Source organism: Dipteris shenzhenensis, chromosome 8 (genome assembly GCF_047967505.1).
Source record: "Dipteris shenzhenensis isolate YYH24624 ecotype China chromosome 8, Dip_SZ_1.0, whole genome shotgun sequence".
NCBI classification, from domain to species: Eukaryota; Viridiplantae; Streptophyta; class Polypodiopsida; order Gleicheniales; family Dipteridaceae; genus Dipteris; species Dipteris shenzhenensis.
Window position 1 is genome coordinate 7,811,810 of NC_141603.1, and position 144,179 is coordinate 7,955,988.

Below are 144,179 nucleotides of genomic sequence, written 5' to 3' on the forward strand. Positions count from 1 at the left end.
AGTGGATAAAATGTGACCCAAATACTCTATTTGATCTTGAAAGAAACTATTCTTTTCAGGATTTATGTATAATTGATTTCCTTTTAAGAGTGAAAAGACTAGCTTCAGATGTTCCTTATGCTACTCAATGTCTTTGCTAAACACTAGAATATCATCGAAAAATACTACCACACAATCTTGGTGTTTAAGAAAGATTCGGTTCATCATTCTACTAAAAGTAGCTAGAGCATTAGTTAGCCCAAAAGGCATAACTAGGAATTCATAATGTCCCGTTTGAGTTCTAAAGGCAGTCTTGTATATATCCTCTTCTACCATAAGAACTTGATGATAGCCGGATTTGAGATCTCTCTTACTGAAGACCTTGGCCCCTTTCAATTTGTCCAAAAGATCATCAATCCTAGGGATTGGATATTTGTTCCTCACTGTGATTTTGTTTAGTGCACGATAGTCTATGCACATTCGATAGGTTCCATTTTTCTTTTTGACTAAGAAGACACACCTGCTTCATAAGGAGAACTAATGGGTCTTATCAATCCTCTCTCTATCAGTTCCTCCACTTGCTTTTGAATTTCCTTTTGCTCTAGCTGGTTGACTCTATACGGAGCTTTGCAAGGTGGAGTATTGCCTGGTAGGATTTCTATCCTATGATCTTCAGGTAGAGAACATGGAAGTCCAGGCGATGAGTCCTCTAAGAAACAATCAAAAATTTGAGAAAGAAACTTTTGGTGTGTAGGCTTAGTATTTGGTTGAGTAGTCGTTACCGTATTCACCAAAATCAGATATATCTTCTCACGTTTCCTAGTTGCTCTGTTGGCTTGTGTGTGGTTGAGTAAAGGATTGATCTCAGGTTTCATAGAACTTTTCAGACATATTTCTTGTTTGTCCTTCTCAATCCACATTTGGTGTAAATCAAAATCTATCTTAGGATTATATTGATGTCTCCATGGCATTCCTAAGATGATATCAACTCCCTCTAAGGGTGCCACTAGAAAGTCTCGTCTATCCTTGTATGGTTTGATTGAAATTTCAAGATTCTTGACATCTCTAGTGCAATTGTACTTTGTGTTGGTAAAAGCAGCTTTGACCTTATAGCTAGATGGGAAAGACTCTAGGCTTAGCTTTGCTAAGGCTCTTTCTTCACAAGAGTGTCACCAAAGTTCTGATACCACTTAAACCTTAAAGGTAATTTTCTTCCACACAAATTCACCACTTAATCAATTCAAGAAGAAGAACATAATCACACCATGAAAATGACAGCAAACTGGGTACAATCTCCCCCCTAGATGAGTGGCTCACGCTTTCTCATACCAAAATGAGGGATTTGCTTTACATAGCCATCTTAGGGCCCAAAATTGAATTATGTCCATTCCAAAATATATTACTCGAACTTGCAATAATAAAGCAAATACAAAATTGGCCCATGGCCATATATAATGCATTGTGGGACACCTCGATCTGTACCCTTGCACTAACTCCAATCCTCACTATGAGTTAGCATTATAGGTGCTAACCAGCATAGCATTTACGGGTGCTAACCAGCATTCCGAATGCTAACCAGCATTACAGGTGCTAGCCAGCATAGCGTTGTGTTGAGAGATATGGTGCCATGAGCACATAGATTAAAGGGCTAAGGTATGGTATAGGAAAGAATTAAAGTAGCCACCCTAGGATGTGGACTACAAGATGTGAAGATGTGGATTGAGGATATCCACAAGGAGAGATGTGGATGAGAGGATCCCACATGGTTTGACTATTCTAAAGGCTCTCTCTATATAAGAAGCCTATCATGTATTGTTGAGTACACGTTTTGCAATAGATTGAGTGTTTGCTATCCTATGTCTCTCTTGTGGTGTTTTGATCCCCCTTGATCCCTCACTTTGACATGGTATCAGAGCTTAGGTGCTCCACAAACCTAGGTAGATTAGTGAGTGTTCTACAAGCTTATGAGATTCCATGTGCCTCCACTATCAACCCTTAAGCAACATCTACTACGCCATCTTCAGCCTCTGATCGGGCACTGTTGCCACACATGCCATAGCAATTTGTAGCATCTGCACCATCTCCTCCTTGGCACAGGCACCCAATGATTCCTTGGATCAAAGACGAGAGGCAGAAGAAGAGATAGCACAAGCAATGGATTCTAGTCTTTGCTGATTTTGTATATCCGCCGTTGGGTCTATTTCTACCTTCTTTTGCTTTTGTAGCTCATCCAAAAGCGTATGTTTTGGATGCCTGTGTTGCGGTTGAGTAACTTTAAGCACTGTAGATAGTCATACAGATGCTTGCATCGCCATAGCTGAGAGCTTGCAACTATTGATGGATTCGGCTCCTTTGCATCGCCAAAGCTGAGGACTTGCGCTCCTCCATCGCTCCATCGACGGATTGCCATGAGGCTTCTCCAACTGTAGCAGCAATTGCTGTTCTCGGTGCCTCCATCAAGCCTACAGAACAATGCAATGGACTATCCTATCTTCGTCCACCGGTTGTTCTTCTTCCTCCTCTCCTTCTGGACCTGTAGATTCTTCTTCACCCACTACATTTGTTGCGAAGGTTGTTGCCTCCGGCTCCATCTCTACCTCGATCTCGCCACCATTGGCACGTCATCGCGCCCGCATCTTCGTCATCGTCGTTGTTGCATCTTCTCTGCAGCTTCAAAGTTTCTTTGTAAGGTTTCCTAAGGTTCCCCAAAAATTGACATGTGGCAAAGATAAAACTTAACCACAGCCAGGGGTGGTTCAGTTAGTAGGGTGAAGTGCAGTTACTTGGACCATAGGTAGGTTTGTTTGAACTCTGGGTTAATTCAGTTTGGTTAAAAATGTGCCACGTGGCATAGGGCTATCTTAGCACAGTAAACCCTTGCCAAGCACAGTTTGTAAGTTGCATGTGAACAGCCTCTGCCACATCATCAAGGCCCCCTCTTCTTCACACAAACTTCGACAAGGCATAACTTCCAATCCAGGAGGAATTTGCACATGCTCCAAAAAGGAAAAATAACCTTTTTTTTGAGCTCTACGCGCCTGTCAACTCAGACTTTCTGTATGCAATTAGACACTGCCAAATTTGAAAGTATCATCAACTGGTAAGACCTTTGCAATGGCAATTCGCACCCCAACTGTTGAGAAGTTCACCGGGGAAGGATTTCACACATGGTCTACACAAATGAGATATCTCCTGATGCACCAAAAGCTTTGGAAGATTGTAAAAGAAGACATACCCACTGCACAAAATGATGCTTGGAAGGAAAAAGATGAAGCAGCACTATCACTCATTGGATTGCACTTGGGTCCAAACATAATTCATCACATAGACTCTAAAGATCATGCCAAGGATGCATGGGATGAGTTGAACACAGCGTTTGGTGCAAAAGCCAAAAACCAAGAAATCCATCTTAAGATTGAATTCTATGGTATGCACATGGGCTTCAATGAATCCATGGCACAATTTGTCAACAAAATCAAAAGCATTATGACTCAACTAGAGGGCATAAATGCAAAAGTAGGAGAGAAAGATGCACTTGCAATTCTCCTTAAAAGCATGCCTGCAGAATATAGTGCATTGACAACCACTTTGAAGAATTTGCCAGATCCAAAGTTTGAAGAATGTGTATCATCTCTTCTCGAAAAAGAAAGAGAGTTGAAGGCATCGACATCGACATCGACATCAACACTCAATAGCTATAATGAAGAACAAGCACTATTTAGTAAAACATCAGTGAAATGCTACCATTGCGGAAGGATGGGTCACTATCAAAGTGACTGCAGATTGAAGAACAAACCAAAGTGTCACCATTGCAAGAAGCTGGGACACAAGGAAGAAGATTGCAGATTGAAGCACCAACAAGTCAACTACATGGAGTCATCATCAAGCCATGAGCCAAAAGGTGACATCAATGGAATGTATTGAGAAACCAAAACCCTTGCCAACCTTGCCTATATGTTTGTAATCAAACCTGACCACCTGAGAGTAGCTATGAAAGCACCCAGGGGAGGTATTGACATGTAAACCACACTTTACCACCTTAAGTAGCAATGCATGCACTAAGGGGAGGTGATGGAATGTAACTCACATCTGACCACCTTGCAGTAGCCAAAGGATTATGGCACCAAGGGGAGGTGTTGAGAGATATGGTGCCATGAGCACATAGATTAAAGGGCTAAGGTATGGTATAGGAAAGAATTAAAGTAGCCACCCTAGGATGTGGACTACAAGATGTGAAGATGTGGATTGAGGATATCCACAAGGAGAGATGTGGATGAGAGGATCCCACATGGTTTGACTATTCTAAAGGCTCTCTCTATATAAGAAGCCTATCATGTATTGTTGAGTACACGTTCTGCAATAGATTGAGTGTTTGCTATCCTATGTCTCTCTTGTGGTGTTTTGATCCCCCTTGATCCCTCACTTTGACACGTTGTAGGTGTTAGCTTGAGTGTGATAGTGGGAGCTAACACTGTAGCTATTGACTAGCATATGACAATGTTAACCAACATTGCCTATGCTATGATAGTGGTAACTAGTAATGCAGGTGCTATTATAGTGCTAACAAGCACTACATGTGCTAACTACCATATGACAGTGGTAAATAGATAGAAGTGAGAATGATAACCAACATATGATAGTCGTAAATAGTATATGATAGTGGTAACCAGCATATGATATTGGTAAGTAGCATATGTTTGTGGTCACTAGCAAGCAAGTGCTATCAAGCTCTCAAGTGATAACTAGCAGAAGACAATGGCCATCCACATTCCAGGTGCTAACTAGCATATGACAATGGTAACCAGCACATCAGGTGCTAACTATCATAGTGATAACTAGCACATCAAGTGCTTCATGTATAATGCAATTTATGAGATTGTACCTGAGGATCATTGAGTAGGTGCACTGGGTGCTCAATGTAATTCTTTTTGCTGGCTCCTTTTTGGCAAATATCCTTCTTGTTGGAGGCAACACGCTTCCCAAAAGGAGTGTATAAGTTCCTTTGTTTCATCGGCGATTGGGCTAGTTCGCAACAAACATGCAGCCAATGAGAACAGTCCATTACCATCATCAACCTAGGCATGCAATCTCAATCTTGCTTGACACAAGCTACACCTAGGAGCTTTAAGAACTTTGAGACCTTTGATAAAGGAATGCCCTAATTAGAGTTCATCAGCATAGACAATGCACTTTTCTTCAAAAACAGCTCATCTTCGGAAGTTGGTTGGTAGTTGCTTCCTGATGGCAGATGTACTGTACACATTCTCAATGAGCCATGCTTGGACATCAATTACTTCCCTTGATGATGGGTCATGAAGTATTTGCACTTGAGGATGTTGAAGGATCAGATTGAAAAGTTCACGTCTGAGTTATGTACCCATGCTGAGCATCATAATATCGTTTACATTCTCTGCTTCCGCACTTCATTAAGTTCATGGACACTACCTCTCTCTTGCACTTGTCTTGTGCTCATTGCTCTCTTGTACCTGAGGCTTGTCGAGTAGGTGCACTGGGTGCTCGATGTAATTCTTTCTGCCGGCTCTTTTTTGGCAAACGTTCTTCTTGTTGGAGGCGACGTGTGTCCCATCCTCCCAAAATGAGTGTACAAGTTTCTTTGTTTCATCGGTGATTGGAATAGTGTGCCAAGATGCAACCAATGAGAGCAGTCCATTATCATCATTAGCCTACGTATGCAATCTCAATCTTGCCTGATACAAGCTACATCTAGGAGCTTTAAGAACTCTTGAGACCTTTGATAAGGGAATGCCCTAATTAGAGTTCTTCAGCATCGACAATGCACTTTTCTTCAGAAACAAAAGTTGGCTGCTTCACAATGGCCAATATGCTGTGCACATTCTCTATGAGGCATGCTTGGACGTCAACTATTTTTGTTAATGATGGGTCATGAAGTACTTACACTTGAGGATGTTGATGGATTGAATTGAAAAGTTCACATCTGGATTCTATACCCATGCTGGGTATCCTGTCATTAAAGAATTTCATAGTATCATTTACAATTCTCCACTTCTACGCTTCATTAAGTTCATGGACACTACCCTCCCTCTTGCACTTGTCTCATGCATGTTTCTCTCTTTTCTTTGCAACCTCATAATTTCTTATAATGATGTCTCAATGTGTTGTATCATTACGTCTTCCCATGTTGTATTGCATTGATTCACCAATTCGATTGCTCAATACGATATGCAAACTTGCAATTAAGTGCAAGCTAAAACTAAGTACTACTTGCAATGACAAACAATATTAACCAAGAATCCATGCCTGATTTTGCATCAGCCAGCAGCAGACGTGCAATCCAAAACGCTAAGTCTAAAAAGAAAAGAATATATGAGTGGTAGCATCAAGTCTGTGAACTAATTTGGAATATGCTTCATTTCCCAAACTGTCTCAAAAAACTATCATGAACTCTTAAGAGCATGCGGCTGTGGGGAGCATGGTGTAATCACAAGTAAAGATATCTATGTGAAATAGATATCTATTAATCCATGGCAATTGATTGGTTGGTGTGCAGAAATACTCAGCTTGATACCTATCCACCAAGGTCTATGATTGTCTCTCCAAGCTCTCCATTTCTCGTTTATCTGGATGGTCAGGTCACTATTAATAGTAGAGTTATTGGGTATGGTGTTGAGTTTGCAATGACCCCTTTAATAGTACATTTATGGGGGATGGTATAGAGTTTGTTATGCCCACTTAACAAATGTCAGCCAAGGGGTAACTGCACCTCTTTCAAGGAGAGAAACGATCCACAACTACAGCTCCTTCCAATAAAAGACAAATAAATTTGCCAATGCTGCACAATACCTTGTTTATTTGCTACTATGAGCTCCCCTTGCTTGAATTGTGCTTCATGCACGCAATTGGCATGATTTTGTGGCATACAAAATCACTCACATCTTACCAAGGCTTCAAGAAACTTGCTTAGGAGGAATCAATCCTTTCTCTGTGTGTGTTGACTTCAAGCCACACTGCTCACGACATGATTGTCGACCTTTCTCAGAAGGTCCACATGTTGCGGGTGTGAGATCGATAGAGATGTAGGAGCTCATGAGACGGAGATGTAGCCCAGTGGTATGCTGCCTATTCCTCTACTAACTAGTGGACGAGGAGAAGGGGGGGGGGGGGTAGCTCCTAGCAACCCAACTACCTGTTGACTGTACTCGGAGACAATCTCTCTCTATGATCGGAGAGAGAGAGGGATTGGATTGTGAATCCTGACAATGGATAGGGAAGGAGAAGGAGTACATCTCTGTGTCAGAGAAAGAGAGAGGGGGGGGGGGTTGTAAATACCACTCAAATTTTGAAAGGAGAGGGAGAGAGAGAGAGTCCACGTGGGAGTGGCTATGACTACCCTTCAAATTTTGGCTTGCTTTGAAACAAAGAGAACATGTGCTAAAGGTGCTTGTTAGCATTGTCCATGGACATGCTATTTTGAGTGGGTTAACATGCTTCCACCCAATAGGAATCATGGAATTCAATATATGGCTACTTCATTTTGACTAGTTTTTCGTGTCCGCATGTGAGGTTTTGGAGAGAGGGTAGGGTTCTTTAATGAAAACCGAGGTTGAAGATGCACCATCATCAATTGTGTACGATTGAGAGCCTTGCAACACCCAAGAGACTTTCATCTGCTTCACATGTGGCTCCCAATACTATTGCAAGCTTGAGGTACAATTCAACCCAGCCCTTCCATTTTTCTTACGATAACCATTGGAGCTCAATGCTCCTTCACATTACCTATGAATGGAACTCACATGACCCCCAGGCGCTCTTTTCAAGGTTTAAGCCTTCCTTGTGTGAGAGCTCAAGGCCTAAGGCATTGGCCTTGATACCCATGTGGCTCGTAGGTCGACATGCATGGCGTCTATGCTCTATGCTTCAAAGCATGTCAAGCATTCAAGGCGGATCATCATCAACAGAAAACCGAGGTCGAAGGTACACCACCATCAATTGCACACGATTGAGAGCCTTGTGACACCCAAGAGACTTTCATTTGCTTCACACATGTGGCTCCAATACTATTGCAAACTTGAGGTACAGTTCCGTGCGGCCCTTTGATTTTCTTAGGATGACTATTGGAGCTCAATGTTCCTTCTTCACATTACCAACGAGTGCAACTCGCGTGACCCCCAGGTGCGCTCTTTTCAAGGTTTAATCCTTATGTGAGAGCTCACGCCCTAAGGCATTGGCCTTGATGCCCATGCAGCTCATAGGCCAACGTGCATGGGGTCTATGCTCTATGCTTTAAAGCACGTAAGGCATTTAGGTCTGACCACCTGCAAAAGTAGTGAATAGGCCAATGAATTGACAAAATGTTTGTAGTGGGCATCACGATGGAGGATGAAGATGGTGACTTCACCTTATCTGTACCTTTGCTTGGCATGTCATTTTGCCTCATTCCAGTGTTCTTCACCCCCTACTGTACTTGTCATGTCACTCATATTTGTTGATGAATTAGTTTTGTACATTCTTTCCTTTCATTCCTTGGTGGGTTTTGTTTCTGTAAAGGGTTACTTCAATCTGCTGCTTGTTAACCCTTAGCTTGTTAGCACTGGCTCTCCTAGAGACAATTCTTAAGGATTGAGTTGGGGCAAAGTTTTGTCATTATTCGTTGCTTTTTGGAAAATTTTACAAAAATCCATGTGGCGTTCATCCGTGGTTTGATGCTTTAGACCATTGGACTTTAAGGCTTTTTTAGATCCCAAGGGCTTTTCCTATGGTTCCATGATGGTAGATTAACCACATGGTAGGAGTAGCGGGGTAGGAAATGGGCCATCATGATGGTTCAAATTCGTGGCTGATGTCCATCCTTGCATGGGTGATCGGGAGTGGCAGCTCAAAGTTCAATTGGCGATGGACAGCTGACATGCATGACTTGATTAGCTCTAAAATGATCGTACAGTGAGAACCGTCTAATTCACCGCGGAGGACACGGAGGACAACCATCATGGTGTGATGGCTATGGGCTGATAAGCTATAAAATGATTTATGAGGTGAGGACCAACTAATCTTTTGAGATCTGGCGCGATTGGGAATTGATTGTGCTTCCTAGTGGCCACAGATTTAGCACACGCTGAGGATTTACAATAGCCTAGATTGTAGGGACTGGGCTACCAAGGCGACGGGCATCGGCTATTTAATTGGGACTCTACATGCATGTTTTTGCCACCCTCATCTTCAAACTTGCCTTTGACACTTGAACTCTAGTTCATATGCTCTTGCTCAACCCTCGTCTTCAAGCTCAACGCCGACAATGCAAGCAAAAGTCCCACAAACTCATACGTATGCTCCGCTGTATGCTCAGCTTCTTACTATGGGTTCTATTGTTCTAGGATAACTATGCCGCAAATCCAAACCCGAGCAATTCCCAATCATTCCTTCGGGTCCTACATTGCACCACCAACGTATCTATGGTGTCATAGTAGACATTGTGTGGCAACGCTGGCTTTCTACCTTATAATGAAGTGGAGGTCTACATGGATTTTGCATTTTCTTGATAGCAATTTTGGGCCTCGTCCTTGTTCGCGAGGCAATCAATGTGTATATGGGGGAGTTTCTTCATGTTGCCCCTCAAGAAACATTCTTTTGTAGGTCTCATCTCTCCTTGAATCCTCTTCATGCGAACGATTGTAATCTCTTTGAATCTGCTTCATGTGGATTGTTATAATAGTAATGTCCATAATTGTATTAATATAAAAACTTTTTTACATGGTTAAGAGTAAAGTGTTTATTATAGAGTTGGTGCACTGCAGAGCAACTGAGAGGAAGATAGACATAGATATTGTTTCTAACCTTGTAGAAACATTTGCATTCCAATCACATCAAATGGTGCGTATGAGCAATGAAATCACACCCAACTAGTGCATCATGGACGATTGAGAGAAAAGATAGATAGATAGATAGATAGATAGATAGATAGATAGATATATATATATATATAGAGAGAGAGAGAGAGCTCGTTTAAAACATTATGGGCATCCTCATCATCCCAAAAGGTGCATAATGAGGAATAAAACTCACCCCCCCAACACTTCCCTTGGAATCAATGTGGAGTACAACGATTGCCATGGCCATTGCAACAGTGGTTGACATAAATGGTTTCAACCATCATAATGATTGACATGGCTGGTTTCAACCAGGCGTCATCCAGGTGAATACATGGACGATGTATACATGTACTCTTCCAGATGGGTGAAGGACGGGGGTAGGTATACTCAAGTACTACCCACTCACATCAAACTTGAGCTCCAATTTCCTGCAAAGCACTCATCTAATTTTAAGCTCGTACAATGTTACTAGATGCTTGTGGAAGTACTTTCCATGCAACTAGTATGGCCTTCTTAAGTAAAGGGGCCATACCGAGTAGGAACCATCAAAACAAAGCTTTGGCTACATCTTTGGTCTAAACCAACTCTTCATCTTCACCTAGAGGCTGTGATAGGCATATTTGAGTTACTTGATCCCATTGGAACTAGCTACATTCTTGCTCTCTAGAAACCTCTACATTTTTGCTCTTTGAGTGATTGTAGTTCAATCCTTTTCTATATATAAATGAGAACGAGTAGTAAAGTATGATATAATCTCTATCTCCAAACATCTTTGAGTTTTTTCTCTTTAAGCACAAGTAGGGCAGACCTTTCTCTAGAATATGCAACTAACTTTTTTCAACCAGACATAAAAATACAAAAAAAACATCATAACCGCCAAACTTTAAGAATCCACAGGGAATTAGCTAAATCTAACACTCAAGCAGAGTGTAACTAACTCTTTCTCACTTAAATATCTCATCCCATTCGCATGTTCTTCGTATGCAGACTCTACTTGAAGCTTGTTCCATTCAAGCTGATTCAAAAGATAATTTGACTAGTGACAACAAGAATGGTGATGCACGTGTACTACACAAGGGCTATATTAAAGCCTTTCCATAATTTTGTGCATTGTTCAGCACTACTGACATGCACTAAGACTAGACCATCATCAAGTCAAGATTTCTCATTCATCAAATCAGTGCATAGCAAAATATTGAAACATTTGTCAAAGTTATCATCCCTTGTATTTTGGTGGGCTAATAGGTGGCTACAATCAATACTTATCTTCAGCATTTTCCTAGCTGTACAATTTTTATTGTAAATATCACATTGACAAATGAAAACACTGACACATAAGGAATAACAATATATTCATAATTCGATTGACGTGTACGCAATCTATACTGGATTATATTACCTGAACCTGTCAGAAAAGCTTTAAATTTCTAACCCAAGATTCTTTCCAAGACTCTTGTTCAATGGTGGATGATAGAGGTATGAACCATTGCAGCATTTTCTCCTTTGGATCATCATAGATGGAGATATTGAGCATGCTTATTTCTCAAACAAATCCTGCTTTAGTAGCATTTACAGCTCCTCTAGCAGTTTATTGTGCAAGCTGTAATTTGTTGTTAAATCTACTAGTTCAGTGTTGAAATTCAAAATTCCTTACGTGCACTGAGAGCTTAATGAAAAACACATGGTCACAGTTCACAACAAAAGAAGCCTGCTCTACGTGCGAAATCCATTGGTATTTGAGGCCAGTGAGCTAGGTACAGGCAAAGCATCTGCAAACAATAGAAGATACAGGTTTATTCATGGACCTGCATGTTGAAATTTTCACTAGAACATGTGCGCATCACTGCTTTTACATGTGCCAAGCATGAAATTCTAGAAAAAGAGGGATGCTCCTAGACAATACTGTCCTAGATCCAGTACGCACTCCAAAAGGAAAAGCTCACTTCAAACAATGAAGAGATTTCTGTAAAAACAAGTCAACCATGATTTGAAAACTTCAGATGCACAGCACAGCATTCCTCGTCTCAGTGAGAAATGGCAGCTCAGAACCACTAAGCAGAATATCTAGCTTCTGTACTTACATTGATTCCTTGATGGTTTTCTTATGAAGTTGACTTCAACTTCTGCTGCTGCACACAATATGTAAAGGGTGTCAGCAAAAGATAGAGAAGCTAAATATTAGATGTTGAGCATAAGATAGCCCAAGCCTTTGCTCAATTTAAACTCACGTTAACCCATATCATAGGCCAACTGAACCAGATCATAAATGCATGCACATGTTTAAACAAAAACACACTATTCCAGTTCTTTGGAAAAAGATAAAAAGAATATAATTAGGCTTTTTCTAAAGATGGAATAAGGTTTAAACGAGTTCATGCTCTGCTATTTCTTAAGGACATGAGTACAGGTCTAGCACAGGCAGGCACTAAGACAAGTTAGTACTGATGAGGTCTGCATTTATCTTCAAACAGATTAGGAGTCTTATTGTTAGGACACTTTCACTTTTAAGGGCTAGATAAGTGGGTAATGTATCTCCCATGCAGAGATACATTTTGGTGTCTTGCCTCTGGCAATGACATCGCCATCTGGTAGAGTCTAGATATGGAGTCTTTTTGTCATAACTCTTGACTCAGATGTAGTCGAGACCTCATGCTTGGGTCATGGCTCAGGCTTTTCATTGTCAAATATATTTAACATTTATGCTGTTCTGAAATCTAAAAGATGCATCTGCATACTGTGCAAATCATTTCACCAAAACGGAAACAGTAAGCAGTTTGAAGACAATTGTTGGCAAGTTGTGAAGCCTTTTGCAGAGGCTGCTCACAGCGTGCATTCCATTGATTGTCCTCTCTATCTAGCCACCAGTCCCTAGATGACCCGTTGCTTGTCTCAAATTGCTGAAATGCAAAATTCCGATAGTGCCCATTGAATAGACTCTAAATCACTCACTATTATCAGACAGTCCACATGGCCACAACAAACGCTTAGAAACTTAACAAGTTTGGACAATGCATGTGCATTGGTCAAAGTTAGGATAACAGCAGCCACCTTGGTAAGGTGCTCAAGCACAACCCAGAAGTATCATGTTCACTAAGAGCCCAGTAGCGAGGCCCATAGAGATCGTTTCCCACCTCTTATTTGCTAAGTGGCATAGCTGATACTAAAGACATATTCCAACAAAGGTCTTTACCTTTGACCAATAAACTGCATTCATATGAAGTTGTGAGTCCTTGTATAAATAATTGCTTTAAAAACGTGATATAAATACAACATTTGGTGGTCAATGTACTCTTGTTTGGAACGCAATGTTTTAAATTTTGGATGCCACCCATTCCGGTTGGAAGCTGACGTGATATCCTATTATATGCCTGGCATATTGGAGAATCCTTTTCATGTGGATGCCTTTACCAATCCTCCACGACATTCTGGCGATCAATTGGTGAACTTCCGCTGCAGGCGATGGACTTCAGTAAGTTCTCGTTTGTTTATATCTACTTTAGTGTGTTGACTATGGCTACTTCCAACTATCTTCCCATTGTGTGTGTGTGTGTGTGAAAACTATTGCTCTCTTCTTTACCTCATGTTGCATGAACGACTTAAATTCTTCAGATCTAATTTTGACGTTTATGTTTGTTCACTCAACACGTCTGCATCATAAAAGACATAAGACACCCTGATCTCTCCCTGCTAGCTACTCCCCCCCCCAAAAAAAAATACCATTTCTCTGCTTTGAACAGACCAAGGGGCTAGTTCTTCTTTTTCCTCACTCTTGTTTGTTTCATTTTCCGCTTCCCCACCCCACATCATGCTCTCCACCTGATTTGAGGTCAATGAAAGTCTCTCTCTAGCTGTCCCAAGGTAGGACTCTGGCACTCTTTAATGACTTTTTCCCACATATTCCTTGTCAAACAAAAGTAGGTGTGGTTCCATATGTAGCCATCTCGAAATCCAGATGTGTAAAAAATATAGCATCCTTCATGGCTACAAGTTTTTCATGGTGTGCTCTGTAGCAAGAGAGTGTGCCCCTCTACTGTGTTTCTCCCTTACCAATGGCTGCGTAAGGAAGTAGCCATCTCGAGGGTGATAATCCTTGTGACCAGCTCTATCGCTGAGCTCTGTCCAGATGTGTAAAAAAATCTGGATCCTCATAGCATCCTTCGTGGCTACAAGTTCTTCATGATGCACTTTGCAGTAAGAAAGGTTGCCCGTCTAATGTGTTTCTCCCTTACCAATGGCTGCGAAAGTAGCATGCAATTTGGTGGTCTGTCTGAATCAAAAAGCCGACACCAACCAGGTATGCTTCCTAACATGCAATGCATGAATGATTTGCAAGCAACTCCTTTAATCTTTTCAGGGTACTTTCTTTCAAAATATTACAATTCATAGTCGAGATGAATAAGAGCATAGGAAGCACCTGAAGATCGTGTGATTTGTAGAAAGAGCATCAGTTCTTTATCAACTTAAAGAAAAACACATTCTTTCTCTCAAAAATTTGCTTTCTTAGGCACATTGTATGTTAGGAGAAATAAAGATGGATCTAGATAAACTGAATGTTATTTTGGAATGTGACACGACCCCGCAAGATCTGACCCTATCACTAACCAAGAATCTCGTCCTCGATCCAACCAAATCATAGCGCAAGCGCCTCGATCCTCCCGACCACCCCCGAGCATGTGGGCTACAGCTCGTCTCATCCATAGGCCCGTATCTAACCCAGGCGTCCTATACCACCTGAGCCCGTCCAGAGGACGATACACTACCTATGATCCGCCATGTAGATGGCCAGAGTCCCAACCTGGGTCCAAGTCCCATCCATCAGTTGAGGAGCGCTCAACTGAACTACACAATAGCACTGGCCCCCTCTCTATATAGAAGGAAACCCGCTATAGATAGCACAATGCTATGAATAGCTCCCTCCATATAAAGCGAGCACTATATATGAATCAATCTCTATATATAGCAATCTCAGCTAAAAATAGCCATCCAGCCCTATGCTATCCCGTAACCTACGTTCACCTGCTATCCAACCCTAGGTGCACCATGCACATGACATACTCCCCTTCCTCTAAGAACTCACTCCTGAGTTCACTAGAAAGCCCGAAAACTCTCTGTGAAGATGAGTCAATGCCAATAACTATACTCTGACTATCAGTTTGAGTGTGCTATACGTTCCATGAAATTCAAATCAAAGAGAATCTAAGGCCAAAGCCACAATCTTTGATAACCAACCCAAGGAAAGTAAATCTCTCAATCTAAACAAGGTTATGTATCGTCGAGTATTCTCCTCGAGAAATCAAGTAACGCCTGAATCCACAGAGTTAGTTCCGTTGACATATCTGTACACAAGCATGGTAAAATCCGTACTTGAAGGTAAATTATTCTATCAACCGTATCTATTGAGTTCTAACTGGGAATTCACGAAAAAAAATTCATCATGCTGATTACCCTTCAACTCAAATCTTAGGTTGAGATCGAGGAATCATTGTTCAAACAATCCCATCAATTGAGCCCCTCGAGGTCAATTTCTCGGTTGCAATTTCTATCAACCCTAATTTCCTGAATTACTTAGTATTCAGAAAATGCCTCAACGGAATACCCTTGTAATTCAAATTCTTGGGTTGAAATACATGACAGACTTTCCATTGTAGAACAATTAGGTATCAGTTCATAACTCATGATGGAAGAATCTTCATGGAAGTATGAATGGGCAAAATTCTGACCAAAGATATGGTCCCCTGATCTATCCTCGGAATGCCCCTACATGAGGATAATCAATAAAAATTCAGTTGGCTATATCCAGTCAATGGTACTGTTCTAGGCATGTATAAAGTCAACCATCATAGGAGTAACATCCTATGTGATCCAAAGAGTACGGAAATATACAATCTGAAATCTCTTAAAACAAGATCCACTATCGGATATCCTGTATAAACTTGTGCACAAGAAACCGCTCCTATCACAGGATCATCTAGTTCTTAGGATCTCTTATCTAGGAACACCAAGTTCCAAACAAGGCACTGACAAACCATCATCAGAAGAGATGTGGTAACCCTCCCTGAGATTGAGCCTAGACTATGGAGCTCCAGGGTTGAACCCAAAGATACATGGCTTCTCTCAAGGTAAAGAATCTTAGTCAGCCCTCATTTAAAAAATCTAATTAGGTTGCCCCTAATTCAATTCAGCCTACTTGTACTATAGATAGCACAATGCTATGAATAGCTCCCTCCATATAAAGCGAGCACTATATATGAATCAATCTCTATATATAGCAATCTCGGCTAAAAATAGCCATCCAGCCCTATGCTATCCCGTAACCCACGTTCATCTGCTATCCGACCCTAGGTACACCATGCACATGACAGAATGGCTACACCTGAGGAATGTGCCTTCAAATTGTGCTCTTCTACCAAATCTTTATTCGTCATCCCGCCCATAAAGCTTCACCATTCCATGACGCAGCATGACTTACCAGAAAGAGTAGACCTTTTGTACGGGTGAAAGAGAAAAAGTTGCATTTAAAAGTGAAAGTTGCTTTGACATGCTCCAGTTTTAGTTATACCAGAGCTTCAAAAAACCTTTTGGTTTTCAAGCGGATGCTAGCGATGATTTCATTCAAGAAAATCTATCGTAGGACAATCACGCCTCACCATGCGGTTGAAAATAGTTAGGGTACTATTCAATCCGAAGGACACAAACAAATGCTGATAAAGACCCTGTGGAGTTCTGAAGATTGTCTTGTGTATATCCTACGGTGCTATCCTCACGTGATGATACCCACTCTTAAAGTTTATCCAGCTGACCACTTTTGATCCCTTTAGGATATCCAGTATCTCATCTATGTGTGGTATGGGGAAACAATTCTTAATACTCATCTCATTGAGTGCCATATAATCCACGAACACCCTCCATGATAACAATACTGGCAAAAACAACGGTGAGCCACTAGACCTTATCAACCCATGCTCTAAACCCTAGACTTATCTCTGTATCTCATTCTGATGGCAGAGTAATCTACAAGGAGCACTACCACCAGGGATTCAAGTCTATGTTTGCCAGATGTCAATATCCACACTCGATAAGAATGTTTGCAGTAAAACTGCACGGTGCAAACAATCTGGAGTTCTCAACAATTAGCAGCCAGATAAGTAGAAGTACTGCAGAGGGCTCCTAGAAAGTGAAAAGGCAAGTGTAGAGGCTTAGAAAATTACAGAACTGACCAAGAATCAAATCGCAATCAGATGCAAGGGCTGATCTGCAAGTTCGAGTATAGTGAGTGACAAGAAGCTTGTGAAATGATGGTATCAGAGCCAACAAGTCGGGCTTGAGAGGAGGCCGACTCTACGTGGTTGTGAGCATAGCAGATTCTCTGTTACACAGTTGTTGGTGCACAATCAAGTCGATGATCTGGTTATGGCGATGAAGACCATCTCCTATAGCAGACCCATGACAATGAGCATCTCCCAGAGATATTAGCCCTTGTAGCAGTTCGTCAATGGAAAAGTGCAAAAGGATAAGTCTATAATTCTGACGCTTGTGCATGCAATTGATTGTAAGTGTGTACGTGTTGGAGGTCAACATCTCCTGATGTCACATGGTTTAGGTAGAGAGTGAGGGCCTTGCTTGTGGGTGTGCCAGCCCTGTGAAAGGTCATGAATGTTGTGAAGTCCACACACTTTGTGAAACATTGATTCCATAGTGAAACACTTCCGTGCGTAATTCCGAGGCTAACTATCAGTCTTCCTCTGCTGCGGGATACCTTCTGTGTAAGAGTTCGCTTTTCTAGCAGAATTGTCATGGATTGGCCATGGATTGGCCTGTCATAGAAGATGACGACATGAGAGGATCTAAAGCCTGAAGACATAAGATGTGACAAGAAAAGTAATAAAGCTAGATGATCAAGACGAGGTAGAAGAGAAGGATGCTGAAGGGCTGTCGATGATCATTGGGACAATAGCAGACGGAGTGATTCTGCACATTTAGTTGGCAGATACTTCGAAGGAAGCACAGGGTATCCTAAAGGACCTGTATGAAATGAACAATAGATCAAGGATCCTCAACCTCCACACAATTCAAACCACTTCAAAATGAGGTTCCAGACACCTTCGAATTCACCATTAAAAGTCTGAATTTGCACCCCCTGAAAACCCCCCCCCCCCTCTTTTTTGAGTGGAAAAATTGACAGGAGGGGGATGCTGGTGGTCTTAACTTGGCCTAGGTAATCTAATCACACCTAGGGAAGGGGGGGCTCAACAAGGGGGGGGTGCTTTTGTAAGCATTGTCACACACAGTGCATTCACAACCAATACCAAAGAGGTTTTTGGGCCTGCTTTCATGACTCGCATTGACAAGGCATTGCTTTGTGCACATTGCAAATCACCAATAAGATTAGGCAGCGGCTTTCCAAAACCAGCTCACTTTAACGAGTTATCGGGCTTGTACAATGGTTTAAGCACAATCACCACTGAGCGCCTTGAGCATCAATCAAAAGCACACTGTCACATAATGAACTAGTATGACCAGATTCCACAACAGCTTCTATGAGTGCTTTAGGCACTTCAATCAATATACACGTGGCTTTTGCAAGCGTAGAAAGGCATAGATGTTGGAATATCTCAAGGTGTATGCCCCAAGCACACCTTGGTTTCTATGTGTGTGTGCTAGAGGCACAGTTAGGTGCCCATAAGCATTGTTAGGTGGTAGATGCCACATAGGATGATTGAGAGATTCTAGGAGCTGATTGAGGAGATGATTGTGGAGCTCAGAGGTCATCAGTGATGTCAGTGATCATGTAAGAGGTGCCTACATATGGACCTCACCTTTCTTCATTCCATAATCAAGCATTCTCATTTTCTGTTCACTTCATGTTTTCCCTTTAGTTCCTCAACATGGTATCAGAGCACTATGATCCTCCTTGAGCTCATTTGTGCCACATCATCTTCTTCTTCTCCATCTTCTTCTTCTTCTTCATCTTCACCATTTCTTCCCAAAACTTGCTAGAGCTTGTTCTCCCTCGTCTTTCCGCTATTCTCCAAATCCTCTGAGCTGGAGATACCCCTCGTATGGGCGAACTTTCACCTGCAAGGAATTGAAGAAACATCGTCGCTGCTGGTCGCCATTCCCCGAAGATCGTCGAAACTCCCTTCTGCGTATTCTTTGTTTCTGCTCTACCTTTCTCTAATTCCTTTTAGGGGAAGCTTCTCCATACCTTGGACTATCTTGTGTTGAAATTTGAGCAGCAATGGTTGCATATTCGAGGAGAAAACGCGAAAAAACCAGTCGATCTTCAAGCTGCTAGCTATGGCGACGTGACGCGACATTTCGCCCTTCCTCCTCAGTGGCTCTTCTCTGGTATATGAGCTTTGTTTCTACCTAGAAAGCCCTGTTTTCTTTGCTCTAAAGAAGGAGATACAAGCCCTCCAAGTTCAGGCCTCTGTTTTGGACAGTTTTGACAAGGTTGAGAGTTTAATGCTACATTAGATGCTACTTTAGCATTTCTCATGTTTTAAAGTGTTGAATAGCATCAGTATAACTGTGGCTACAACTTTGCTTTCAGTTGCTATATTTGGAATGCTTTCATTTAGCCACTTCTATGAAGCATGGAAGATGAAGCATCATTTCCATTATGATTTTTAGTATGCAATTTGGTCACAAAATGCTTATACTTTGAAGCTTTTCAGCTTTTTTTTTCTAGCCTTGTAAGAGAGTAGACACTGCCCATTCTGGGTTAGACCCTCTCATGGCTACCATCTTGAATGTGGATAAGTTCAATGGTAAAGGCTTTCACACATGGCAGATGAAGGTTAAGTTTGCATTGATGAGGGAAAACCTCTGGGGGCTTGTCAAACCGGCTTCAACTTCTTCTTCAACAGCCTCTAATGCTGGAGAATCCTCAGCTCCGATACACCCGGCAAGAGATCCTGCTAGAGAGGAGAAAGCCTATGGCATCATTGCTCTTGCCTTAGGAGATGACTATATTCATCACATCTGTGACTTAGAGTCTCCTTCAGAAGCTTGGCAGAAGCTTGACATTATTGTTGGTGCTAGCTCTCACATCTCAAAATTGTCACTTAAGATTGCTTTCTTTGAATTGAAGATGGTTAGTGGCACCCCTCTGGCTGCCCATGTCAATCTTATGCAAAGTCTCATGACTCAACTTGCTTCTATCAACTCTCCAATCACTACAGATGATGCAATGGCAGTATTGCTCAAAAGTATGCCTGAAGATTATGATCATGTTGTTACCACTTTGAAAAGTCTTCCTAATCCTAATCTTGTAGGTCTTTCTGCTCTTTAAGAAGAAGAAAGGCACATGGAACTCCGGAGAGGCAATGACACAGCCTATGCCATAAAATTTCAAAAGGGCAAGTTTTCACCTTGCAAACATTGTGGGAAGACTAATCACCTCTCAAAAGACTGCTTCAAGATCAATCCATGCAAACACTGTGGCAAAAACAATCACCATGAAAAGTATTGTAGAGCCAAAAAGGAAGCAACTACAAAGTCAAAAACTGCCAATCTACTTTCATTTGATGAGTCTCCACATGATGAAGATTATGCTTTTTGAACCATCTCCATATATGCTCCAGATCTCTCTTTTTATGTTGAGTCAAGGTACTCAGCCTGGATCGTCCTCCAAAATGAATGAAATAAACTATTGTGTTCTTTGTAAACACCTCTGGTCACCATATGATGTAGGCCATGTGTATGTGTTTTGCTCCATGGTACCTCCTGCAGACATTGTGTGCATGTACATGCAGGGGAGATAACCATTGGAACGTCTTCTGTATCCCTTTTATTTACCTCACACCCTTGGGAACCCCTTGCTAGCATGAGATCCTAGCCATAGATTAATCCTTGACCGCCATGAGATGGCATGAGAAACTATGAGACTAGATGAATCCTTGACATAGCCTCAGGCATTCCCTTGAGGGGGGGTTTGTTGGGATATCTCAAGGTGTATGCCCCAGGCACACCCCCAGGCACACCTTGGTTTCTATGTGTGTGTGCTAGAAGCACAGTTAGGTGCCCATAAGCATTGTTAGGTGGTAGATGCCACATAGGATGATTGAGAGATTCTAGGAGCTGATTGAGGAGATGATTGTGAAGCTCAGAGGTCATCAGTGATGTCAGTGATCATGTAAGAGGTGCCTACATATGGACCTCACCTTTCTTCATTCCATAATCAAGCATTCTCATTTTGTGTTCACTTCATGCTTTCCCTTTAGTTCCTCAACAATAGACTTGTGTTACAAGTTCTCAATTGAGTTGATGATAACCCATCCACATGAAATAGAGTGAATTGCTTTGTTGGCAGCCTTTCAACAGGCTCACTTGAATGCAAGTTAATCAGTTCTTTTACAATCAAGCATGCACAAAAAAGTTCATGCAAGACCAGTCTTACCGAATTGAACCTCACCATTCACATAGTACTGCTGCAACCTTGCAAATGCCTTACTGAAGGCTTTCTTGCACTTCCTGCCTCCAACACAACCACTACTTACAATTTGCTAGACAAACTAGCAAGTAGCATTCCGATGAATTGGAGTCTCTAGTTCTCTCCACAAAGAGCTCTGTTTCACAAGCCATCTCAACACCAGCTAGACGTTAATCCAGCAAAAGCAACACTCACTCTGATACCATGCAAACTCTAGAACACAAGATGCGGAATACACAAGTAAAACTCGAGAATGTGCAAGGATTAGGCTCTACAGCCACACGAACCTAATATATAATATAAGTGTGAGGTGGCAATGGGCATGCACATGACCCACTTACCACCTGCGTACCACACTCACTCTGACATTACATGACCCATAGGCCAAGAAGAGCTAGGGCTGAGGCCAGGCCAGCCCATTAAGAATGCGGAAGGATTAGGGTCCACAGCCACACGAGCCTAATATATAGTATAAGTGTGAGGTGGCAATGGGCATGCACACGGCCACTTACCACCTGCGTACCACACAAACACTGACATTACACGACCCATAGGCAAAGAAGAGCTGGGGCTTAGGCGAGCCCAACATGCCTTCAAAGAAACATGCTCAGAAAATTGGAGGAATCCAATTGACAGCATGTGTAAGATTATTTAAGTATCAGCATAGAGACTATAGTTATATCTACAAATGATAAGAGATCCTAAGAGCTTGACAAGAGGAGAAGTAAGGCCCAAGTATCATTGTAGGAATAGAAGATAGGGTTATGTTAGAATTATTATTATATTCTAGCAATGACCAATGTAATGTAATAAGTAGGTTAGGGGCACTTTTCCCTCTTTAGAGGTTTTTCCCCCTAACCTCAGTTAGTTCACTAACTATGGTTAGTGAAGGATAAGGTTTTGTCACTTAGACAAAACCTTTCCGTCTTGTTGTATTCAATCACTTCATCTATTGCTATCTGACGTTCAGCTCTCTTGCTCTCTCACTCTCTCTTTGTCTAACATTTGGTATCAGAGTAGCAAGACCCCGCTCCTAGCTCCTGGCTCCCAACTCCCAACCTGTTACACCCAACCCGAGCTACACTTCGCTCACCTTGATTATCTCCGTACAATTTGTACGGACGATTCCATACAGCCATAGTTGACTGTTCCATACAGTGGAATCCGTCATACATCTAGCGCCAATCTGCTCGTCCGTACAATACAACGCTGTACATCCGTACAGCAGTCTCCATCCGTACACTACAGTCTCCATCCGTACGTGTGTTGTCTTTTGAACAGTGCTGCTAGGTACAGGTACCTGCACCGTACCTTCGCCGTACAATAGCCGTACCGTACCAGTAGTACAATCTCAGCACCGTACGTATCTACATCAGCTTCAGCACCGTACAAATCTGCAGTCCGTACAACTATTCGCTGTCCGTACTTGTTTCGTACATGTGACGCCGTACAACGTACGATCCTCCGTACAAGCTCGAGGTGCACGTGCCTGTACAGCTGTGCCAGATCGTACAGCCATACATTGTGTCAGCAACCGTACAGCTGTACGTTGTTGTCCGTACAATCCCAACTCATTTGGTGGATTTACGTACAGGTGCAGGTTCAGTTAGCAGGTGTTTTTTTGTTACGGCTATACAGGTGTTTTTTGCATTGAGCCATTATTTGGCTGTGTATTCAAGGAGTTCTGTGGGCAATTGGGACCACATTTGGAGAAATTTGGGCCTTTCTAATAAAGTTTGGGGCTTTTTGTGAACTTGCCCCAATTTCAGCTCAATTTCTCCCCAAAATTTGGGGCTTTTGGTTTTGCAGTGCAATTTCTTGCATAATTGGGGCTTTCAGTTTTGCCCTCTTTTGGATGCAATTTCCCTCAAGAAATTGAGGCTTTTGCAAGTGGGTTGCAATTTTGCAGTGAAAAAGCAATTTGGGAGTTTGCAGGCAATTTTGGACTCATTTTGAGTGACATTGCAGACATTGGCAAGTTTTGCAGGTATTTTTGAGTAACATTGGAGAGCATTTGCAAGATAATTGAAGTGCATTCTGAGCCTTTGACAGGCTGTGACAGTATTTGTCACTGTGGGCAGATTTTCCTTTGCAGATTTTACTTGTGCATTTTATATCCCAGGAAGGGATTTCACTTGGTCAGTCTGCTATATTTTTTTGATATTGTCTGGTATAAATGGCTCAGAACAACTCCAATGAGGTGTTCGGGGTTCTCACACAGGAGGATAAGTTGGATGGCACCAACTACTCCTTGTGGAGTTTCATGGTTCGCAACATCTTGGTTGGCAGACATCTTTGAAATTATGTCAATGGAGATGAAGACCAGATACAGTGACTACACCTGTCACTCCTACAGCTGGAGGCAGGGGTAGAGGTACAAATGCACAACAAGTGGTTGGAGCAGCCGCTCCAGGAGCTCCCACAGCAAAGCAGAAAAGATGGGACTCTAGAGATGCACAAGCTCTTTTAGTAATTTCTCTTTCTGTCAAGAGGTTCATTATACCTCATATTTGGTCATGCAAGACATCTATGGCAGCTTGGGAGATACTAGAGAGTATGTTTCCAGCAAGAAATGATGCCAAGGTTTCCTTTCTGAAGCGAGCACTTTCCCATACACATATGGAGGAGGGAGATTCCATGAATTCTCACCTCACAAAGCTTCAGGACCTCATGGAACAATTGCTGAATATTGATGAAGTCATTCCGGATTCAGAGATGATCACCACCACTCTGAACTCTCTTCCTGAGTCCTACCTTGGTTTCCACACCTCGCTGAATTTGTCATTGAGGGGGGGCAGCAATCCTCTCTCCTTTCACAAGTTGGTAGGACTTCTGTTGCAGAAGAAACAAACTCGCAGAAATATGGCAACCCGGGCTGGCGAGCATGCTATGCTCTCCAAGTTCAAGCCCAAGGGTAAAGGGCAGCAAAAGCCACATGCCAATCAGCCCACATATCACCATAAAGCTGATTTTGGACAGCCTTCTTATAAGGCAAAGGTGCATCAGTTCCACATTCTCATGATGGAGGAGATGTTGCAGCCAACTTGGTTGAAGAGCACTATGCCTTTCTGTCTTGCACTTCAGATTTTTCATTGGGTAGTTCTAATATTACAGCCACTGATGATGATGACCCATATGCTTTCTTGACTTGCAGTTATGATCATTCAAAGGATGAATGCTCTTTTAGCGTTGATGAGACACTTCATACTTGGTATTTCGACAGTGGTGCTTCAAAGCACATCACTTCCAAGAAGAGTCTGTTTGTAACTCTGCATTCTTCACCCACCAAGAAGAAGGTGACTTCTGCGAATAATTCTTCTCATTCAGTGTGTGGAGTGGGAGACATTATTCTCACATCCACTGATGGCACATATTTCAGAATTTCAGATGTACTCTATGTGCCAGGGATAAAGAAGAATTTGCCTCCAGTGTCCTCACTCAATAGAGGAGGATTTCAGGTTGTTTTTTATGATGACAAGTGTGCAGTCAAAGACAAAGAAAATGACTATGCTTTGATGTTGTCTGGCACTTTGTATCGGGGTCTTTTTCAGCTTGATCTATATGAGAAAAGATCCCATCTTGCATTATCAGTTAGCACTCCCATTGCTGCGATGCAGAATGCGGAGTTATGGCATGCCAGGTATGGGCACATGAACTATGGCAGCTTAATGACACTTCAGAGGCATGATATGGTTGATGCATTGCCTCCCTTGGAGTCGCCTCCTCCTCGTGCCTCCCTTGGAGTCGCCTCCTCCTCATGCATGTGAAGGCTGCATTCTTGGCAAAATGCATAGACTTCCCTTCAAAAAGGATGGTGCAGTGAAAGCTACACGGAAATTAAAGCTTTTCACAATGATGTCTGCAGTCCCATGAGGACACCTGCTTTTGGGGGTTATCTCTATTTTGTTACATTCATAGATGACTTTACCAACTACACTTAGGTCTATGGTCTCAAGGCAAAATCAGAAGTGTTTATGCATTTCAAACACTTTGTGGCTATGGTTGAGAATGAGATAGGACTCAAGGTGCAGACACTTTGAACAGATCGAGGGGGGGTCTCATGAATTTGAGACATTTTTGAAAGAAAAAGGCATCATGCATCAGCTTACAGTGAGGCTTACACCTCAACAGAATGGCAAATCTGAGCGAAAGAATCGCACCGCCATGGAAATGGATAGATGCATGCTCACAAGTAAGAAGTTGCCTCACAGGTTTTGGCTGGAAGGCCTCATGTGTACCAACTATATTTTAAATCGGGCTCCTACAAAGGCTTTGAAGACAAGCACTCCCTATGAAGCATGGCATGGGAGAAAGCCTTCCGTGGACCATTTCAGAGTTTTTGGTTGTGTTGCATATGCCCACGTGCCTGTGGAGTTCAGACACAAGTTGTCAGATAAGGCACTCAAATGCATTTTTGTGGGATATAGTTCACAAAGCAAAGGCTATCGTCTCTACAATCCTGCTACACGCAAGATTTTTGTTAGTAGAGATGTTATATTCTCTGAAAATTCTGCACATACACATGCTGAATTTCAGATTCCAGCCTCTTCAGATGATGTGTTTGAGGGGATGCTTCCTATAGCATTTTGTTCCCCCGCTGAAACTCAGAATTTAGAGCAACCTCCGCCAGATCCACATGTACAGATTCAGCCCCCAGCTGAATTAGTACAACCTCAGGGTGTGGATGAAGTTTTCAGGCAAGAAATTCAAGAGATACACGCAGCCAAAACAGTCCCGCATTGGTTGCTTCAGACTCTCAGGGAGAGTAAGCTTGAGGCTCCATTGCCTGGCAGAACTCGTAGTGCAGTAAGGCACATGGGGGGGGCTCTTTCGGTTGAATCAGCTTATGCAGGTACTCTTCTTGATGAGGAGGAGCCTGAGACATTTGAAGAAGCAAAGGATAATGTGCATTGGATGAATGCCATGCACGATAAAATTGCAGTCCATTCATAAAAATCAGACTTGGGATGTCGTGGATTTGCCACCAGGTAAGAATGCCATAGGTACACGTTGGGTTTTCAAAGTCACAAGAAAGCCAGATGGGTCCATTGATCGGTATAAGACGAGGCTGGTTGCAAAAGGATATGCTGAGAAAAAGGGCATAGATTATGAGGAGACTTTTGCTCCTACATCCAGAATGACCACCATCAGGTTAGTTATAGCAATGGCTGCAAATTTTGAATGGAATGTTCATCAGTTGGACATTAAAACAGCTTTCCTTAATGGAGACTTGTTGGAAGAGGTTTATGTCAAACAACCTCCGGGCTTTGAAATTTCAGGAAATGTACATCAAGTATGCAAGCTGAATAAAGCTTTGTATGGGCTCAAACAAGCCCCACGTGCATGGTATTCCAAAATTGATGCCTTTCTAACCAGCAAGGGGCTGCACAATAGTCCAACTGAGAGCACCCTCTACATCAAGAAGGATTGGGGGGATATTTTGGTCATCATTCTTTATGTAGATGATATGCTGCTCACCGGATCAAATGAGGAAGTAATTGCAGATTTCAAAGTCCAATAAAAGCTACATCTGATATGTCAGACTTGGGCTTGTTACATTTCTTTTTAGGCATCCAGTTTATTCAAGAGAAACGTGGCATTGTTATGCCTCAGTCCAAGTATGTTCAAAAGCTCTTGGACAGATTCAACATGCATGATTGCAAGCCTATGTCCACTCCCATGGAGCTGGGGCTGAAGCTTACAATGCGTGATGCGGGCGAATCAATTGATGTCACACTCTACAGCCAGGCTGTTGGATGCCTCATTTATCTCTGCAATACAAGACCTGATATTCAGTTTTCAGTTTCTCAGGTGAGCAGGTAAATGCATAGCCCAAAGATTATGCATTGGCAGGTTGTAAAACGCATCTTCCGTTACTTGCAAGGTACAAAGTCTTTTGGCTTGATGTTCCCCAGGGAGGGTGACTTGCAGATGCATGCTTATAGTGACTCAGATTGGGCTGGAGACTATGATACTAGGCAGTCCACTAGTGGGAATCGTTTCTTTCTAAGACATGCTTGCATTTCTTGGTTGAGCAAGAAACAATCTACAGTGGCTACCTCCTCATGTGAAGCTGAGTACAGGGCAGCTTTCACAGCGACAGTTGAATGTATTTGGCTGCGTCGTTTGTTTCCTGATCTTTATCTTTCATTGGAGGGTCCTTCTCCAATTCGCACTGATAGTCAGAGTGCTATAGCAGTGGCAAAGAATCCTGTGTTTCATGCTGGCACGAAGCACATTGAGGTTCACTATCACTATGTCAGAGAGAAGTTGCATGCAGGAGAGATCAGTATGATCTATGTGTCAACACATGACAATGTTGCAGACATCTTCACCAAAGCACTTCCACATGAAAAGTTTGAGGCATTTCGCAGTGCCCTGAACTTATCTCCTTTTGGTGATTGATCATTTCCTTGTACATGACATTGGCACTGCAGGGGGGTGTTAGAATTATTATTATATTCTAGCAGTGACCAATGTAATGTAATAAGTAGGTTAGGGACACTTTTCCCTCTTTAGAGGTTTGTGGTTAGTGAAGGATAAGGTTTTATCACTTAGACAAAACCTTTCCCTCTTGTTGTATTCAGTCACTTCATCTATTGCAATCTGACATTCAGCTCTCTTGCTCTCTCACTCTCTCTTTGTCTAACAGGTTAGCCACACATTTGGGACGTCAAAATGTCAAAAAGACTCTTAAAGGCACGTACGGCTGGCCTCCTCTTTACGGTCCTTGCTTCTCTAGAATTCTAGAGTAAATACCTCCTAAAAATCGCCCTTGTAACACTCCAAACTGCTCTTGTTGAATTCGAATTTAATAGATGTAACTGTCTCTCCAAGAAATGGCTGCAAACACCCCAATATACTGCAAAATAGAAAAAATAAGCTAGCTTCCTCTTGCAACAGAAAATGTTTTGGTTGATTGTGCATGGAGATATCGCAGGACTTCCTTGTGGCTAAGAAGCTGTTAAAATAGTTGAGGAACTCTCACCTCAAGCTAGGCACCAATGAAGGAAAATCGCTCTAATACCATGTCAAGAAGGGGGCAAGTGGTACTTAATAGAACAGCTGAATGATGAAGAATGTTGACTGCTATACAGGAAAGTATGAATAAGAGCTTTCCAGAACATGTGGGGGTTCTTCTCATGGAAATGCCCAATCACTGTCCCATATATATATCTAGTTGAATCCATGAAAGCGCCCAAACTCATCTTCTAAAGACAAAACACATGATGCAGTTTCAATATAATGAAAGTCACTCAAACCATAAGCTCCATCACGCATAGCAGGAACTAGCTACTATGACATCCCACCGACGTCATTAGCGCCCAACATTGGGTGTAGACCATAAAATAAACATATGCTCTCACGCATACAAACCCACAACACCACCACATACTTGAGCATCCATTTATACAAAGGTCTTCAAACTGAGTTTCTGTCAGCAGTCTGGATATTTGTATGTGGAAAAGCCTCTAGGGCTTTCATGTCTTAAAAAAACATCTAGAATCTTCTATACTAAAAACCTCTAAAAGTATCAACTTTGATCTTCCAGTTTTTTCAAAGTCTAGAATGGTTAGCTCCAGATCTTATAGTTTTACATCTTCTGGAACGTTCTTAATCCTTCATCCCCTAGAATATTCTTCATCTCCTATAAAATTTTAGAAATATGTGGCAATGTGCTCCCCATACATTTGAGCCCTCTTGACAAGTGCAATTCATTGTTTAATGACACGTGTTCAGGAAAGTGTAGAAATCGATAATATCACACCCATAGGTTCCAACTTAGTCAACACAACAGGTGACCAAATTGGTCACTGCTTCACCCAGTCAAAAAGCAATTTAACTCAGGATTCCCCCTTATTAAATGACCAGTGATAAGATGCTAGACGGTTGGTTTATCCCACCATTCAGCAGTAAACATTAATGCTGCTATTTTTACTATATCATTGGCATGGTCTCAAAATCTGTGATCACCTTGATTTTGGCAATTCATCTAAAATTCGAAGAGCCAAAAACCCTACCATTTCTCGTGCCAAAATCTGAAGAGATCAATTTCCAAACACATTTTGTGGTCCAAAATTCTAGCAAAGTGAACAATAGTTATCACCAAACAAACTAGAAAACAATCATTTTGCCATTCAGACAACGTCCCATATAACCACATGTACCAAGGCGCTATAATCCAATCTCTGTCCAGCTATAACCAGACGTGATGACTATTGCCCCACGCAAATTCTAAAATTGCACTTTGAAAATTTTCACAATTCTCGCACAAAAGAATATTATTGCATCGTTCTAAAGAAACCACATAAGTTATCAAATGAGGACAGCCAATTTAATGCGACCTTGCTCACCTGAACATCGTGAGCTTCTTTAAGGATGTAATAGTCTCTTATCATCATGTCTTTATCCCAAACATCTGAGCATGGATGCTTTGGCTACATGACAATTGAACACAAGAATCAATGCATACCAAAAAACATATCACTAGCAATATTATGAGATATCTTTATAATTCTTAAGAAAATGTGGCTTGTGCGAGAATGAATTTGATCACATACTAGTATTCACACCTCTCTCTCTCTCTCTCTCTCTCTCTCTCTCTCTCTCTCTCTCTCTCTCTGCTTTTGGAAGAACAGGAAAGTGTATGCCTGTGTGTCCGGACCGGATATCCACCATGACGACACAGCACTGCGTCGAAGACATGTGGGGGAAGCAGGCCCTTGAGCAGGCTATGACCACTTACCTTAATAAATCATCACCTACCTTAATGGGTCACCACCTAAGGCCGCATCTGAGTTTCTCACTCACCTCAAGAAAATCTGAAACAGAGCTTGCAACAACTCAAAGAAATGAAGGGGTCATTGGAGCTTCATGCAAGGCAACAGAGGAGCTGAAATCAGAGAATGAACAGCTAAGGAAGGAAATGGCAGCCATGCAGGTTACTATGCAGGGGAAGCATGAGGAAATCCTGCCCACAAGTACGCTGAATTCTCACAGTAGAATACCAAGGGGAAGGCCGAATGGAAGGAAACGGTCAAGAAGGCGCTTCAGCCCTAAAACACGAAATGATAACAGATGCTCTAGAGGAAGACAAGAGGCTCACATGACGGTGTAGGGTGGAGCTACAAAACAATTGCGCATGGCTGTGTGGAACTGTAACAACACCCTTTGGTCCGATCCAGGAGGGTTTTTAGAGACGTATAATGATAGAGATTTTATCTACTACACCGAGACACACAAGAGTCCTAAGAGAGGGCTACCCATAGTGACAAGATACACATGGGAGTCGGTCCATAGGAAGGAGATGAGAAGAGACAATGAGGTACGAGGCTCAGGGGTACAGGAATCTCTAGATCACATCTGAGACCGCTCATATATGTGATGCGAGAGCAACAACATGCGTCACACATGTGGATACGAGTTAACACACACCCAATAAGATCGCACTACCAATTTTCATTGCAGTAAGCTACTTTACCCCGGATACATCGTCCTATGCACATGAGGTCACCTCTAGACAGGGGGAAACCCTCCTCCTAGGCGACTTCAATGTGCGTCAATGCCCGTACGATGAGGAATCAAATGGGTCTACTAGAATTTGGGGTCAGGCCCTCTCAAAGTACCAGAGATAGACCCAGAACAGCTTGGGACAGTGAGGCACTCAAAGGATGCACCACAAGTGGCAGGGTATGGACGACATCTATTGACATTAGTATTCCCCTTTAGAGATGCATACCTTGATTTGTGGAGCCTTAGAAATACATATCACCCTTAGATCCCTTCTATGTTGATCAGCATACTCCATCTTGGCTTGAGCTCTCATCATGTTGTCCTTGCATTGCTGCAACAAGATAACAGCCTTGTCAAGAACGGTGTGTTAGAATTATTATTATATTCTAGGCAGAGGCCAATGTAATGTAATAAGTGGGTTAGGGGCACTTTTCCCTCTTAGAGGTTTTTCCCCCTAACCACAGTCTAATCTCTGACTATGGTTAGTGATTAGATAGGGTTTTGTCACTTAGACAAAACCCCTCATCTCTTGTTTGTACTACACTTCATTTCAGTCCACTATTGAGTGACCTACCTTCAGCTTACTCTCTCTTGCTCACTCTTGCTCTCATTGTTTCTCAAATTTGGTATCAAAGCAGCTCTCCTTCCCGAACTTGCTCCCAGCTCCCGCACCTGCTCTCAGCTCCTATCCGTACTTCAGCTTCAGCCTGCGACCTTCTGTCCGTACAATCCGTACAACTGTATGGATCCGTACCGCTTGCTACGTTTTTCGTACAATTTCTCCGTATAGCCTCACCAGGTTCTATCCGTACAACATCCGTACAGTCTGTACAGATACGCCATACAGTCCTGTACACTTGCGCTGAGCTGTTCGTACAGATTCGGTACATCTGTACAGGTGTACGGATTTCGACTGTACAAGCTGCGCTGTATAGTTCCATACAGCTGCATTCAACCATACTGACAGTTCCGTACTGTCAATCCATACAATTTGAAGGTGACTGAAGGTGAAACATCGTTCACATTTGGTCACTTTGCAGGTGGACTTGAAAAGTTGCATTTTTGCAGGGTTTTCTTTGCAAGAGGATATTGAAAAGAGTTTTGTCAAGCTCTTGTGCACACAGCCATTGTTGGCTTAGTTTATGGGAGCACATTTGGAGCTTTGGTAGATAAATTGCAAATTTGGGGCTTTCAGTCAATTTGCTTTCTTTTGCTTGCAATTTCACCCCAAAATTTGGGGCTTTTGGTTTTGAACTGCAATTTCATGCATTTTTGGGGGTTTCAGTTATTTTGCCTTCTTTTGGATGCAATTTCCCTAAAGAAATTGGGGCTTTTGGCATTTGGATGCAATTTGGCAGTTGAAAGACCATTTTGGAGGTTTGCAAGCAATTATGGACTCAATGTGAGTCAGAGTGCAGACTTTTGCCCTTGTTTGCAGATTTTATTTGCAGATTTTTGGGCATTAAGCAGAGCATTGTGGTGCATTTCGAGCCTTTGATAGGCTATGACAGTATTTGTCACTGTGGGCAGATTTTCTTTGGCAGATTCCCAGGAAGGGATTTTACTTGGTCAGTTTGCTGTGTTTTTTGAGTTTATCTGGCAAAAATGGCTCAGAACAACCCTAATGAGGTGTTTGGAGTCCTCACACAAGAGGATAAGTTGGATGGCACCAACAACTCCTTGTGGAGTTTTATGGTTCACAACATCTTGGTTGGCAGACATCTTTGGGATTATGTCAATGGAGATGAACTGAATTATATCTATAATTCTAACACCCCCCTGCAGTGCCAATGTCATGTACAAGGCTGATCAATCACCAAACGGATGCCCCTAACTAGCTTATTATATTACATTGGTCACTGCTGAATTATATCTATAATTCTAACACCCCCCTGCAGTGCCAATGTCATGTACAAGGCTGATCAATCACCAAACGGATATAAGTTCAGAGCACTGCGAAATGCCTCAAACTTTTCACGTGGTAGTGCTTTGGTGAAAATATCTGCAACGTTGTCATGTGTGGACACAAAGATCATACTGATCTCTCCTGCATGCAACTTCTCTCTGACGTAGTGATAGTGAACCTCAATGTGCTTCGTGCGAGCATGAAACACTGGATTCTTTGCCACTGCAATGGCACTCTGACTATCAGTGAGAATTAGAGAAGGACCCTCCAAAGACAGATAAAGATCAGCAAATAGACGTCGCAGCCAGACACATTCAACTGTTGCTGTGAAAGCTGCCCTGTACTCAGCTTCACATGATGAGGTAGCCACTGTAGATTGTTTCTTGCTCAGCCAGGAAATGCAAGATTTACCCAAAAAGAAACAATTGCCACTAGTGGACTGCCTAGTGTCATAATCACCAGCCCAATCTGAATCACTGTAGGCATGCATCTGCAAGTAACCCCCCCTGGGAAATAGCAAGCCAAAAGACTTCGTGCCCTGCAAATAACGGAAGATGCGCTTAACTGCCTGCCAATACATAGTTTTTGGGCTGTGCATGTACCTGCTCACCTGAGATACTGTAAACTGAATATCAGGTCTAGTGTTGCAGAGATATATGAGGCATCCAACAGCCTGACTGTAAAGTGTGGCATCAACTACTTCTCCTGCATCATGCATTGTGAGTTTCAGCCCCGGCTCCATGGGAGTGGCTATGGGCTTACACTCATGCATGTTAAATCTGTCCAAGAGTTTCTGAAGATAGACTGAGACATAACAGTGCCACGTCTCTCATGAGAGAACTGGATCCCCAAATAAAAGTGAAGCAGCCCCAAATCTGACATGTCAAAGTTGGTCTGCAAATCAGCTTTGAAATCTGCAATTTTGTCTTCATTGGACCCTGTGAGCAGTAAGTCATCGACATAAAGAAGGATGACTAAAATTTCCCCCCCCATCCATCTTGATGTAGAGGGTGCTCTCAGTAGGACTATTGTGCAGCCCCTTGCTGGTCAGAAAGGCATGGATCTTGGCATACCATGCACGAGGGGCCTGTTTCAGCCCATATAAAGCTTTGTTGAGCCTGCATACTTGAAGTGCATTTGCTGTAATTTCAAAGCCCGGAGGTTGTTTGACATACACCTCTTCCAGCAAGTCCCCATTTAAGAAGGCTGTCTTTATGTCCAACTGATGAACATTCCACTCAAAATGTGCAGCCATTGCAATAACTGATCGGATGGTGGTCATCCGGGATGTAGGAGCGAATGTCTCCTCATAATCTATGCCCTTTTTCTGAGCATAGCCTTTAGCAACCAGCCTTGCCTTATATCTGTCAATGGAGCCATCTGGCTTCCGTTTGACCTTGAAAACCCATCATGTGCCAATGGCATGTTTACCCTGTGGCAAGTCTACAACATCCCAAGTCTGATTTTTTGCAATGGACTGCAACTCATCGTGCATGGCATTCATCCAATGCACATTGTCCTTTGCCTCTTCGAATGTGGCAGGCTCCTCCTCATCAAGGAGAGTACCTGCATATGCTAATTCCACTGAATAAGCACCTTCCATGTGCCTTGCTGCACTGCGAGTCCTGCCAGATAACGGAGCATCAATTTTACTCTCCCTAAGAGTCTGTAACAGCCAGTTTGGGACTGTTTTTGCTGCATGTATGTCTGCAATTTCTTGCTGCACCACCTGTTCCACTGCTTGTGGAGGGGGCAAGACATCCTGTGGCGGAACTGAAGCATCTGGAGGTTGCTGTAAATTCTGATTTGCATCAGAAAAATCAGCAGGGGAACCCAAGGCAATGGGTAGCAACCCCTCAAAGACATCCTCTGAAGACGAAGGCATTTGAAATTCAGCCTGAGTGTGAGCTGAATTTTCAGAAAATATCACATCTCTACTTACTATGATCTTGCGTGTAGCAGGATTGTAGAGACGGTACCCCTTGCTTTCTGCACTGTATCCAACAAATATGCATTTGATGGCTTTATCTGACAACTTGTGCCTAAATTCAACTGGCACATGCGCATAAGCAAGGCATCCAAAGACTCGGAAGTGATCCACTGAAGGCTTCCTGTCATTCCAGACCTCATAAGGAGTTTTTGTTTTTAAAGCCTTAGTGGGAGCCCGATTCAAAATGTAATTGGCACATATCAAACCCTCTAGCCAGAATTTGTGAGGCATGTGTTTGCTTTTCAGCATACATCTGTCCATCTCCATGAGGGTTCTATTTTTCCTCTCAGCTTTGCCATTTTGCTGAGGGGTCAGCCTGACTGTGAGCTGATGCACAATACCCTTGCCTTTAAGAAAAGCATCAAATTCTTTAGACAAGTATTCCCCACCTCTATCTGTGCGCAATGTCTGTATCTTGAGTCCGGTTTCATTTTCAACCATGGCTGAAAAGTGTTTAAACACCGTGAACACTTCAGATTTCTGTTTCAGCCCATAAACCCAAGTAAAATTGGAGTAATCATCAATAAATGTAACGAAGTAGAGATGACCACCCAACGATGGAGTCCTCATGGGACCACAGACATCACTGTGTATAAGCTGTAATTTGCAGACAGCTTTAACTGAACCATCCTTCTTGAAGGGGGATCTATGCATCTTGCCTAAAATGCACCCTTCACAGGCATGTGGAGGAGGTATCTCAAGAGGTGGCAATGCATCAACCATGGAATACTTCTGAAGTGTCATCAAGCTGTTGTAATGCATGTGGCCATATCTGGCATGCCATAATTCTGCATTCTGCATGGCAGCTGTAGGGGTAGAAACTGCAAGAGCATGGGCTGCTCTTTTCTCAAAAATATCAAGCTGAAAAAGCCCACGCAGCAAAGTGCCAGATAACCTTAGGGCATAGTCATCTTCCCTGTCTCGGACAGCACATTTGTCATCCTCAAAGATGACCTGAAATCCACCTCTGTTAAAAGTGGACACTGAAAGGAGATTTTTGGTTATGCCAGGCACATATAAGACATCTGAAAGTCTGAAAATTGAGCCATCAATGGCAGTGAGCTCAACATCTCCTGTGCCACGTACTGAATATGATGAGTTGTTGGCACAAGTGACTTTCTTACCAACGGGAGGTGGATGCAAGGAAGTACAAAGACACTTCCTAGAAGTGATGTGCTTGGATGCACCGCTGTCAAAATACCAAGTGTTCAGTGTTTCATTGACACTGAAAGCAGATGCATCTGTAGAAGAGTCATAACTGCAAGTCAAAAATGCATATGTATCATCACTGCAAGTGGCTGTACTATCCCGAGCATCTGGAACAGCCAACCTAGAATCTGAAATGCAAGATAAAAAGGCATAATCCTGTCCAACAAAGCTGGCTGCAGCATCCCCACTATCAGATGCATGAGGAGCTGAATCTGAAACAGCCATACCTGAGCTGTTTTTCTTTTCTTTTGCAAGCCTTTTCCTGCATTCTGCTATGTGATGACCTGGCTTTTTGCAGTAGTGACAAAAACCCTTCTTCTTGGGCTTACTTGCATCATTTTTAGCCTTTTGTGAAGGCTGTCCTGACCCACTGGAAGGCTGATTTACTGATGTCTTTGCCTGTCCCTTTGTTTTTTATTTAAATTTTGAGAGCATGGCTTGTTCACCTGCACGTGAAGCCAAATTTTTCCTGGTCTGCTCTTCCTGAAGCAGAAGTCCTATCAACTCATGAAAAGTGAGAGGATTTGCACCCCCCCTCAATGATAAGTTCAGCGAGGTATGAAAGCTGAGATAAGACTCAGGAAGAGAATTCAGAGTGGTTGTAATCATCTCTGAATCAGGAATAATTTCATCTATGTTTAACAATTGCTCTCTGAGATCCTGTAGCTTTGTGAGGTGGACTGACATGGAGTCACCCTCTTCCATATGTGTATTACTCAACTCTCTTTTCAAGAAAGATACCCTTGCATCATTCCGAGCTGCATACATGCTTTCCAAAATATCCCACGCTGCCCTGGAGGTCTTACACGACCGGATATGCGGAATGATAAATCTTTTCACTGAAAGAGAGATGCATGACAAAGCTAAGGCATCCCGTGAATCCCATCCCTTCTGCTCTGGAGTAGTGACAGTAGCTGCACCAACAACTTGTCTGCAGCTGCACCCTGTGCACGACCTCTTCCACCTCCTTGCTGGGGAGGGGTAGCAGGTGCGATATCTGCTGGTCGGATCTAATCCCCATTGACATAATCCCATAAATTGCGAGAAATCAGAATATTGCATACCATGAAACTCCAGAGGGAGTAGTTGGTACCATCCAACTTGTCTTCTTGTGAAAGACCACCGAACTGGAAGTCATTCTGATTTTGATGGGCCATATCTGAGAAAGAGATTAAAGCAGATACAAAGCTGAATTCCCTTACTGGGAATGAAATGCACAACTCCCAAAAAACACAGCCAAGCACAGGCTGTAAATGCAACTTAGATTTCTGTACTTGCACTGTCAGAAATCTGTCCAAGCGTCAAAAACTCTCCAGAATCTGCCAAAAGTGCTGCAAAACACTCCAAGAAAGGCAGTATGAACTCAAAACTCTAGAAATTGCTCTCCCAACACAAAAGCCCCAATTTGTGGCTTGAAATTGCAACCAGAAAGGGGCTGATTTACTAAAAGCCCCAAATCTGCAATTTCTGAACAAAAGCCCCAAATTTCAGACTAGATCTCCAGATCTGTGTGCAAAAGCCCCAAATCTGTAATGTGTCTGTCAAAGCTCCAAATGTATTTCCAAAATAACAGCCAAACAATGGCTATCTGCAAACAAAGCCTGCCCAAAAAACTAACTGCTCGAGTATCTGCAGAAGTAAAACTCTGCACAGAATGCCTGCAGCAGAAGTGTACGGACAGTGAGCTGACAGTACGGAACTGTCAGTGTACGGAACTGCCAGGTACGGATTCCGTACGTTGTACGGACGACGGCGCTGTACGGAGTACAGACGGCGAGGTACGGAGTACGGCTGTACGGCGAGCAGATCTGCAGAAACCACGTGCAGGTTCCGTACAGTCGTATGGACTGTACGGACGATATGTGTTGCAGCGAAGCTAAGTTGCAGCTGGAGCTCACGGGCTAGGCTGGAGCTAGAGGCGAGAAGCAGAGAGCAGGGTCAACCCGCTCTGATACCAAATGTGAGGAGATGGTGAGTGAGAGAGAGAGCAAGAGAGAGTGAGAGCTGGAAGCTTGGAAGCTGAAAGCTGAGTTGCAATAGAAGAGTGTGAGAGTACAACTCAATGAGAGAGAGATAAGGTTTTGTCCTAGTGACAAAACCTTAGTAGTCACTAACCATAGTTAGTGAACTAACTACGGTTAGGGGGAAAAACCTCTTAAAGAGGAAAAAGTGCCCCTAACTAGCTTATTATATTACATTGGTCACTGCTGAATTATATCTATAATTCTAACACTCCTACAGCTGGAGGCAAGGGTAGAGGTCAAAATGCAGCACAAGATGGGATTCTAGAGATGCACAAGCTCTATCAGTGATTTCTCTCTCTGTCAAGAGGTTCATTATACCTCACATTCGGTCATGCAAGACATCAAAGGCAGCTTGGGGAGTTAGAGAGTATGTTTGCAACAAGAAATGATGCCAGAGTTTCCTTTTTGAAGCGAGAGCTTTCTCATATGCATACAATACGCATATGGATAAAGGGAGATTCCATGAATACTCACCTCACAAAGCTTCAGGATTTGAGGGAGCAACTGCTGAATATTGATAAAGTCATTTCGATTCAGAGGTGATTACCACCACTTTGAATTCTCTTCCTGAGTCCTATCTTGGTTTCCACACCTCGCTGAATTTGTTATTGAGGGGGGGCAGCAATCCTCTCTTTTCACGAGTTGGTAGGACTTCTGTTGCAGGAGAAGCAGACACGAAGAAATATGGAAACCCGGGCTGGCGAGCATGCCATGCTTTCCAAGTTCAAGCCCAAAGGAAAAGGGCAGCAAAAGCAACATGCCAATCAGCCCACACATCAGCATAAAGCTGATTCAAGACAGCCCTCTTATAAGGCCAAGGGTGATGCAGATAAGCAGAAAAAGAAGGGCATTTGTCACTACTGCAAGAAGCCAGGTCATTATATTAGTGAATGCAAGACGCGCATAGCTAAAGAAAAGAAAAGGGATTCAGGTATGGCTGTGTCAGATGCATCAGCTCCTCATTCACATGATGGGGGAGATGTTACAGCCCTTGCACTTTAGATTTTTCAGTGGGTAGTTTAGATGCTACAACCACTAATGATGATGACCCTTATGCTTTTTTGACTTGCAGTTATGATCCTTCAAAGGATGCATGCTCTCTCAGTGTCAATGAGACACTGAATACTTGGTATTTTGATGGTGGTGCTTCTAAGCACATCACTTCTAAGAAGAGCCTTTTTGCATCTCTGCATCCACCACCTACTAAAAAGAAGGTGACTTGTGCAAATAATTCTTCTTATTCAGTGTGTGGAGTGGGGGACAATATTCTCACATCCACTGATGGCACAGATTTTAGAATTTCAGTTCTCTATGTGCCAGGCATAAAGAAGAATTTGCTTTCAGTGTCCTCTCTTAATAGAGGAGGATTTCAGGTTGTATTTGATGATGCTAAGTGTGCACTCAAAGACAAAGAGAATGACTATGCTTTGATGTTCTCTAACACTTTGTATCGGGGTCTTTTTCAGCTTGATATATATGAGAAAAGATCCGATCTTGCATTATCAGTGAGCACTCCCACTGCTGCGATGCAGAATGCGGAGTATGGCATGCCAGGTATGGGCACATGAGCTATGGCATCTTAATGACACTTCAGAAGCATGATATGGTTAATGCATTGCCTCCTTTAGAGTCACCTCCTCCTCATGCATGTGAGGGTTGCATCCTTGGCAAGATGCATAGATTTCCTTTCAAGAAGGATGATGCATTGAAAGCTACACGTAAATTACAGCTTATTCACAGTGATGTCTGCAGTGCCATAAGGACACCTGCTTTTGGGAATTATCTTTATTATGTTACATTCATAGATGACTTCACCAACTACACTTGGGCCTATGGTCTTAAGGCAAAATCTGAAGTGTTTATGCATTTCAAACACTTTGTGGCTATGGTTGAGAATGAGACAGGACTCAAGGTGCAGACACTTCGCACAGATCCCTGGGGAGAGTATATGTCTCATGAGTTTGAGGCATTTTTGAGGCATTTTTGAAGGAGAAAGACATCACGCAGCATCAGCTTACAATGAGGCTTACACCTCAACAAAATGGCAAAGCTGAGCGCAAGCATCGCACTCTTATGGAGATGGATAGATGCATGCTTACCAGTAAAAAGTTGCCTCACAGGTTTTGGCTTGAAGGCCTCATGTGTGTCAACTATGTTTTGAATCGAGCTCCCACAAAGGCTTTGAAGACAATCCTATGAGGCATGGCATGGGAGAAAGCCTTCAGTGGATCACTTCACAGTTTTTGGTTGTGTTGCATATGCCCGCGTGCCTGTGGAGTTTCGACATAAGTTGGCAGATAAGGCACTTAAATGCATTTTTGTGTTGGGTATAGTTCACAAAACAAAGGCTATCGTCTCTACAATCCTGCTTCACGCAAGATTTTTGTTAGTAGAGATGTTATATTCTCTAAAAATTCAGCACATACACATGCTGAATTTAATATTCCAGCTTCTTCAGATGATGTTTTTTAGGGGATGCTTCCTATAGCATTTGGTTCCCCAGCTGAGAATTTACAGCAACCTCCTCCTGATCCACATGCCCCGATTCAGCCACAGGTTGATTTTGTACGTCCACAGGGTGTGGATGAAGTTGTCAGGCAAGAGATTCAAGAGATACACGCAGCCAAAACAGTCCCGAATTGGTTGCTACAAACTCTCAGGGAAAGTAGGCTTGAGGCCCCATTGCCTGGCAGCACTCGTAGTGCAGTAAGGCACACAGGGGGGGCCCTTTCAATTAAGACAGCTTATGCAGGGACTCTTCTTGATGAGAGGAGCCTGACTCTTTTGAAAAGGATAATGTGCATTGGATGCATGCCATGCACAATGAATTGCAGTCCATAGATTAAAATCAGACTTGGGATGTTGTGGATTTGCCACCGAGTAAGCATGCCATTGGTACCAGGTGGGTTTTCAAGGTAAAAAGGAAGCCAGATGGGTCCATTGACAGGTACAAGGCAAGGCTGGTTGCCAAAGGCTATGCACAGAAGAAGGGCATAGATTATGAGGAGACTTTTGCTCATACATCCCGACCACCATACGGTCAGTTATTGCAATGGCTGCAAATTTTGTTTGGAATGTCCATCAGTTGGACATAAAAACAACTTTCCTTAATGGGGACTTGCAGGAAGAGGTTTATGTCAAACAACCTTCTGGATTTGAACTTTATGCACTTCAGGTTTGCAAGCTTAACAAAGCTTTGTATGGGCTGAAGCAAGCCCCACGTGCATCGTATGCCAAGATTGATGCATTCATGGCAAGTAAGGGGTTACATAATAGTCCCACGGAAAGCACCCTCTACATCAAGAAGGATGGGGGGGATATTTTGGTCGTCATTCTTTATGTAGATGACATGCTGCTCACAGGGTCAAATAAGGATATAATTGCAAATTTTAAAGCTGAGTTGAAAGCTGAATTTGACATGACAGATTTGGGCATGTTAAATTTTTATTTGGGGATCCAGTTTATACAAGACAAGCGTGGCATCGTTATCTCTCAATCCAAGTATGTGCAGAAGCTCTTCGATAGGTTCAACATGCATGGTTGTAAGCCTATAGCCACTCCCATGGAGCCGGGGCTGAAGCTTACTATGCATGATGCAGGTGAATCAGTGGATGTCACACTTTACAACCACGCTGTTGGATGCCTCATATACTTGTGCAATGCATGGCCCAATATTCAGTATGCAGTATCTCAGGTGAGCAGATATTTGCACAGCCCAAAGACAACACATTGGCAGGCTGTAAAACGCATCTTCCGTTATTTGCAAGGCACAAAGTCTTATGGCTTGATGTTTCCCAGGGGGGGTGACTTGCAGATGCATGCTTACAGTGATCCAGATTGAGCTGGAGACTATGATACCAGGCGGTCCACTAGTGGTAATTGTTTCTTTTTTGGCAAAGCTTACATTTCTTAACTGAGCAAGAAGCAATCTACAATGGCTACTTCCTCATGTGAAGCTGAGTACAAGGCAGCTTTCACAGCGATAGTTGAGTGTGTGTGGCTGCGACGTTTGTTCGCTGATCTTCGTCTCTTATTGGAGGGTCCTTCTCCAATTCTCACTAATAGTCAGAGTGCTATAGCAGTGGCAAAGAATCATGTGTTTCATACTCACACGAAGCACATTGAGGTTCATTATCATTATGTCAGAGAGAAGTTGCATGCAGAGGAGATTAGTATGATCTATGTGTCAACACATGACAATGTTGCAGACATCTTCACCAAAGCACTTCCACGTGAGAAGTTTGAGGCATTTCGCAGTGCCCTAAACTTCTCCTTTTGGTGATTGATCAGTATCTTGTACGCCACATTGGCACTGCAGGGGGGTGTTAGAATTATTATTATATTCTAGGCAGTGGCCAATGTAATGTAATAAGTGGGTTAGGGGCACTTTTCCCTCTTAGAGGTTTTTCCCCCTAACCACAGTCTAATCTCTAACTACGGTTAGTGATTAGATAGGGTTTTGTCACTTAGACAAAACCCCTCATCTCTTGTTTGTACTACACTTCATTTCAGTCCACTATTAAGTGACCTACGTTCAGCTCACTCTCTCTTGCTCACTCTTGCTCTCATTGTTTCTCACACGGTGGATGGTACATGGGCTTTGCAACCATACATAGCTTCAAAAAGACTCACACCAATAGAAGTATGCTCAGTGGTATTGTAGCAATACTTAGCTAAATGAAGCCACCTGTACCATGTAGATTGGGTATCAAAACAAAAGTGCCTTAGATACTTTTCCAACCACCTATACACTCTCTCAATCTGCCCATCAGTCTGAGAATGAACTCTGCTGTACTAGGAGTAAGGATCGTGCCCATACATCTGCAAAGCTCCTGCTAAAATTGGCCTATAAACTTGGCATCAAGGTAACTCAATTTCTTGAGGTACACCAAGCAGCTTGAATACATTTTCCATGAATTTTTGAGCAACCATAGACGCTGTGCATTAAGTCTTTGTGGGAATAAAATGGGCAGCCTTAGTCAGCCTGTCAACCACCACAAATATACTGTTCCATTCCCTAGAAGTTACTACAGACCCAAAATAAAATCCATAGAGATGTGTCCATTTCCTCTCAGGAAAGGGCAATGGTTGGAGAAGACCAGCAGGACTTAAGTTCAACTCCCCATTTTGTTGGCATGGCTTCCAGTTCTGCACATATGTGCGGACATCCCCCTAAAGGCCCTTCCAATAAAAGTTGTGATTGACTAATACGGTCAGCCAATGACCAGCCAATAGCCCAATATGGCCAGCCATTGGAGATGAATGCAACCCCTGCAGGATTAGCAGCTTATAGGTGGAAATTTCAGTAAGAAATGTTCTGCCATTATACCACAATAAACCATTGTGCAAACTAGTTGGGATAGTGGATCCAATCCTTGTAAATCTCAAAAATTGAGGATAAAGTACCAGCCCACATCTTGGAAAGTGAGTCTGCCACGATATTCTCTTTGCCCACTTATATTCAATATTTAAACCATAGTTTTGCACAATGGATAACCACCTTCTCTACTTCGGCGTTGAGTGGTCTGAGATGGGAAGTATCTAAGAGTCCTATGGTCAGTTCTGGCCTTAAAATGGCCACCGTAAATGTAATGATGCCATTAATAATGATAGGAAGCATCTCTTGATCATAAATGTGATACTTCCTCTCCTTATCATCCATTAACTTCATGACTTTGCTTAAGAACAGCCCCAATGCCGCGTCCACTAGCATCAGCCTCAATAGTAAAAGGGCTAGGAAAAACCAGGGTGTTATGGAAATTATATTTCTGATATATCTTGCTTTGGACATTATTATTTTAGTCAAGTGTAACTATGGCAAAGTACTCCATAGGAGCGTTGTAACATGCAACGGTTATCTGATCGTGTAATTCACAACAAGACCTTCTTTAAACCTTTAGCGAGGAATGAGCATTGTTTACCATAGAGAGAGAAAGGAGATGAGGGTAGAGAGAGAGAGTAGAGTCGACAACCGATTGGGTCCCTGTACCCACTGAGGACCCCCTCCCCCAATCAGGGGAGAATTTGCTTTATACTTGGAAAACTGAGAAATACAAAGAACACTCTTCGAGAGAGCACAGAACGCGCTTCTGAAGAGCTCATTGTGCACACGTATAGCAAACCCAAGGACCTGAGAGGCAACGCCGACCAATACCGAGACCTTGATGCTGTCCACACTCACGATGTAGGACGCTTCTGCAAGGCAAGGAAGAGGCTTGTGCTGTCTACTGGAATGCAAGGTTACTGCGTGAGTGAGAGAGTGAAAACTAGAAGTGATAGATCCTATGAGAGAGCTGAGAGATGACTGAAATATAGAGCTGAGAGTGAGCTGTGTAAACTGTAAAAGAGAGCTGAGAAAGCTGAGGAAACAGTGTCCAAACCTCTCTCCGTTTGCTGGTCCAAACTTCCGACTGTTGTGCTGCATGGTCACCTTCAGATCAAGCTGAACTGATGGCCAAGGGACTGAAGCTAGAGCAGGGCCAGAAAAATATCGTTCAGAATGGCCTGCACAAGCGGAAGAAACTGCTCCCACTTTCCCTGAGCATCATGACAATATGATTTCAAAATATCAAATGCCATACCATTATACTTTTTCGTCTCGCCGTTCGATTGCAGATGGAAAGCGCTAGACATCTGCAGCTTAGTACCAAAATTATCAAACAAGGCTCGCCAAAAGTTAGACGTAAACTTGGAGTCCCTGTCGGATGTTATGGTCTTTGGCAACCCTCCAATGGGATACCAATACTTGATAAGCAAACGAGCTACATCTTCAGCACTGGCCGGTTGTTTGCAGGGAATGAGCATACAATATTTACTAAAGCGACAAACAATAGTAAGACATTGAGTATTACGCGTACCTGCGGATGCTGGAAGTGGTCCCACGAAATCCATACCTATGTCTTGGAAAGGACCCTCGGGGATTGGCAATGGCATAAGTAAGCCTGCCGCTTTCTTGTGGGAAGCCTCGACCTTTTGGCATATTTAACAATTCTGCACATTGCCGTATACGTCCTTCCGCATCTTTGGCCAATAGAAATAGCGCTCTAACTTCTCTAAGGTCCCGTTGATACCTCTATGACCACCAGTAAGGGCGTCATGGGCATCATGAAGAAGCAACTGTCGTTTGTCTTTGAGTACACATAACCTTTTCTTATAGAAAAGCCAACCGTCCTCTAATGAGTAATGGCCTGGAGCAAGCGTCGTGGCTAATTGGAACTGCGTGCCAAACTCTGGTGACTCCGCGTACTGTGCCTTCATGCTATCAAGATCCTTTCCTTTGATTTCGAGCACAGTGGCCTACTCAATGGTCTGGATGGAACCTTTCCGACTGAGAGCGTCTGCAACGGGGTTGTAGATCTGAAGAGAAGAGGTAGATGGAGCAGGCGGGGCTGCAGCAAAGAATGGCGGAGATGAGGAGCAGCTGCAGGTCCTGTCCTGTCTATGAGAGTGTGGGGGGCTTGTGCCTTTATAGGCCAGACCTAGTTGGTCAGTGGGCCTGCCAGCTGGTCGGCTAGACCAGCTGGCTGGCCTGAATTTGGTCGGCCATTTCTGGCCCTTTCTGGCCACTTGTTTGGCCCTGCTCGCTGACCTTTTGGCTGGCCTGCAGACTGTTATGTTTGCCCCATAAATTGGGGATTGCTAGTTGCTTAATACCCCCTCTCAATTGCCAATTTGGAGAGGCAGACATTGTGTGCTTGGAGCTTCGTGTAGGGATGTCGACGGTGGTGGTGGCTATCCCTGCGAAATGCCCTAGAGATGAAATGCAAAAAATGCAGAGAAGGTCACAAGAGGAGTGCCCTTGCAAGGGAATTGTTCACTTCCTCAAGTGCCTGAGTTACACGTATGATACCATATAGAACTAAGAACACTATGAAGCTTGAGAGAATAAGCCACCCCCTCTCAACGCCGAAAGGTGGAGGGAAAAGCAAATATGTCGTAGCAGCACTGATAATCCAGAGATGGTAGGATTCCTGCCAAAGGAAGAGATCGTAGCTGAACAGTGAACCAATGTGTGCCCGATCTTGGACCTCTGGAGAGAGGAGTCTATCCCCGCCTCCATGAGTGTAGAAGAATCGAAACAACAGTCATCAAGACACATCTGAACAGAAAAAGGGTCCCACCTAGGGAGAACTTGTAGATCCTGGAAGTCGATGCCGATGGAGATCTGGTAGAGGTGAAGGATCATGATCTCCTTGTTCGAAGGAATGGGAAGTGTCAAGCCTGAAACAGAAAAGGGAGGGAGGGATGGGAGTAGAAGATGGAGTTCTGAAAGGGAGGGAGGGATGGGAGTAGAAGATGGAGTTCTCTACCGTAGTGCGCAGCGGAATGAAAAGGAAACTGATATGTTCATAGGAGTGATGCTCCCCGTACCTATGGCCTCCATGAAGAAGCAGGATCTTTAGATCACCAGAGATCTGGGGTCTTTAGATCACCGTGGCTTTGATACCATATAGAGAAACGATAGGGTTTGCAGTGGAGCGATAAAAAATAGACGATACTCACACACAACTGAAGAACGGAACTCAGAAAACATAGTGCCTATTGGTAATATGAAAGACTGAATACAAGAACCTCAAGCTTGTGTGTCTCAAGGACCGTGGCTGAGGTGAATCGGAAAGATGATTCCATGTACAGAAACAGTAGAAAAGATAGCAGCAGAGGGAGCGTAACGCAGTCCTCCGTGTAGCTCGATGATGATGAAGATAAGGAGCAGATCTCGAGCACGACGGGACAGATCTGGAGCAGAGGAGCAGAAGAGACAGATCTGGAGCAGGATGGGACAGATCTGGAGCAGAAGGGACAGAGCTGAAGCAGAGGAGCAGATCTGGAGCAGAGGAGCAGAAGTTGGGGCAAATCTGGAGGAGAAGATGGAGCAGCCAGGAGGCAGGAAGGAGAGGCAGAGAGAAGGCAGCAGCTAGGAGGCAGAGAGGAGAGGCAGAGCGAAGGCAGATCTGAAGAGGAGAGGTAGATGGAGCAGGCGGGGCTGCAGCAAAGAATGGCGGAGATGAGGAGCAGCTGCAGATCCTGTCCTGTCTATGAGAGTGTGGGGGGCTTGTGCCTTTATAGGCCAGACCTAGCTGGTCGGCCAGCTGGTCGGTGGGCCTGCCAGCTGGTCGGCCAGACCAGCTGGCTGGCCTGAATTTGGTCGGCCATTTCTGGCCCTTTCTGGCCACTTGTTTGGCCCTGCTGGCTGACCTTTTGGCTGCCTGACTGTTATGTTTGCCCCAGAAATTGGGGATTGCTAGTTGCTTAATAGTTTTTGCCAGAAACGTACTCGATCATTCCCCCAAACTGCTGGAATATCTGACTCCACCGCTGCTGCCGATCACTCCATTGCGTACTAGGCATTGTCTGAAGCCACTTAAGGGCTTGGTGATCTGTCTTCACCGTGAAAGTCCGTCTATATAGGAAAGGCTTCCAATGTTTTAATGCCTGGATGACACCGAGGAGCTCTCTATCATGCACTAAATAGTTCTTTTCGGCATCGTTAAGCTTTCTGCTGTAGTATGCCACGGGCCTATCTTCTTGCTGTAAAACTGCCCCTATGGCGACATTGCTAGCGTCTGTGATTACCAGAAATGGATCATCCCAAGAGGCGATCTTCATAACTGGTGCTATCGTGGCCAACCGTTGCAAGTTGTGAAAGGCCTGCAAAGCTTTGCCTGTGACTTGAACTTTTTGTCTACGTGTTTTTATCCCCTTGAGTAGATTTGTAAGAGGGGCTGCATATGTTGAGAAACCCTCGACGTGCGAGCTGTATGCTTGACACAAACCCACAAAGGATCAGATCTCCTAGGCCGTCGTGGAGACAGCCCAATTTGTGATAGCTTGGATCTTCTCAGGGTCCAATCGAATCCCTTGAGCACTAATAATGTAGCCCAAATACTGAATTTCCAGCAATCCGAATTCACTTTTCTTTGCGTTAAGACAATCCGAATTCACTTTTCTTTGCGTTAAGATATAGCTGGTTATCACATAATAACTGTAGGGCACATCGCACATCCTTAATATGCTGCTCGGCTATCGCGGAAAAGATAAGGATATCATCAAGAAAGATGAACAGACACTTCCCAATATACTCTGTGAATACCTGGGACATCATCTTGTTGAATGTTGGTGGTGCATTCTTCAAACCAAAGGGCATGACAACGAACTCGTAATGAGCTCGCTCAGTTCGGAAAGCTGTCTTTGGGATGTCAACTTCGAAAATCCGGACTTAATGGTAGCCACTTTTGAGGTCAATCTTTGAAAAAAATCTTGCACCATTGAGTCTTTCCAAGATGTACTTGATGCGGGGCATAGGAAACTTGTTGCTTACCGTAAGCTTGTTGAGTGCTCTGTAGTCGACACATAGTCGTGCGGACTTATCCTTATTTGCCACAAATAGAATGGGTGTAGCAAAAGGCAAAGAAGAAGGTCTAATAAACCCTACGCGCAGTAATTGAGACAATTGCTGCTCTAACTCCCCCTCCATTGACTTTGAAAGTCCATAAGGAAACTTACTTGGAGGTGTCGAGTCCGGAAGTAGATCGATGCGATGGTCTTCCGATCGGTTGGGAGGTAGCTGGGATGGCAGATCGTCCCGGAGCATGATGTATTTGAACTCTTGGAGAAGATCCACCATTGCTTGCCCCATCGGAGGAGCAGCTTGAACTACAGTGATCTGACACTGGACATAGACCAGTGCACACATGGCACCCTTGCGGACAGCGCGACCTGCTTGAATATGAGAGATTAATGGAATCCCCGGTATGCTCCAATCACCGTGTATCACGGCACGCTCAGGTAAACCTTTCACAATCGTGAAGGTGTCCTGCCGCCAATCAGGCGTCGAAACATGCTCATGGAACCACTGAATCCCGAGGATCATGTCGCACCCCATCAAAGGAGTCAATATAAAATCCCGTGTAAACATGGCCTTATGAACTGAAAAAGTGAACCGGATGGCCTTATGCGTGATATGTGTACACAAGCCGGGCGTGAACCCGTCCACTGCAACCTCGTGAGGCACCAAGGTGCACCCCACTGTCTTAGCAAGCTGAGGGGAGATGCCATCTTCTGAACTCCCCATATCGAACAGGACAATAAACTGATGCCTGTTAGCTGTGCCATACGTTCGAATGAGCGCCTTCTTTTGATATGAGTCGTCGCCCTCCTCCTTACCTTGAAAGACCACCGTGGGAACGGCATTCAAAGCAGGGACGACGGCATTTGTAGCTGAGAATGGAGGCGAGGCTAGAAGAGCCAATACATTAGCGACGCACGAAGTAGGTGCTTTTGCAGCCTTTTCGGCAAGCCACTTCGGACAATCCTTCTTGCCATGCCCAGCGATGTGGTGGCAATGAAAGCAACGATGTTCTTGGTGGTACCGCTTCTGCTTGTCGGGCTGTAGATAGCCTCCCGTAATACCCGCTTTAGCCTTCTCATCCGGAGTCATCTTTGGCTTGGACGACTCCTTTTGACCAGAAGCCCGGCCGTCTTTCTTTTGGAACTGGTTGTCCTTCTTCTGATCCTCATCCGCTGTGTTGTTTGACTGCTGCGGGGCTTGGAATCTTTCTGGACCTGCTTGGGCTTTCCCCCATTCAGCATCATCTCCTGATTTTGTGCAAGAGTCAGCGCCTGCTCGTAATCTGACGGGTCGAAGTTCCGAATGGTAAAACGTATGTTCATGTCCAAACCTCGAATGAATTGCTTCATCTTGGCGCTCTCCGTCACGCCCAACTGTTGCGCCAGTGTGATGACCTTATTACTGTATGTCAACACAGGCAAACCATTCTGGAAGAGACGAGCAAACTCATCCTCCAAGTTAAGCATATATTGGGGTGGGAGAAAATGGGCTTTGAGGTCGGCCACAAACGTTGCCCAAACGAAATTCGTCTTAAACATTTTTGGGTCAGTATGCTTACTAGCCCAATGATGCCACCAAGTCACCGCCTCACCTGTAAGATGAGGGGCTGCAAGGTGGACTTTATCTTGCTCATCTTGAATCCGTGCTAACGGAAAATGAGCTACAAACTGATGAATAAACTGTAAAATTGCTGAATGGTCACACTTACCATCATACTTAACAAAATTTGGAGTGAACCGAGTGAGTGGTGTTACCTTTGTCGATGGCGAAGCTGTGGCAGAGACGGCTGCTGCGCTCAAACTTGCCTACATAGCGGCTAACATCTGTTTGTGTTGGACAAGCATCGCCTCTCGGTCTAGCTTTTGTTGCCTCTTTGCCTGGGCAAGCTCTGCGCGTCGCAGTGCCTCCTCTTTTTTGCATTCCTCACGCATCAACAAGAGCAGTTTTTTAAAATTAGTGGTTCCTCTTTCTTCCAGCGGCTTTTCTGCTTCTTTTTCCTCCAGACGTTGTTTTGTCTGGTCCAGCTGCCTTCTGCTTTCTTCCAGCTGGGACGAATGTTCTTCGAGTTGCTGCAACAGAACCCGATTCTGCTCTAGAAGGTTCGCCATCACTTCTTGAGCATTTGACGGAAGCATATCTTGTTGGTAGTCTTTAAAGTCTTCGCAGTTGAAATATTTTCCTGACCCTTCCATGGCGCTCGATTGTGTCCCCTTTTCGGATCTCAACACAACCATACACTCGCGGTAGTCAAGCTGGATACAGACCGAAGCTCTGATACCAATGTAACATGCAACGCTTATCTAATCGTGTAATTCACAGCAAGACCTTCTTTAAACCTTTACCGAGGAATGAGCGTTGTTTACCATAGAGAGAGAAAGGAGATGAGGGTAGAGAGAGAGTAGAGTCGACAACCGATTGGGTCCCTGTACCCACTGAGGGCCCCCTCCCCCAATCACGGGAGAATTTGCTTTGTACTTGGAGAGGTGAGAAATACAAAGAACACTCTTCGAGAGGGCACGGAACACGCTTCTTAAGAGCTCACTGTGCACACGTATAGTAGACCCAAGGACCTGAGAGGCAACGCCGACCAATACCGAGACCTTGATGCTGTCCACACTAACGATGTAGGACGCTTCTGCAAGGCAAGGAAGAGGCTTGTGCTGTCTACCGGAATGCAGGGTTACTACGTGAGTGAGAGAGAGTGAAAACTAGAAGTGATAGATCCTATGAGAGAACTGAGAGATGACTGAAATATAGAGCTAAGAGTGAGCTGTGTAAATTGTAAAAGAGAGCTGAGAAAGCTGAGGAAACAGTGTCCAAACCTTTCTCCGTTTGCTGGTCCAAACCTCCGACTGTTGTGCTGCGTGGTCACCTTCAGATCAGGCTGAACTGATGGCCAAGGAACTGAGGCTAGAGCAGGGCCAGATCTGAGGATCTCAGGGGCTGCACAGGAGGCTGAAGTGGAGCTGTAGGAGAACTGAAGGCAGGAGCAAACTGAATGAGAAAACAGGGCAGCCAAGGGGCCCTTTTATAGGGCTGGACTGAGCCAACCCAGTCTGTAAACAGACCGACTCAGTCTGTTTTACAGACTGGTTGGCCTACAACCAGCCTATAAAAAGCCCTCCTTGGCTCATTTGCCAAGGGAGTTTTTGGGCAGCCTGCTTCCCTGCTTACCTGTCCAGCCTTTGGGGACCCTAAAGGGACTCGAGATAAACATGAATTAAGATCATTCTTGGGATTGTGTAGCTTTTATGGAAAGTTTGTCAAGAATTTCGCATACATTGCACATCCATTGACAGACCTTCTTAGAAAAGCTAAGCATTTCTTATGGACCGAGCGTCAAGATAAATCTTTTACAGCTTTGAAAGAAGCTCCCACATAAGCTCCTGTGTTGCAACTACCCAATTTCTCTAGACCATTCTTTGTAGTTGTAACCCATGCTAGTGGATATGGAATTGGAGCCGTGCTTATGCAGGATGGACATCCAATAGGATATGAGAGCCGAAAATTAAAACCAGCCGAATGCAATTATAGTACATATGATAAAGAATTAACCGCTGTTGTGCATGCCTTACGAATGTGGAAACATTATTTGATGGGAGCTGAGTTTCTTATCAAAACCAATCAACAAAGTATCAAGCATTTATTGACTCAGCCACTAATATCCGATAGGCACATCAAGTGGGCATCGTTGATACAGAGTTTTCAGCCCATGATTCAGTATCAGCCTAAAAAAGAAAGTGTAGTTGCAGATGCTCTTAGCAAAAAGCCAAGTATTAATCACATCACTGCTGTAGAGACCCAGCCTTTCGAAGGTATGAAGAATTCTTATCAAGAGGATCCAGACTTTTCCGATATATGGAACAAATTAGAGAATAATAATTGAAATCCTATGTTGGACTATTCATGCAATGATGGATACCTCTTTTATCAAAAGAAATTATGCATCACTCGACCCTTTAGATAAATTGTAATGGAGGAAATGCACCAACTACCATATATGGGACACAGGGGAGTGACTGCCACTTTACAAGTGATAGCAACAGAATTTCATTGACCTACTATAAGAAAAGATGTGGCTAAGTTTGTAGCCCAATGCATCACTTGCCAAAAGATCAAGAGTTATAAAGGAAAGACCCCAGGATTGCTAATGCCTTTGCCTATTCCTACGCAACCTTGGGAACAAATATCTATGGATTTCATCACAAGTTTTCCTATTATAGCAAATCAAAATGATATAATTTGGACGATGGTAGATCGCTTTAGTAAGCAAGCTTATTTCATCCCATGCAAAAAGACTTTAACAGCACAGTAACCTGCACATTTATTCATCATGCATATCTTTGTTCATCATGGCTTGCAAGAGATTATCGTGTCTGATCGAGATTCAAAGTTTTGCAGTAATTTCTGGACTGCATTATTTCATAATCTAGGCACTAAGTTAGATTTCTCATTAGCTTTTCATCCAGAATCGAATGGACAAACTGAAGTTACAAATAGTGGACACGATAAGAGCTTATGCGGGAAGTCGACCAAAGACTTGGGACAAATATCTTCACCTCTTACAGTTTGCTTATAATAATACTCCTCATTCTGCAACCGGAAGAGCACCCTTTGAGATTGACCCATAGAGTGGAGGCAGCAGATGCATTTATCCATGACTATCAAAATATTCTCAAAGAGGTTCGAGAAGCCATTGCAATTGCTCAAGAGAAGTACACAAAAAAAGCTAATAAGAAACGAAAACACATGCTTTTTAAAGAAGGTGATTATGTACTTCTTCGGATTGAGAAAAGAAGATTGAAGAGTGTTGAGAAATGGCCAGTAATCAAGATGTCCCCTCGTTTTTATGGACCATTCAAGGCGATTCAAAAAATCAATGATCTAACTTATAGGCTTGAATTACCTGATAATTGAAAAATACATAATGCTTTTCATATCAGCCTCTTAAAGCCCTTCAAAGGACCTTTACCTATTCATCCTGTTTATGAAAAGGCTCCATTGATTGTTGATGAAGAAGAAATTCTACAACCCGAATGCATTATTGATTATCAACAAACCTCGACCCAAAAAGGAAATGTCTATACTAAATACTTGCTCAAATTTAATCATCTGAGAGATGATGCTTAGTGAATGCCTGAGCGGTTCTTTCAAACTTTTCCAGACCTCATTAGTTTCTATAATCAAACACACAACTGAGGTCAGTTGCAATCCAAGCAAGAGGAATGTTACGGAAATTATATTTCTGATATATCTTGCTTTGGACATTATTATTTTGGTCAAGTGTAACTATGGCAAAGTACTCCATAGGAGCGCACCAGACGCGGCGGGGGTCCTAGTGGATACTTTGTGTGGTTAGATGGTCGGTATTGTGGGTGATTCCATGTTAATACTAATGTCGCTAGTGTTATTGGTGTTGTGCTTGATTATTGTGCTTTGAAAGCGGTTATGTTGGGATCGGTTGATTCGGTGATTCGTTCAATTGATTGTTAATAACTAATGTAATTGGCGGCTTGAGTCCAAGTGATGGAACTCATAGCGAGGATTGGAGTTAGTGCGAGGGTACCGATCGAGGTGTCGCACAACGCATTATATATGGCCATGGGCCAATTTTGTATTTACTTTATTATTGCAAGTTTGAGCAATATATTTTGGAATGGACATAATTCAATTTTGGGCCCTAAGATGGCTATGTAAAGCAAATCCCTCATTTTGGAAGAGAGGGATAATTTTGGCTCCTTGGTGCATTTATGAAATATCATAAATACTCTAGATGAGAAAGCCTGAGCCACTCATCTAGGGGGGGAGATTGTTGTACCCAGTCTGCTGTCGTTTTCGTGCTGTGATTGTGTTCTTCTTCTCCAATTGATTAAGTGGTGAATTTGTGTTGAAGAGAATTACCTTTTAGTTTCACAGGGCATACAAGGATAGGTACTGATGTCAGGGCATCCTTAAATTCCTGGAAGCTGTTCTCTGCAAGGGCTGTCCAAAACAAGGCCTCTTTCTTTAGCTGGTCAGTAAGAGGTGCAGCAATTTCTGCAATGTTTAATGAACCTCTTGTAAAAGGATGCTAGTCCAAGGAATCCCTTAGCTGTGTAATATTAGTGGGTGTGGGCCAATCCTTTACACACTTCACTTTCTTGGGATCTGCCCTTATTCCCTGGCTGCTTACCAAATGGCTCAGATACTCAACTTCATCTGCCATGAAGGTACACTTGCTGGCCTTTGAAAATAATTGGTGTGCCCACAACAATTCCAAAACCCACCTTACATGCAGTAAATGCTCTTCCTTGGACTTGCTGTAGACTCATATATCATCAAAGAATACCATAACACATAGGCTGCAGGATGTAATTTCAAAAGAGCTTGGAAGATTACAGGAGCATTGCGAAGGCCAAAGACCATTACCTTGACTTCATAGACACCCCTTCAGCACGCCTTCCTCCTTCATCCTCATATGATGATATCCTAAAGCTTAGCCTAGGTCATCCAAAAGGTCATCAATCCTGGGAATAGGGAAGTGGTTCTTGACATTGATTTTATTGAAGTCCCTATAGTCAATATACATTATAAAGGAACCATCCTTCTTCTTCACCAAAAGTACAGGGAAGAAAAAAGGAGATTGGCTGTGGGAATAAAGTTTCAATCCAATAGCTCCTTAACTTGGTTTGCCAATTCCTCTCTCCCTGCCCTTGAGAGCCTATAAGGTGCTTTGTTCACAGATTTGACCCTGGCTCCAGCACGATAGAGAGGTCAATGTCGACCTTGGGTGGAAGATGCTGGGGCAAATCAGTAAATATATTTGAGAACTCTTTGCCATCTCATCCTGAGACGTATCCAAATAACCTGGGGCATCAAACAAATCCTCGTCATCTGAGAGGTCAATGATCATGCTGAGCTTGGCAGTACCACTATTGCGCATCTTGCACACATTCATGTGCTCAGGAGTCCATTTCTCGCCACATTTAAAACATAAGTTGGCCTTCTTTCTGCTGTCCATTATTGCCCGTGTATGCTGTTTTATCTCAGCCTGCTCATTTCCAGCAGTAGGCTTGCCTCTAGGCTTGGCATCAGGATACCTGTAAGGCCTGGCATACGGCATCTTACTATCCGAGACAGTAGGAAAGCGAGGAAATGGTGCTGCTGCAGATTTCTTGTCAGTCCACTCAGCAAACTTAGGCTTCGACTCACTATCATACCCCATAGCATGCGAGCTGCCCATGGCATTTCTGTGCTTGCCTGCATATTTAAGCTCAAATACTTCTGCAAGCTGAGCTGCCCTCTCAATTGTTTGAGGGTTATGTGCCTTCACATCTACAGCGAGAGAAGAACTTAAACCATGGATGAAACGCAGCAGCTTTCCCTTTTCAGATACGTCTTGCACAAACAGGGAAAGCCTCCAAAAACGTTGCAAGTACTCTTGGACCGTACCGGTATGTGACAAGGCATAAAATTCAGCCAAGTATTGATCCAATACAAGTGGAGATACAAATGTAGTGACCATCAATTCTTTGAAACCCCTCCAAGTGGTTGGTTCCTGAGGCGAATCCCTCATGTATCGCCACCATGTGTGGGCATAGTCTTGCATATGCATACTTGCAAAAATGATGCGCTCCTCCTCAGACTTGGGGTAGAAGCGAAAATAGTCTTCTAGCTTCGTGAGCCACACACCTCCAACTCATTGGGAGTGCGAGTGTCCCCTTCACTGTGAGTTTGTCCTTCATATCCTTGACTGCATAATTCTTGTGTGTGTAGCCTCCAGAAGTGCGCCATCACGCTTGAGGTTCACATAATCAAAGAAGGGCATCTCAAGTTTGATGGCCTCAAGTAAGCTGCTGCCATCTGATTCACTAGTTGCGTCTGGCTATATGTGCTCACTGGCGGAGCGATAGGTGCATGAACTCCAGGCTGGGTCTCTCTGCCAAATGCATCTCTCCAGAATGATGGCATACCAAAGGGCTGAGAAGAGGACTGACCTCTCTCCCCAGGGTGTGGGCTGCCATATAAACCCAAGCCAACTCCAGGCATACTTGCTGGTGCGGTGAAAGGAGCACTAGCCTGATGCACACCAACGGGTCGGCCCAAAAGAGACGGCTCAGCCTGCATAGATGCAGAAAGCTGAGAGCCAAAAGATGGCCTGACATCCTACAAGAAGGTGCTCTGTGGCACAGAAAATGCATCATCTATGTCCAGATAATCCCTAAGCTGGGGTACATGCAATGGTCCAGAAGACTAATGCTCATAGGCACGACGAGCATCTAACATAAAACCCCTGCGTGGAGCAAACAAAACATCCTGACTGTCTGAATGGTCCCCGTGGGGTGCGGGCTGCTTACCCTTATCCTGCATAACAATGGCAGATGTGATCTGCTGACCACTCTGATGTCCCATCTAGACAAGAGTTGTATCCTGCATAGCCGTGGCTGTGGTAAGCTGTTGGCTGAACTCCTGTCCTATCTGGCGGAGAGCACTCTGAAGCATAGAGGAAAGGGCATCCAGAAACTGCATCTGCGCTGCGTGCACTTCCCGGAATGCAAGAGAGAGAGGCTGAGTGGAAGGAACCTCTGCACCACCAGTGGATGCAACCACTGTGGCAGGCACTTGCTCATACTGAGCAGCCTCATCAGAGTCATGCGATATATCACGAGGAACACACTTCGGTACCATGGTGACTAGCCCTGGAGAGAGAGCTCGAATGTAGGCAAGGAGAAATGGATAACAAAAGCCTTGCTGTAATGAACCCCGGAGATAGTGTGTGGAAAACACAAAAATGTCGATGGAGAGGCTCAAAAGAAAGGTCGTCGAAGAAGCTTCAAAACGGAGCCAAAATGGCTCCAAACGAGCTCTGAAAGGCCCCTAAAAAGAGGTTGAAAGTGAACTTTTTTTTTTTTTGGGGGGGGGGGGGGGGGGTCCCCTAAGTCACCTAGGACAGTTAGTACAGCGATAACCTAAGACTCCTAAGGCAGTTAGGACTGTTGGTTAGTCTAACCTAACCAACCCATGAGATACTCAACCCTAGTTAGTTTGACCCAACCTAACCAAAACAAACTAACTAAACCTAAACAAAGTAACTCAACCCACTCACTAGCTAGACCTAACCAAACCTAAACTAACCTAACCAAGTAACTAACCTAGCCCAACCTAAACCCCAACTAGCTGAACCTTAGCAATTGCTAAGGTCTCCAACGGCGCAGCGCCGACGAAAGGGTGGCGTCAACGGGCGCAACATGGGCGGAGAAGGCACGGGCGCGACGTGGGCGCCAGAGGGCGCGGGTTGCAAGCACGACGACGGGATGGTGGCAGGTTATGGCGGCTGACAGGCTAAGGGCCTGAGCAAGGATGGGCTGCAGATCGAGACCGTTGGGTACACCCTTGCAGAGCAGCTCCTAAACAGACGGGCTGCTCACGATCGATTTGTCTGGCAGTCGCGTACTGTCTTGGGAACAAGAAGCCCTTTTTGAGCTCATGAAAGCGTGTATTTTGATGCAGCATTAACAGAGAGTCACTTTTTTGGTACATGTTTTCGGGAGACCCAGTTGTAGAGTTGCTTGGCAAATGCTATCTCCTGTCACAGCTTGATGATTCTGAAGTCCTTGGTGATGCTAGTGTCGAAACTTGTTGGCCTTGTGCGACTGGCATGTGCGCTGCTCGTTTGCTAGCTTAGCACACAAGTCTTTTATTGCACATAAGTCGGTCATTGTTACATCCCTGTTTGAGTGTTATCGGTTGGTGGTGGCGTAGTATTGGGATTTGGAATGAAGGATGAAGGCGAAGCAAAGGTGCCAGAGATCGGGGCTCTGATACCAATGTAGAGAAGGGGTAGGGACAGATTTGGAGAAAGGGGGATAGAGGAGCAGAAGGGAGAGAGAGAGAGAGGGGAAGAGGGAGAGGAAAGGGTACGAGAGAGAGAATGGGGTAGGAAAGAGAGGGAGAGGGAGTGCCCACGCTCACTCACTCTCTCTCTCTTCCCTAGGAAGGAGGAAGGGAGAGTAGATCGGATTAGATGTCACATCAAAAAGTACATAGTAGGGGATGGATGGAGACTTATATAGTCCCTCCACATTTTCCCCCTAAAGGGCCTCTAACTGGGCCTCTTTTTCCCCTTCATTACATTACACATAAATTGTACAACATTGCCGTTTCTCGTTTCGCCGTTTCGGCTCGGCCTAGAAACTCTATTTTTGGCGTTTCTGGCGTTTCTGTTTCCCCCGTTTCTGTTTCGGCATGCAACGATGCAGCTAATATGTGGACGAGCCTGTTTTGAACGAATCCCTTCAAAACGAGAGTTTGAGCTCCTTTACAGCCCATAATAGCATCTATGGATATACCTAGATGAGTCCAGGCGCATGCCCAAACTCATCCTCTAAAAACACAACATAGTGCAGTTTGAATCTCATGATAGTCACTCAGAAAGATGAAAACCATAAACTCCATCATGCATAGCAAGGACTAGCTACTATGACATCCCCACTAACGTCATCAGCGCGCAACAGTGGGTGTAGACAATAGTATAAACATATGCTCTAACAAATACAAATCCACACATCCACACATACTTGAGCATCCATTTATACAAAACCTTTGTATTGAGTTTCTGTCGGCACTCAGAAGGTGAAGGGCAGACTCAGCCATGACGAAGGCTAGCACTAAAGGAGAACGCTAATCGAAAGGATATGCTGAACAGTTCAGCATGTGCATCATAATAAATCTCATCATCCTATGCACAAGGATGTGATCAGAAATTCTGTCATTAAGAGAGTAGTCATAAGCAACTTCAATATTCCATTGCTTACCAGCACGTGGACATTTACACGGTCATGAGATTCCATTTCTGTTACAGCTTCATCAGAGGCTGAGTCCTCATTAACCTCTATAATCATGCTGAGTTTAGCCTTGCATTTGCTCCTATGATCCAGGGACCATTTCTCTCCACAAAGGTAACATAGGTTCTTCTCTTTCCTCTCCTCCATAAGAGCTTGAGAGAAAATTTTAACTAACTTCTCTTTCTTATCTTCCTCGCTTGGTGGCTTAGGCACGGCCTTGAGATCATCAGCTTTAGGGTGTCCCACGGTACTACCATATGTAAAAGGAAGCCTAGGAATAGAGGGGATTGATGCTGATACCACTAGCTTCTGGTCCAAGGGAGTGCTAGACAGACACAACTGCATGTCACTCACTGGCTTCTACACGTTTGAGTCGGAAATTTTGATTGTACCTTGTCTTATAGCCAATGTATCTTGCTTTCTTTCTCAACACTTTGTACCATGGAAAGCACTCACGCAACACTCGCACTTTGAGAACAAACACAAGCATCCAAATAAGGAACAAACTGGAAGAGTATTGTTGCTTACTACGATGGAAGAAATGGCAGTTCCTTGTGTGACACAAGCAAGAACTCTTGAGCATTTAGTACAATAGTAACCATGAATTTTGCTTAAAACTCTCAAAAACGAGATCACGATGTCCTATCCAAAATCCTCATCTTGTAACCTAAATTGCAAAACATCCCCTGCGTTACTAGTTCGCACTTTTCACCACAAATAGAGAAATTCCAAAACAGTAAGGCCAAGGATAATGAAGGCCTTCAATTCCAAACCAATGGTTACGGGATACTTGCTCCAATCTTGGTCAAGCTTTTTCATGAGGGCTTTTCGCAAAGCCTTTCCCACCTCTTGGACCATCATTCCAATCATCCGGGCAAGGGATTCCATGGACACAGGCAACAACGAAACCGTCATGGTTGACCACTTGATATATGGGTCAGGACTTTAGATGCACATCAGTGACTAAACTGAGCATCTGGGCATGCACACGACCAGTCAAGTAGAGTCTAGACAAGGTTGTTCTAAACTAAATAAGATCTTCACTCTTGGAGCTTTCATAAAGAAGGCAGGACAACGAAAGAAAGATTATGTTTCTACTTTGAGAATTTTCATAAGAACTTCAACAATATGTTTCTACTTTGTAGCCTTTCACAAGGCCTTCAGCTCTATACCACAAGCTCAAACAAAGATGCTACCCTATGTGGGCCCTTTACATTGATGAGCTAGCCTCTTTTGTGGATACATTGGGTAGACATCCCCACCTTGCTCTATGCAGATCACATCATGTTGACCTCAGACACAACAAAAGGACTATAGATACAATTGGCAGCTCTATATGTTTTTGTGAGAGCTAGCATATGAAATTTGAAGGTTTCATTCTCCCTTGCAATGTCTACCTTCACCCAAGTTCACCATGAAACCAATAACATAAGTTCACTTCACCACAAAAGTATGCATCACTAGGGAGACTTGAGCAACAAGTTTCCAAGCACTTTCAACACCTTAATACGATCCTTTTCAACTTTGTAGTTAGAGCAACCCTTTATGCAACAGCCTTTTGGGAAAAAGACCTCAAAGAGGATGAGGGACAAGCTTCTCGAGGTTACAGGTCATGATGCTTTCCGCATGATTCATAGAAGCAGTGTACTCAAGACGCCATTATACTCCTCTTCACACAAAAGCTTATGTATGCCATTATACTCCATAGATGCTCCCTTCTTGCACCTAAAATAGTAGGAGATCCAGCAAGTCATATACATTTAGCAAACATGGGTATCCCCACCATAGCAACATGCCACTAAAATAGCCTTCTAAGAGAGCCTAGCTACCAAGCGAAGGTGGCATCATTCAAGCACAGGAATACCTACGATAGCGGATAGCTTCTACTCGTAGCATCTAAGATGGAATGTTGTGGCTCTTGCTCAATTTAACTTGTCGTTTCTCCTACCAATAAGATCATTTCTTGGCTTGCCTAGAAGGATCCATTCTTGAATCATGAGGTGCTCTTCAAGAATCACCTTTAATGAATTTAAAAAAAATTTCGGGCATCCAGTAAAGAGAGGTCCTAGATCATTTGGTCACTATGAGTACGACACCCACCCTTTCTACAAGTGCAACATAGCCTCTTGCAAGTTTAGTGGCCCGAATTAGCTTGCATTTCCTGATTATATCATCATTGGGACTTCCAAAAAAATAATTTAAAAGCCACCTTCCAAGTCTTGAAACCACACATCTTTGAACAACCTTAAGCAAGGGCTAATCACATGCTACAATGGTTAACAACAATTCAACATGTTCAACGACATATACTACGAACTACAAAAAGAGACCCTAAAATTTGAGAAGATGCAAATAAAGACGTGATTTTTTCCTTTCAAAGCTCAAGACCATTGTGCGTCTATGTCGTGCTTAAGACTAACTAAGATACTACCTTTCCATACGTATACGTATGAATGGCACCTTGTGCTGAGCCCATGATGACAATCATCCCGCAAATGATGCCCATGGGAAGCAAAGATTCCCACCACATTTTGGTCACCTACAACAAGCTTCTGCATGTACAAAAGTGTCAAGCCATTAAAAAATTCCACAACATGCTTGTAATTAATAAGCATCAACCTTCTTGCACATTTGGAGCTAATAAATTATAGACACAGACAAAATAGCAAAGAGCACCATGTCACGATCTGTGACGTATTCCTTTCTCTATATCTAGACTTATGGATGGCTTGATGAATGGACACTTGTGGAAGGGTATGCCCTTTCGACGATACACTTCCTATGAGGCACAACCCTTCACAAGAGACATTCCTATTGTAATGTACCCTCTCATCAAGGGTCACACCCTTCACAAGGGGTACACACCTCTTCATGCACATACACTTTGAAGTACACACCTTTTCATGTGTGACTCTTCCCTTAGCACATTTCTAAATATAGTAAATCTAGGATTTCTTACAGTGGTATCAGAGCAAATTTCGCTCCTGCCTGTAGGAAATGCCCTCCACCTTCTAGCGCCTATCTGATACATCTCTTTCCGCTAGAAGGATATCTGTGCACATTGTGCATGGAAGAGATGGGGAGAATGAGCGTAAAAATTTTTAGCGCCAACCCTACCTAAAGTCATCAATGGCCTCTCCATCTCCCACACATCACGAGTTGATGTGAATGGACACGACAAAAATCGTGTCTTTTCACGTGCTTGGGCTGTCCCAAAACCAAGGGACGCACCTTTTCCACCATCGGACACATCTTTTGATGAAGAGTCTTGACTCCTCACCCAAGGGACACACCCCATCGTGGCAAAAAGGACACACCTATTCATGTGGGGACACCCCTTTTAAAAACAGGGACACACCCCTTCATGAAAAGGTGCACCTATTCCAAGGGTCACACCCCTTCGAATAGGCACACCTTTTGGAACCAAGCACCTTATATAAAAGGGTACCTAGAGGGGTTAAAAAGGAAAACCCAGCCCCCAACCTTAGGTCTACCCTAGATTACCCAAGGGTCAAATAAACCCACCCTTTAAATTTTTTGGGCAACCACCCAACGTAGGCAGCACAAACGAAAAGACAAAAGGGACGATCCATTTCAACGCCCGTACAGATTTTTGTCAAACAGGTTGGCCTGCCTGCGCAGCCCCTGCCCTCACCATTTCGCTGCCCTGCTCCCCTCGCCATATGCAGCCCCTAGCCTCGCCAGTTTTCGGCCCTGGTTCCCTGCCAGCCTGCAGCGCTAGATCAGCGTCAGCCTGCCATATCTGCCGCAAATCAGCCTTGGAAGCTGCAGCCTGGTTTCGCCAGCCTCCATCGTGATCCAGCCTGCAGCCTTTGACGCCTTTTATCGCGATCCAGCCTGCAGCCTGTTTCGCCATTGACAGCCTGCCCTCCCCCCTTGTTTCGCCACCTTATCTGCCAGTTCAGCAGCGGTTCGCCCTCCTATCGCGATGAAGACAGCCTGTTAAATGTGCCCTGTTCCTGTTTTCCAATCCGGACCAGCCAGGCCCAGATTTGCTCCTTGCAACCCACTGCAACAAGGACCTCCGGACAGAAATCTGCAGGCCTTTTCTACACAACAAATTTGCAGATTACATCAATGCCAGATGGATTCTTTCCATTCTACTTTTAAGGATTCTCTTGTCATTATCCAATTACAGCAAATGAAAGACGCTCCCTTAAAGCATGGAAACCCCTGGTAATTCACCCGGCCTTTCAAGGACACCTCGGGCATCATCTACCACACAATATCGTGTTCAGATTGCACAACCAGACCATTTCGGAGCTTTGGCATCGTGGTTCTTCTGCGTCACGTGCCCTCCTAGTGATTTGGACCACATCCTATACCTTCTGCATGAGGCACCTCAGTTACATTACTTCCTCAGCACAGTCCAGGTTGTGTTCCACGAGACACGAAGATACCAAGAATCCGATATTCCTCAAGAGTTTACTGTCCATCTTTGGAGAGATTTTTACCCCTCAGCTTCAGCATCTCCAGGGGTACTCTCCACCTCCTTCAGCTCCCACATATCCTCCCATACAGGTTGTACCTTCCCCAAGACAGTATTTACACTCTGAAGGCACTCCTTCTCCTGGATATCCTCCACTCCCGACAGCAGCTCCTTATCCCTTCTCAGATCCGTGGACTCTGCAATCTACTCCTGTACTCTCACGAGCAGTAAAACCCATTTCGGCATCACCAGTGTTACCTCAGACAGGATCTCCTTTACCAGATTTCCACGGGTGGTTCCATCCTGCCTCGCCTGCCCCCTCCAACATGAGCAACCTTAGGGAGCAGCCCGAATCTTCTTCCAGGAATGGTACAAACTAGAGCGCAGGTTCGTGCTTTTCTCACGGGGACCTTAGATATGTCGCAACGCTCGCGTGCAGCCTCTCCAAAGATCAAAGACTCAAGTCCAAAAAAGACCCCTAAAGTCAACATACAAGGCGAAACACTACTGCAACTTCAAATTTCCCAGCTTCAGGACAGCATCTCCGACTTGGTCCAGAAAGTCCAACAACTCCAAGATTCTCGCAGTACCACACATAGAGAGGATGACGTGACGCAACCAGACGACTATGCGGATTCATTCCCACCAGAGGTAGAAAACACTGAACTCCGTGCCCTCTATCGTTTACTCCAAGCTTCCAAAACTAAAAGACTTGACATCAAACTTCCGGAAGCCTACACTGGTCAACGCAATTGCCGAACAATTGACCAATGGCTCACAAAATTGCGCATGTATTTTGATACTGTTGACCTCACTGAAGGCAAAAAGATCGCCTTGGCAGCCTCCCTCCTCAAGGATACAGCTTTTCTATGGTGGCAAAGACGCTTAAAGGACGGCAAAAGTGTGTTAACCTGGGAACGTTTTGAACACATGCTCCGTAAGCAGTTCATACCTGCCAATGCGGACTTCCAAGCACGTTCAAAACTCCGACAATTGGAGCAAACAAGCTCCCTGTCTTCCTACATCTCTCAGTTCATCACATTGGTGCTGGAGATTGATGGTTTAACTGAGGATGATCAGGCCTAAATCCCTCGTTACGCATTGATGTCCTTAAAGCAAACATCACCACCACAGCTGGCGCTATTGCTTACGCAGAGCGCATACATTTTCCAAAACACAGGGAAGCAGAGTGCTAATCGCACACAAAACTCTACTATGGCCAAAGGTGCTCGCCCTCAAGATAACCTCAGGTTTCGAAAAAACTCGGGTCATCAAGGTCAGCGACAGTCTCGAGATCCCCAGAAGTCTCAGAAATCGTATGCTGGATTCCAATAGAAGCACTCCTCCAAGGATCGCGCCTCTTCTTCTTCACAAAGTCATTACCAACATCCCCAACATAAAGGTGCGGCCACTGACAAGAAGAACAACTCCAGCACAAAAGGACTTTGTACCATCTGCACAGGCGACCATAGATGGTTCGATTGTTCCAAGCGACCAAAGCAAAATTCCAATATGGAACCTAGCACTTCCCAAACAGAAGATGCTACCCCAGCACAAGACAAGAAAGGCAAAGCTGTTTGAATGGCGAATACCATCCACCTGATCCTTGCCAGCAACCCCAAACCTTCCCTGGCCACTCAAGTACTTTGTGTTCAAGGATCGATTCGTGAAACAACGGTCACTATCCTCATCGACAGTGGCTGCTCTCATAACTTCCTAGCTAGTTCTATGGTCGACAAACTTCGGTTGACCACCAGTCCTAGTCTCATGGACTATCAGATTGAACTCGCAAATGGAACTACCTTCTTGTGCAACACCAGGATCAAAAACTTGTCTTTTCGCATCCAACATTATACGGACAAGTTGAACTTCGACATCATGCCTCTTTCTCGGTACGATGTCATACTTGGACAACAGTGACTCTATGACTATGATCCATCAATCAGTTTTCGCAGCCATACTATCCAGTTCGTCCACCAGGGAAAACTTATTGAGCTAGCTGGTTCTAGGGACTCTCCTTCAACCCCAGTTGCCTCTGCTCTACAAGTAAAGAAGTGGGTTCGTAAACGTCAAGTAAAGACTTCACTTCTATTGGTTACGGAAGTAGAGGAGACACCAACAAAGGATCCTCCTGAATACCTCAACCAACCTTTTTTCCAGCCCTACCTGGATATTTTTCCACAGGAATTGACAAAGCAGTTACCACCTCGATGACCAATGGATCACCCAATCGAACTTATTCCCGGCAGTAATCCACCGTCGAAACCTCCTTATCACGTTTCTTACACTCAAAATGAAGAAATCCAAAGATAGGTGGCCGAACTACTCGACAAAGGTCACATTCGGCCCAGTCGCAGCCCTTTCGGATCTCCTATACTACTTGTGGAAAAAAAGAATAAGTCAATGCGCCTCTGCATTGACTACCGAGCCCTCAACAAGCTCACTATCAAAAACAAGTATCCATTGCCTCGCATCGATGACCTCTTCGATCAACTTGTACACGCAACACAATTCTCAAAGATTGATCTTCGTTCAGGTTATCATCAAATTTGCATACAAGAAGGCGATGAGTACAAGACAGCTTTTCGAGCAAAGTATGGACACTATGAATGTTTGGTCATGCCTTTTGGGTTAAACAATGCCCCGGCCACATTCATGACACTAATGAACGACATCTTCAGGCCTTTCCTCGATAAGTTCGTCATCGTTTACCTCGATGACATCCTCGTTTTCAGCAGATCCCTACATGAGCATAAACAACATCTTCACCAAGTTTTTGAAGTTCTCCGCGCAAATTCTCTCTACATCAACATTGAGAAGAGTGAGTTCTTCAAGACCCAACTCAAATATTTGGGACATGTTATTCCAGCTCAAGGCATCTCTGTGGATCCCAAGAAGGTCGAGGTAATCCAAAATTGGCCTACTCCTAAGAATGTTCACGATGTCCGCTCTTTTCTCGGATTGGCAAACTTCTACCATACAAAGGTGTATCAGTTTTCCGAAATCGCAGCTCCTATGTCTGAATTATTGAAAAGCATAGCAGTTTTTCAGTGGCTTCCCGAAACCGAGTATAGTTTCCAAAACTCAAGCAAGCACTCACTACCACACCAGTTATGGCTATTGCTGACCCAAACCTTCCATTTGAGGTCATGACCGACGCTTCCGACATCGCTACAGAAGCAGTCTTGATGCAAGAAGGCAGAGTAATTGCTTTTGAAAGCCATAAACATTCTGATAAGGAGTTTCTTGCCGTTGTACATGCTTATCGCTCTTGGAAACATTATCTCATGGGAGCCGACTCGGTGGTTAAGACAGACCATCACTCTTTAAAGTATATCTTTACTCAGCCAGTCATGAACACTCGACAAGCACGCTGGGTTGAGTTTCTAGCCAACTTTCACATGACCATTGAGTACATTCCAGGACTACGCAATGTAGTTGCAGATGCTCTCAGCAGGTTAACTCTAGCATCAGCTATGGTAATCTCTACATTATCTGTGGATGTTCCGAATTCATTCAAAGGTAAGTATTTCAATGATAAAGACTTCGGCACAGCAATACAAGTTCTTTCAAAAGATCAACCTTCGACTTCCGAACAGAAGATTTTCTCATCCTATTCTTATACGGACGACCTTCTGTATTATCAAGATCGCGTCTGTGTACCACATGACAAGGATGTTCGACGTCTTTTGTTAAAAGAGCATCATGTAGTTCCTTATGCTGCCCATCCAGGCATCAACAAGACTTATAGGTTACTCAGTACAACATACTTCTAGCCTCATATGAAAAGCGACGTCATCAAAATGGTTACATCTTGCTTATCTTGTCAACAAATGAAAGCAAGCCGACGACTTCCAACAGGACTTCTTCAGCCTCTTCCAGTTCCAACTGAAAGGTGGGAAAGTATTTCCATGGATTTCATTACAACACTACCACGATCCTCAAAAGGTAACACTCAGATTATGGTAATTGTTGATCGATTGTCCAAAATGGCACACTTTGTTGCTTGCAAAAGCAGTGCACAGGCTCCGGACATCGCCAAACTCTTCAAACAACACATCTTCCGACACCATGGATTGCCCAAGAACATCATATCCGACAAAGATCCTAAGTTTACCAGTCACTTTTGGATTTCACTGTTCGAATCTTTGGGAACAACTCTACTGTTCAGTTCAGCCTACCACCCAGAATCAGATGGCCAGACTGAAAGAGTCAACCAAGTTCTGGAAGAAATGCTTCGACATTATATTCAGTCACGCCTAGCAGCTTGGGAAGAGTATCTACCACTCCTTGAGTTTGGTTATAATAACTCTTTCCATAGTGCCATCAGCATGACTCCATTCCACGCAGCTTATGGACACACTCCGATCGTACCAACGAATTTTGTACTTCAACATCGAGTGGCCCTAGCTAATCAATTGGTTCAAGAAATGCAAGACATTCTACTCCAAGTCAGGGATCATATGCGAAAAGCGCAAGAGCGGTATCAGCGGTCTGCCAACAAACATAGACGTCACCTGGAATTTGACACTGGTGACATGGTGCTATTATTTGTAGCCCCACATCGCTATAAGACGGTCAAGTCTGTGTTTCCTAAGTTGCGACCAAGATACTATGGACCTTTCCGGATCATCAAGAAAATTCACCTTTAAGTTACAAATTGGAATTACCACCATCATGGGGTAAAATCCATCCGACATTTCATATTTCTTGGCTAAAGACGTACATTCCAGGCGATGAAGCAGTTCCTCCTGCAGGTGATTATGTCCCAGAAATCGAAGACGATTATGTTCTCCTTATTCCTGAGCGTATTCTGGACCATCCACAGCAAGAGACTCGACATCGACTTATCACGGAATTCCTTGTTCTTTGGCGAGATCTGGACGACTCCGACGCTGCTTGGCAATCTGATGAAGACTTACAGCAGTACCCTGACTTTTTTTTTTTTTCGCAAAAAGTAGTGCTAGTTATATTACTTGAGAGCGAGAGTACAAGAAGGCCTAAAGGCCAGCGGGCTGTAATCACAAAACGGATTCAGCCCGAGGACTCAAAATGCTAAATACAAGCCTCTTAGGGCATAATCATCGGAGAGTGGACAAACAGCCACGGTGGAGGGGCGTAATGCCACTGAAGACTCTGAGTGGAGTGCTGGAAGAACAACTCCCGGTGGTCCCAGTCGCGAAGAAAACGTCGTCTCTTTTCCTTCCCTGCCCGGGACTCTCCCTGAATCTGATCCCACTGACCCTTGAGCGTGTGAATGATCGTGCTCCAGATATCTGCTAGGGTCTGGGTAGTAGAAGTTTTCTGAGCTCCTACAGTCTGCGCGCATCTGGAAGTCCAGATATGCCAGCCTGCGATGCTCCCTATGATCTCCCAAACTGGGTGCCGAGGCATCGCTCCTGCATCTGTCTCTGTCAGATGCCAAGGGAAGCTGTCCATGTATGCCCAGGTGGCCTGCGTGATGAAAAAGACGGGATCCTGTCTAGAGAACTCATAGGCCAAGTGAAGTCCCGGCTCAGTGCTGCACCAGCAAACGGCTCCCCAAGTGATCGGTCCTAGCTCGGGTGTAGCCCTCGCTAAGATCCCCATGATTCCCTTCCAAACCGTCTGCGCATGCGAGCAGCTCCAAAGGCAATGCTTCAGGGACGACTCCTCCTGAAAACACATCTGGCACTGCCCCTCCTGCCCCATCTGTCTCAGCCAGCTGCCAACTGGAAGCCCCTTGTGTGCCACCATCCAAAGGAAGTAGGAGATCTTCCTCGGACGCCAGCTAGCCCAAGTCTTCCAGAAAGTGCGAAGAAAGACCAAGGATATCCCTTGGGCATACCACCTATGTGCCTGTGTGGGTAGCCCACGCTGGAGAGCCCCAAGCGCACGCCGACCCCTGCGTGCACTGTAAGAAAAGAAGGGGGTAGGGTACTCTGAGGTCTCCGATGGTGGCCAACGCCACTCCCCTGGGTCCCACTCCACCTCTGTCAAGGAACGGCCCTCCCATATCCAGAGTCTCCAATCCTGGTCCTGCATAATCAGGGGGTCTATATGCCACGTCTTCCCTTGCAGCCCTACAATGCGGAGGCGCTGCCAGGGAAGCTGGGGGTCGATCACGGCCTCTCTGCTCTGTAGGCGACTGTCATCAGTGATGGAGAAGAAGTGTACCGAGGAGTCCGAGAAGAGGCCTGCCACCACCAAAGGAATGCCTCGTGGAGTGAACTGTCCTAGCCACCTCTCATCTCCCGGGAAGAGCTATCCGATGACTACGGGAATCCTCCAGCCTGCAGGGATGGCAGCATCAATCTCCGCTCGTCGAGCCTGGATCCCACGTGCCATACCTACTGCTGCTGCCAGCTCGCCTGGGCTCAGCTGACTGTAGACGTCCCTCCAAACCCGGAGCAAGCGCGCGGGCCCACACGCCCAGAGCGCCCAAGGGATATGGGATCTCTCTCCAAGCTGACGACCTGTATCATCTGTCACCTGGCTGTTCCAGATCAGGGGCTGTCTGTCTATCTCCTCTCGGCAACTAGTGGGAAAGGCTGTGTCGCAACTTCCTCCAGACCGAGATGAGGCTACGGAGGAAGGGGGAGTAGGGGTGAGTCAAAGGAGCTGAAGTGAAGATCCATCGGATAGAAGGCTGCCAAACACCCCCTCTCTGGGGAGTACACGCACTGAGACCATGCTGTAGCAAGAGCTTCCACGTCTGCCCTCCTGGGGTCAGACTGCGGATGACTAGCTTGCCAAGAAGTGCCTGACTCTGCAGTTCTGGATCTATGATGCCGAGGCCGCCCTCTGCCTGGGGGAGAATGACCGTCTGCCAGGCGACCCTAGCTCTGGTGCCGGAACCGTCTGAACCAGACCATAGGAAGTTCCGCACCAGTCTCCTCAGCTGGGCTACACAAGACCTCGAGAAACACCAGCAAGAGGCCACATACCAAGCAGTGGCAAGAAGGACCTGGTTGACCACAAGGGCCCTGCCTGCCAAGGAAAGCGGAGCCGTGCTCCAGAAAGCAAGCTTTCGTCATATGGAGGCTAGGACCGGCAAGAACTGCTGAGCCGGTGTGATGTCTAGGCCGACCTAGAATCCCAGGTAACGTGTCGTCTGTCCTCTAGGGATCCAACGAAACCCCAGGAAAATACCCCACTGTGAGCTGGCTCCCGGATCCGTAAGAAAACCAACTGACTTATGCCAGTTGATTTTCGCTCCAGCCGCAAGGCAAAAAATCTCTAGGGACAGTCTCACTCGCTCCAGTGACTCGACATCATCCTGCACATATAGGACTGTGTCGTCTGCATACTCGGAGTCCAGAAGCTCTGCATCATCTCGAATAGGGAGACGCATCCCGCGAAGACCAGTGGTACGGGCTCGAAGGAAGTGTGTCATGGCCTCCGCAAAAAATAGGAAGAGGTAAGGCGCTAATGGACAGCCCTGACGCACTGAGCGCTCGAGTGTGAATCTCTCCCCCATCCTCCCGCTAATGATAACCCGACTGGAGGCCGATCTGTAAAGGCTAGCAATACCTCTGATCCACTCGTCCGGGAAACCAAACCGAGAGAGTGTACCTTCCAAGAAGGACCAGTCTACCCCATCGTACGCTTTCTCAAAGTCGAGAAGGAGTATGGCAAGGTGCTGGCCACTGTGCTGGGCCCATTCCGTCGCCTCTGAGAAAGTGAAGATGTTGTCCAAGATGCTGCGATCTTGGACAAAACCAGTCTGGGTATCATGAATCAAGTCGTGTAGCAGGGGGCGGATGCGGCTGCTGATCATCTTGGCGAGGATTTTGTAGGCGGTCGGGAGGAGGGTGATTGGGCGCCACTGTCTGATCTCCTGGCGGTCCCCCCCCTTTGGGGATGAGGCAAATCAGGCCTGTCGCAAGGCTCTCTGGCATCTGCCCGCTGGAGAAGATGTGCTGGAAGGCTGCGAGCAAGGGCCGGTGGATCTGCTCCCAAAAGGTGGTGAAGAAAGCTCTAGAGAGGCCATCCTCACCTGGGCATTTCTGCCCATCAATAGCGCTCACCGCATCCTGCATCTCCGCAACAGTGAAAGGGGCGAGAAGGGCGTCGCTCATGCTAGGCTGCACGAGCCGCGATGTAGATCTCCACACCCTGCAAATGCGGCCACGAGGGTCTGGGGGCTCCTGCTCGAACAATGATCTGTAGGAGTCTGTCGCTAAGTCCCGGACCTCGTCTGGATCTGTCCTGACACTACCATCCTGCGCCCTAAGAGAATGGAGTTGTTCCCCTGCTGACCTCTGTCCATGAGTCCTGAAGAACTCTCTGCACATCTTGTCGCCTTTCCTAGCCCAGAAGGACTTGGAAGCATGAAATGAAAACTCTGAGCGACGCTGGGTGATCTCCTCTAGCATGGCACGGGCCCGAGGAAGGGCCTCTCCCCTCCGCCGGGCCCGGAGGGATAGGCGAGGATGAGGTCTGTGCTGGCTTCGGGGCTGCAGGTGGCGCAGGTGGAGGGGGGGGATCCCTCTGGATCATGCTCGAGGAAGAGAGTGGAGCGGAAACCACTGGTGCGGAGGGGGATCCTGGAGGGGGTGGGGGTCGGAGAATCGAGGAGGAGGGGGGAGGGGGGGGAGGGCAGGGTGAAGGATGAGGGGGAGGCTGGCTGACCTTCTCCTTTCCCTTCTCCTTCCCCTTCCCGGACTGCTAATGAGTAGGGACCATCGGAGAGGGCTCTTGCTGTAGATGGGCAGGTTTTTTAGGGCCTGCTTTGTTTCCCTTCCGTTTTCGTTTGACCTCCGTCCAGCCTTCCCCTTCGGGAGGGGATGTCGCTGGCTGGTGCGGAGTATCCTGAGTTGCCTGAACGGGGGTCCTCTGAGGTTCTGTACCCGTGAAGCGAGGACATGAGCGAGCCTGGTGCCCGAAGCCATGGCATCTCATACACTGGTTTGGGCGACCAGTGACCAAAATGCGCTGCGTTACCACACCTGTGTCTGTCTCTATCTCGAACTCCGAGGGGATGCTCTGTGGATCAAGGACTGCAACTTTGACACGTGGCACCCCTTGGGCTGCCACCGCATCAACGTAGGTGTCCTGCATAGGCCAACCAAAGTGCGCCCCCAGGTCCTTGATGATCGGGCGAAGCTCTGTTGCGAGACCTGGGAAGATAAGGGTAACTGGATGGCGAGGAATACGAAATCGAAGTCCGCTACACTAAAACCCCTGTACCATGGGACCATGAGGATGATCTTCCCACCCACAGAAGTAGGGGATCACCTGACCATGTCTCTCGCAGCCTGTGCTAAGGAGAGCTTAAGCCAAATGATGCCACGTCCCATGAGTGCAACCTCCTCAATGTGACTGTCCTCGAGGTAGAGGGTGGACTGCAACCAGTCCCTGATGTCTGCTCGTGAAGGGGAGTAGCCAATGACTCGCCCATAAACTGATGTCTGGGAGAAATCCGTGGCGGCCTGCTTCACCAAGGAGACCTGGTGCTCTGTCAATGTAACGCGATAGGCTGATGGAGGGGGGAGGTCCGTCTGGGCCACCGGTTCCGGGCATGTAGCCGCCATATCGCTTGACTAACTGCGAACTCCCGAGGCGGGGGAAGGGAAAGGAAACGGAAGGGGAGAGGTATGGGAAACGGGGGGAAGAAGGTGGGGACTAAAGGGATGACGGGGGAAGAGGAGGAGAAAGAGAGGGGGGTGAGGTGAGTGGAGCGGAGCGAGGCGGGGTGAGGTGAGGTGAGCGGAGCGAGGCGAGGTGAGGTGAGGTGAGCGGAGCGAGGCGGGGTGAGGTGAGTGGAGCGTGGCGGGGTGAGGTGAGTGGAGAGGGGGTGAGGTGAGCGGAGCGGACAGCAAGGCAATTGACCAGAGAGCTCAAGAAGAAACATGCCCTCTATGCATTGAATGTGTCAGTATCTCAAGGCGATAGCATTCCCCATGTCGAGGATTGTTATATGCAGCAGTTGCTCTCGGAGTTTGCTGATTATTTGCTGATATGCCATCCCAATTGCCTCCCAAGAGAGATGTGGATCTTCTTTAAACCTTTAGCGAGGAATTAGCGCTATGCACCATAAAATGAGAAAGGAGATGAGGGTAGAGAGAGAATAGAGTCGACAACCGATTGGGTCACTGTACCCATTGAGGGCCCCCCCCCAACCAGGGGAGAATTCACTTTATACTAGGAGAACTGAAAGATGCAAATAACACTCTTCGAGAGAGCACGGAAACGCACTTCTGAAGAGTACACTGTGCACACGTCTGGCAGACCCAAAGATTTGAGAGGCAACTCCAACCAATACCGAGACCTTGATGCTGTCCACACTGACAATGTAGGGCACTTCTTCAAGGCAAGGAAGAGGCTTGTGCTGTACACCGGGATGCAGGGTTACTACGTGAGTGAGCGTGAAAGCTAGGAGTAATAGAAACTAAAAGAGAGCTGAGATATGACTGAGATACACAGCTGAGAACTGAGCTGTGCAAACTGTAAAAGATAACTGAAAAAAGCTGCTGAAACAGTACCCAAACCTTGCTCCGTTTGCTGGTCCAACGCCCTACTGACAGGCATGTACTTCTCCCATAGATGGCTGAACTGATGGCCAAGGGACTGTGGCTGATCCAGGCCAGAATAGAAGGCACAGAGGCTGCTCTAAGGGCTGAAGACTGGCTGAAGGAGTGCTGAAGGCTGGAGGGCTACTGAGTGAGGAATGAGGGCAAGGGCCCTTTTTATAGGGCTGGCTGGAAGCTGTAAACAGCCGACTGAGTCAGGCTGATTTACAGGTTGGATGGCTTGGTTTCCAGCCTACAAATAGCCCCTCCTAACTCATTTGCCAGGGGATTTTTGGGCAGCCTTTGCAAGCTGCCTTTTCTTACTGTCCCTGGACAAGGGGTCACAGCATACGACAAAATCTCCTATTAGGGAACTATAATGCACTTGTCGATGTAGCCAAGTGTAGGGGTGCATGTGACAATAACTATGACATCCCCGCTGATGTCATCAACGCACAACAGTGGGTGTAGACCATAGTATAAACATATGCTCTCACACATACAATCCACACACCCACACATACTTCAGCATCCATTTATACAAAGTCTTTGTACTGAGTTTCTGTGGGCACTCCAAAGGTGAAGGGCAAACTCAGCCATGACAAAGGCTAGCACTAAAGGAGAAGGCTAACCAAAAGTAGTCCAAAATCTCTTCATTCAAGCTACAACTGCTTGTGAAGACTAAAACGATTTCATTTTAGTCTCTCCAAGATAAGCATCTAAATCTAGCTGATAGGGCAACGCACCACTTAAGATAGAAAGAATTATCGTCGCAAAACCAGCAGGCCGCAACATGGACGAAAACTTCACAAGGTGAAATTTGCATGTCCGCTAATACGGCAGAAGTATATACCTAGATGAGTCCAGGAACATGCCCAAACTCATCCTCTTAAAACACAACATAGTGCAGTTTCAATCTCATGATAGTCACTCATAAGGTTGAAAACCATATGCTGTCAATACTCTATCCTTTGAGTAAGGTTCTCTTGTGTGGTCTGCATCATTGAGTGTGTGAGACGCAGCTGTTCCTATTCCGCATAAGTTGTGAGGTTAAAGTGATTCTAACTTTCATTTCTAACAAACTTGACCTTCATGATACTAGCCACATTACGTCCTGCGTGGATATAACATGCCCCTCTTATGCACTCAATGGATTTGAACCCACTCAGCCAATGAACTTGGATCAAGGGATATGAAGATACCATTCGCCCAAGATTTTTCGCAGCACCCTGAGGAGATTTTGAAGTCTAATCGAGACATATTAAAGCAGCACAAGAAACTATGAAAAATTATGCTGTCTAAAAAGGAACCCTAAATGTTTTTTAGGAAGAAGAGTGCGTCTACTTAAGCTTGCAGCCCTTCAGCAAGTCTTCTCATAGGTTGAGAAGCTTGCACGGAGATATTATGGACCATTCAAGATCATCAATAAAAGAGGAGCTGCTCAAATTGCACCTAGTTGCAGAATGCATAGAGTGTTTAATATGCTAAATGAATGTCGGTCTTTTGGTTCCTACCTCTTCCAAGTACCACCCATGCATGAGGATGGATCCCTCCTGCTTGAACCTGGGGCAATTCTAGGGCATAGAAGCAGAAAAATTAGAAATGGAAATTGAGTGACTGAGTATTTGATAAAGTGGAAAGGGTTACCTGCTTGCGATAACTCCTGAGATCCTCATTCTTTTCTTGAACAATAGCACAATATATGGACTTGATTCATATTTAGGGGGGGAAAGCTTGACGGGGGGGGGGGGGGGGGGGGTATCATATCCTAGAAGGCCGGATAACTCATGGGTTGCCAAGTCTTTCCTTGAACAACGGCCCATTATATGGACTTTATTCATATTTGGGGGCAAAAATGCTTAAAATAGGGGGGGTATTGTATCTTGGGCTGTGGGGGGGGTATCATATGCTAGTGTGGCGACATGCCCTCAAGAGGATTGGCAGGAAGATCAGAATATGCCGATCATAGCAACAGCTAATTGCAAGTCGGACAGACTTATATGGATCACAAAAGTTGAGAAAAGCTCCAAGTTAAAAAAATTCACCCAAAAGCATTGAAAGGTGCTTACTTTCCATTGTGTTTAAGGAAATATACATTTGGGATTGATAGTGCATCCTAGGTACAAAATCACTTGCACAAAAATCTGCAAAACCTCTTCCACCGAAAGAAATCTCTACTATACATTTTGGTTTGACAGTGCATTGTAGGTACAGAATCACTAGCAATGATCTACAAAAATATTTCCACTAAAAGAAAGCACTTACTCTAGATCCCTTGCAATAAAAAAACAAAAGTTTTTATTTATGCATAATTTGGCCTTTTGGGCACTAGAATTGAGAGGGGAATCATTACTTCAATAATGAAATGAAAAGCTTGAAAAGCATGAGAAGCTCAAAATTAAAAAACAAAAACAAAAAGCAATACTACCCTTGACACCCCTAACTCTTACACTCATATCCCATCCCTGATACTGACTAAAGAATTTTGATTTTTTCCAGACTAGGGGGATATAAACAGAGTTCAAGTTATTCTAGCTTAATTTATAGGGTTTTTTACTTGTAAAGAAAGTATTAACCACAAAAGGGATTATCAACCTCTGTGCCATAAAAGCTGGGTCTCTCTTAAGTAAATAATGACTTGGTGGGGTAAATCTCAATTCTAGAAGTAGGGAATCTGACCTTAATTCAGGTTTTCATTTTCGCGATCGACACGCTCGGGAGTTCCCTCATCCTACTCCTAGAGCTAGGACCACGGTCCTTGTTTGCTGTCTACTCAAGCTTTAACTCTATCTTAGGGTCTACTGGCGTAGGGTCTCTGCTACAACATTCTAATTTTAGCAGGTTTGGAAGACTCCTGATTAAAGTCCATGTAAGTATTTTTTCACCTAATGAAAGTATTAAAAATTTGACAATTATATTTCTGTTTGCTATCTCCATTCTACTACTATCTCAATCCCTATCTATTTGCATCCACTCTCCCACATTACACTCTAAAGTTTTATCATAAGGACCGAGTGAGGTAGGTATCCAATGACTATAATGTGTTGAAACCGACAATCAGCCCCACAAAACATTGTCATACCTGTGTTGATCACATATCCCAATTTCTCTCACGTTAACTATCACAAGTCATCTTATAGGGATCTTGTGCTTCACTGACCATGGGACAAACAGCAGGTTTGCCAACAACCAATCTGAACAACTGAGAGCAGATCAGAAATTTCACAGCTCAAAAAAGGAAGGGCCTCAACTAATTCTAGCGTTCAAAAGGTATAATGAATTCAAAGTACCGCTTCTGTTTGATTTCATTGTTGAATGCCTAGGTTTATTCCTATCATATACACTAACCAGCCCTAAAGCAGGTGCGAGAACATAATGAATATAGGGATATTCCAGCATTCCTGCTTATACATTTATATACACATAATTCCTATGACCTCTGCAAAGGCGGTTACACGACTCAATTAAGAAGGCTCGACAAGAATCAGAGTTGTAACGAGACCATCCCTCTACTAAGCATGATGTCTTCACCATGACTGGAAACTAGACATGTAAGAGCATATACATTGCTGCGGTAGAAAATCTGAACTTTTATTTGATGCCACCTGTCCTTCGCAATTTCCCAGATTGTTTAAAATCCAAATAACTGAAAAGCCTCCTATTTGCCTGGTGTGACTTATATGCGCTCTGGGTTCGACTGGGACACTTTGATTGTTTTTACAAACAGCCTCACTTCCCTCCGCCGCGCTGTTCATACAGTCTTAACCACAAAAAGAGCTTCCTCCTCTCCACGGTCAAACAAGCCCCACCCTAGCCTCCAAACTTTAACCTTCATTCCTGTTCAACAATGAGCTTGATGATGCCCTTTAACTCATCCGGTTTGAGATCATAAACCTACGGCTTGGTTTTCCCCAATTCAATAGTTGGAAAGCGGATGCGTCCTTCTGTGCTCGGTCCTTTACACGTAAATCACAACGCAGCAACAAACGCGTACAAGAAGGGATCCAATTAAACTGCGCTCAATGAATCACGGCACAGAGATTTCAGTGTGAAAAATCATATTCGTTCAGGTCTTACGACCCGGGAGGCCTTTTCTTCCAAGCAAAGCAGAAACGCACACAGCCGCAATCCACTGAAGCGCCTCGAACTCTCTCGTCCCCGATGGATAACGTCGTAAGGGAATGGAGTTGGAGTACCTGAATGATTGGCGGAATGCTGTAGCGAGTGCTCCTTCGATAACAATGAATTTGCCTTAGGTTCTTACTTGAAGAGGCCACACCTGATTAGCACATAATTAATATACAAACTCTAGATTAACGTCAAAAGTTTACACGAATGGACTCGTGGCCATGGCCAATCTTCTTCGTGCCTCTTGTCATCACTCAATTGCTCATCTCTTGCCTTACAAGTGCTTTGTTTTCTATCACTAGTGACGTCTTTTCATATGGAGAACATGGGAATGAAGGATTTTTGGGAGCGGGGCCATGTTTGGGGAGTTTGTGGTGATTGCTTTGGGATTAATGCTCTCTCTCTCTCTCTCTCTCTCTCTCTCTCTCTCTCTACACCACACATACACATATCATTTGGTGATGGCTCATATTTGTCATGCTCCCTTATTTCATAGAGGTGCATTTCTATATGGATGATAGCATAGTGGCTAGTTGCTTGTCACCAAAGTGGGTGAATTGAAAACAATGGGTGTCACTATAAAGTTTCACTTTGGTGATGATAGAGTGCCCAATTGGCTATGTTCCCTCTCATAGGTTTGTCTCTTGTCTAAATGGAAGTGCATTTCTATTCGGATGATCACATAGTGGCTAGTTGCTTGTCAAGTGGATAGAAAGCAATGGGTGTCACTTTGAAGTTTCACTGTTGCGGATTCATCATATGATCATATGTGCATAGCACTAACACATAGAGTGCTAAAAGACACAAGGGTTGGAAACCCTAACCCTAACCTTAAAAGGGTTTGTATATTTTATTATTTTCAACTAATCTATAGTACACTTAGTCATTTATGGTGTGCTCTCTAGCTCTGCCCTCTCTCCTCATCACCTTTCCATATTTGTTCATGGTATCAGAGCATGGTTGTACCTTCCACTAAGGTGCCATCCCTGTGAGAGTCTGAGATTTCATGAGTGTTCATTCTTTCATTCCGTTGATGAGATATATTTTTGCCCATTTTCGTTGATTCTTGAGAGATTTCTTGAGTGTTTGTGAGTTGATTTCATCTAGTGATTGAGGGAGAGAGTCTCTAATCTCTGTGAGAAATAGAAAGAGAGAGATGCTTTCAAAGAGAGATAGGAGTCCAATTGATTCACAAAGATATTCAATTGCACTGAGTGTCACATATCTTCTTGTGAGAGTCTATTGAGAGAGATGGCTCTATGAGTGCGAGTTACTATTCTAGAGCCTTGACTTGCCTATCTTATTCTAGAGCCTCGACCTGCTCTAGCTAAGGCTCTCTACTGCTACATTTGTGTTGTCAACATACTCGACTCAAGACGAGATTCAAAGAAGGCAAGAGCTACTCAGCCGATCAGCTACCACAAATAGAGCATCAAAACTAGCATGCAAGCACACAACGCCACCGACAACACCAATACTTAGCGTCGCAACCACCAACGACAAAGTAAAGCTCTACATCAAATAGTGATAGCAACTCAAGCTTTAGTGCTCCAACCAATGCTAGACTATACCACAACACACTACGCAGTAGCGCCCAAGCCAAACATTTGCAACTCTCCAACCAACAGCATGCACACAAACGCCCACAGGCCAAAGAGAATGCAGCTGACTCACACAACCATGTAAGCGACAACACCCATTGCAACCAACCTAGCAAGGCAACACAACACAACAAACTGTGCTGACCTAAAGTGCAAGCAATACGACCAAAGTGACGCTAGGCAGTACATAGCTCCTACAACCAACCACAAGCAAGGCCTTGACGATGACCTAGAACTGCGACTACAACAATCAACGTAATGTAACACATGCACCAATAACCCACACAACTAAGACTCCTACAACTACAACTAAGGCAACCATCTACAGCGATTGTCAGCCTATGAGAAGGCAACAGCAATGACTCCATCAACAACAACAGCCCGACAACGGTGTAATGCATAAAACCACCCATGGGACAGACATAGACCCAAAGCCCATCGGACTGTAGTGGCAATTCATCGACGAAGAAGTCTAGAATAATCGCAAAATCTTGAGAGATTCCAACAAAATCTTCTCAAGATTTCGAATAAGTCTTATCATCCTCTCATACACACGTGGCACCACATAACACAAGCGCGTGGTAGTCTATCTACCATGTCATCAACCGTTTGGGTCACGCTCACATTTGCCACATGGCACTATCTTCACCCACACAGCAAGGATTTGATTCACAAGCTGCCACATCACCCTGCCTAGTCAATCGTGCTACATCAAATCAGCACTGAACCACTTGGGAAAGAGCTTTCAAGAAGCACCGACAAGCTCTTGGTTTTGACTCAAAGGAAGGACATTCCCATTAAAAGGGTGTGATGGACTGTAATGTTTTGTCGTTTTTCATTCCCCATAATCATCATCTTGAGGGAAGGCCTACTTTATGATATTGATCTCGAGGGAAGGTGTTGCGGATTCATCTCAACATCATGTGATTATATGTGCATAGCACTAACATATACAGTGCTAAAAGGCACAAGGGTTGGAAACCCTAACCCTAAAGGGGTTTGTATATGTTCATTCTTTTCAACTAATCTGGTATATAGTTAGTCATTTGTGGTGTGCTATGCCCTCTCTCCTCATCACCACTTTTCTCCCCTCCCTCTCCATATTTGTTCACACTTTGGCATTGATGGAGTCCCGAATTGGTTATGTTTGCTCTCATGGGTCCACCTCTTATCTCAACTTACCATTAGCCTCATGGGGTTTGTCTCTTGTCTCAGTGGGCATTAGTGTGATAGTCTAAGCTTAAGCTCCTTTGGGGATGTGAAGTTTTTGCGAAATCCTTCATTAGGTCTTGCCTCTAGCTAGTTGTTGTTGTTTAGCAGAGGCTCATGTCATTTATGGGTAAATTGTTTGTTTTTGGATAGATATCAAGTGTGTTGTTTGATCTAAAAGGTGAAACACAAGTATCCCATTTCCAAGTTTCTTATGAAAATGACAACGTGAAATGTTGTGTGTTATTCTTTTCTAAAGCAATAAATCACTCCTAGTATGGTCTTTGCTTCACCCTCTTCAATGCTTCCTTTTCATTATTTCTTGAAGCCTAGAGTGACCTATTCATTTCGTTAAGACAATTGGAACTTTAAAGTGTATCATTGTGTGAAAAACAAGACATCTACAACATTGCCAAATTTTTTATTGTAAACTCTCGTGATGCTACTTAGCTGCTCTAGGATTATTGATCTTCAAAATCATCAATGACTTCAATGTTTTGGCTACATGTTACTTTTTATTTTTTTCCAATTAAGTTCTATATGGCTTGGTTATACTTTGATTTCCTAACCAATGGTTTGGCTACTTGTTGCTTTAAGTTTTATCTATCTCCATTAACTCCTTTTTGTTGGTTAGGGATTGAGTTCTTCACTTTTAGATTTTTAATTTCCTTTGAGTTTGTGGGTTATAAGGTGTTGCTCTTTTCTTCTTTAGACATGGTTTTTGATAAGATTTCTTGTGGTTATGTTTCATGAAAAGGAATAGTTTTCTCAAGAGTTTTAAACATGCTTTAATACAACAGTGTTTGAGGGGATTTTCTTTAGTTATGTTGTATGAAAAAAAGTAGTTCTCTTATGACATTTTGGAATTCTTTAGTATATAGCATCATGTCAAAGACAATTGCGTTTATTTTAACACTATCAATTCTAACACCCTCTATTTCTTTATTTGTCATTAGTTGGATTGTTATGAAATTAGTGTTGCTTTTAAAAATTTCAAGACACTTGTTATAGGGATGTTTCATTTTGTTTCATAACTTGTATTTTGTTTTGTTGCAAGAGTATAAAACATGTTTCTTCTAGATACAAAAATGGAAGTTGCTTAAAATTTAAAAACTTCCATAGATTATGTAAAAACTTTTCTATATACAAGGTTGGGCTTGCAACATACACAATTTATAATTTGATCTCCCTCATCCCTCACATCCTCTCAAAGAGCACGCTATCCAATTAGGGTAGCATGCTATGTCTTGACCTCGGTGGTCAATCGTCCATAGTCCTTTGTTTGCAATATATTAAGAATATGTTACTTTCAAATGAATATAAATGATTGGATTAAAGGAAAAACATAAAATATCATACTCACAATGAAGGTTAGCTTTACTCCTTTGCCCAAGTGTGTGCTTTTTTTCTTTGCAATTCCATGTCTATGCTTTTTTTTCATAAAAAATCCATTAAATTTTTTTAAAAGTTGACATATATGATGTATGGTGAAAGTACTGTGAATTTCAACATGCCTATGTGATGTATGGAAATACAATATTAGTTAATTATAAATTACATTTTTTGCTTCTTATTTAATATCGATACTCCATGAAGCCTTTGATAACTCAAAGTTCTTGTGGCCTTCTCCACACATGCTTTTTCCTACATTTGATCATAATAGGAAACTTGTAGATTGTTAGGACATGTTTTGAATGTGAATGAATATTATGAGATGAATGGTTTTATAAAGAAGGAATTACTACGTGGATCCATTTAAGACACTTGCAAAGCACAGTTTTGAATGCTGCCAGAAATCACGCGTCGATTTCAACTCTCCAATGTAGAACAAAGGTTTGTAGCTTATACTCTTGGGAGAGTTCTGAATTACTGGCCTACGAGCATAGCCTTTCAATGGGCAGTTGATCTTCGAGGCTAGGGTAACGATGATGGGAAGGATCTATCTCGTCTCTCGTGTAAGGATTTTTCATTGCTTGTTTTGGTTGATATTTGATACGCTTCCAGATTGGCTTGGGTGCGTTTTGCTCTACAGGAATTTCTCTAGGTTTGGGCACACTAACTAAGGTCTGGTCAATGACTCCATCTGCTAGCCTTATTTTTTTCCTGTGGAGATTGTTGTTATGCGAATTGGCCACTAGAGATAGGCTCGTGAAGTGGAGAGGGAACGTTTCCCTGCTATGCCCCTTTTGCAAAGTTCAACTTGAGAATCATTTCCACATTTTTTGGGCTTGTTTCATCGCTAAAGGTGTTTGGCATATGATACGACAGTGGCTGGAGCGTGCTCATATCCACATTCGAGTAAGGTGGAAGTCGGTTTTGTTGGGTGATAGAACTAGATGGTAGATGCCCAACTTGATGTGTGGCATTTGGTTCACGCTACTTTGTTGCAGGGCTCGTGGAAGTGCAAGAATTCATTGATCTTCAAGAAAATCTGAATACCCATAGGTTTTCAGCCATGCCTGGCAAAAGAGTCATTAGATCTTCTTCTCTATGCAAGTAGAAGGAGTCTTTGGGCATGGCAACAAGACTTCTTGCATCAGCCTTTTAGCTGACTTAAGTTCTTATGCTTGTGTTTCTTTCTACTATTTTCTTAATATAATTTAACATTTTTTTCTCTTGCAAATAAAAAAATACAAAAGAATACCCACATAAAAGTGGAGACATTATCTATATGGATCTACTTTTATGGTCTATGTGGATAACTCTTTAAAAAAATACTTCTGATCTAAGGGGTAGAAAAGCTCGATGGTTGGTGTTTATGCAAGAATTCAACTTGGATTACTGATTATGTTGTTGGTGCAGCATATAGACCAATAGCTTTTGAGGGCAAAAAGGTAAGCGAGCCACAGTATAGGTGGCCAATTTTTCATGAGTTGTACACATTCACACATTGAAAAAGTGGAGACATTATCTAATACTTGGTGTATGATACGACAGTGGCTGGAGCATGCTCATATCCACATTCGAGTAAGGTGGAAGTCGGTTTTGTTGGGTGACAGAACCGGGATGGCAGATGCCCAACTTGACGTGTGGCATTTGGTTCACGCTACTTTGTTGCACGGCTTGTGGAAGTGCTACTTGTAATTCATTGATCTTCAAGAAAATCTCAATACCCATCAGTTTTCAACTATGCCTGGCAAAAGAGTCATTAGATCTTCTTCTTTATGCAGGTAGAATGAGTCTTTGGGCATGGCAACAAGATTGCTTGCATCAACCTTTTAGCTTACTTAAGTTCTTATGCTTGTATTTCTTTCTACTATTTTCTTAATGTAATTTAACATTTTTTTCTCTTGCAAATTAAAAAATACAAAAGAATACCCACATAAAAGTGGAGACATTATCTATATGGATCTACTTTTATGGTTTATGTGGATAACTCTTCTAAAAAATAACTTTTGATCTAAGGGGTAGAAAAGCTCGGTGAGAATTCGACTTGGATTAGTGACTATGTTGTTGGTGAGATCACTAGCTTTTGAGGGCAAAAAGCTAAGCAAGCGATAGTATAGGTGGCTAATGCATGAAAAAGAGTTGTACACATTCACACGTTGAAAAAGTGGAGACATTATCTAATTCTTGTCTCAAGAATCAAACCTCCTAACCCAATGATTTCAAATGAAGAGTAGCAAATGTACGATGATAGATTCACCAATATGTTTAATTATGGGTTTATCTGTCAATAAATAAATGATGTAGATAGCATTGCCAAGTTGAAGAAAGAATATACAACTTCAATTTGTGATAATGCAACTATATCAAGAATCAAACCTCCTAACCCAATGATTTCAAATGAAGAGCAGCAAATGTACAATGATAGATTCACTATTATGTTTAATTAAATAAATGATGCAGATAACATTGCCAAGTCAAAGAAAGAATATACAACTTCAATTTGTTATAATGCAATGATATCAAGGCCTTTAGCAAGTCTTTTAATCATGATTCTACAAGCACAATTCTGATGGAGCAATACTTCTATACCAACACTTTGCAAGTAAGTCAAATCCATTTTGATGTATGGACTTTTCCCCCCAAAAAATATTTATTTTATACTTTTTAATTATTTTTATAGTACATATGTAGGTCTCTCAACAAAGGGGAATCATGCATGTCTAACATGTGATGAGGAATTGGATACCAAGCACAGTAATGACCTAAGAAAGAAGGGGTTTCCAAATAATGGGACGCTTCTACTACTAAACCATCCTTTTTGGAGCCTTCAGGGATATGTGGCATTTTGATGGTACTAGAGAAATAAGTCCATGCCCACCTAATACAAATCCTACATATTAATATGAGAAGTGGGTTGCATTCGGAAAGAGACACAAAAGAATGCAAATAGAAAGGCAAAGGACATGAAACTTGAGATATCTATTTTTATAGCTTGTCATAATGGAGATCTTCAAAGACTGTACATCTTTTTGATTCCATGCATATGAATGATGACACATACACAACAAGTTTGAGAATAAGATATTCAAAATAGCTAGGCCAAACCTCACCGACGACTAAAATAGAATAGTGATGAATAAGTCATGGATCCATGGATCTAATTAAGGATGAATATAAGCAATCAAGGGAAAGATTGGTAGCCAAAAGAACACCTCCTAGATATGGAGCATCTTTTAGACATTACTCACTAATGATCATCAATTATCTATCTTAAAGAGCATGATTGGAATAGCCTATTATAGGTTGTTGGTATAATATATGAATCATATGAATACTATTCAGTCACCTCACACTCACATTTTTTTTCCTTAATATATGTGGTTGCAATTTTACCATTGGTAATTTGATTAATTTCAACTAAAGGTTGGCATGAAGTCATTCATGGATGAGGAGTAGTTTGCGAGGTAAGCAAGCATGTTTATATATGATGAGTTCTACCCCAAAAAATATTACTTTACATTCCTACAATATATTGACTAAGCTAGCATGTGCATTGTACAAGTGGGTGGTAGTACAAGAAGGTAGCTTTTAAAGAATTGGATCCATCATCGCAGATGAGACTAGAGTGTGGAGAGCTCGTGTTTGATGAAGAAAGAATTGGTGGCCAAATTTTTCACTATGCAAGAGCATAAACTAGTGCACCTTGTGGATGAAATGTCTCTTGCAAGCCTTGTCACTAGATGATGGATGGTCCTTTACGAATGTCATCAAGGACTTGTTCATCTAAAAGCACAACCAAAAGAAGAATGGCACTTCGAGCCTATATTTCATGTTATTGATTTTTTATAAATATAGATCCTAAACCTCAAAAAATATGGAATGGCAAGGATGAGCAGAGGATAACAGGTGAGGTGTTGCAAGAAAAAGGAAACGAGCTAATATTATCTAGTGAATCCCAAGAGCAAATCTCCATATTTGTACTATAATGCAAAGAATATGCAAAAGGGCTAGAGACCTATGCAAATGAGAAGGAAAATGGGTTACAAGAGAGAAAATCTTGAACAAAGGAGAAAGGGAAGCAAGCAAGACATGCTCTTCAATTGAGATACTTCCAAAAAAGTGTCATCTAGATTGGTGCCAATATGTTGTACGCAAAGCGCACTCTAATGGATCTCACTTGACTCACGAGAAGAAAGAGACATCATTCAAATGTGATTGGCCTATAAGTCAAATTATTTCTTTATCCATCTCTTTATTTACATTCCATCTTACACTTGTCTTTATAATAATTGGATTGCAAGCTTTTGAAGATCTAATACTTAAAGCGTGATGGTTGCAAGTGATTTAAAGGGTTACCAATGCTAGAATCAAAATGGAGAAATTTTGTTTTTATGCCATTGATTCTTCAAAATTGCATGGTCATTTAATGAATCATTTGTTATGCCTAAGAATTTTCGCCAATCATTATTCCACAAGGGTGCAAGTGATGAGAAATGGTTACATGGAGACATATTATTGAAACTCTAGATGTGGGTGCCCATGATGAAGATGTAACATCCCCAAATGATGAGGATAGTGGTGAATGTGAAGGGGAAGGGCCATCAACATTGATTCCCTTCGACAAAAAGTAGTACGTCATGTACATATAATTGAGAAAAAAGGAGATGAAGTAGACGTGAATGATGAAAGTAATTATGTAGAAATTGATATAGAAGATGATGACATTTATGAGAGTGACAATGTTATGCTACCTGAGATGGAACTTTCAAAAACTAAAAGAAATGTTACTAGTCGGACGATGTTTGAGACTTGAAAATAATTTTTTAAAGGTTTGAGAATCATTTTTATTCTATTTTCCTTAAAATTAGATTATTTTTGTTTATTGATTTTTTACATTCATTTCTAACACTTTTATTCAAGATAGTTTATGAGTGGTCTAGCCATTTGGCTATGCTTGGGTTTCAATTCTTCATAGCCCATACTAATGTGATGTTAAAGATTATATTCCCTCGATAGAAACATGTACATAATAGATATTATATTTCATAAGAATTTACATTAGTGTAGTAGGCTATGCTTGGTTAGAACTACCATGGCATTTACATTGTGACTCTTATTATTTATACAAGATGTTTCAACTAATAATCTCTAACCTTAGTTCACTAGTTCACTGTTGATTGGTTCAAACCCCCCGTTTCACTCTTCCTTGGCTTGCGACTGGCTAGCTTTGATGGCACATGGACATAGGCATATGCCTCTCATTATTATGGCTACTTTTTCACATCTCGTCAAGGGCATCCTCTAGGATCTTATTGTCACAATCTTGCCTTCATCATTTGGATCCAAGTCCCCACAAGTGATCCCAATCAAGAAGGATATGATGACCTAACCATCCAAATCTCGTCAAGGGCATCCTCTAAGATCTCATTGTCACAATCTTGCCTTCATCATTTGGATCCACGTCTCCACAAGTGATCCCAATCAAGAAGCATATGATGACCTAACCATCCATTGTCTTATAATACTAATTATTGTGTTGCTCCAATATGTTTTTAGTTGAACCATTGTACTTGGTGTGAGTGATCAACTTAGAAGTTTGTGTGCTCCATGGCTTGAAAACATGAGAGCATGCCCATCCCTAAGAAAGTGGTTTGCAATTATTGCTCCATCATGTTTCTTTCAATGTAAATTTCAAGTAAGATGTCCGCCAATGAAAATAAGATTTGCCTACTAAACAAGATGTGACAACTACTTTATCTATGTACTAGGAAGTAGCTATAAAGAGGCATCACATCATCCCCATGGGAGTAGTAGTAGATGTTACATAAACATGCTTCTTCAAATGTGGTTATAGATGTTTGCCAATGAAAGAAGCTTTTACCAAATCAATAAGACATGACGACTAAACAATTGAGTGGATAGATGTGTGCTAATCAATATGGAGCCATCCCATCCCATCACATACCTAACTTGGTTGATGCTTTACCTATCTTGAAAAGAGCATAAAAATTTGATGCTTCATTTTGGGGAGGGGGGGAATCCTAATCACTTGTTTAAAAACCATTCAAAACCATGCAAATCCACATAGCTAAGAGCATTGCAATCATAACTCTAGCCTTAAAGGATACAAAGATAAGATTCAAAAAATTGTTACAAGCAATGCATGCACATTACAATGGTTACGAAGAACTTACATAGGGAGAACAACAAGGTACAAGGAAAATTGTTACAAGCAATGCACGCACATTACAATGGTTACGAAGAACTTACATAGGGAGAACAACAAGGTACAAGGAACTTGTAACTTGTTAATTACAATAGTTATCAAGTTGTATGGGGAGATCAACAACATACAATGGTCATCGAGAACTTGTATAGGGATATCAACAAGAAGATAGGAGCACTCCTCCTCTACTATGATGCCCCTCCTCCATAGAGATTTTGTGAGGATGCCCTTATTTAAGCTGCATCGATCCTTTGCACTCAAATAGTGCTAGCTGCTTGTGCAACAATTTTTACCAAGCCACTATGCTACAGTGCTAGCTGCTTGTGCAACAATTTTTACCAGGCCACCATGCAGCCTTAGCATAACTAAAGGAAAAAGATAAGCACACAAAAGAAGATGAGCATATGCTTGTTCTATAGGATCCATTTTGTTTGGCTTGCTTTAAAGGTTCAATATCTTGCACACCTTCATAAGCTTTGTAGGATCATTTACCTTGATATCAAGAGGATTTAACACTCCTTTAAAGCTATTCTTCCCCACATCACCCTACTTACGACATGTAGCACCCCCTCATGACTCTTGTGCAAGCTATGAACACTCCAACCTATAGTCATCCATGGGCACTCCCACACTAGCTTCTGATGTGCTACATGTGTCATCACATGATGGAACATTACAAGTTAGATCACAAGTCACATTGAAGAGTACTCCAAAATTTTGTGTTGATTGATTCATGGAATGCATTACCAAAATGACACACTTCTTATGTTGATAATGATGAAAAGATCATCAAAAACCTGAATCACAAATGGGATGTGTTTGATAATGAAATCTAATGCCACTTCAACTACTAGCGAGCTAGATTTGACACTCCTTGGCCATCGACATGCATGGAATATTGTTGAAACAAATTTCATGGAGAGCAGCAAAACATATAAGAAAATTTGAAGTATGTAAAATGTGAATGCATACAATTCTGAACAGCTAGTACATGGTAATTCTAAAATAAAGTGGACTTTGTACTATCAAGATAAGCATAAGGGCTCTCTCCTAGCTTTTATAAGCTGGTCACTCAAGCAAAAACTAAAAGGTCGCCTCATCAATTTTCAAATTGTCACTTGTCATCAAAGCAAGAGCTTAGAGGCCGTATATGGTATTGCCTTCAACAAAAAGGTTCAATCCACGACTCTAGAGACCGGTCATCTACATAAAAGATGAATCTACCTTTTCCACAGCATGCACCCGAACGTCCCTTAATTCTAGACTAGTGGTGAAGATCAATGTCGTGTTAGATGTCAAGTACCCTTTTCCTGATCCAATTCTGCATTCAATCACAAAAAGTGAAACAACACAAAAACGAAAATCTGTTATTTTTGAAAACTTGTCTCAAGTCTCTGGTACACCAACGCTGCAATTTCAAGGTCAATACACTCTAGGTCTCCCCCCACACCCTCTAATGGCACGATAAGCTGCATAGCCTCCATAGCTGGAAAGCCATGCACCGAATCTAGCACAAAGCAAACCAAGTGATGCATTTGCATTTGGAGAGCAAACCTCCTATATACTTGCACATTATAGAGACTGCATTGTTCTACACGGGCACAGAGGAGGCCTTAGGAACCTACAGACTATCCAAATGAAGAGAAACCCTAGGATTGCAATATTGACAGAATTAGAATCTAGATGCAACTTGCAAGCCTAGTAAATGAAGTCACTTCTCAGATCACTTGCCCTTACCTTGGTAAAGGTAAACAAAAACTACAGAGTTGTTCAGGAGACCAATTCCACAAGCTCTCAAGCCTAGTAGATGAAGTCACTTCTCAGATCACTTAGTAAACAAAAACTACACGACCTGGTGAGTTGTTCAGGAGACCAATTCCACAAGCTCTCAAGTCGAACAAGACATCAAAAGCTAGAAACTAAAATGTACTAGAAATTAGCCACCCACAAATAAGCTATGCTGAAGAAGGCAAGAACGCGAGCAAAGTAAAATGTGAGGACAACAAAGAATAGAAACAAAGGTGAAAAATGAAGAAAGGCTAACTATGGTTTTTTGGGTATATGGCTTTTCTGAGGACTGGGGTGAGGGGGGATCTCTCTGTAAAAACCTTGCACACAATAGAAAGCAGTATTAGGAAAGGCTCTTCTTCATTAGCAAAACAATGCTCATACTCTCATCGGCAGGCAAATATAGCCTGCCCTCCTAATGGAAGCTTGAAAAAAAAAACGCATACAGGTGCGTCAAAAATTAGTTCAAATATCTGACCAGGAGAGCGACACAAAACCTTTATGAAAACAAAAGCCCCAAAGAGAAAAAAAGGGGAAAAGCCTAGTTCAAAGACCTTCTACCATCTGAAGAACAGTGCCCTGCATAAAACAAAAGCCAAGACAGGAAAAATAGCAGAAAAAAAAAGAGGCCAAGAAGACTGAGAATGAGAACGTATGGCTCCCAATCAAATGGGGTTGGTTTCTAAGGACCCAGAAGAATTCCCAACTTAGGAACATGTGGCATTTACACTATTTCATCCCATTCTAGAAATATCCCCAAAATAGGGAAGAATCCACCACAACATTTGCTGGGTCAATTTAAAAAGTAGATGATGTCCAACTATGGCATGGCTTATCTAAAAAGCTTTGGAGTAAAAAGTAGAGAATCTCACAAGTGCAGGCTAGCTAGCTACATGCAATGAGAGAGATTGTTGGTTATTATCTATCTGTTCTGCGGCAGCAAATCCCATTGACATCCACAGATCATCGTTGCAACAAGAAGTACAAATGCTGCATTTATCAACCACCACAAGACCTAATCGAATTTAGCAAAAAAACATGAAAAGATATCGTACCACTACTTTGCAAGCAAAGTGACCACATAACTACCAGCGCCATCCAGCCAAATGCAAAGCCATGTTCACAGCCAGCCACTGCACATTCCATCATGGGTGAGATGCCTTAAAATGCAGCTTGTTAGAATAATATGACGATCGGACAACAAAGATCAGTATCCAAGTAAACTGGATTTGGTGTGACGTTTCATGATCTTTGTACCTTCTCAATGAATCTGAATAGCAAGGCAATGTGAAATCTTACAGATGTCCAAAAACAGCCAACCGCAGGTACACATGACACCAACTGTCGTGTCTAGCTAATAAAATATGATCTACAGGTCACAGTCAACATAAATCCTCTCTACAAAATGCCTAGCCCACCGCAGGCTTCTCAAAGCACTAAAGGGGAAAAATGCTAGAAAACAGTCGGCAGACAAAGCAAAATAACTTTCACCCACTCCAGAACAGCCATATTAGTGGTGCCAGCGGACAATAAGCAAGCACATGTCAGAAATTACCTTCTGAAAAGAGATTGTGTTAACCTCATCTTTACCTCAGCAAGAATACTAAAAAGAAGTAAAGGGAATACCTTCACTTGATCAAATTCACACATACCTACTAAATTTCCCACTGGCCCTTCCATAATGGCAAATTCCATGACGTTGCGCATAATAAAACTCTGCAGCATACCACCTCACCACCAATGTGACTTAAGCTCCCCATTTGCCATATGGATTAAACCTACAATGAATAGCCATTATGTGGTGCAAAAGGGTTACAATTACCAAACAACCTAAGTGGGCCCAAGTAACCTCTTACAACTCTACGTGATCTCCTAGAGTCCCTGCAAAGGCTAAGATCTGGCAAATTAAGTCCAGCGCACTGGAAAAGCTAGCTTCAATGGCAATGATCAAAATATTTAGAGCCAATGCAAAAGCCACGACTACCATCTGTCCGGACCTTGATGGGGAACGAATTAATCCAAAAAAAGAGTTCATTTGGTGAGTAGAACATGTAAGAAACCTTAAAACAACAATCCTTTTACCATCGCACCTCACTATCTAAGCATTAGAAGTTCAAGACTCAGGGCTGCATTATTCTGAAATCCTGACAATGCACCGTAAGCAATTAGCAGTTCAAGGGTCAGTGTTGCATTATCCTGAAAATCCTGAAAATGAGCTATAATCAAAACTACTATAAAGCCAGATCTTGAGCTATGGCAGCTAAGCCTCATCACAACACGAAATGAAGAGCCATAAACAGCACACGTTGATAGGCCATGATTCATCAATTTTCTGCGTACAGCGCCCTCTCCATTGTCAACAAAAGAGTTAGAGAGCATATCTCAAGTCAACATTTTAGAAATGAGTGATAGCAGAACTGCTGCCACTAGCTGTTAACCTGCCAATCAGTATGATGACAATATCCAAAACCAAGGATTAGCTTCCTGCATTCCAACACACAATGATAGCATGGTAGCCCAGCACATAGCATATAACATGTGACCACATGAGCAATACACAACTTTCTGCCTGCCCGCCAACATGGAAAGGGAAACAATGCGATGCAAACACATTCCCAGCTAGCTTACCTTTAAACACCAGCCTCCGTCCATTAATGCATAATGCTCACTACCTAGCAACCACAGCAGAGCAAACAGAACTAATCTTTGTCTAAGTTACAGCATCACAAAACACCTCGAAAGTGTCCTACTCTCAATAAGAGACCTCTAGTATTGAGGGTATAAGGAGATCACAATAGGAAAACCACAGAAAGCATACCTGTCAGCGTCCCATCTCTGACATGAATTTCTCATATTCAGATTCCACGCCATCGCCTTGTTGCACATTAGACATTGATGTGGTAGAGGTACTGGTAGTCATAGCCCATGGAGGCATTGAACCTGCCCCAGCCGGATGTGGACCAAGTGATCCAGAGCTCCCTGGAGGTGGCATTGTTCCCACGTAACTAGAGTACTGGGAGAATGGAGGAAAAGCAGTCACTCCAGTAGGTCTTGGTGTCATAGAAGTAGAACCTGCTCCTGCAACCCCAGAGCTCTGTAGACCTGGAGGACCTCCAGGTGTGCCCTGGGAAGGTGCGCCTGGTAAACCCTGAGATGGAGGTGGCCGCTGCCCCATAGAACCAGAATAGGGGCCTCCATAAGGTGGAAAAGGCACTTGCCCCGGAGGCCCACCCTGCATGGGAGGTGGACCTCCATATGAGCTAGATGGCGGGCCATAAGGATTATAGGGAGGCAGCTGAGCTGTACCCCAAGGAGGGGGAGGACCCATATGGCTACCATGCATAGCAGTACCAGGAGGTCCTCCTTGCTGCTGAGAAAAGCCCATAGAATCCATTCCAGGTGGAGGTGGTCCACCAGGCATTGCAGGACCAACTGGAGGGGGCGGTTTGCCTGCTACCCTCACTGCCAGAACCTTTCCATCCAACCTATAACCATTCATGTGTGTCACAGCCTGTGCTGCAGCAGCAGGATCAGAAAACTTGACAAACCCATAACCCTTGCTCAATCCAGTCACACGATCTTTAATTAGCTTGGAATCCTCTATCTTACCAAAAGGAGAGAAAAGTCTTATCACACCCTCATCATCCACAGACTGAGGCAAATAGCCCACATACAAATTGGAATCATCTGTGTCTTTACTAAACTTTGTGCTCAATCCTTGTTGAGCATTTGCATTGCCTAATCCCACACCAGGAGGACCAAAATTCCCTCCGGAGAATCCAGAACGTCCACTGGCCATCTCTCCGAGAGCTACTAATCCACCTGTTCCTGTGCCACCTGACCATGGAGGATTACCTCCGGCAAGCCCTGGCAGAGCTAAAGTCGGACCCATCTGTCTACCTGTGCCCACATCACCGGCACTTGGCCTGCTGCTGGAATCTTGCCCTCCACCAAGTTCGGCTAAAAAGTTATTGTATTCATCATCCATTTTATTCAGACTAGAACCTTTCATTGGACAGTCAATTGTAGGATGGCCACCGTCCCCACAAATTCTGCATACCACATCACTTTTGAACGTAGAGTTGCGAGCAGGGCACGTAAATTGACGATGTCCAGGTTCCCCACAAAGGCGGCAAAATTCATCATCGCGGATAGTGCCATTGAGTGCAGCAAGCTCCCGTAACTGTGCCCTTTTATGCTCATTCCGTCCTTCTTCAACCGGTACAAGAAGCTTTTCCACCATACCCGCAGCCTCCTCTAAAGATTCTGGGGTATCTGCTTCAACCAACACGTGCAAGTCCTCATTTTCACCAGGATCTGGCTTCATATCCCTCTTTTGCTGTAACCTACCCTCCTTAACAGAACCTTTACCACGAATCACAATTTTTGCACCGGTCTCTCTTTCCATTCTTTTTTGTGTATTACCCCGAGGACCGATAATCAATCCTATAAAATTGTACCCTGGATATTCCTTCACAGGTATATACAGCTTTTTGTAGAGCTTTGGAGGTCTATAATCAGCAGGGGGCTTGAATGCTGGGTTTTTTTTAACCAATTCGGCAATGATCTCCTGCCTCTCTCGGGTAAGCCTCTCTCTGGCCCTGTATTCCCTCGTATTAATTCTGATGCCCATATTATCATAGATGGGCTCGGGAGAAGGGGACCTGGTTCCATCAGCCCTCTCCTCCAGCACCTGTCCAGTCTGTAGCCTTCTGTTAATGTCTAGAAGTTTGATATTCAGAGCCTGGAGCTCAGGATCAAGATCCACGCCCCCTGTCAGCTCCTTCACAAAATCCGGCAACTGAAATTGTCCCAGAAGAGTCTTCGGTTCCTCAGCAGCCCATCTCGATTTTCTTCTTTTGACTCCCGATTCTGCACTGTCCTGAGTATCTCCCTCGCCATCTGCCTGCGGTTCCCATCGACTACGTCTCTTCTTCCCAGTACTTGCCTCTCCAATTGAACCCGCAGCCTGGTTATCAAGCTGACTAGAACCCTCTGGACGGTCCTCATCTCGGGGAGGAGGACTCAATGACCTTTCCCTGCGGTAACCTCCTTTGCGGTAAGACTCCAGTGCTTTGGAAGCAACGCCACGACTACCGTTCGCTCCGTTGAAGCTGCTTCCCACCTCTTCGTACCGTAAAGCGCCCCTAGCGACCTGATCCTGTGAATCACTTATCCAACCTCCGACACCTGGTCTTTCTTCCTTGGAATTGTCCTGCTGCCCTTCCTCGGAGATCCAGCCTCCTATTCCTTCCCGCTCTGCCCTACCATCGCCATTTTCGTTGATTGCGGAGGGCGCCATGCCAATTCCATTAGAATTGGGCGCATACAGCCTCTCTGATAACTTTTTCTGCATACCATAAATCTCGGCTCTCTCGTTCAGATCATCATACTTATAAGCCCCAACGGCGCTCCCTTTCTGATTTTGAAACATGGCATCTATGTTTTCTTGAAGATAATGCGAATTGTGCTTCTTATTCGGACAAGACATGTCCTCCTTTTGAGAATAATATGCCGATTCGTACCCTGGAAGCGGCGGGTACCGCGAATCTGCATTCGGCTTTTGATTGCCGTATGCCCCGTCTAAATTTGTGAGCTGATAAGCCTTACCTTGAGAGCTAAGATCGTCACCAGACCAGGCCAGATGCTGTGATCTTGCCGAATGAGATGCGGTCTGTTGCTGAAGATATTGGTCAGCAGAAGAACGATATCCAGCATAGGAAGAATAATCACCAAACTGCTGCTGCTGCTGCTGCCGCCGCCAGGACGAGCCGCCGGGGGGGGAATCGTCGCCAGGAGGAAACGGAGCTTCCGAGGCGAGGACAGGATGCTCCATGGGGGCAGACAGCCGTGGACTGGGACTCGCAACAAGAAGAGATGAGATGAAAGATAAGGTTCGGGGGTGAAGAGAGCAACGCAAAGGGGAAGAAAAAGAGAAGGAGAGAGGGATATGGGAATGAAGGGATGAGGAGGGGAAAAGCTTGGAGCTTGGTAGCTATGGCGGATCACCAGCTCAGAAAAATAACAGAGCAACTGGAGAAGATGACAAGTTTGAAGCTTTCGTCCCCTTTACCCTAACCTTCCTTTTTGAACCCTGGTTTAGTTTACCATGACTCCGTAGCTCATACACACTCCCAAGGTGTGCGCAAAACTCCGCCCAACCTCTGGGCAGCCGAAAATTTCATGGCAAATTGTGATGCACGCACACACCAAGCGCCTTGTTGGCCCTGCAAAGGGTCCATCGTCATGGTTGTGGAGGCGTTTGGCCTTCTGCCTTTAACGCTTGTAGGTGGTTTTGAGTTGTTCCCCGCCCCCCACCGTGAAAGCATCTACAACTAGCAAGCCATGCCCCAAGCGAAAGCTTGGTGAAATCCATCTTCTGGATGATAAGAAACCCAAGTTAGTTGAGGTAAAGGAAGAGTATCTGCCATGTGTAGAGAATGTGAACGTACCCACTCTCCATGAGGCCCATAACTGGTGCGGTCCTGAAATTGAGCGAGTGCTGAAAGTCCTCCAAGTTTCGGAGAATGATCTGACAATCAAAAATTGTGTGTTTGATGGAAAGGTCCTAAATAAGTACGGAACATACATGCTCACCGGTACAAATTACCAGAGATGCTTGAAAGTTGACCTCGTTGTTGATAGGGTTGGTCTAGGCTTCATAACCTTGCACATAGATGAGCTCTTTTATGGAGAGTTTGTGAAGTTCTTGAACATAGGTTAAGGATAAGTAATTTCTCAGTTTGCTTTAGAAACCCAAGGAGTGATGGAGGGACCACTGACTACAGCATTGCCTTTGACCCTTCGACTAGGGTGGGCAGAGGATAGAGCCTTTCGGTGTAGTGCCAAAAATCTATCCCCAGGGCACTATCTGCCAGTTCAAAGAAAGATGCAAAAATCTCATAAACAAGAGGGAAATCAGCTTCCTTTAGCAACTTTGGCCGCAACTGTTATCAAGCTAGGAGCCTCTTACAAGCAATGCGATGAGTTAATCGTGGGAGACAGGGACCTTCTTGAGGATCTGATAATAGTAAGATCTATTCCCCCCTCCAAAAATTCATTGCTTGCTCTTTCTTTCCCCATTCATCAAAGTATGTGTGCCGCAATTGTGGACATCTAAATGGTTTGTGGGCAATCTGCAAATGCATGAGAGCTGCTGACCTTCTGGAGCAATCCGACTATGTGAAGATTGCACAGAAGTTTAAGGTCTTTGGAGAGGCAAAGTTTATATTGCATAATGTTGGCTGCAAGAACACGCAACCTATTGTGCTCAATATGCTTGACATCACAATAATCGTGCCCATTAACGACATGTCGCTTGGAGCTTATCTTTCCCATGTTTTTAGTGCTCATATCTAGCACATCAGTTATGGCAACCAGGTCTCGCCACAAAGCTTTTCTATACAATCTTTCCTTTTTTTCTTTTTGACGACCAATAGTATTTATATCTTGTTTGGGATTGTGTCCCACTTTGACAGTGATGGGTGTTAACTTACCGTTGTATGAGAATGCTTATGGTATTTGCAAGGGAACAAAGATATCGAGAAATGCTGATAATATCTTCTGTTTGTCTTGCGATAAAACCTCTTCCCTCATAAAAATCCCTAAAGTGAAAGCTCTGATAACAACAATTGAGGGGGTGTTGATTGATGTCACTCTAAAGGATGCAATTGTTGACAAAGTTTTAAGGCTTCCTCGACCTTTTGTGAAGTTGCTTCATGGGAATACGTCTTTGTTGAAGTCATATCTCTTCAGTAAAAAGGTTGAGGGGCGTTTCCTGACAAACAACTTCAGATGCGTGACCGATTTCATTGCTCCTGCTACCGAGGAGGCTCCATAGAGCATGTAGTTGTTGTAAGCAGAAGTCTATTTTGCTGAGCACAACGAGATGTTTGCTTGTAAGAAAAACACTATGTACATATTGCTTGCTTTGTAATAAAGACTTCTGCAGAGTGTTGAGCTTCTTATTTCACTTGAGCTTTGCAATAAAGGTTCTGTGATTGTAAGATTTTAATGGCAAATCTTCCTCGCACCCTCGACAACGAAATGGTTAATAAGAGAATTCAAATAAATGAGTCCATCGATGCAAAATTCATACAAAACTACCCAGACAATACATGTGCTTTATTGTGCATATCATATCTCCTTCACTTTCACATATCACCTCATTCTTTAAAAGCTTCCATATGTGAGAAAGTGAAGGATTTCATAGCATCGACAACATTAAGCTTTATTGAGTGGAAGAGCCGGTTTCACAATCCACTATTTGAGAGTATCTATGCAGGAGTTCAAGTTATCTACATTGCATAGAAGATGAAGGCTTCACGTTTAATCCTTTTGATTCGTTCGCATTGTTTGTATTCGTAGCAACATATGCATTTAAATTTGAGTTATTTCTTGAGAACAATAACAAGATTAAAAAAATTGGTGAATACTATAACTCTCCTAATGCGAGCTCAACCATGCAAATACTAATGAAAAGTTCAACTATGAAAGTTTATCCATATAAATTTGTCGACAATGTACCTAGAAGAAGATGATGGTCTCAAAATATGGATGAATGCCTGAAGAAGTTCGTGCTTGAAGGCCACGCGAAATATACAAGGATTAGAGAGTATATGCAATAGGTTTTCCCCTCCTACAACATTTCAATGTCCACTATCAGACACAAGGTTGTCAAAATAAAACGAAGGAAGGAAGACATGGATAGTGGAATGAATCAGGAATTACAAGCCTCTAAACCATCATCTTCTTCTTCGATGGTTGCATCATGTACATAGATATATCAAAAACATTAAAGACACACCATCATATGATTGCTTTTCTTGCGAGAGATTGTTTTTCAAAAAAAAAAAAAAAAACCTTAACAAGGTAGCATTTGAATGGGTACAAGAAAAAAGAGAAAATATCAACATAGAATTTATAGAAAAGCATACAAAATATGCCATGAGTGTAAGAAAGTAGTAAAAGCAAATGTTGTCCCCAAATTCTTCACCTCGTCCAACATATCAATAAATGCACCATTGCATGCTGTCTGCATGTTGAACGATACTTAGTTGCACCAAGACTTGCTTTCGCCCAAATTAGAGAAATGAGTTTCAATGGTCAGTTGGGCTAGAAGTATCGTGAACGTGCTTGCCAACACAAGTAAGATACAATGGGTTTTGCCACGTTTCTTAGACGAGGATCATGCCGTCGTCGTTGGAATCAAAAGAAAAATGGAATACAAAACAACCTTTGCAATGGGCAAAGTTCAACCATACACTCTTATGAAAGCATTGATAGTACTTGTTAAACACCATTGTATAAATCAAACAACGTTACCATAAACAACAATTGGTACAAAGTGGTCCTTGTGGCAACATCATCACAAAATAATTCTACTACAATTAAATGTAAAAATCATGATGACCCAATAGAAGAAGACGATGTGCAAACAGACACGTTAATACATAACTTGGTTGCTGCAGAACAAGTTATAGATTTTGAGACACAAGCCATTTATGTAGCACCCTCAAAAAATCAAAAACCATTAGGCATCTTCAAAGATGAGCATAGTGAGGAGTTGAATTTCCCTTTGCTTTATTTCGAATTTCCAAGACAATAGCAAACTAACATATTTGGATATAATAAAGTGGGAAATAACACACGTCACTAAAATTCGGTCACAATATTGCGAATGTTTTTTTCAAAGCAATAAAAGTTTTGATCCATCAAATGATTCGATCTATATGAACATACAGCAAAGGGGCACTTGGAGAAAATCAAATGTTTCATAGCAAAGGGGCACTTGGATAAAATCAAATGCATGAAACAGCAGGCACCATGCAGTTGGTTAGAGAGAATCCCACTTTATGTGCAAGATACTACACACACAAACTACAGAATATGATATGGCTACTTCACAATGACAACTCTATACTTGGTGGCGTTGATTACTTCTTTGTCACAAAATTCCAGAACAGAGGTAGCCAGCACGAGCATGGGATCTTGTGGGTTGAAGAGGCACCGAAGTATCATTCAGACAATCAAAATGAGGTGATAGCATTTGTGGATGAACACATCACATGCGATAAGGACTTTGTTAAATGAGGAGATACAAATGCACAAACATACAAGAACGTGTACGAAGGGACACCAAAGGTCTTGCAGGTTCCACTATCCAAAATCTCCATTGCATGCACCGATGATACTCAGTCCATTGGAACATACTGAGAGAGACAAATGCAAAGGAAGTTACCTTCGTATTTGCCAACAAATAGAAAGTATTGACCCAAGAGGAAACACATCGTTCTTGCAGTGTGGTTGGACTCTTTCTATATAAGCGTGGAATCATATATCCTTTCATTATGAGCTTCAATAACAAAGACGACATTATTCTTGACGTGAGCCAAAAGACATCTTCACAAATGCATTCAATAGGAAGATTAGCTTCTTGTGGCAATCAAATATGGATATACAATTCATCATGGACCCGTATGCTGCAGCATCTTATTGCACATCCTACATCACGAAAATGGATAGCACCATCACGCAGTCGATGAGAGATGCATTGGCCACATGCATACAAGAAAACAATCCCATGCAAGAGAGATTAAGAAAGATGGGAAATGCTTTCTTGCATGCACAGCAAATGAGTGCACAACTTGCAGCGTTTATCACTTTATCTCTACCCTTGCATAAGTCTAGCAAAGAATTCCAATTCATCAACACAAATGAAACTGGCAAAAGAGCATTCATTTTGAAACGAAAGGAGTAGCTGCAAACCCTCGACAGTGACACCACCAAAATCTCTTGTCGGATAATTATTGACAAATACAACGCCAGAAGAGGGTTGGACAACATTTGCCTCATGACTTTCACAGCCGAATACAACCACTACAACAACTCCTACCAAAAAAAAAAAAGTCTAAAATTTTGAGGTTCGTAAGGTTCAACAAATTTAAAGACCCTGACAACTGCTATCGTGAGCAAATCCTTTTGTATTACCCCTTCAAAGGGGATGAGGAAGAGGAATTGAAAAAACATGAAACTTGGATAGATGCATATGTTGCAGGAGAAGCCGGTATAGAAGTGAACCGAAAAAAATACAACTACGAGCTTGACCACCATGACGACTTGCATAACTTCCATGAGAATAGTGAAGCTTTCTAAAGCAACAATGATAGCCCACCTTATGACATCGGACACCAAAATGAAAATAATTACGACATATCGTTGGATATGCCTAGAATATCTAAAGCTATAAAGAACAACCAATTTACAATTACACTGAAAGAGCACGTACTAATGGACAACGCCGAGTATTTTCATGAAATTAGAATTCTCAACAAGGAGCAGCGAGAGCTATTTGACAACGTTATGCTCTGAAAACATCTACATCCAAAAGAGAAGATACATCTATTCCTAATGGGAGGGGCAGGCAGTGGAAAAATATACCTTCTACTTTTAATAGTGCAGGGGTTGCTAAGACATTAGAACATGCAACTACCAGATATGGACTACAACTTGCCAAAGGTGCTCATGCTTGCATACACCGAAAAGGCCTCTCGTAATATTAATGGAAACACTATCCACTCAGCATTGCACCTTCCAACACACACAAATAACTTGACATCACTGTTGAAAGAAAGGTTGGACACATTGACGACCCTATACTCACAATTGCAACTCATTATGTTCGATGAGATCTCGTTAGTGGGAAGAATAACTTTGCCGATTTAAGAATGCACACTTTAAAAAGAGACCACATTCACTTCTTTGGCAACGTGGACGTGATCACATGTGGAGACTTCTATCAAGTAAAGCCCATAAAAGATTCTTGGGTTTCTAAACTACCACATAATGAGCTTGAGTGCCTTGCGGAGACATATTGGCATGCGAAGCCTAAATGCTTCGAGCTAAAGTCAATCATGCGCCAGAGCGACAACACATTCATTGACACGCTCAACTCATTCAGAGACTGTACCCACACATAGAAAGATTTGGAGTACATCAACAACATATGCTTGCGACTGTCCCATTTGATCACACTTTCCCACACTTGTATTACACAAACTTGCAAACAAAAAACACAATGACATGGTGTTGCAATTCTGCACGGGAAGACAACACGTTTTTTGTGCAAAGGATCACTTCTCCCATTCAACATGTATGAAAACTAGCATCCTAGACGACCCGCAAAAGACATCCGGCCTGCACAACATTATAGAAATAAAAGAAGGTATGCTAGTGGAACTCTACTTAGGGAACATCGACCAGCAAGACGGTCTGGTCAACGTGGCGGATGAAGTTTTCGTGACAACATTAGTGGCTAATGGCAAGGAGTAGTGTGGATATTGTTCCCTTCCAAAGAGACTAGGGCAAGAACTGGACGAAACAACAATGACACCTATGAAGCAAAAATTGAGCGGCAATGGACACCCATCTTCAGGATTGCAAAGGAAGTTCAAGCAAGCCCATCTAAAACAAGCATACTCACTCGAGAGCAATTCCCTATTCAACCAGTAGCAGCGAGAACAATTCATCGTGCATAGGGCCTCACGTTGGAAAGACTTGCTTTCTCACCCAGGGGAGTGCATGCACACGACCTGGCATACACTACCTTATCGCGTGTAAAGGACATTGACAACTTATACCTGTTAGATCCTATTCAAAATGGAAATTTTCATGTTGATGCGAACGTTCGTAGCAAAATGCATATACTACATGGGAGCACAGGATGGGTCACAATAAAAGCATCGCAAACTCAACGACGACAAAACAAAGAAATATTGATAACATTACTAAATGCAAGATCGCTATCAAAATACACCTTCGACATCAAAGGAATGAGCAAACCTATGGAATCCAACATTATTTTCCTTCAAGAAATAAGAACAAATGCCAAAAATAAGATTATGCCGCAGGGATTTAATATCATTAACAATTGCTCTCGAATAGGCCAGTGCACCCTTCTACAAGATCACTTGCCAATAAATGCCTCTTATGTGGAAACCATCCTGGAAGCTTGTACAGATGTTGTGCAAAGGGCGGTGGAGCTTGCTAAAAGAGGTCTTCATGAGAATGTGTTAAGCACAAGACAACATGCTATCTATATTTTGATGCCATTAAGCAGAAGTGTTCTTTAGTAGGAGGGTTCCTACATTGGGAGTGTTGTGGGAGTTCTTAGATTTTGAGTGTGATTCTCCTATGGAGGACTATGTTGCTAGATTTATGGGTGAGGGGATTTTTCTTATGCGTTGCATGTCATAGGAAATGGAAATGATGTTCTCGCTAAATCGTTCATGAATAAGGGGAAATCGTCTTCTTGATACTGTGGAGTCCCTCTTTCAGCATTGAAGAGTTCATGTATCCCAAATGTGCGGTCTGGGTTGATTTCTTAGGTATGCTTGCCTGATGTGGGTATATATCTTGATTGGTGGCAAATACTCTTGGTATAATTCACGTGGTTCTCCCTCTTATTGGAAAGTATTTGGTGCAAAACCGATGTGGATACTTTGCTATTGTACCCAAGATGTTTCAGATTTTGTTGATGTGCATCTTTTCAAAGAAGTGGTGGTTACAGAGCCAGTTAGATTTGGTCCATTTCCTACGCTTGTTGATTATGCAAAAAGAGAAGACACTATGCACACTATTGCTTAACAAGCAAGCAAAATGTGAGGCTCACTCGAGCTGATAAGATAGATGGAATTCCTGATGGTCTTTGCCAAGAGGCAGATGGGATTCGATCTAAAAGAGGATGCCATGCATAGTGAGGGTGAACATTCGAAAAGATTAAAGGCATCTTAAATTGATATGTTGAAAAGTAGGTGGCTCGAGCAAATTATCAGGCTCAGATGTTGCCTAAGGTACAAAAAGATGACATGCAAGGGACGGAGGTGGATCCAAGAGGACGTATCAGTCATGAAAATCCAACATGCATGCCTGGATCTACCAAGGACGAGGGATGTCTTCAAGGTTAGATGGTGTAGCCATCATGATGAGAAGGTTGATGATGCTTATGATGATAAGAAAATATACTAGCCCATCAGTACGCCCATGGGATACATTTTCTATTTAGTGGTTGCAAAGGGGCCAATCCCATTGATCAAGGCAAGTTATTACATAAGGCTGAGAGATAGCTTGCGTTGTATACATGCACATGATGGCATTTTGCAAGCATGCCATTTACAATGTTACATTCATAAGACTAATGAAGCCATGTACTCTAAAAACTACTTGACATTCATCCTTAGCCACATGGGAGATGCTTTATGCAGAAGTGTCTTTTAGAAGATTCATCGCTAGCTAGTGCCTCATGAGAGAATGAGAGAGAGAGAGAGAGAAAGAGAGAGAGAGAGAGAGAGAGAGAGAGAGAGAGAGAGAGAGAGAGAGAGAGAGAGAGAACAATCAAACACTTGCAATTCAAATGTTTCCATGAACTATTAGAAGATTCATCGCTAGCCAGTGCCTCATGAGAGAATATGAGAGAGAGAGAGAGAGAGAGAGAGAGAGAGAGAGAGAGAGAGAGAGAACAATCGTGGGTGGAGCACCTTCAAGAATGGCAACCACAACTTGCCTCTAGTAATGTAATATCCCCGATGTTATCCTCAAGAGGTCAAAGTAGTAGTTGAGTTAGAAGTCAAAGCAGTAATCGTTGTTGCTGCTACCAAAATGCGTGGAGGCATTGTCATAGCCATTTTGAAATTTCAGGGGCATTCATGGAAGCCTCGTTGGTGTGAAAATGTGGTGACCAATGGAGGGAAAGAGCAAGTAAGAGATGCGGCCTGAGAAATGTGACTGGGGAGGGATGAATGCAAAATCTAGATGATTTAAGTAGAGGAGATCAATCTTGAAAAGGGATGAGGCTGATCAAACAATTCTACGAGGATTTTTGGATAATTTGGCCATTACCTTTAGGTATTGGGGAGGGTGGATTTGTAATATGATAGAAGATGGAGCATGGAGGTCCAAGGTGGTCGTTACATGATTGATAGGTTGGAACTAGCAAGGTAGGCTCAAAAGTAATGGGTCATACTTTGATTCTTAATGAAAGGGTCTTAAGCCTTAACAAGAGGCCACAATGAGACATCAAAGACCATTGCCTTGCAAGCCAAGGCCCGATTTTATTTTAAAAATGACCAACAAATTTTTTGCATAATTTATCATTTGCATGGTATATTTCCTTTTGTACTTTTTCTAGACTTTATAAAGAATGTGAGAATGAATTGCAGATGTTTGCTTCGTGGATTTCATTCCTCCAATTTTGAAAGGGGTTGATACAATAACTTAGATAAGGTGAAAGCAGACAAAGGAGTTGTGATTCAATTATATGAGGCAAAGCATGGATTGGTTGCATGAATTAGGCATTGGATATGATCAGGATAGTGGACTGCATGCATAGTGTGTGCAGTGCACAATCATTCAACCATTCTCTAGCATAGATCTCAGGACTGATGAGTCTATATTATATAACAGCATACTTGAGATTTCTATACAAGCATGTGACAAAAAACGTTAAAAGGTTAACAATTTTTCAATAACAACATAAGCCATGGTAGGTCTGCTGTGCAGCATTCAACGGAAACATTGATTGATAAGAATGTCTTGCCAAACACATCCCATTATATATATCACTTGATCAAAAAATATATGGTTTTTGTATGTGTTAGCATTAATGAATCAAATAATGTATGGGTTGTGTGTGTGTGTGTGTGTTTAGATTAAAAAGTCCCATCAATAATTGAGCCATACAATTAATTCCATCAATTGGATAAAAAGTTAAAAAATAGAAACATAGAAGGAAAAAATGTTTGAGACATCTAAGTTGAAAAAATGCAACTAGAGTTTGCAAAAATTTCGATCAAAATTTTTCTTTAAATAATATTGAGTTTGACAAATATAATATTAAAAAAAGATGTCGAATCCTTAGGCAGTCCAGGTTCCGAGGTCGAGGTCCACTTACCTGCCACCATCCAAACAAACTAAGTGTTAGAACATCATAGTTACGTTTGGGTAGATAGGTAATGCCTGTTTTCCCCGGCTTGTTATCACTTTACCTAGGAATATAGACAACCATATGGATTCTTAGATAATTTTAAAAAAATATATCTAAGACAACCATATGGATTCTTAGACAATTAAAACAAAAAAAGCCACAAGTGAAGTTTAAGTCACAAGTGGAGTAAGGAGCAAATGAGTGCATGGGTTAAGAAGGGATTAGCGGAGGTATGGGATGATTACTAGGCTTGGTATGCGGGGTGGTTAAAAAGAAAGTGTAAAGGGAAGATTTCACGTAGGCACATAAAAGAATAATTCATAGGTAGGAAAGTATTCATGTGTGTGTGTGTTCGTGTGTAAAGAAACAAGTGTCTGTGTGTGTGAGATACATTTACTAATTAAATTTATTGTGTGTGTGTGTGTGTGTATTGACTACACTCCAGCATAGCTACTCAATACTTTACTATATGGTCAATGTTGCATGATGGTACTAGTATGATTGTGCTGCTACACCATGCTTAGGCGTTGTTGCAGGCTCACTTGAGTCTTAACAAAACTACATCTTTGTTGGTTCTACCTTCTCCATAGTGTAATGTATGCTCTTATGTCTAAGCTTCTTCAAAGCTCATCAATGAGTTTTTGCACGTTGTATTCTTCTTTGAATGATGGTGCTTCCCAAAAGATCTCCTTAGAGATATCTTTGTTTTTGCAAAGAAAAGAACCTTCTATTAATGCTTGAAAAACTTCATACAAAACAATAGCCCTGAAGGTGCTGATTATGGAGAAAACTGATGAAGCTAAAAGAAGAAACCAACCTATTCCAGAAACCCAACTTGCTGCTCAAGGATGGCGAGGTCAATCTCCCTCATCTGGTGCCTTGCCCCTCGCATATGCACTATGGCTCCAAGCCTCACCTCTGCTTCCATGGGTATTCTGATCCATCTACCAAAGGAGCAAGCCGATGTCCCACTATGCCCATCCAATGTGAGTCTGTTGTCCTAGCATACATCCATCCTGATCCCTGATCTCCAGGTGTCAAATGAGGGGATGAGATGCTTGAACTCCTCTCTATAGTGGGGCTGATCATAGATGAGGCCACTTTTTAATATCTGCCAGATCTTATGTAGGCTCCTAATCATGGAAGAACCCTTCCCCATAAGGGGGGCCTCTAAGAAGATCTATCTGTGTGATTGCTACCATAGCCCCCCAGTGCATGGGGTGTTCTTGAGAAGGCCTCGTTGTTGTAAGAGGAGCTTCCAGGGCTCTGTACCATGGGTGAGGCCATGCATAACCAACTTGCCCCAGAAGTATCTACTCTACATCTCTGGATCAATGATACCCAAGCAATTGTTGTAGTTGTCCAATGCACCCTCTATGAAAGCACCAGCAGGAGGCAATGTACCAGGCCATGGTTTGCCACTAAGGCATGGCCTGCTAGGGAGAGTTTGGCAGAAGCTCCAGTGGAGAAGGTTGCGTTGAACACTCTCAAGGATCACGGCGATCTACTGCTCTGCTATAAAATCAATACCCACCTAGCATTCAAGGTATCTTGTTGTCTATCCCTGTGGTATCTAGCGGAAGCAAAGGACTCCCCCACTCTTGAGTCTCATGTGTCTCCTTAGATCCTATGAAGAAATCGATGAATTTTGTCCAGTTGATCCGTGCACATGATGCCTCACAATAAATAGTCAGTGCTCCTCAGACTCTCTCTAAGCTCACTGTGGTGCCCTCTACATACAAGGTTGTATCATATGCAAACTCTGAATCTAATAGCTCCTCCTCCTGTCTGATTGGGAGCCTCAACCATGTGAGGCCTGCCATCTGCAATCTCAATAGTAGCCGAATGCCTCTGCCATAAAAAGGAAAGAAAGGGAGCTAGGGGACAACCCTGACGGACCGAGCAAGAGAGAGAAAAGGCCTCGCTCGGGTGTCTACCGATAAGCATCTAACCAGAGCTCCTTGCATAAACCACATAGACTCCTCTAATCCATGTGCCTAAGAAACCCATCCTCTGCATATTGCCCTCCAGGAAAGAACACTCCATCCTACCATAAGCCTTCTTAAAATCCAAGAGAAGGATGGCCAAATGCTGTGACTCTTCCCTGGCCCACCAATCCACTACCTCCCAGAATGTGAAAATGTTGTCTAGGATGTTGCGGTCTTGTACAAAGCTAGTTTTTCTATCATGGATGATGTCAGTGAGATAAGGCTATAACTACAAACTCAAGCCCTTAGTAAGGATTGGTCTCCATTGTTGGATGTCTACTCTATGTCCCCCTTTTAGAATCAAACAAATCCACCCTTGGGTTTAGGAAGGGAGCCCATGTCACGAAGATCTCCTGGCAAGCTGAAGGGAAATGGATGGAGATGATCTCCTAAAAGTTAGGAAGAAGGCTGAAGTCTTTGCCAGGACACTTCTTGGTTGGAAGGGCCTTGAGGGCTTCCCAGAGCTCCTCATCCATGAAAGGCTCATCTAGTCTCCGGTCGGAACATGGTCCCAAACTAACTCATGGGCCACAAGGCAAGCTAGAGTCACCTTCTCCACTTGAAAGAGCTAGCTATAGATATTCGTGGTCAGCTCTAGAATCTCCCATGGATTAGTGTGCAAAATATCCTATGGATCCCCTAATCATTGTAACTGCGTGCCTACCGATCGAGGCCCAATGGTATGAAAAAACTGCTTCCTCATCTTGCCCCTTGATATACCCAAAGGCCTGGGTGGAGTGATAGGAAAATTTAGCCCACCAAACCTCCGTGTCTTGAAGTTGAAGGCACGCACTCTCATATCTATCGTTAAGCCACTAGGATGGGTCGTATTCCTTGAGCCTCTCTATGGAGGTGAGGTCTCATCGCAATGCACGCTTGCACTTCTGAAGAGCCCTCCTCCGTCTAAGGGCATGAGATTGCAACTCCTCACTGCTCCTCTAAATTGAATCTTCCACCTAAGAAGCCCATCCATTGGAGGGTACTAACTCTGGCTACCTACTACCAAATATCTGCAATAACCTACTGAATCTCCTCATCCTACAGTAGGTCCTATGGAATGAGGACCCCCTTTTGGGAAAGACCACGATGGGGCTGCTCTAGGGATAATACTGATGGAGAGTGGTCTAACATCATGGCGCCTATTAGAAACCCTATAGAATCACCTTTGTGGAGTCGCCTCTATGAGTGCCCAGGCCCCAATGTAGAAGCAATCCAGCCTCTCAAGCAATCTAGCATCTCAAGCAATCCATCATGTCTCCTGTGGTGGTCGAATGAGAAGAGGAGGCTGCCAGGGATCTTGTTGAACTTTGGCTTTCTCCACAAGTCTCTACCCACTGATTGTAAAGATGAACTATTTCCATGTGCTCCACTTTGCCTACTAGCATCTCAGAGAAGGAGGCACCACCTTGCTTCTTTTAGGATCAAACAAATCCACCCCCTACTCAGGGCCCCTACTCAGGGGCTAAGGAAGGGATCCTGTGTCAAAGATCTCCTAGTAGGCTAAAGGGAAACGGATGGAGATGATCTCCTAAAAGTAAGGAAGAAGGATAGAGTCTTTGCCAGGACACTTCTGGGTTGGAAGGGCCTTGAGGGCTTCCCAAAGCTCCTCATCCATGAAAGGCTCGTCCAGTCTCCTGCACAACTCCCACGAGACTATTGTTGGAACATGGTCCCAAACTTAACTCACGGGCCACAAGGCAAGTTGGAGTCACCTTCTCCGCCTCAAAGAGCTAGCTGTAGATATTCAAGGTCAACTCTAGAATCTCTCGTGGATTAGTGTGCAAAATGTCATGTGGATCCCGTAATTGTTGTAACTGCCCAATGGTACAAAAAAATTGCTTCGTCATCCTGCCCCCTACTGTACCCAATAGCCTGGGTGGAGTGATAGGAAAACTCAGCCCACCAAAACTTCATGTCCAAGAGCTGAAGGTAGGTACTCTCATATCTATCCCTAAGCCACTAGGATGGGTCCTATTCCTTGAGCCTCTCTATGGAGGTGAGGTCTCATCGCAATGCACGCTCGCACTCTTGAAGAGCCCTCCTCCATCTAAGGGCATGAAACTACACCTCCTCACTGCTCCTCTAAATTGGATCTGCCACCAAGGAAGCCCATCCCTTGTAGGGTATTAACTCTGGCTACTACCAAATCTCTGCAATAACCTGTTGAATCTCCTCATCCTACAGTAGGTCCTCTGGAATGCACACCCCCTTTTGGGAAAGCCCATGACGGGGCTACTCTAGGGATAATACTGATGGAGAGTGGTTTGACATTGTGGTGCCTATTAGAAACCCTATAGAATCACCTATGTGAAGTCGCCTTTGTGGAGTGCCCAGGCCCCAATGTAGAAGTGATCCAGCCTCTCAAGCAATCCATCATCTCCTATGGCCAAATGAGAAGAGAAGACTACCAGAGATCTTGTTGAACTTTGGCTTTCTCCACAAGTCTTTGCCATCATTAATCGTAAAGATGAACTATTTCCATGTGCTCCACTTTGCCTACTAGCATCTCAGAGAAGGAGGAACCACCCTGCTTGTCCTCCCCAAACTCCAAGTTGTCGAAGTCTTCCAACGATCTAGGAGTCAACATATGGAAGACACTCTGTCAGCCTCCTCCAAAAGGCTGGACGGTGTTATTTGCATGCTGGGGCATACATATTCAAGATCTCAATCCTGGAATCTCCCATCCTGCTGACTCCCATCCAAACTTCCTACCCTGAAATAATCTCACCTTGATCATAGACCTTTGGGGCCACTGGTTGGGACACCAAGATGTAGACCCCTCCATCTTATGACAGGAGACCACACCTCCAAGCCTCTCCCTAGAAGAAGGTGGTGGCACCGTCTGATGTCTGATACTAAGAACATATGCTCCTATAACAAAAGGAAGTCCATTGCTTGCCCTACCACTGCCCTCTGCAACTCCTACCAAAGGATCAGGTATTGTGGCTGACTATGACCACACCGTGCATGTTCCAACTCATGAAAATAGGGAAGCAAGAAACAAGGCTTCCCTGTGAGTCAGTGCTTGTCCTAGAAAAACTGCCTTTTGTGACTTTGAAGGGGGGTTGGAGGGCGAGTAGTTTGTGTCCGTACCTGAGCATACTAGGGTGGACACCAGCTCAATGCCAATCTTTTGTGCCCACTACAACATTAAGGAGATGTCCACTTCAAACAAGTCACCACACTTATGGAGTGGTCAGTAGTGTGTCTGACCATTCAGGTGGCAATCTGATATTCCCTACTGTCAATCCATAAATCAACTCCTTTCGCATGAAGCTCAACTGAGAATTCACTTCAACACCATGGGCATGCCAAAGATCTACCCCTGTGGACCCCTCCATTCGTCCATCATGTGTGAGATCTGTCCCCCAATCATAGCATCAAATACCACTGGGGTCCATTTCTCCAACCCTATGGAGGCGAAATTGGAATCGCCAAACTAGATGCATCTGAGAGTCCACTACACTGATCGAACCCCCTTTCTACAAGATCATAAGTGTCACCTTCAGTGGTAGAGGGTAAGAGTTTGGGATCTCTAAGTAATAATTCTAGGGCCCCAATCTCCAAAAGGCCCTTAGAAGAGGACACCTAGGCTGGAGTTTGAGAGATACTGACCGGGAGGATGAGCCCCTTCCCTCTCTATCCCACCCCAAATGGGGGGGTTGAGAGGGGGGGAGGACATGATATTAAGACAAGGAAGAGAAAGGGGATGTGGTCATGCCCTTGCCTACTAGTAGGGAGCTAAGGTAGGTCCAATGGAGGGGTAGGAGGGGGGGAGGTTGAAGAAGCTGCTATGGAGGGGGAGGCAGGTGGAGGGAAGGGGGCGGGTGGTGAGGATGACCATAGCAAGAGGGGCAAGGGGGGGAAGAGGGGGTGGGGGGAGCTCAAGAGGAGGGGGTGGGAGTGGGGAGGGAGAGGGATCTGGGGCGGGGAGGAATAGGGTGACCACGGGCCACCCTACTGAGCAATCGCACCAGGGCTCTGGTTCCCCTCCTCAACCACTATCGGGATACCCTCCACAACTTCTGCTATCACAATGTCAGAAGCTCTTCAGACTTGTTACTGATGCGTGGGCGACTGTGGTCACTGGACCTCCACTAAGGAAGGATCACCTAGCTGAATCGTGGCCCCTGCCGTCATTGGGGGGGAGAGGTCTCCAACCAAGGGCTCCTACAACTGCTCCTCCATGGGTTCCTCTCGACCCGTTCTCACTCTTCCCCTGCATCTAGCCTATTGCATGCGACGGTTTGACTGCTAAGACTTCACCATATTTTGCACTTTCCTTGAGTGCTTTGTCATAACTGCCTTGGATAATTGATGCATGTTTGTCCAAGGCTCTGATGAGTGTTTCTTGGCTTGTCCATTTGATTTTAGAGTTTTGATTGATTAATGTACAATTGCAAGGAGCATCTGCATTATCTGGATCATGATAATTGGCATCCCACCGGTAGCGACAGGGTACCACATCAAATGTGGGATGCATGCAAAAGGACGATGGAGCCTGTATGTATTCAAGGAGGTACTTTTCATTGAGCAGCTTTGGTCTATGCCAAGCAGGCTATAGTTCTAATTTGATGCTGATGTCTAGAGTGATTTGTGCTTGGCAGATACTCATGGAAATTCCAGAGAATCCTCCTCTTAACTACATGTCTAGGTATTGCCTCCAAAAACCACCAATGGGATTACTGGGCATGGGAATCCTGTCTGTATCTTGTTGCAACTCCCGTGTGGGTGTGCAAATTGTATTATCCAATTCTTGAAGCTCATTGATGGAATCATTAATGGTGTCTTCCATTGAAAACTCAAGGGATATTGGAGGAACATGTGGTCTTGGGGGAGAGGAAGAGGTTATAGGGGAAAAGCTTGAGGTCGAAGCAAGTAGTGAATTTGAGAATGTAGAAGCAGGGATGTTGGTGGAAAGTGGAGGGAAAGCAGGGCAAATTGATTTAGCAACTTGATAATCCTCAAGGGATGGATTGTCAAGTGTTGGAAAAAAGTTAGGTGTAACTGGATGATAGGAGTTAGATTCTTGGATTAGGCGATAGTGTTGAGAGGCATGGGCAAAGAGGCATGGCAAGGAATATGGGTTAGCATGGATTTTTGGAAAGGCATGGAGGATGGAATTGGAGTTAGGGTGGTGAGTAGATTAGAATAGTTAGGGAGGATGGAGGATGGAATTGGAGTGAGTAGATTAGAATAGATGGAAAGGCATGGAGGATAGAATTGGAGTTAGGGAGGAATTTTTGGAAAGGCATGGAGGATAGAATTGGAGTTAGGGAGGGATGTGCTGACCCCTCCATATCCTCATCGGCTTGACCTAGTAGTTGAATTTCCAACTTGTAAATTATTACCTTTTGATTTTGCCACTCCATGCACTTGTCTTTATACTTACCCAATGTGGAGGTGTATGCAAGCTTTAGACTATTGAATTGTTGAGCTGCTTTTGGATGCCTTGGAATTTGCTCATTAAGCATGCGGAGTTGGAGTATCTCTTGCTCTTGAGCATCCAGTTCTGCTTTGTTGTGCATAAGTATCTCTCTTGATGCCATGCATTCCTTCTCTAGTGCTTGAATTTGATGTTTACCTTCTTTGAGGCTGTTCTACAACTCATTGTTTGTGTCAAATGTGGCATGGAGCTGATCCTCTTTAAGTAGTAATCTTTCATTTAAGTGCACCATTTCCTTCTTGATATCATCACAAGTGGCTTGCATATGGGAGAGGGATAACTCGACCTTTTCCTTTTGGTTCAAGGCATCAGGTAGCTATAGGTGTTTTTCTTGGAGAGAAACCATGGCTTGTAGGGCATCCTTTCTACTTTCTGCTAGAGAATTTTATACAAGGAGCTATTGTTGCATTTGTTTAGCCATGCTTTCCTTGAGCTTCATAATTTTAGTCTTGGCACTTTGCAACTTGGATTGGAGTGATGGAAGCATCTGTCTTTCCATTTCTCTTTCCTGCTCATCTAACACCATGGTAGCAAATAATTGAGACTATTCTTATAATTGTTGGATGTGGTTGTATGATCTGGAATGTGCTATGGCCTTGATTGTATTGGAATACACTTGACTCCCATGTGCCCATGTGGAATTTTGATATATTTCTTGAACAACAGTCTATTGTATGGTGCCACTAGAGACATTTGGGGGTTGTGACTCTAGAGTCGTGTAGTCATCAATGTTGGTGACTTGTAATTCTTGGAGATGCATAATATTTGGCTCTCTTGCAAAGTCATTATGTGGCATGATATCTTCTTGGATTTCCATGCTCGAGTCCTTCTGTTGTGGGAGCAAGCCTGAACTGAGTTGCAATATTCTTTGGCAGAGTTCCACATTGTCATTCTCTGGAATGTGTTCCAATTATTGCCCATCCATGTTATCCACATTGAGAGTAGGTGGAGGGTCTAATTCCCATTCTGGCGATAATATCAATGTTTCAAAGTCCTCTATATCTTGTGTTGAGAGGGGTGTAGAGTCATCCTCTTGCTCTATTGCAAACCCGATTATTATGGCCAATGTAGCTTTTGCCATTGTGTAGTGGATACATAATTGGTTAGCACATCAGGATATGTGTTGAGCCCAATCTTGTAGTTTTGCTCTACCAAGGAGTGCAAGAGATTTTACTGACATATAGTTTTTTCTTACTCTTGTATGGTTGAAAATGTCAGCCAAAAACTTAGCTACCTCTTTGCATATGGGATCCAGAATCATATCATGGCGTATTCCCCTGCTTTGTGACTTTGTGTTAGGTGGAAATACATCCTGAATTTCAGAGAATCTTGCATCCAAATGTTTCTTTGGATATTCTTCTTGTGCCTCTGGAAATGAGAAAGTCTCTTACATAGTGGATCTACTGAGGTAGATCTGTGAGGGCTTTTCTTTATATGTTATTGTGCCATACTTATCTTTCTCCAACTCTCTGCTTTTATATAATGTTATGAATTGACAAATGTATTTTGTCATAGCAGGTGTTGGTAAGAAGGATTTTAGCTTCTCAAAAAGACTACCTAGTCCCTTTGACTCCAAGAAGCACATGTAAAGAAGTCCTGGCTGGTGTATGATAATGCCAAGAGTTGTAAAAAGGCGGGTAGAATATTGCAAAGGGACTATACCAATCTATATGCATTTGCATGTTGTATGCATACTTTAAATCTTGCATTGAAAGATTGGTATAAACAAGTGCCATGGTTCAAAGAGATTGATTGTTAAGATGCATTTGAACGATGGATGTCAGAGTTAAACCATGACCTGGAAGAAACATTGCGATCCCCTACATTATGGAAATGGGTTGAGGATGCCACTAATGCTATGAAACTTGTTTTATATGCACTTAGGGATTTGGAATCAAAGTCTCCAACAATCGAAAAAGCATGGATGCAGTTTTGGAGTATTGAGCAAGCTCTTATTGCAAGGAATCCCCCTACTCGCTCGGGCCAATAGAATGAGAGAAGACCATTTAATGCTCCAAAATGCAAGGAATTGTGGTAATTGTTTCGGCCGCGATGGGAGCAAGCTCATAATCCATTGCATAGTGTTGGGTACCTTTTAGACCCCGAGTGGTGGAATATGAAGCCCGAAGAGATCCCAATTGTTATGCATGACTTTCATAAGGTGGTGCGATAGTATTATCCCCACAACCATGAGTTTGCAAAGTGTTGTAATGAGTTAGCCAAGTATTGATGCAAGAAGGGGTTGTTTGCATCGAGCGATGTTCAAGCATTGGCAGAAACTACATATGCTTGGAAATGGTGGATGATGAATGGTGGCATGTGTGAGCTTCTATGCCCGATTTCAATGAGGGTCCTTTCTCAGACATGCTCAAACTCTGGCTCAGAAAGAAACTAGAGTCATTACAAGTACATTCATAGTACTTTACAAAGACTTCTAGAGGATTGGGCTGAGAAGTTAGTGTACATCTATGCCAATCATAAAATCTTGGAAACATTAAGAGATGTGGGATATGAGGAGAAACTTCCAAAATGGACCTACGATATCCTGCCTGATGCTATACAACTTGAAGCAGTCCCATCGTTCAGATTCTAGAACCCAAAGAAGAGGATGAAACTGGGATTGATGGTGCAACATCCGAGGAGGGAGGAGGATGAATTTGATGAAGATGAAGGAAATAATATTCGCCTGCCACATGGGTTTGAAGATGAGGACATTGATGACGAACATGATGAGGATAGTGACTCATGAATTGTGGCAATGATGGCAATAGGGTTTTGAATGTCTCATTGTATTTTGAATGCATTCTTGTTTTTTGATTGAAGGTTGTGATTTAGGGTTGGATAAGAATTGTCATGTTGTGCATTGTAAATATCTTGTATTTAGGGTTTGGGCTTTGAAGACTTGATTCTTCCATGTCACCATGGCTTAGGCTTCTGGGTGGTAATGACAATTGTTGTGCTCTTGACCAAGTTCATTTGATCAAGAGCATAGCAGTTGGCATACCACTCTGTCTCATATGCAATAGAAGCCTATGCGAGGATGTGAGGAAGAAGCATGTGCAAAGTTTAATTGCTTGTCTTTGGTAACATTCTTTTTTAATGACCTTAGCGATAAGTTTTAATTGAGAGAGAGAGAGAGAGAGAGAGAGAGAGAGAGAGAGAGAGAGCTTGTGATGAAAGTGATGACCTCAACATGCGGTTGTAGCACATTCACCATCTTCTCAATATACGCAATCACCTTAGTGTGGGATTTGGGTTCTACTTCATACCCATCTTCCTAGTTCTACATCCACTTATGTGCCCATGCCTTTGCCTTAGTTGTGGATAAAATGGCTATATGCTTCACAATACTAAGGTCAATACTACACTGACCATTAGGGATATCTTTTTATGTGAGCAAATATTTAATCACACTATCCACTGTGCACATCACGTTTCACCTGTACATTGATGCACTCCTCCATGCAATGATCTTTGTCCTTCTTGCCAAAAAACCATTCTTGCTTGAGGAGTTTCTCTACTCCCATGGCTACATAGGTGTTAGGCAAATATTTTATGGGCCTCCACATTCTTGCTGTCACCTCTTTTTCTCAACCTTTGACTTTTTTTATAGAAACAAAGGACCTTCATAGGTGGCATCACCCTTCTCGAATGCATGGTAGACTGCCACAACTTGCTCAAACACCTCATCAGGCCGAAACATTATACTTGTGTAGTCTACATACCTATCTCTTGCTACCTTGAAGCTTGTGAGAGATTCTTCTCATTCTTGATTTCCCCTTGGTACGATTGCACTTAAACATGTATAAAAATTGACCAATGTATCTGCATCTCTCTTATGGTAGTTCTTTTCAAATGTGTTGCTAGGGAACCGAGTGTCATCCATAGACAACTCACTTGCATTAGCATTTTTGATGTTGAGGTTATCTTACGCTTTACAAAAATATCATGATTTAGCCTTTCAGACTCGATCAAATATTTTGTCGAATGCTTGAAAATACATATTGTGGCCATATAAAAATGGAAGGGAAAAACCTTTGAAAATTTTTATGGAGTCAATCTTCTAGAGTTTGTTGCTTGTCTAGCGAGTTCAGAATTTGTCAAAGTATTGTGTGAAGAATTGGGTGAACGTCTCCTCAAAATGCGTAGGTCCTTCAAACATAATTCCCATTGTCATAGCTACCTATATTTGGATAGAACATCATTGGATGCATGACTCCATTAGAGACCACAGGTTTCTTGCCCTCCATTGAAGCCTTTAATATCTGCATAGCATAAGATATATCAGGATTCTTACTGTTGGTAAAAATGGTTTGCTGACTCTATATCTCGAGCATTCACAGTATATATATCTGACATCATATATATCTGACATCATCTTCTTTGATTGTCTCATTAAGACACGGATTGAGGTTCTTTATTGACATGAGCTCACCTCTATCTTCCTCAACCTCTTGATCTAACTCTTCTTCCTCTTTCTCTTTTCTACCCTGTTCCTCTTTCACCTATACTTTCTTAATGGAGGAATGCTATCTTTTTTTGAACATAGCCTTTTTAATTGTGGCCCTTGCAGTACTAATCTTTTGCATTTTGTGTCTTTCTTTGCCTTTGACAGACTGCACCAACATGGCCAAGGCTCTCATCCTTCCTCTTCTTCTATCTTTTGTACTTCTCTCATATGCAATGGTTGTCTTGCTTCTTTATTTTTTTGTTCAATTACAACATCTACTTACGTTTCTATCTCGAAGAGTTTGTGTGCAGACCCTTGATGTGGGGCTCCTTGTTTAGGCTTCTTCTGGACCAAACTAGCATCCCTCTAATCCTGCTTGTGCCCTCTTTGCTTTTGGAACCAAACTATCATCCCTATGATCCTTCTTGTGCCCTCTCTGCCCCTGACAAAACTCGTGTTCTATCTCGCATGAAGATGTTTTAAAGTACTTAGCCATAATCTTTTAACATAGCCTACTAGCCTTTGCACTTGAAAATTTACTCCATTCATCTATGAGAGCCTCTAATGGAGCTTGTAATTCTATAAAGTTTTATGGTGGAGGAGGTGGTAGATGTGCTGCACTATTACAATTGGGCATTCAGCTTAGCATTATGCCATTTACTTTAGCCTTCAGTTTATCCAAGAACCATTCAAACCATTGCCTCATGGTCACATCTAGGCCCAATGGGGCACTCGAGAACCATTCCAACTTCTCACCATAGCTTGATGATGTCGTTGGAGTGATGTATGTTGCATTATACCAATACACATTCTTCATTCGCAAGGAGGCCATCTTCTCCCCTGCATGCATTTGCTTACCTAAATCCTCATGAATCACAGTGAACTTGCCTATGAATGACTCAACTGGTTCCCACTCCTGGAAGTCCGAAGGGAAAACATCTACCACCATGAATAAGAGCTCTTAGAAACCAAACAAAAAATTTCCAAATGGACTCATTACACTTAAAGGTGAAAAAGGTACATAGATAAAAAGGCTCATAGAGTGATGGTATCCTAGATTGATTGAATGATGGAGGAAGCCACATATCTTTTCCCATGTAAACATGTTGCACTTTTGCAAGCCATCGTTTCTTCCCAAACTTGAACTTCAAGATGTGCCCCTTCCACTCATGCAAGATATCACCTCTCTTGCTCTTGGGAAGCTTATGTGGACCCTTGGCCGATCCTTTCATCACTATCCAATCATTTAAGCTGTAGGTGCAAGGGATCCACTCATCCAATGCATTTTTGGCATTGCATGGTCTTGTAGCCTTGCTCCTCACCATGCTTGCAGAGGTTGCAACAGCAAGAATGGGACTCCTACACAGGGCAATGTAGCTCCAATAGAGGCACAAAAGAGGGAGAAGGAGAGGAATAGAGCGGCAGCAACAACAGAGGCACAAAAGAGAGAGAAGGAGAGGGACAGAGTAGCTCCAACAGAGGCACAAAAGAGGGAGATGCAGAAGGATAGAGTAGCACCAACAGAGGCACATCAGAGAGAGAGGGGAGAGGGAGAGAGAGAGGGGGGCGGGTACACAGCAAATGGAAGAGAGAGAGAGAGAGAGGAGCTGCAGCAAGCAGGCTTGAGCAGGAGGGAGCAGAGAAAGCGGGGGAAGAGGGCAAATGCATGGGAGGCAATTCAAAAATAAAGGAATTGATAGGTTGGACCAAAACAGTGGGGGGCAAAGGCCCTAGAAAGAGGGAGGGGAGAAGAGAAATTCACCACAAGGGGCCTACCATCTCATTGAAGGCAGATTGGGCTCATGTGGGGGAGATGCACCTGGTAAGAGGGTCAAACATGGGTTAAGAGGGGGGGGGATGGTTTGGGTGGTCCCTAGTGTGAGGGGAGAAACCAATAGCGGCTCTTTGTAAGCCTACTCACCCTCCACCTCAACAGACCATTGCCCCACACCTTCTAGCACTCTCATTGGTACACCTCAAATCCCTCTCTAATCCCTTGAAATTAGGAAACACTAATTGGAGGCCCTTTTGAGACCGCATGTCTCCCCTAATGCTTGATCACATGAACATAATTCCATGCAAAGGCGGGCATTCACTACTTCTAGGATGGTCAAGTAAAAACGACAACTATGTATTGATCGAGAACCATGCATAGAAAAATAAGGGCCATTCAACATATCAACATATGAACATATTAACTTGCCAGACACAAGAGTTGGCTGCTATCCGATACTAGACAACTGGAGATCATCAAATGATTCACTTTAGATGCCCTCTTTCTCCTGAGCACATAGTTTTATCATATCTACATGTCATACTCTCAAGCTATATCCCTAAGCCGCAGATCAATGGTACCCCCTTGGGCTCGGGGGAGTCTCACAACCTGATTTTTGAAGTCAATGTAAGGAGAACTCCAAGCCTGTGGGGCATTCAAATGCTCCATCACTCTATATAGCTCTTCTTGCTATAAGCAGGAGACTATTCGGGTTGGCCGTCACTCCTATGGTATGAGAGTCCCATGCAAATAAAAGAATAAGTAAGTTATGCTAAAGAAAAAAACTTGTCACAACGAAAGATATTACTTTTCTGCTCAGGTTCCTTATTCAAGCGTTGTTCTAGTTTTATTAGTTTGTTCTCCTTCAACTTTGGGACGCCCTGGCTACAGAGTTTTCACATTCTGATGTGAATGGCTTGACACTTGCTGCTGCATGGGTCATGTCACAATGAAAGATATTACTGAGGCATTTTCTGCTCAAGTTCCTTATTCAAGCACTATTCTAATTTTATCAGTTTGTTCTCCTTCAACTCTGGGACGCCCTGGCTACAGAGTTTTCATATTCTGATGTGAACGGCTTGACACTTGTTACTGCATGGGTCGTGTTATAGTTGATGCTCATGCAGATCAGCTTAAGACTGTCTCTGCCTTCTTCCATGGTTACTTGCTTGTTCTTTGTTTTTTACATGCCGCCGTCTCCAAGTTACCCTTGTATGTACCTTATTATCTTTTCTCCAATTAGATTGAGCAGTCACCGATTAGGAAAGCTGTTTATGTGTTGACATTGATGTGCTCTCCTGCCCACTGCATTGCCTATGTCCTTACTCAAGCCAATATCCTTTTGTTGGAGCCTTGATTTTGTTGTTGCCTGATAGTTGTGTCCATGTGCTGATATCTATCTCTCGGAGGCTTAGTTCCTTTAGTAATTATTTGTCAATGCTACGAGCTTGTAGCGAGCTAGAGAATGTCAAAATTTCTCATCAGCGTTTTAGTACTTTTGTCTATCGACCTATATGCACTATTGATTGGAATTTCTGAGTTGTAAAAGGGGGTTCACATCCCAACCTACAACGAAACAAGGTTGTGGCAAGCCAGCGCAACACGGAGTCGGGTTGGACTCCTCTATCTTAGGAAGATAGAGTATATGGCAGCCAGGGGGAGAGTAATCAACAGGGTTGTCCATCAAGAGAATGTAGTTCTCTTACCTAGTTGGGATTGAGGACCATAAGCATTCTTGGCATGAGTAAATAGTCCTGGCTCTCATCTTGTGTGGCTTCGAGCAAAATTTTTGATGCAAGGATTCTGTAATATCCATGCACGCAAGGGATGTAAGCATCACGCACGGCTTTCAATCACAAAAAGTCTCTGCAATTATGAGAATTCAAAGTTATGCCTAAGGCTTCAAAAGCATTACTTTTACTGCAAGGGATTTTGTAATATCCACCCCGCACGGTGAAGAGTCTCTGCAATGAGATAGAACTAAGACCTCTGCTAGCTCCACAACTTTGAGCCTCATATTTTTATTAGAGTTAGGAAGCTCAATTGGATCAAAGGATTTTAGAACTATGTAGACTGTATGCACGGCTAGATGCACGAGTATATGTATGCCAGCAATAGGCCTCCCATACCCAAAAAGCAAACTATGATTTTCATCATTATCAAAGAATGTGGCGGAGGCATGTTTTGTTGCCTATACAGACACCACGGCTGGTTGTTGCACTTCCTACTACTAATTCTCTAGATTCAATACAATTTCCACAATTAACGTGAAGTTATGTTTGACATGAGTGGCAGAAGGAGTATAACACTATTGTGGACGCAAAGAGATGGCCATGGTGTAGGTCTAGGCAACAGGGTCGGGCTGTCTTTTTTTGGCTTAGATTCATGACGTTGCTATAGAGTTCCGAGCTGTTCTTACAAAAAAATCGACTAAACACTATTCTGAATCAACGTAGGTTGTCTAGAAATTTTGTCTCTATTATGGAATCCTGGACAATTTTAGAACCGGCAGAGAGCTCGAAGATTTTGCCACAGTATGTAGAGCTATGAAGTAACTATGAATGGACTTGAATATTGCGCACACGACGAACTCCAGATGGTTGATGAAAGAACGTTCATGGGTTGCAACAACGGCCAATGGCAACTAGAACTCGTCATATATCTGCAGCAAGCAAATGTTCAAGGTGGATATGCACAAGCGTTGATGATAGACAGAGGTGGTGTGCAACGTAAGCGAGGAAGCAACTATGGAGGTGTCTGACTCTCACAAGCTGTTCTTCTATGACTCAAAGTCTCAAGAGGTCACACTCCTACCCACCCAAACGTTGCACATGATCATTAGTGCCTGAGAATTGCAGATCAAAATTAGAAGCAATTGTAGAAATTATAGCTAAAGAACTAGAGGATCTCTCGATGCAAGCCCACATTCCGACTACAAAATTAAGTCCCTAGATCCTTCCATCAATTCCCAATTTGCTGAAGTTCATCAACAGTTTAAACAGACCGATCTATAGCCATAAGCTTCGTTGAACCTCTCAAAGACACAGAAAGCATAACGAAGGAGATTCATGGGCAGTGGCTCGATACAAGCTTCAGTATAAGTAGGAGCAAACCTGATGGTGATGGGGCGAACAAACAGTGGCGCACGTGAACATTCGAAAGCTGATACATGAGGGTCTCTTCACAAACCAATAGCCTTCATAAAGCAATCTACGTTGTTTTTGGATGATAAAATGCTACTTGTATTTTACTAGAGGGAGGTTGTTTTAAGTTGTTTTTAGACTTGGCTCACGCTTTACAATGTACCACATGGCTTTATAGGATCTCAGAATCTCAGAAAACCCTCTAGTGCTCACCAAGTAAAAACGAATCATTGGTTCACGTCTTCGTGGCCTCGTACGTTCTATAGAAGCATCGATCATCCAACTAAAAACATGATGAGTGATTACGCTCATCATGATTTGTTTTTACTTGGCCAACACTAGAGTGATAACTTAACCTGCAACATGATGAGTGTTTACGCCCCCAATGACCCTCATGACTGGGTAGAGTGCTAGAAAGAAGTGAACTCTGCAATCACCAATAGTCAGTGGATTATGGGGGGGGACTGGAATTTCACTACTGAAGAAGGTGACAGATCTCACAAGACCTCAGCAATTTCAGGTTTAGAAAGGGATGAGTGGGATTGCCTTTGCATGAATCACGGGTTTGTGGATTGCGCGTTGCTAGATCCGATAGGCCTCTCTGGTTTTACTTGGTCTAATCAGAGACTAGGGGAGGACTTCAGAGCTGGTAGGTTTGATATACTTGTGGGGGTTAAAGGCCACTATGCCTTTACCCCGGTTATGTACAATACTCAAACACATATATATATGAATGAAAAAGAAGATTAGGGTGGTTCTACACCCACCAAAACTTGTGGCTCTATGTCTCTCTCTTCCGTTCTTGCTTCCGTTGAGAGCACTCTCAATTGGTATCAGAGCTCGGGTGATCTAGCTGAGCGTGCATGAATGCTTAAAGCTCAGCAGCTCTATGGGAGGAAGGATGGTTGGCCTTGGTTGCATGCTTTCCAATGCAAGTCTTTCTGGTGGTTTTTGGGCTGAGGCAATGAAGACTGCAGTGCATGTGATCAATAGATCACCTAGTAAGAGTTTGAATGGTGGTATTCCTGAAGAGGCATGGAGTGGCAAGAAGCCCTCTTACTCTCATTTGCGTATATTTGGGTGTGAGGCATATGTACATGTGCCAAAAGAGCTTTGAAAGAAGCTAGATCCTAAGTCTAGGAAATGCATCTTTCTAGGTTATGGTGAAAGTGGAGAGATGGGCTATCGTCTCTGGGATCCAGAAGCAAAGAAGATTATACGCAGCCATGATGTGGTCTTCAATGAGAAGAAGATGCATAAGGCACCCATGAGGAATGTGGAAATGAGGAGAATCACTTTCCAGGATGTGAATCCACCTGCATATGTTGATAGACAGCAAGCTGTCAATGCACCAAATGTGCAAGAAATGGTACCACCAAGTACTCCCATAGGTATACAATCAAGGGTAGATGATGGATCATCTATTGGTGGAAATGATGAGCCAAATGTGGCTGATATGCAGGTGGGACAGCTGAAATGCCCTTGAGAAGATCTTCTAGAGTGTTTAGACTGCCTGATAAGTTTATTCTAGGGGTAGATTATGTGATGCTTACTGATTGCGGGGAGCCTTCTTGCTACAAAGAGGCTATGATGCACGAGGATCAACGCAAGTGGGAGTATGCTACGCAATCAGAGATGAGTTCACTTATGAAGAATAAGACTTGGGACTTGGTTTCTTTGCCACATGGAAAGAAAGCCTTGCCATGTAAATGGGTCTACAAAATGAAGGTCACAAGTGATGATGTGCCTAGGTACAAGGCCCGTTTGGTTGCTAAAGGGTTCAAGCAAGAGAAGGGTGTGGACTTTGATGAGATATTCTCTCTAGTTGTGAAGATGACCACACTTAGATGCATGCTTGGACTAGTGGCATCAGAGGATATGGAGCTTATGCAAATGGATGTCAAGACAGCTTTCTTGCATGGGGATTTGCATGAGGAAATTTACATGGTGCAGCCGGAAGGCTTTGAAGAAAAGGGCAAAGAGCATTTAGTTTGCAAGTTGAAGAAGAGTCTCTATGGTCTTAAGCAAGCGCCTAGAGAATGGTATCAGAAGTTTGATGCTTTCATTCGGTCCCAGGGTTTTAGAAGGAGTGAAATTGATCACTGCCTCTACACTAAAAGGGCTAAGGATAATAGCCTGATAATCTTGGCACTATATGTGGATGATATGCTATTGGCTAGCAAGAATACTTATGAGCTAGATGCATTAAAGGCCAAGTTGCATGAGGCCTTTTGATATGAAGGATTTGGGATTTGCAGGTCATATTCTTGGTATGCGCATCACGCATGATCGGAGTAGGAAACTCCTTTGGTTTTCACAAAAAGAGTATGTTACAAAAGTATTGCAGCGTTTCAATATGGAGGGGGGGAAGGCAGTGAGTACTCCATTGCCTCCATATGTGAAACTGAGTCATACAGATAGTCCCAAATCACATGAGGAAAGGGCCATGATGGCCAAGGTTCCTTATGCATCAGCAATTGGGAGTCTTATGTATGCTATGATAGCTACTAGACCAGACATTGCATTTGCAGTGGGAGTTGTTAGCCGGTGGCTAATCCAGGAAAGAGGCATTGGGAGGCAGTTAAGTGCATCATGAGGTACATGAAGGGTACCAAGGAGATGTGCATCTGCTTTGGTAGAGGAGACATGCGTGTACTTGGGTACACAGATTCAGACTATGTAGGGCATGTGGATAGTAGGAGATCCACTTCTGGTTATGTGTTCACCTTTGCAGGTGGTGCAGTGTCGTGGATGTCTCGCGCACAGAAGTGCGTTGCTTTGTCTACCACAGAGGCTAAGTATGTTGCAGCCACAGAGGGTTGCAAGGAGGCTATATGGCCTGATCGGCTAGTGGGAGATTTGGGGATTCATACAGGTGTACCGACATTGCATAGTGATTCCATGAGTGCTATTCAGCTAGCACGGAATCCGGTCTTTCATGCAAAGACCAAACACATTGAGGTTAGGTACCATTTCATCAGGGAGGTACTTGAGGACAAGCACATAGAGCTTGTCAAGGTTCATACAGATGATAACCCTATACATATGATGATGAAGAGTCTACCTAGTCAGTGGTTTGAGTATTGTCGTGTATTGATGGGCATTGGATAGTATGCTCACTGGTTGTTCTCCCTTAAAGGCACATTGTCCTTTAAGTGGGAGGTTGTGGGGGTTAAAGGCCACTGTGCCTTTACCCGGTTATGTACAATACTCAAACACATATATAAATGAATGAAAAAGAAGATTAGGATGGTTCTGCACCCACCAAAACTTGTGGCTCTCTGTCTCTCTCTCCTTCTTCCGTTCTTGCTTCTGTTGAGAGCACTCTCAATACTTTACATATCAGAAGAAGGGTGGTGGACTCGCAGTCCTATGGGAGGCGAGCGTTTAGCAAATTCAAGCGTCTCAGATTATGCGTCGGTGCTCTAGAACTTTCATATGCCACACTAGGTGGCAAGGTCCCTCAACGTGCCCTTCAAATTCAACAAAAAGGCCTAACCTCCAAGAAGTTTTGCATGGCAACGAGGGAGGAGTGGCGCAAGGCAAGAGAAGGGCAAGTAGATGTTGTGGATCACTGGGACACGGCCATCAGGAGAGTGCATGTACATGCAAGATTGGAGCAGAAGATTAACAAAGCTGGTAGGAAGGATTTTAGAGATGCCATGATGGCTCGGACTAAAAGCCTACGCGTAGCCTTGTCAGATGCCCTGAAAGATGCGATCTTGGCTACTATTCTGGTTGAAACAGAAGTTACCCAGGTAGAATGGGAGTGGGAGGAAGTCAATCATGCAAGAATGATTAGCAGGCAAACATGGCTAGCAATTGGAGATTGCCCCTCAAAGGCTTTCTTCTAATCAGTGAAACGTAAACACATGAGGGAGAAGATTGATCCGATCATTGACTCCCATGGTAACATCATCACCAAGTTTTCGCACATTACCGCTGTTTTTAAAGAAGAGCTGAGCACAATTGTTGGTCAGCTAGCAGTGTAGGATCAGGGGTGGAAGTACAAGATGTGGAAAATTCTAGAAGGTGTTGAATGTAGGGTACCCCTCTATCAAAGAAGGCGGCTGGTGAGGCCGTTCATAGTTGACAAAGTAGAAGAAGCATTAAAGTGCCTTAAAGATGACAAGTCGCGGTCCAAACAAGTTAACCTCTGAGTTTTACAGGGAATTTTGGGATGTCATGGGCCACGACCTTGCCGACATGGCCAATGAAGCAGTGAAGAAAGGCACCATGTCAGAAGACGTTAATGTAGGCCTCATGAAGTTGTTTCCCAAGAAGCCAAGCAGGGTCAAGGTGGGGGACTAGCAGCCAATTACTATGCTCAATACGTCCTATAAAATTATTGCCAAGGCAGTTGCAACCAGGATCTCAGGGATATCTGCATGTCAATGGTGGCCGATGTTCACCTCCCCTAAGGTTGGAATGCTAGTGTGACTAGTAATGTTATTTTTTGATGTGGATCATATAGCATCCGAATTGTTGTCATCCCCCACATTACATTGAAACAACCCTTTTCTCATATTGCAAAGAAGTATAGCATATATTACGAGTAATCTTAGACAGTTGAGGATACCCTTTCCAATCTATTTGCTACTATGCCATATGCTATGAATATATCTCCCAAAATTGGTTCATTTGACCATTTTCTTGAGGATTGACAAGAATGCTCACTTTTGGCATGCTCATGTTTTCCAAGCATGAGCTCTATGAACAAAGAAAATAACCCTTTTAAAACATTCTACTACATTCACTTGGGAATTTCAACAAAAAGTTAGGTACATTTACTGCTCCTAAGCTTGCTATCCTAGGATGTCTTGAACATAGACTCATAGTAGTCATAAAGATGATGGCACATAGTCATTGCAGTTGTGGAAAAATTTGCCATCAACTCTCCAAAAAAAAAGATCTTGAATCCCTTCTTCACAGTAGATAGAGAGCCTCATTTGTTAAAATGGGGGATAGAGCTCTCCTAACAACAAGAAAAAAAGCAGACACTAATCTAAGGAGGATGCACATCCTTATTTCTTATGCACATTGTGCTAATCAAGATTTGGTTATTCTTTGCTAGCACATAAATTTCTTCTTAGCATTGGGCCACATAGTTTTTTTCCTGGCCACAACTAGGAAGTAGCTTTCACCTGGCAAAAGCCACTTCCTACAAACTTCAAACTGCCATAACTTTCAATTTATAAATTGAAAGCAGGTCATCTAGAAAATCAAATCAATTGACAAAACATGAGGAATCTATTGATGCTATTGGATGAGGCAAATTTGTTTTCTATCCCAAGACAAAAACATGCTTTCAATAGGCAAAAGTCAATTCCAAGGTGTGGCCACAAGCAAAAAAAGTTACCTAAGGTATTTTTTAAAACCTAGCTAGAGCCAAGACATCACTTTCTCTTGTGAAAGCCACTTCCTAGCTATGGGCAAGGAAAAACATCTACCTCAGATTCAAATGATTTTGAATTGTATATTCTATAATTATCTTGCAAAATTACTTCTTTTGTACCACTTTCCATAATTGAAACACCCCTTTTATGGAAATTTTCACTTTTCAAAGTAAAAACCCCTTATGTATGTATTTTTTATGTAGCTCCATGACATTTAAAAGTGGCTTTTGCTGAAATCACATGCTATCTTACATAAGTTGGAGTTTCCTCCCTGAGCATGGATGGGTGTGTTGATTAGGGTCGAGGATGCCTCTAGATTATTGTTAAAATGACAAACTCTGCAAATCTAAACTCAAGTTAGATCCAAAAGCTTGGGGGAGGAGATCTAGCCCTATATATGGGACTTGAGCTGTTGCAAACACCCATAGATCATGTGTACACACATGTGCTGTAGTTGATGAGATGTTTGATTGGACCAAGATGAAATATATATGGCTAGAGACATGTTGGCATGTGATTGTTCATCTTTGTCTACATCAAGCTTTGATCCAATGAGATGAGGCTATAAGGATAGGGGCTAGGCATGACACAATGGAGGTGCCTTTGGAATCTGTAAAATCGAATTACATAATAAGGGTGATCACCAAGTGCGTAGGTGTACATGTCACCAAAAGAATTGCCTCTAGATCCAAAATTTGAAAGCTCAATAAAAGTTATAACTTTACAAAAAGCTTGCCTTGCTTGAAACTTTCCTTCAAATATAAATTCCAAAAGCTCACCAAAAGATGTAAGTTTAAAAGAAGCTCGCCAAAAAATTCCATTTAGTGAGGACATTGAAGGAGAAAGAAGACTGGCAGAGACACCAGTCACTACTATTACATGCCTTGGAACTGAGCAGTTAGTTTTTGAATCAACTCAAGAGCTCAATCTTCACAAAGAAGATAGGCCTATATTGATGGTCGTAAGTGATAATCTTTCTGCCGAGCAACTTCAAGTTCTCAAAGAAATTTTCACCAAGTACAAAGATGTGTTTGCTTGGAATTACACAGCTTTGGGGAGCTCCCCTTGAGTTGTGTCAACAAAGAATTGCCTTAGTAAACAAATGCCAAAAAATCCAACAACAGAGGTACATAATGAACCCGAATGACACTAAGTAAGTGAAAGCTAAATAAGATCTTCTTCAAGCAGGATTCATCTATGCTATTGACCACAATGATTGGTTATTTCCCATTGTGGTAGGGCCAAAGAAAAATGGTAAACTCCAAGTTTGTGTGGATTACTTAAAACTAAATGCTCAAACTCACCCATTTCCAGAACCATTTAGTGATGGGATCTTAGGTCAAGTTGCAAGACATGAAATGTATTGGTTACAACCACTTTCAAAGACTACTAATTGATTGAATTTATAGCCATTTATTTGGATGATTTTATTCTACAGATAAAGATCATCTTTGCTTTCTAGAGAAAGTTTTTTAGCGATGTTGGCAAGCTAGAATTTTGCTTAATCTAGCTAAGAGTGTTTACAGTCGCTTCAAAATCAAATCAATGTGGCTCTAGAAGATCAATCCGAGACTGCCTTTATTACAAAATGGGTGCTTATGCAACCAGGTAATGCCTTTTAGTTTAAGAAATGCACATACAACCTTTCATAAGTTTATGGTAGAGACTTTCAAAGACTACTAATTGATTGAATTTATAGCCATTTATTTGGATGATTTTATCATCTTTGCTTTCTAGAGAAAGTTTTTTAGCGATGTTGGCAAGCTAGAATTTTGCTTAATCCAGCTAAGAGTGTTTTCTATATCCAAGTTGGTATTTTGCTCGGGCATGTGATTTCACAGGGTGGTATTAGAACCAAACCACATAAATTTATGCTATTCAGTGAATGCTAGGGCCTAAGAATTTGACCCAATTATGTTCTTTTGTGGGCTTTATCAAATTTTACAAGTGTTTTATCAAAGTTTTTTCTAAGATTGTGGCTCCATTATGAATTAACTAAGAAGGATGCCAAGTTTGAATGTATTACTTAGTTGTCTATTGCATTTCAAAACTTGAAAAGCCAAGTTGTAGCAGCTACACCTATTTTAAGGCAACCTAGATGGGATATCATTCTTCATGTTCATGTTAATGCCTTTGAATATGCATTAGGTATTATACCAGCATAACCAAATGGACAATTGGATTATGCAATGAATTATGCTAGTCAATTATTGATGCCTACTATAGAGTCTAGGTATAGGACCACCAAACATAAAGCTCTAGGCATGATATGCAGTGTGAATAAAGTAAGGCATTATTTACTCGGCAATCCGTTTGTTTCCTATTGATCATCAGGCCTTGCTTTATTTAATCAACAAGAATGTCATTCAAGGGTGCCTTGTGCATTGGATGATGCTATTACAAGAGTTCAATTTTAAGATTATTCATAAGCCTGGTAAAATGCATGGGGGAGCCTTCCAGGTAGGACTCCTGGTGGAGAACTTTATTTAATGATGCTTAGACCAAGTGTATGTAGTGTGATGTATGCCCAAGGCACTGGTCGTCTTTTGCCAAATCAGTCTATGACATTGCAACCTACTCATCATTGGGAAACATTCCAAAGATGAGAATTGGACTTTATTGGTCCTTTCAAGCTTGCCAAATTTAAATAGAATAATTATATTGTGGCTGCTACTCATTATGCTACCAAATGTGTAGAAGCTAAGGCACTCCAAGATAACTCGGCTCGGAGCACAGCTAAGTTCATCTTTGAAATTTTCATTTGTAGATATGGGTGTCCAATACAGATTGTCAGTCATCAAGTGTCACACTTTCTAAATGAAGTCATCGAGTTCTGAAGGATGAATTCAAAATTATGCAAACAAACTCTACAGCTTATTATGCCGGAGGTAATGGAGAAGCTAAATCTACAATAAGACAATCAAGTTAATCTTGACAAAGACACTCCAGTCTAATATAAATGATTGGGATACTAAACTCCATGCTATCTATGGGCTAATAGAACTGCCTTTATGGTCACCACAAATTTAACTCCCTTTTGAATAGCTTTTAGTTTGGAAGGGATAGTACCCTTGGAATTCATTGTTCCTAGTCTTTGAAGCAATCAAGGGGCGATTGCATTAGCTAAGCCACTTGGATGAAGCAGCCTATGCATCAACTAAGCCACCTGGGTGAAGTAGCCTAGTCATAGTAGGTGATTCAAATGAGAAGGAAAGCATGGCATGATAGGTATATTGTGCCTAAACACTTGAAAAAAGGTATTATTTGAGGATTACAAGGGCATTAATTTCATCTGATCATACCCACGAACAGGGTGTTTTACTGGATCATGAAGCCACTCAAGTGACAAGGTGTCCATCTTTAGCCACTCATCATCTAAACTCCAATCTAGCCCTTTGCCATCTGTGTCACTTGCTCCTACCCTCTTGCCCACTACATTGCTTCCATTGCTATTCCCATCTCCCTCTCAAGTTTTCTTACCCTCATTCCCATATCCACTTCAATTTGTTTTAGCATATACTATACTAGTGATGATGGAGGAATGCAGAGCTCGAACCATTTGATAGAAGAGGCGTAGGATGCCTTTATGTGTTGTGCCCCCTCATCTCATTGCAAACCTCACGAATGATGCCGTCAAAAGGATCGTCAGGTGCAAGAAACTTTTGAAGTTTGCTAAGCTCCCATGTGTAGAGGTTTGGAACAAGGCCCTTCCGGAGGCAATACTGGACTCCTATGACAAAGATGACCACAACATCACAATCCAAGATGTGCATGCTTGTTTGTCCATAGACTTGTTGGGAGAGATCTTTAAGATGAAGATTTTGACTGCTCCTCCTTCTCCCAAGGAGACTGATCAACAAGGCCCCAGACGAAGGTCTTTGGGTAGTTTGTAGATTTTTGTCAGGGTTCATCAACTTGAAGAAAAGAATTGGTTATGTACCCCAGTAGTATGTATTGCATGATCATCACAGCCTTGGAAGTAGCCAAGAGTTTGATTGGTTATCTACTTTCGATCAAGCTTTTGCAACATATCTCAAGGTTGTGAGTAGGGGTCAGGCACATTGCAAACTTGAGCCTCAATTCTAAATCTTACACTATGAATGCACTTTTGGTGAAGTGCAGTGGTCCAATGCTACTTGATGGTGGTGCTCTTGTGCCAATAGTGCTGAGGAAGAAATTGATGGGTAGTGGTCGGAAGACAAAGGTATTGCCAAGGTGTGTTTGAGGAACACACTGAGCAGGTGCAGGAGAAAGCCCAGAGTGGTGATAATGAGGATGGAGGCTTATCCTCTCATAGTGAAACATCCAAGTTAGAAGACAAGGATGAGTCTGACTCTGTAGCCACCAAGGGCCGGAAGGCAGATGATTCCATGTCCAAGCAACAGGTGCAAGAGCCTTCTGGTGAGCCCCAATAGTAGGCCCAGGGAATGGGCTCACAAGCAAGCCAAAGACAAATGAAGTGGTTGCCACTAGTTCCACTATAGCACATGTATCTCTCAATGTTCTTTGCACTCTACCTCCACCTGAGTTGTTTCCTCTTGACCCCATGCTACACCATGATGTTCATCAGGATAGGTATGCCACTGAAACGTAGCGCATTGCCTAAGGGAAATCTTGGTTGCAACAACCCATGTATTGCACTAGGCAAATCATTGAGGTACTCAACCACAATTTGTATTTTCAGGCACAGTACCAAGAGCAGCTACTTAAGTTTTTTACAGAGAACATGGCCACATTAAGGCAATACAGAGCTCCCTCAGTGTAGAATGGGATAGCTTATAGGAGCAATTAGAGAGTAGAAAGAATGTTTACAATGGGTTACCGCAGAACCATAGCAAGCTTCAACACACTCACACAGAGTCACACTTGGATCAGACAATCTCCAGTAAGAAGTTGAGAAGCTGTGCACTGCCTAATCTAGACTACAAGTGTCCTAGGTCACAATGGTAGCTAAGGTGGCTCGGCTACATTTAGCACTGAAGGCCTGAGCCAACTAGTAGAACCTAGAGGGGTCATAAGAAGAAGTGGTCATCCTTAGAGTAGAAAACACATGGCTCTGCCAAGCCGTGGAAGAGGTAGAGGTCCTCAAAGCAAAGGACAAGTAGCTATGAGGGAAGTTGGTGTGCCTGTCCAATTGCTATCTATTATTCATATCCTCAATGCACTAGACGAGCATCCGCAAATGCTTCCCAAGCAAAAGGAGCCTAACAATGATGACTAGGTAGGAATGACAGGCTATCCTAAAGACTCGGCCGATCATTCAAAAAGTGGCATTGAGTTCTAGAAGTGAGGCAACCAGCTCAGGGAAGTCTAAGATAGTAGAAAATGACATGGCATAGGTGTGCTACTACTAGATCCCTCAGACCAAGGCACAATTGAGTATCAAGCTAAAGTGGGAACTCAGACCCACACACCTATTTTTGTTGAGATAGCTATCCGGGCCTCCCTTTTTGTAGAAGTTTTTAAAGTGGCCACGTAGACTTCACTGGAGTGAGTTTTTGAGGGAGACCGAGCCCATTTTGAATGGATAGGCTGTCATTCCTACGACCGTCCCGATACCCAATGCTCTATGCCATGTACCCAAACGTGACCACTTTCCTATCCAATATAGGGCCTATCGACAAATTGACCCTATAGATCCCAATCCTCCCGCTCTACCATAGCCTCTTCACAATGAAGCACTCAAGTCGATCTCACCAGAGGTACCAATTTACGAAGGTGCCATATGCAATTTTGATCTTTTTGTCTAGGACAATGCAACATGGCAGCACAATATTCACAAGGTTGAACATCGCCTCATTGCTACTTGAATCCGTGAGTTGCCTCGGCCCACTATGCCTCAGCTACCACACTACTATGCGAAGCTACTAAGGGAGCTTGAAAAACTTACTTGGCAGCCACATCATAGAGCTGCCTCTATGCACAATAATATATGAGATCTATGCAAGGACATGTGCACTAAGTGGCAGGTGGCACGTGAACCATTTTGATAATGCCCTTGGAATTTCCAACCCCGTTGAGGACCCATTATTTGAGCTTTGGTCGGTGGACTAGCTGATGGACCCAAACCGCGCTCCCATCGACATTCGAGGTCTTTGCCCTTAGCCCCCCTTAGAACCACTATGCCAAATGCTCAACCTGTTTGATCCCCCCCATCACCCAGGCTATCCTCCTCCCTAGCTCCTCCAAGTGATGTCCTTGGATCCTCCTTTGCTAGTCCCTCCTTTGCTGCTCGATGAAGGCGCAATCCCACGCCGCATCCTCAAGGATTTAACCCTTGAGCATCGACTTTTGAGCAATGACTAGTTCCAACAAGACCTAAACTATGAGGGCCAAGTCATAAAAAAGCCAAGACAAAATGTTGGCCCTCGGGTTAGGCCAATGGGCAAGCTTACCAACACATGTGTAAGAGTGGGTGGAACCCATGATTGGCGATCAAGCAAAGCATCTCTTTTGTTAAATTCTAAATGGCAATCGGTAGCGAGAGTGGTGCACATTAGTTAACTATTGAATGGCAGGCACCAGCAACAAGAGGTGGTGACCCTGCATCTGAAGCAAAGGCAATTTGAAATTAAGGGTGGGTAGACCAATCACGCATCAATGAACTAGGCATATCATCTTTGGAAGTCGGTTGTACAACAGTCTTAGAAGAAGGGTTGTAAAAGGGAGAAAGGGAGAGCAAACTGACATTGTGTAGTGTATGCTCCCTCTCACCTAGCTTGCTAGGATAGGACTTTGCTATGGAGTGTGTAGTTCAAGCTAACGTGGCTTGGTTGTAATAGACTTCTTTAATACAAGTGTAACTTTTACTTCAACTGTCTATTGTGTTTGATTCTATCCATTCAACTATTAATAACTCAATCACCCATCATCATATAGTTTCCCCTTCAACAACAACACTACCTTTGAGTTGTTTAGTTGGCATCTACGTTTATCGCACTCGAGCACATGCATACATAGTCCAGTAAGGATTGCAAGAGCAAGCATCTTCATACGAGCACTACAAGGAGTTTGGTGGACAGTTCACGAGCAACATGTACCCAGCACTTATAAGTTAACCATTGATGCATGATCAAACTAGATCAACAACAAACATTTTGTATTTGATTTGATCTTTTCATGAACTAGGGTTTTGAAATTCGGTGTCCAAAACTATTAGCCATAGTGTGCTAAGATATGCATCTTGATTCTACCGATGAGTGGAGCAAGTACAATGTGAATTAGAATTGTTGATGATGAAAGCTTAGATATTATGCCAATCTCACATACTGTGCTAAGATATGGATGTTGATTATTATGATGAGTGTAAAAACTTATCTGAGTTAGAGTTGTTGATGAAAGCTTGGAGAGCCTGCCAATTTTGGCCTTTTCTTTCTTTTTTTTTTTTTTTGGGGCAATCTTGGCCTTTTAGCAATGATAGAATTGGGATTGTGTTAATGGTAAATTGCCATCAATTGAATTATTATGTAGTTGTTCATTGCAAAAAAAGATTTACACTTTGACCAAAAAAGAAAGAAGGTATTTGGAAAGATGAAGACTCAAGACCAACATGCTCAAAAGAATACTATGTATATATTCATACCAAGTAATGTTCTTACTTCTTATAAAATTTTTCATTTTTCATTTTGAAGAACTTCTTACAGTTTTATCATGCTATATCAACATCATATATACGGATGCCAATGAATACAATTAGTACATCATTTCAAATAGAATGCTTTGGATTATTACAACTAGATATAAATGGATTTTAGAATTCGGGCTATCATCTATTGGATTCATTTGATTGTTTGATCTAAACAACAATGGCACACCATGGACTGAATGGAATTTAGTGACTCAAACCCAATGGAAATCCTAATTTACATTGATTATTTAACATTGCTAAAGTTATCTAAATTAGATCCATTGTCTTGATTTGCCACAATAGTCAAAGCAACATCAGCTCCATTGGTCATTGCAAATACAAAATGAACAATAGAATGTGCCTATTGGAGAGGAATTAAGGGGGCTTGAATTATTGCATTTTGCTAAATAAAATTATCCAACTACTAGTAGTAGATTGGATCCATTAGATTGGCTCTTGATGCCATATGAGCTAGCTTTGGATGTATGTGCATGCTTGCAAAAAAACTATAGTAATCATGTCATGTTATTGCCACAATGCTTGTAGATTGCAATATTGACACTAAAGGTCATTTGAGCCTTTCTATATATCTATTTACACCTTCATTTCCATAACATCCATTGCTAGCTATTATTGCTTCACTAAAGAACCCGATGCCTATTGTATATGAGTCAAAGATCCACCTATCATCTTCCCTTTAGGTTGGTCAATGTGCATTCAACTACTCGTATTTCCCACTTCTCTTTATGTTAGTCTCTAGATAGCCGTTAATGTCCGTGTATTGATTAGATACTATGAGAGGAGGCCCCTCTTGATTCATTAACGTAGTGGATTGAAATACAACCCACTACTTTTTTCAATGTGTCTTTGGTTTTCGCAAAGGTCCCTACACACTCCACAATGTTGCGGTTCTTCCTTTCTAACACAACATTCTATTGCCATGCCCTGGATAAGGAAAATTTCTATAGATTACACATTGTCTACAAAACTCGAGTAAAAGTTTAGATGAATATTCTTCCGCACTTAATAGGTATATTCTTTATAGATTCTACAATATTTACAAAGCTTAAGTAAAAGATTTAGAGGTATATTCTATTGAGCTTTCAATAAAAGCGTTTGAGGTATACTTTTTATATTTTGAATCTAAGAAATTTAGATTAACAACCTAAGCAAGGTTGTTATTGCAAGTCTCTAACTATTGAAAAATATATTCCAGCTAGTGATTTGTGCTTAGATCATGTACCCCACTATATCAATGTGCACTACTTCTAAGTGCTTCTTTGACCTTGGGGAATAGCCCTCTATGCTTTTCCCCATATTATATGCATCCTTCACATATTCTCACTCCTTAACAAATGGCAAAGCATTTACCATATTTTGCTTCAAGTATTGATATGGCCCTAAAGTGAGTTTTTCCAAGCCTATAATGCCAAACTCAAATCACTCTATGCTAGCACATACATTTTTCGACCTAGTGTTATTATTGCTAGTTTATAAGAGGTGCCATCTCTAATCCTATGACCATTCATTCCCAATTAAAAGCGTTAGTATCAAAGAGGGCCCAAATCTTTTGATCAATAAAGTGAGAAGTTGGTAAAATGTTAATTGCTAACCCAAGCTGTATAAGGCATCACAAATGAATTTGATATTTCTGCTAGGCGACTAAATTGGTATACCTCAATCCCTTAATTGAAAGTAAATTAAAAGTGCACATTGAGACAAACTTTGACTAGATTCAATCCCTTGAACCAATCCTTTCTACAACACCTACTTTTTGATGCACTGGAATCCACGATCCAAATGTCTCAATCGGGGTCACTTGCTATAAGTAATTTTCATAACTTGGGATTTAGGTGTTTATGTCTCAATAGAGCCTTACTCGACCCTTTAGCCATACAATAATACATTTTTAATGTCTGATGTGCCCCTTTGTCTAATGCTTTAAAACCATATCTTGCATATATTACATATGCTTGAAACTATTTCTTCCCCTATTGCCATAATTTTAGAATCTCAACTTTCTCTTAGGTAGGCAAATCCTACTTGGATTTGGTTAAACAATGAATATGGTTGTCTTAGATTACCGTTGGTGTATCCAAGATTTTATGATGATGACCAAATATGTTGTGCATTCATATGAGAATTTTTGCGTTTGAACTACATCCATGCATCTTGGCTAGTAATGCATTTTTACCATAGAATTTTCTTGCAACATCCTTTGATCTTATTCCTAGACCAATAAGCTACATAATTCATATATGATTAGTAATTTGTATCCTTCAAATTAAGGGGTTAGCTCAGCAAAATCCTCTTCATGAACTTTGTATCTTCCATGTCAAGTGCATATTCCTCTAGAACTTAGTTTTGTTTTAATTGTGCATGAATGTATCTCCATCCTACATCTTTAAATTTTGTGGTAGTGACTTGAGATTCAAGCATGCTACTATTGCCTTCTTTCTTTGATATATGAAACTAAGTATTTTCCACACCTCTAATTATTTTGCCAAATTCATTACCTAGGCAAGAATTCTATTCTTTAGGTGTATAGTTAAGATTTGGAATTGTATTTTTTAGGTGTGTACTTAAGATTTGGCATTGAACTCATCATTGGAATCTTTTTCATTTTGTAGTGTTGTTTGAGTTGGTGCATGCATCTCTCTAATATTAATATTTGAAAACTCCCTTTCCATAAAGAGATTCAAAAATTCCCTTTCCACAAAGAGATTCTTAATCTAGACATCACAAACTTACTATCCTCAAATGGTACTCAAAAATAGCGTCTATATTCTGCTAATGGCATCATCTTATAGATAACAAATCTTTAGTGCTCGAAATTTTTTGCACATCAATGGTGTGGTATATTTTTAATATCACACTTTGCTCAAATTATCCTCTTAGTAATTCACTTTGTAAATTAAGTTGTGCCATCAAATTTAATTAAGACACAGATTCTAGTTTGGAGTTCTTGATAAGAAGTTGTGCCAAAATTTGCATCTTTTGATTATAGATGCCACCTCTAAAGAAACTTAATTCCTCTTCTAAAGATTAGGCACTCTAAAATATCCTTTAATTCCTCTTAAAGGATAGATTTTGACAATTTGATATGTTCCCACAACTAAATTCATATTGACTTTGTCCCTTAGCCAAGGTTGGGAAAAAGGCACCATTAGGACATCACTCAACTTATCAACTATGATGGTAATATCATCCTCATTTGAAAGCACTGAAGGGGTTGAGAGAAATTCCACCCCATGGCACTTGGCAATGGAATGGCAATTCCAAGGTTCAAAGTCTAGAGACAAGTCCCAAGCCATCAGCCTTGTATTCAGAAGAGTTTCCTTTTGCAACCTTGAGGCACCTTTTACTTGTAGGTTCACTCTTCCTAGGATAATAACTTGCATCATCACAATAAAGGCATGTAGCTTGGCCTACCTTCTACTTTTGCTATAATTCTAAAGTGATTCTTTTTCTCCATGAGAAGGGATATGCAAGGCATAATCCTATGGACCTTCCATAATCAATGATTTGTTTGTAGCTTTGATGGTTGCCTTACTTGGACAAGTGGAAGTGGTAGCTAACCATATCCATTTCGCATACCCTACCCTCTACTTAATATGCCACTTAGAGAAATGTAGATTCCCTTATGGCATCTCTAACGAATTTATGCTTTATGCTCCTTCTGTCGAGCTTCTAGAGATTCTTTCCTCTCTTCTTCCTCCCAACGATCCTTACTAATTTGCTCATTCTATAGTCTTGGAGTTTTTACTAAACATTGCAAGCTCGTGTTCATGCAAGGCCTCTTAAACAATATAGGCATGACCCATCTCCCTCTCTCCCTCTCTCTCTCTCTCTCCCTCTCTCTCTCTCTCTCTCTCTCTCTCTCTTTGAGCTAAGCTCCATGGCCCAAGCCCTCAAGGTATCGTGCCCTATTCATGGAGGGGAAAGCTAAAAATTGAGCTACTATCATATGTAGCCATAGACTATTGTGTGAGCCACTACCATAGCCATTTGATTATGAAATATGCTATCACTATACCCAAACTTTGCCTGAGATTTGATCAAGGTGGGGGAAAGGCTCCTTTTTGGACATGTTTTTGTCATAATGTGCCACAACTCATCATTCACCATAGTCATCATTAGCCACGGTAGTCTAAGAAATATTTGTAGAATTGCTTTTGCACACCTGGAATCGAAGGAAGTATCTTAGCTTAACAAATAGCCAATTCAAAGTTGACATAACCTACTACTTAAAAGACCTTCGAAAGCTTATTAGCACTCCAATGACTATTAATCACTTTGATGTGGATAGCTAACTTTTTAGAGTATGCTAGATTTAATCTCCTCATTAAGGGTGGAACAATTATGTTACATGTCGTCGTTACATGTAGTGTCACCATCGACGTAGGTACCTTGTGCTTGGCAATTATCAATCACAATAGCAATTGTATGTACATGTTGTTAATATCATTTGAGATAGGGGAAATTTCATGTACTTTCCCTTCTTCTTTGGCTTTTGGGCTAAAATTCCTTGTTGCATTCATTTTCAATGAACCCATGATATAAATTCCAAATTTCATGAAAGATTAATGCTAAGGGGAAGATGTGCCAAGACTTGCACCACCAAACAACGACCTTGCCCTAGACCCATTGGGAAGTTTCTACGTTTTGCCTTTTGGAGCTTTAGTCATTGTCACATGTGACATCCAAAGCAAAGGGAGGTTTACAAGAGTTACCATCTTATTGGTCCTATACATTTGTGGTTCATTGAAGTTTTTTCTTTTCCTATTGGTTCGCCATGGTAAAAAATCTCCACATCAAAATCCTTGGAGCTTGAGTCTCCCAAGAGGTTCAATTGTGGGGCACTAGGGCATTCATTTTGGTAGTGGAACCTTCTTTGGCAATGAAACACAGTGCTTGATTATGTTGGGTTTGGCCCAATCCCCACCATTTCATGTGATAGAACATTATCTTAGCAATGCCTTTGGAAGAGGATCTTTTATAAAAGGGCATAAGGCTTTGGAGGAGCTGTAATAGGGGTGTTTGTGCTGATGAGGTTGTGCAAGAAACTATTATTGAGATTGCATGGGAGCAAGGATGTTGAGGAACCCATGCGGAAGATATTGGAGATAGAATTGGGGGAGGAGCTCATTCCATAAGATCCAATTGCACTTTGACAAGCCTTTGGGCAATCAAGTGTACTCACTCCATGGTTGTACGGTTTATCCACATTAGCTTGAGCCCAAATTCACCAATGGCCCCCATGATCATGTACATATTGAGTCACTTCGGTTGCAAATTCCTCATTACAAAGCTAGGTGGCAAGCATACCATTCATAAGTGTGGTTGCTCGTCGATCTAATTATCACTATGTCATCTCACCTTCTTCTTTGCCACTTGCAAATGCACATTTGTTGGGTGCTCACACGTACCAAAATTCTCTTCAATTGTCTACTTCTAGCAATGGCCCGCTCTTCTTCACACAACTTTTAATACCATAGCCTTGGCAAGCCATTAAGAAAAATAGGTATGCCTAGCAAAATGCATATTTTTTGTCAGAAAGTTCACAGATACACAATGGCATTCGAATAGAATCAGGTAATCTAGAAAAATCCATTCTTCCACGCAAAACCAATATTTCGACCGTGATTGAAATAGTATAAGTAGGCACACTAAAAAACAAAACAAGAATTAAGCCTTGATACTATTTGGGAATCAACGCAAGCAAGCCTTGATACTATGGGGGGATCTAGAGTAACTGGATGCATCAAGTAATTTAGAAGTACAAATAATAAATTCATTACTAGTGGCAAAAGATGTAGATCCTGTGTGTCTTCGTCTTCTTCTAATCCACTACGAATCTCCTCTTCCATTGCATCAAGGTAGAGATTTTGTGGTGGTGATAGAGTGGAGGTAATGTGAGGGGTGATACAAGGAGGGGGGCGAAGAATGATATAGATGGAGGGTGATGAGTGAGGGGTCCATGCAAGAGAAGCTATGAAGAAGTAATGAGAGGGTCAATAGAGAATGGGGTTGATCACCTAGAAGAAAGGGAAGGGGGGAAATCTACAAGGGGGGGGTTGTGAAATTGTGGGAGCTTGGGAGGGGTTTTAAAAAATAAGAAAAGGGGATTTGGGGGAGGAGTTAGCACGAGGTGAGGTAAAAAGCAATTAAACAAGGAAAGGACACTCAAAAGGGTAACTAAAAATAAAAATGAAGATAATGTACTTAATGGGAAGGGGAAATTAAAGTAGATTTCCAAAAACTAAGGGCAGAGAATGTAAAAAATAAAGGGAATGGATCCATACAACCTTCAATAAAGTCAAAAGAGGGGAGAAAGGATATAGTAACTAGATAGGCCACGGAGGCTCACATGCACTAAGAACGTAGTGGGAAAATAATTCCTGCTATGTTATTAAGCTCATTGCATGCTCCCATCATGGTGGCATATTTTGAATGATGCGGTGGGGATGGGACTCATGTGAAAGTTGAAAATGCTAGTGGAATGTATGCAAAGAGGAAGGGGATATCAGTGAATGTGGAAAGGAGAAGGAAAGGAGGGGAAGGGGTACTTAAAGAGAATTAAAGGAAAGAATAGGGGAATGTGATGAGGGAGGAAGGGGTATAGGAGAGGGAAAGGGGTCTAATATTAGTATAGGAAGAGAGAGGGAAATACATCATGTGGCTTGCAATGGGGAGCATGTCTCACATCAAGTGGGATCATATCTTGCATCAAGTGAGAGCCTCCCTTTTATAGCCATTCCTCCATCATTAATTGGCCTCCCACAAAAAAAGGGGAGAATCGATATACTAAATATATAGGCCATTGAGACTTGCATACACCAGAAATGTAGTGGGAAACTAAGTCATGCCATGGCATTACTAAACTCACTACATGCTCCTTTCATGGTGGCATATTTTGAATAACACGGTGGGGAAGGAATCTTGTGACTGTTGAAAATGGTGGTGGAATGTATACTAAGGGGAAAAGGATATGAGTGAATGTGAAAGGAGAGTGGGGAGGAGGGGAAGAGGTCCTTGAAGGGTATTATAGGAAAAGAAGAGGGAAATGTGACGCAGGAGGAAGGGGTAGGAGAGAGACTCTTTGGGAAAGGGGTATGATGTGGTAGCATAGGAAGAGAAAGGGGACCACATCATGTGGCTTACAATGGGAAGCATGTCTGTCTCCCATCAGCTGGGAAGCATGCCTTGCATCAAGTGAGAGCCCCTATTTTTTAGCCACTCTACATTATTAATTGGCCTCTCATATGCACAAGGTGAGTGGATTATTCCATGTGGGCATAAGGTCCAAATTAATTGGGTGAGACACAACTTATTACCATAAATCTCTTAAGAGAGCACAAGGATAATATTTAACACTCCTACTTGGTTAAAAGTCTATAGAGAAAGTCACATTATGACAACTTGAAAATTTTATTAGGTGTTTTAGTGTACTAAGAAACACAATTGTGGTGGACATTCATGTACCATTCCAAATATGACCCAATCAAGCATGCATAGTGTGTCCTCTACACGACCACTGGGTCATCCTGGCTGATGATCCTCCCAAAGTCTTGGAGTACGCTCTAGCAAGAGCTAGAATTGCCGGGCCCTAAAGCCCAGCTAGACGCCGTGATTGAGGGCAAGTCTGTTCCTGGTCTCCCAAATACTCATGAGCGTCGTTGCCCTTAGATAGGGCCATGTGGCCGCCAGTGTGGAAGGAGGGTTCCACATGTCACCTAGGAGTGGGATCACCCATTTGGATCCCAAGGAGAATTGGTTCATCAATGCTTTTTCTTAAAATTAAAAGGCTGATTAAAAAAAAAAACTACAATGCTTTAGGTACAAGAAATCGTATATAAAAACAATCCTAAGGTTGCAACTGATCTTTTTGGTGACACTACAATACCCATGTTTATTATGATAAATTATTCATAAAAGCAAACATTTGGCACTAGATCCACACTATGAAAAGGGCCCGAGCTTGGAAATCTATGAAAGAGAGGGCATGGATGTGATTTCAT

General features: G+C 43.0%; 2 protein-coding genes across 9 annotated transcripts; both read right to left on the reverse strand.

Moving 5' to 3' along the window:
• Positions 1-11,183: 11,183 nt before the first annotated feature.
• LOC147899047 (NADH dehydrogenase ubiquinone 1 alpha subcomplex subunit) lies at positions 11,184-78,418 on the reverse strand. 6 transcript variants are annotated; one of them, XM_087378377.1, is made up of 5 exons: positions 78,211-78,414; positions 61,503-61,623; positions 29,613-29,696; positions 11,906-11,950; positions 11,184-11,593 (listed from the first exon to the last, which is right to left on the reverse strand). In XM_087378377.1, the coding sequence occupies exons 2-4, from the start codon at positions 61,599-61,601 to the stop codon at positions 11,927-11,929; spliced, it is 207 nt and encodes a 68-aa protein (XP_087234503.1). In that variant the 5' UTR covers positions 61,602-61,623; positions 78,211-78,414; the 3' UTR covers positions 11,184-11,593; positions 11,906-11,926. The 6 variants fall into 6 exon arrangements, with proteins under 6 accessions (XP_087234503.1, XP_087234500.1, XP_087234501.1 ...); XM_087378374.1 differs by having other exon boundaries at positions 11,906-11,953; positions 61,503-61,620; positions 78,211-78,413; XM_087378375.1 differs by having other exon boundaries at positions 11,906-11,953; positions 78,133-78,413.
• A 10,263-nt stretch (positions 78,419-88,681) lies between these two features.
• Positions 88,682-96,413, reverse strand: LOC147899048 (uncharacterized). Of its 3 annotated transcripts, XM_087378288.1 has the most exons (3): positions 93,174-96,413; positions 92,984-93,027; positions 88,682-92,793 (listed from the first exon to the last, which is right to left on the reverse strand). In XM_087378288.1, the coding sequence occupies exon 1, from the start codon at positions 96,189-96,191 to the stop codon at positions 93,177-93,179; it is 3,015 nt and encodes a 1,004-aa protein (XP_087234414.1). In that variant the 5' UTR covers positions 96,192-96,413; the 3' UTR covers positions 88,682-92,793; positions 92,984-93,027; positions 93,174-93,176. The 3 variants fall into 3 exon arrangements, with proteins under 3 accessions (XP_087234414.1, XP_087234413.1, XP_087234412.1); XM_087378287.1 differs by lacking the exon at positions 92,984-93,027; XM_087378286.1 differs by having other exon boundaries at positions 88,682-93,027.
• Positions 96,414-144,179: the final 47,766 nt, after the last annotated feature.

Excerpts from the sequence above, each read along its gene's own strand:
- LOC147899048 (XM_087378287.1), bottom strand. The coding sequence starts at position 96,191 with ATGGAGCATCCTGTCCTCGCCTCGGAAGCTCCGTTTCCTCCTGGCGAC.
- LOC147899047 (XM_087378374.1), bottom strand. The coding sequence starts at position 61,601 with ATGTGGTGGGAATCTTTGCTTCCCATGGGCATCATTTGCGGGATGATT. Across the intron at positions 29,697-61,502 it reads ATACGTATACGTATGGAAAG|CCAAAGCATCCATGCTCAGA; the intron begins GTAGTATCTTAG and ends ATTGTCATGTAG. Across the intron at positions 11,954-29,612 it reads AAGAAGCTCACGATGTTCAG|CAGCAGAAGTTGAAGTCAAC; the intron begins GTGAGCAAGGTC and ends TATTGTGTGCAG.